Below are 144,179 nucleotides of genomic sequence, written 5' to 3' on the forward strand. Positions count from 1 at the left end.
TCCTCTCCCGATGTTGATTTCCCTCGTTTGGAAGTGCTTTCCAAGTCGGAGTCGTGTTGCCCTTGTCAACATTGCTGACTGCAGGTAGTTAACAAATGCTGGAAGTACTTTCTGAGGACTTCCACTAGGTAATCATTTGGCACTGAGTCGAAGGGCTTCTTATAGTCAATATAGGCCACGCGGGGATTATTCTTCTTGTGGGTGGCTAGGGCAACTACCACACCGTAAATTATCAGTTCATATTTGCATCTTTTGGAGTTCTTGTAGCAGCCCTTTTTGTTCTTCTGTCAGGATTCCAAGCGTGTGGGCAGTGATGGCAGATTTTCGTGGCCAGTATGTATGTAAAAGTTGGCAGACAGGTGATTGGTCTGTACTTTGAGGGATTACTGGTATCTTCGTATTTAGACAGCAAGGGGGTGATACCTTTCGTTAACCTCCGTGCGGTTAGGGTTACCTAGCTGTGAGCTTGCCGTCGGGAAATGCTGGGTTCGAATCCCACCGTCGGCAGCCCTAAAGACGGTTTTCCGTAGTCTCCCATTTTAACACCAGGCGAATGCTGGGGCTATGTCTTAATTAAGGCCATAGTCGCTACCTTTCAAGTTCTAGCCCTTTCCCAACCTTGTGTCGCCGAAACCTTCGATCACTAGGAAGAAAAAAATTACCGAGCTGCATGGCTTGAGTCACGTACCTATCAGCTTGCACTGAAGATGGTTTATGTGGTTTCCCATTTTTATACCAGGCAAATGCTGGGGCTGTCACTTAATTAAGGCCACGGTCGCTTCCTTCCAACTCCTAGTCCTTTCCTACCCCATCGTCACCATAAAACCTATCTGAGTCGGTACAATGTAAAGCAAATTGTAAAAAAAGAAGGAAAAAGAAAACAAGGTAATAGAACATAAGAGTATCCCCCAGAGACTGTCAACTTATTGGCGTAGAACAACGATCAACGGTATTCCGTAAGAAAGAAGCGAACTCTCAGTCGACATTATCACTACATCCCTCTGTTTTCAGACCGTACGAGTTGACCGTGCGGTCAGGGGCGCGTGGCTGTGTGCTTGCATCCGGCAGACAGTGGGTTCGAATCCCACTGTCGGCAGCCCTGAAGATGGTTTTCCGTGGTTTCCCATTTTCACACCAGGCAAATGCTGGGGCTGTACCTTAATGAAGGCCACGGCTGCTTCCTTTCAACTCCTAGGCCTTTCCTCTCCCATCGTCGCCATAAGACCTATATGTGTCAGTGCGACGTAAAGCCACTAGCAATCAGACCGTACGGGAGTGAAAGCTGGATGGACTCAATATATCATTCGTTGAAAGTAACAGACATTAAAGCAGCAAGAATGATTGCTGGTAATACAGATGGGAACAATTATGGAAGGGGACCGTCAGTGAGGAGATAGAGGGTACGCTAGGAATGAACTTGAATATAGCTGTGCATATGAACCAGTTTTGGTGGTGAGATCATGTGAGACAAATGAGCGAAAATAGGTTACCATTACTAGATTTGGCCATAAAAGGTAAGAGTAGCAGAGTGGTGGTGGTGAGTATTGTGTTAAGAGGAAGTACAACCATCCTATATTAACACTAATCAGAGAGATGAGCCTCACACTTCGCTTCAGCCAAGGAGCCGGACTGTGAGATCACTGTTATATAACCTAAACCTTGTTGTGATTCTCTTCTGAATCCCAACCATATCCATTTTCATTTCCTAGTAGGCCTAGGCTATAGCAACATTTTCACTGAACAGTATTACTTATATCCCGATAACCGTCCATCGAAGTTGTCACATCGGACGTACTATGCTTTCAGTGGTGGTGGTGATGGCGGTGGTTGTGGTAATTATTGTTTTTACCGGACGAGTTGGCCGTGCGGTTAGGGACGTGCAGCTGTGAGCTTGCGTCCGGGGTATAGTGGGTTCTAATCCCACTGTCGGCAGCCCTGAAGATGGTTTTCCGTGGTTTCCCCATCTTCACGCCAGGGGCTGTACCTTAATTAAGGCCACGGCCGCTTCCTTCCAACTTCTAGCCCTTTCCTATGCCATCGTCGCTATAAGACCTATCTGTGTCGGTGCGACGTAAAGCCACTAGCAAAAAATATTGTTTAAAGAGGAAGTACAACTGGGCTACCATCCTCTATTAACACAAACGGAAAGTGGGAAAGGTCCGACACTTCCAAAATGAAGGTGTCGGTAAAAGAAAACGAAGGACCACCAAGGGTGTGGAAATGAAAGGTTCCCTAGGCCTCGCAACCTAATACCGTCGGGGTCGGGAAAGAACAAGAGGTCGGATAGGATAGATGAAGATGAAGAGCCTGACACAAGTGGAAGCATGTTATGCTACGATGATAATTCGCTTTAGGAGCCATGGACATATTTGGTCTTGAGAACTACATACATGTGTCAGAAATGAAATGGCGTATGGCTTTCAGTGCCGGGAGTGTCCGAGGACATGTTCGGCTCGCCAGATGCAGGTCTTTTGATGTGACACCCGTAGGTGACCTGCGCGTCGTGATGAGGATGAAATGATGATGAAGACGACACATACACCCAGCCCCCGTGTCAGCGAAATTAACCAATTAAGGTTAAAATTCCCGACCCTGCCGGGAATCGAACCCGGGACCCCTGTGACCAAAGGCCAGCACGCTAACCATTTAGCCATGGAGCCGGACTGTGTGTCAGAAGAAACCGTCTAATAATATTTATTACTGCATGTCTTACAATAGATCATTTACCCTGCGTTGAGAAATGTGTTCCGGGACTTGAAATAGGTAATATCCCACCATTTTCCCAGGAATGAAGCGATAAAGCTGGTAGTCACTGTAGTACCGGAGTAAAGAAATCGAATCCTATCATGAACTCGGCAAAGAAGAAACCGAGAACGACGTTTTTACACAGTATGTTTCTTTAAGTCATGTACGCATGGTCAGTTACAGTTAAAAGTGGCACACATTCGTTCCAAGAGGATGGTCAAAACTAACAAAAGACTGGCATTACCTGAATTTGTAACGCTCTAAGTAATGAACAAACCGCTGTGCCGCTCAAACTTGTTAACCTGCCTGTAGTGGGGGTGGCCGACGGCAAGGACAGATAACTGAGAAGGAGGGGAACACTACAACATTCCTTTTAGCGCCGCCCGACATTAAAACAAAACCTTGCCAGCACCGTATAATTATAAACGTAGGCACTCTGTGATTACAGATAAATAAAAAAGAATCCCTTCAAAAATATCATCATAGACAGCCAAGATCCGCATGGCGTAATCTAAGACGTCAAGCAAGACGTAAACGAAAACTACTGCACATTTGAACGGACAGTTCAGCACAAAATGTTTACAAAATTCTCATAGAGTGCACTATAGTTTAATCAGCTAAAATTCTTAACACAACTGCGCGTTGTCCATAATTACGAATAAATATGCTACCTGAGGACCATAAAATGAGGGAAACAGCTGATCATAATGAAAGAAATCTTCCACGTTTAAATAATTATAATTTAAACCATTTAGGCTTCAGCAGCTGATACCGGCAATTATCGACTTATCACTTTTTTTTTTACTTGACCTGCACAAATAATTATAAAATTAAAAATCATAAAGATTTATTTTCCATTTTCTGTAAGAGTAGATTTAGGTAAAATAATAATAATAATCGTATGGCCTCAGCTACCGTGTGCAGACATTTCGATTTGACGCCATCTGGCTGTCTGCTCGTCAATTTCGACGTTCCGTTTTACTCTAGGTCCGCTAGATGGCAGACAGAGTAAACCGGATCTCTCTTGGGCGTCTATGGCTGAGATTTAATTAATTTTGTCGGGTAAATACCAAATGTATCACCAGAGATCTTTCACATGCCGACATCGTACGACATGGAGTGTCGAATGGACTTTTTCCGCCCTTCAAAAATCCGACTACCTCTGCCGGGTTTGAAGCTGCTATCTTGGGGTTCGGAGGCCGACACTCTACCACGGATCCACAGAGGCAGCTGTAGATTTAGGTAATCCATCTAAATAAGCTTCACCCTAGGTAACTTACCTGTAACGTGCTAAGCTTTCAGAACATTGCAGTGAAGGGATGAGGGATGCTGTAGACTTCCGAAGTGTTTTGGTTTGGCCATGTAACTCCTCATCTGCGACAATACGGACGTTAGCATTTTCTTCATCTTGCATCTTTATACTGTTTGAGGGAATCGTTTTCCCAGAATGATATGTATGATGTATTCCAAAAGCAGGCAAAGTTGTAGATTATCGTGACTGTTGATATCGTGGTCACAAATATAGGATTTCAAGTTTCACGCGGATCCCGAACTACAGGAACATGACGTTACTTTTCTTTCAAAAATCCCATGTGCCGCCTTGGTGAGAAGTTACTGATGATGCCAGTCGACTACTACGCCCAAGACGATACATTCCCTTGAAGTGAGTCGTAACCATGTAGTTTCTCCTTACACCTTACCTATCCGTTATTAATGTCCATTGTTCCGCTGTACATTCCAAACTTAACCGCCTAAATGGTACAGAGTGTAACATCTAAACTTAGGCTACATGTTTACTTGCAGCTGGAGATTGCATAATAACAATGAGAGACCTCAAAGACGATATGATTTGAGTAGAAGAGCAGGTGATAAACAGTAACAGGTTCAATCATCTCCTTCTTCATCTGTGTTTTACCCTCCAGGGTCGGTTTTTCCCTCGTACTCAGCGAGGGATCCCATCTCTACCGCCTCAAGGCAGTGTCCTGGAGCTTCAGACTCTGGGTTGGGGATACAACTGGGGAGGATGACTAGTACCTAACCAGGCGGTCTCACCTGTTATGCTGAACAGGGGCCTTGCGGGGGGATGGGAAGATTGGAACGGATAGACAAGAAAGAGGGAAGGAAGTGGCCGTGGCCTTGAGTTAGGTACCATCCCGGCATTTGTCTGAAGGAGAAGTGGGAAACCACGGGAAACCACCTCCAGTGTGGCTGAGGCGGGAATCAAACCTACCTCTATTCCGTTGACCTCCCGAGGCTGAGTAGACCCCGTTCCAGTCCTCGTACCACTTTTCAAATTTCGTGGCAGAGCCGGGAATCGAACCCGCGCCCCCGGGGGTGGCAGCTAATCACACTAACCACTACACCACAGAGGCGGACAACAGGTACAATTCAACTCAGAAAATAACTTCTGTCTTCTCCAAGCCATGTAAATAAACAACTCATTAAACCTTTAGACTATTTAACTTCTACCACCAATAAAACTGCATTATGGACCGAGCTCTATAGCTGCAGTCGCTTAAGTGCGGCCAGTATCCAGAATTCGGGAGATAGTAGGTACGAACCCCACTGTCGGCAGCCCTGAAAATTAAGGCCACGGCCGCTTCCTTTCCACTCCTAGCCCTTTCCTGTCCCATCGTCGCCATAAAACGTATCTGTGTCGGTGCGATGCAAAGCAACTAGCAACTACATTATGGATTAGCACAGTAGAGAGAGTATGTCGTATAGTAATATTCTGGACACCATCTAATTTAGCCTGCACTTGATGCAAAACGGGGCCACGAACTACAGCCAGCGGTAGCTAAACAGACCACTATAATTATTGTAACCTTTCTACCTATCTGTGTCGTATGGGTGTGGATATTGGATGATAAAATTGGTGGAATGTATGGCAGAAATATTGTAGGAACATAGTTTCGTACTTGGAAAAGGGGGTGGAGAAACACTAATGTTATTCAAACCAAAATCATATGATCAGATAGGAAGGAGCAAGGTGCAAATACAGTACACTACACCTGACGTGTATGAAAGGACGGAATAAATTGCCAGTCTAAATATTTCGAAGAACAGACTAGCTGATTATAGAAATAAAATTGTAGAATATTATTCTAAATAAACATTTTGGCCACGATTAATATTATGCTGGAGCAAGATAATTCGTTAAATAAACCGCTGGTTGAACTATACAGTGCCGACCTTGATGACGTACCTTTGTTGAAGGTTCTGTATTTTCAAAATCAGAACATAAAATTAAATGTTTAGAACTCTATCAAACAAAATCAGACTACAGATGAAGACTAAATATCTGGAGAAATATTATGTGATTCAACAAGCAGAAAAACTATAAGTGGAATACAAATAGCCTCGAACCCGGGTATCGTTCCATTATTGTGTGGGCGGCAAGTTGAACGACATTTTGTTGTGACGCTGCATCCGTAAATGCACGCTGTTGGTATAATACAAAGGCAGATTATCGTAAGGAGTTATAACTTCCGCAGCTTTTCCGGTATTTCGTATAGATATCCCTTCAAAGGATCACGAAGGTAATAATTTATTCAATTAAATAACACTATATGCCTGTGAACTTCGATTTAAACAGAAGTTCACTGGATAATTACGGTACTCAACAGTCTTTGTATTGTTGACGATTGTTGCTGCATTCCGACGAGATTAAAGAGTACATAGACATTGTAGTTTTGTAAAGAAATACAAAAATCAGCTGGTTACTGTATTCCCGGCATACCTTTTTACTGTGAAAGTTCATCATCATCATCATCATCTGTTTTTACCCTCCAAGGTCGGCTTTTCCCTCGGACACAGCGAGGGATCCCACCTCTACCGCCTCAAGGGCAGTGTCCTGGAGCTTCAGACTCTTGGTCGGGGATACAACTAGGGAGAATGACCAGTACCTCGCCCAGGCGGCCTCACCTGCTATGCTGAACAGGGGCCTTGTGGAGGGATGGGAAGATTGGAAGGGATAGGCAAGGAAGAGGGAAGGAAGCCTTATGTTAGGTACCATCCCGGCATTCGCCTGGAGGAGAAGTGGGAAACCACGGAAAACCACTTCCAGGATGGCTGAGGTGGGAATCGAACCCACCTCTACTCAGTTGACCTCCCGAGGCTGAGTGGACCCCGTTCCAGCCCTCATACCACTTTTCAAATTTCGTGGCAGAGCCGGGAATCGAACCCGGGCCTCCGGGGGTGGCAGGTAATCACGCTAACCACTACACCACAGAGGCGGACCGAGTGAAAGTTAATAATCAAATTCCTATATCCCAATCATACTGCAGTTCAAGGCCCCGGCGTAGTTTTGACATAAATTATTGTAGACAAACTCTTATTTTTCAGCATTTAAGGACACTTTTATTCTCCGTCCCGCATAGTATAAAAAATAATAGTAATCCGCCAGCTGTAAAAATCATATAACCACATTTCAGATGATAATAATTGCAGTGTAGATACGGTACCTGTATTTAGATAGCATCGGATCTTGCCTGCCATATTAGTGTGTATCTTTGTGTGTGTATCTCTCGTGTGTATCTATTAGAGCAGAGTAAGATAAAATAGTACTAATAATAATCTGTCTCAGCATTTAGCTTTCTTGGTAACCTTTGAGTAGTTCTTGCTAATTTCAAACTTGTAATTCTAATTTCTGTTTGTGATCAGTAGTAACATACGGTATTGTAATTTTAAAATTATTGTAGTGTACTGTAGTATACGAGTAATATCTATCAGAAAGTAGCGTGCTTATTCTATCACTGTAAAATATTTGTGTAGTAGGCCTATAGTATAGATATCCGTAGGAACCAGTGGCGGCCGGTCAGTACGTGCTACCGGGCTCCAGCACGTAGCTTGGAACTGTAAGGAATATTATTTATGTACAGTACAATTATCCTGGTGACTTTTCGTGTTTTGAGTACGATATGAATTTGTGTTTTGTGCAAATCAGGACGAGATCTGTCGAACACCTAGCGCCGTTCTCCCGGGGAACAAGGCTCGTGCTCATGTGAAGTGAGCCCTTGCCTGTAGCCTGAAGGAAGCAATACGCAGGCGCAGCCAAGCTTGCAACACTCCCCCTAGCCGGCGGAGTATACCGTAAACCGGGATCAACTTTCACTGATCCCGTTTATAGTTACTTCCTCTCCCGCAAGGGGGTAGAATTACTCAATGTCTCCTGCTACCCGGAGCGCAGCGAGGGATCCAGTCGGCCGTGCTTATGTTGAATGTGGTAAGCGAATCTGCCACTAGAGAGTAGCATCGTCTGAGTTCGAAAGTAAAGCGTAAGTGGAGGCAATCTATCTCACACATGCTTATTAAAATATCCATCTTCCTTTTGTGTCAAAAATAAGGAATTCGTAGGTGAGTCAAAGAATCTTTGACTGACCCTAAATGTTATCCCGCATTACAATGTAATTTACTCTGGTGAAATGAAATAGCGTATGGCTTTTAGTGCCGGTAGTATCCGAGGACATGTTCGACTCGCCAGATGCAGATCTTTTGATTTGACGCCCGTAGGTGACATGCGAGTCGTGATGAGGATGAAATGATGATGACGACAACACGTACATCCAATTATGGTTAAAATTCCAGACCCTGCCGGGAATCGAACTCGGGATCCCTGTGACCAAAGGCCAGCGCGCTAACCATTTAGCCATGGAGCCGGACATTTACTCTGGTAATAGGGGAGGTCTCAATGAATCAGTTGGCAGCTCTTTCAGTTGCTTTGTGCGGTTTTTAATCTCGCAGTTATATTACTGGTGCGTGTTTTTTCTGTCATTGTGTTAGTGCTAAAGTTTATACGAAGATTTATCAAATTATTTATTAACTGCAGTGTATATAAAGTGAAATTAAATTAGTGTTCTTAGTGGGGATCTATATTCCCACGATTCTATTTGCACTGATGTAAGTTGCGCCATTAGGTTAGTAAAAACAATATTTCTCGAATGAATTATTTATCTCGTAGACAGTTGTCGAAGAATTCATCTGCTTCCAAATTAATGTTGTTTTTGTTTGTTCTGAGTTATAAATTGTGAGAAAAGTTGTATTATTATTATTATTATTAGTAGTAGTAGTAGTAGTAGTAGTAGTACCAAGTTTGAAGTATGCGTTATTCATCATGGCAATATGCAGATTTAAAACAGCGTATTTAGCTTGTTTTTTTTGTAGCACGTAGGACGATTTTTTCACGAGCCGCCACTGGTAGGAACTCTCTTACTAGAATTCTGTTGTTGTAATTAGGATAGGCTTAACTGCAGTATAGAATTGTGTAATTCTTGTGTATTCCTTCCGATATTCAGTTTTTAAAGGCAGATTTTTCTCCTGTTAGGGTGCTGTAGGATAAAAATAGAGCACAATTAAGTAGTATTGTAGTGTAGAAGTATATTAATTAGATACTTTATTGTCTTGTAATCATTGCGTACTATCCTAGACAATATTCCTTTCCTTTCACTTTTTGCACATAATAATTATTTTATTTTTCGTTTTCATTTCATTTTTCCATAAACAATGGCTATGGAGTGCAAGTGTATGAACTGTAGGTGTGGCCAGGCATTAAGGAGTATGAGGGAGGAGTTGGAGAGTTTGAGGGAGATAACTAGGATTCTCTCAGAAGACAGGAAGGAAGGTAGTCTTCTCTCAAATAATGTACAGAATACAGTAGGTGTAAAAGAGGGATGGGAAGGAAAGGGGGGAATTGTAGAAGACAGGTGCTCTATTGTTCTAAGGGGAAGGAGATTGCAGGCTAAGGGCTCTATTGAGGATCAGAATTCAGTACAGGTGTTGTGAGAAATTGGTACGAGTCACTGCAGGTAGAACAACAGAGGGAAGATGAGGAACAGGGAACTATTGTTGAGAAGTGTGGAAAACGGAGGAAGGGAAATGTAGAGTAGAGAATAGAAAAAGTCAGGTGGAACAGGGTCATGGAAGGAATAAAAGGGGGGAGGAAATAGCTTCTGCAGCTGTCAGTAAAGATAGGGCTGAGCAGGAGGGGAGGGTTTCAATTGAGGTGGGTAGGGGTTGAGGCTCTGGCCACGGGGGATTCCATCGTAAGACATGTGGGAAAAGTGTGGAGAAAAGGGAACCAGGGTAGAGTGTTATCCAGGAATTACGTCGAGGAAGATGTTGAAGAAAGTAGAAGAGAAGGAGGAAGGGAAGGATAAGGTGGTAAAGTTTCATGTTGGTACCAATAACGTAAAGCAAGCTGGTATCACTACCAACATAGTTTGGGATGTGTGGGATCTGGTAAATGCAGCATGGGTGTAGTTTAAGGAAGCGGAGATTGTTATCAGTGGAATACGGTGTAGGAGGGATACTGACTGAAGGGTGATTGGGGATATAAATGAGACTTATACAGTGGGTATGTGGGAAACTGGGAGTGAGATTTCTAGATCCTAATGGGTGGTTAGGATATAGGGATCTGCGCTCAGATGGCCTTCACTTAAACCGCAGTGGTACGTATAAGTTAGAACATTTGTTTGGAAGGGTCACAGGGAAGTAAATTCAGAGAAACTGGGTGGTCTAGGGAATGGTGATAAGGGTACAGGGATCTGGAAGTCAAGTAGGGATGACATAAAAATGTCAGTGTTGAACTGTCGAAGTATTGTAAAGAAAGGAATAGAACTAATTTAATACATATAAACTTGTCAGATATTGTAATAGGAGAGATGCAGAACTGGAGTGTGTTTCGTAGAGATAGGATAGGAATGGTATGAGGGGGAGTATCCATTCTGGTGAAAGAAGAATTTGTAAGCTACAAAAAAGTTAAAGATGACAAACATGAAATTCTAGGTGTAAGGACCATTTCTAAAGATAATAGTGCACCCGCCCACCTCCTGAGTCCCAGACTAGCATTTATCTCAGGGGTGATCAGTTCGAAAACGAATAAAAAAAATTATATCAAAAACAAATATATATATCGGCGCATCAAATGAACACAGGGATGAACGGGGCATGAAAATTTAAGGTTACGGGGGACGACTCATTCATGGATACAAAATTCTGACTCCACAATTGGACTGGGAAGTGACAACTTAAATTCCATGGGCATACTGGACTAACTACAATGAAAAGATATGGAAGCTGTTTCCTATTGAAATTGCAATGAGGAGCAATTTATTCACTTATTTTGCATACTACACATGATGACAAATTTACATTGGGACACTTTAATCCTGAAAAATAAATGACATAATACTTGGATTTTACCTCACTACTCTGGTAGTGTAAAACATCTGGTGAATTCGTCCCAATTGGTTACTGGGGATCGAATTCACATCCGTATGATTGGACGTTTCACCGCTGGAGATCTTCTTTCGGAAACGAAGGCACGACAGTAACTTTTTACTGTCGTCTCCTCGTTCCGTTTGGACATGAGACACTTCCGGTATGTACATTCTGGTGAGCCGGACACCCACCGTAGAAAATGTTATCGCCTCGAAAAAACGGGAATTTATAATACGGACAAACTCTAGCCTATTATTTCCAGATTCACAAACACACCAGGTAGAGTTCATTAACTCAAAAGCTACTTTAATATTTACACTTGTCAATACGACAAGACGTACGGAAAGGTTCATTACTCTGCTCTGACCCTGTAAACATGTGCCGTCCGTGGGTTATTTACGTATCTACCGCTATCTCCCCGTGAAAACCCAACATGTGGTTCGGAGCAGTTCGACACAGGATGACTGTCCCTAGCATACCCTCCTATGATTATCAAATAATATCATTACCATTCTCTGTCTGATCATTAGCATATACTTTGACTACCATCAATTAATTTTATTATTATCATTAATTTCAATTATAATCCGGTATTTGATTATTATCATTTGTCATCCGGGATGATTATATGCCAACCCTTGCCGACGTTTCAAACGTGGGTCGTTCTTACTCCTAATTTATCCGCACAATATAATGATCAGCTTCCTCATAAATATTTTTATTATTATTATTATTATTATTATTATTATTATTATTAGTGGAAATCGTGATTATCGTAACCCGTAATCAACCTTTCTATAATACTTCAACTTCTCGCTCTTATTATTTTCATCAAAAAAAATAAAATAAAAAAAAAGTACCTTCATTGGTTATTCTTCTTCTTCTCCTTCTTCAAATATGTTATTTATTATTATTATTATTATTAGTAAAAAAAACTTAAATTCGCCTGTTACACGGTAGTCCACTCTTAATATGTTTAACGCATAACCCCTTTTACAATTCCGATTTATCTTGGCACTAAGCACTCGATTTAAGACAAGATTCACTTGGAGTATGATTATTGTTATTATTATTTTTTTTTTTTGCTAGGGGCTTTACGTCGCACCGACACAGATAGGTCTTATGGCGACGATGGGATAGGAAAGGCCTAGGAGTTGGAAGGAAGCGGCCGTGGCCTTAATTAAGGTACAGCCCCAGCATTTGCCTGGTGTGAAAATGGGAAACCACGGAAAACCATTTTCAGGGCTGCCGATAGTGGGATTCGAACCTACTATCTCCCGGATGCAAGCTCACAGCCGCGCGCCTCTACGCGCACGGCCAACTCGCCCGGTATTGTTATTATTATTATTAAAAATGGAAAGATGATATTTTAATTTCCACTCTTTAGAATTTAGTCACATATGTTAAATCCCGTTATGAACCACTAAGATCTGCTTTATATTGGTCGGGACAACACGGTATTCGGGACCGTACCTTCAACTTCGTACTGCCGTTAATTTTATATGGGGACACCTGTCCTCCCAAGACACATCTCACAACCTATGGCACATCGCGGCTGGGCTAATACCTCCAATGCCGGCGATTGCTAAACTATTCCTTCAAATTTGAAGTCCATTTCCTTTCATCGGAACTCTTCAAACATTTAATTCATAAAATAATCCTCGGTGCGTGGATTCTACCACTAAGAACACCGGCATATGCATTTATATCATCTTAGGCCTTGAGATTCATCTATTTCATCATTACAAACAATACGGCTCAACTTATTTCACGCCGGATATTCGTCCCTCATGACTTCCAACTCTAAATATGGGCTCAAATCATTCTGGGCTTTTAACATATCGTGACCATTCTAATTCACGTGCCTATATCGCTCTTAAACAAAATTTTAATGGTTAAATTAAAGTCCAAAAAAAACGTAAAATCAAAATTTTACGTAAAATCAAACTGACTACGCGAATGAAAGTCTTTAACGCTACATGTCATCTCCACTTTGATTATTATATCTGCACTGGCTAACTCGCAAAGCACCGCCATTATTATTATTATACTTTAACTTGCACACGCCCAAATATTATTATTATTATTATTATTTTACTTTCCTTTGTCGACTCACAAACATGATTATTATTAGTATTTTAATGACCTTCCGTACGCAACACAAATCTTCCATACTCTGGCTCTTTCATAATCTGGCTGTCTAATAGAAATTATTCCTAATTAAAATACAAATGATCACCGCAGTGAATGAAATTCAAATAAATGGGTTAGCACAAAAAAAAGAATTTAACACTTGAAATGAACTTAATTCAAAGTATTATAAACAGCATGCATTAATTGAAAGAAATATATCCCATATTTACATTATATACAACAAACAATTACTCAAATTAATTAATCTAACCCATTATTACGTTAATATAAATTAGTTCGTCCGTCTAACAAAAAAATTAAAAATCATGGACTCGGGAAGCGGACCATGTTAAGTAACCATAATTAATTTACACTGAACCCCGTTTAGTCGCGATAACATCCCCTAAATATCAAAATTGTGTACTCATTCCTATGTAGAATTCCATTGTCTCGTAGCGGAGGAGATATAGGCCTTACGGCCCCATGGTGATTTACACGTCCATCATGTCGCACAATACAAATTTTACACAATAAAACACTTCTGGGTAACTACCCATGATTAATACCTTATTACACTAATTTACACAAGAATACTAATAACAAAAAAAAACACTTATAGGTGCTCCTAGACCCCTGACACTCGCACAATATACTCTTCATATACGCCCGAAACACACGTCGTGACACATTACGACGAAATGTCGTTCATTTGAACCGGCGCGTATCGCGTCTTCAACCGGCACTTCCTAGTTTATTTTCAAGCCGTCTTGATCATCGCCTAGCTCCTATAATTCCCTGCTCGGATAGTTATTCACCGTCTATCTTGAGGTGTTTACTTCAGGCTCCGCACACTGCCTTCCAAAGGTACTATCGGCGTTCCGTTAGTTATTTATTATTTAAACACATGACATTCATTAATTTCAACATACAATTGTACTGATTATACACACTCGGTACTATGGATAATTGCACTGTTCGTATTCATTCTCCTAATAATTCACGTACTTTCAGCTCTAACTGACTTCGAATACGTCCCGAGGTACTGACTTACAGAGTCAACGTGTCAGAGTCTCAACTACTTCATTACGACTGACACGACTGGTGACCGATAACGACTGGTGACTGGTAAGAACTGAGAGATGTGAGGTCCGCTCGGTCACAACTGGTGACTTCAAACGACTGAGTGATGTGAAGCTTCTCTACTGGACTTTTATGGACGATCTGATTTCCCGCCGGGGTCATCCGCGGTCACTTCCTGGAGAGGGGGGTTGGTTTCTTAAATTGGCATATGCAGGTGGATTTGGATCTCTTGCTTTATCCTACTTAATACACTGGTGATACACATTCATGTGTCGTATTCTGAACTCCTATCGTTCGGTGATCATGGAAATATCACTTAATTTCTGTCCTCCACCTTTCGCGCGCTAACTCGGCGTCCCTGATGGCGTGCTCATCTCGACCAATGGCGAGATAGCGTGGGTCATTTCCACGAATTCATTACTTGAATTTATTATGATTACAATTAATCAACATGGGAATGATATCACAAAAATCCCCTCTATTCAATCATGTGGTTGGAATAATTTAATTATTGTTATCGGAGAAGCTAACTGGAGTTCACTCTGAGTTTTTCTTATGTTGGTTTATCTGCGGGCCTACGATACATTTTCTCATTGGTCAACACCGTTTCGGTTAGTTTGAAATCTCTCCCTTGAAACGTGACAACACCAAACGCCTCGGGGCGTGGAAAAACCCGTACGTCATATTCTCGGTATTGGCGATGCATCTTGCTCGGCCTTGGTCCGAAATATATACTCTTTCACTTCCTTGTAGTAATTATTCTGTTGTTGTGAGCTCTAGATTTTAATCCTCTTATCTTTTGACCAGGAAACCTTCTTCCCCTTAATGACAAGCTTACGGTGGCGCCGGACTGTCGCGATCATGTGGAAATTCTCCCGTCCACACAAAACTGACACTGTATTTATTTAATATTCCAATATATCTGTATTTCTCATATCAAAATCAAATCATGAAACTAGGGCCTCTCTCATCCGGGTACATTTTCCTGTTGCTCGGTAAAAAAAATCTTGTGATAATCATGAGATTTTTTTATATATCCACATCATACTTTCATCATGATTTGATTACTGCTTTCGTTCCCTTTTCGATGGTGATTGATCTTGTCCCGCAGATTCTGGTTATTGAGTCTCAATTCTTCATTCTCTCGTTGAATCAGGTGGATCCTGTTAACGAAATCTTGGACATCACTGTCGATCTCTCCGCATTCTGGGCATGGTTTTGCTTCTATTTGCCTATGGATCAGCTGGACTTCTTCTTCTCTTCCGTCTTCTTCTTCATCATCCTCTCCTTCGTCCTCATCTTCTTCTTGGTCATCCTCTGCTTTATTGAAACTCTGTCGTTTTCCTCCTAGCTCCGAGTTGTCGTTCGTCCTCGAATCTAGGGGCGTTTGGATTTAGCTGGCTACTATATTGAGAATGTGACAACGGCGCGTTCCTTTCCCCGTTGCGACCACCATTTGCCTCCTTATTCCATTTGTCTTCTAAATATTGCTTGGTCTCCTGATGTAGCTCCTCCATAGTTTGTATCGTCGCCTCTATGTATGGCTTCCCATCGTCTCGGTCCCAAACACTACATGGCTTGTCATCCTTTCGGTCATGATTTTGGATTGCCTCCTTCCATTTCCTCTTCTTCAGCTCATCGAGGTACTGCTGGGTTTCTGGGTGTCGATCATCCCCATTTCTACGGTATTCCTCCGTGTAATGCCTTCGGTTATTCTGATTTCTTCGGTGGTACGGCTGAGTTTCGCTCCTTCCATTCCGATGTCCACGGTATCCCCTTTCGTCATGGAATTTAACATGCTTCGTTTGCCAGTTGCCTTCCGCAAATCCTCCTCCGTGATTCCATTGTCGGGGTCTCCATCCTGGATCATACATCCTCTTGGGTTCTGGATCGGTACTCGTTCCTTGACTTCTAGTACTGATGGTTCTAGTTTCCGTCTGCCTCTCGACGTTATTTATCTGTTGCTCTCTAGGCCTGGGTTGCCTCTGGTTAGAGTGATACGTGGTCTGATCTAATTGACGTAACAAAGCTTCCGCTTGCACTGCAGTCTGAATATTCGACGCAATCATCATCCGTTGGACCTCAAATGGTAACTGCTTCCCGATAGCGCTAATGAGTTCTGTCTCACTGACCGGATTATCTAATTCCCGCATCTTATGAAATTGGGATACGAAATACTCTGAATATTTAGTTGGGGACGATGTTGAATAACGTCTAGAATACAACTCCAACCTAAGATCTTGCTGTTCTTGGATACTCCAGAATTTTTGCAAAAACGCCTGTCGGAATCCCATGAAATCCTCGAATGTGTATAAGAAGGCCCTGAACCACATTGCAGGTGCTCCGTCCAAAAACTTCTCTACAGTTCGTAATTGCCGCTCCGCCGGAATTTTATTTTCACTAATATAGTTAGTGATCTCGCGGATGAAGCCTTTAGGGGTTATATGTCCTCGAGCGTCGTATCTAGGTGGTTTGTCGTCTGACATTTTGATGACGTGAACCACAGATGTCGGAAGGGCATTTGATGATGATGACGATCCGTCTCCTACTTCAAACTTAAGTCCGGTCGTATCGGCTTGTGACATGCCTTCCTTTTTATGAAAGCCCTGATTGTCTGGGGTCTCGAACTCTCGGTACTGGAGATGGAAGTCCTGAAGTGACCCTGGCTGTTCTAACCTGGCCTTGACCTGTTCCAGATCCTTTCTAATTTCTTCCAGCCTTTCGGTATTACTGTCGGGCATTTGCTTGGACACTGAATTCTGCCCCGTGTGGACCTTAAATTGTTCCACTATTCTGACCTCTGTGTCAGCGATCGTCTGGCTTTGTTCCGCTAACCCATCAGTCTTTCTGAACAATGCTATATTTGCCTCCTCACACTGTGTGAGTCTACGGCTACGATCTTCCGAATTCGTCTTTATATCCTGAATTTCATTTCTGAGACCGGCTACTAGTACTAGGGTACGAACAGTTTCACCTCGTAACTCATCGATTCCCTTTTCGTGCCTGTCCAAAGTATTTGCAGTATATGCACCTTTACTTTTCACGTGGCTTCGGATGATATCGTTTTCCTTGCGACATTCACCCCTCACCTCTTCGATGTGCGCCTTTAAATCTTCGCGGTCGACCAACCTCTGAGCTGAAATCTCCTGAATACTGGCCTTTAATTTCTCCTTAATTTCATTACGTTCTAGTAACGCCTCATCCCTGAATCGGTCAACCTTTTCATTGACACTAATAATACAAGAGTCGATATGCCCTTTCAATTCGTCCTTAGCGAAATGACACGCCTCCTGGACTTGGGTCATTCGGTCCCGTAATTCCTGTCCTAGTGATATACTGGCGGCATGAACCTCAGCTATTTGTTCTGTGAGTTTTATTTTATTAAATTCACACGCGGCCTGTACCATCTCGAGTTTATTTTCTAATGAAACATTAGCGGCATGTATTTGTTCCGTCAGTTCCTCTCTATTAGCCTCAATTTTACGCTCTAGTGAAACACTCGCGGCCTGAACTATAGATGTCAGTTCCTGTTTAGTAGAAACACTATCGGCATGAACTATTGATGTCAGTTCCGTGAGTTCTTGTTTATTTAGAACCATAACTCGCATTAAGTCTTCCAAAGTGAGAGCTTTCACCTCTCCCTGTCCTTCTAACTGTTCACCTTGGGGATGCTCCCCACCTTCGTCCGACATTATATCAAATGAGAAAAGAGGGCCGATCATCCTCTCATCCTATCGCACACGATTACGACAATTTTGGGTCTAGGCCCTATCATACGGTTATATCCTCGTTAATATTTTCTAGAATTTTTAAATTTCCAAATTCAAAACCAAAACAATATTTTTCGCTTTTACATAGCGAATAATTTATATGACCTAATTCAAATTTGCATATTAATTGCCATCACGTGCTTATTATGCCTGAATTATATATCATCAGTCATTCCCGACTATGACAACAACAACAACAACAACAATCGATAATACCATGACGAAAACCTTGAAGTCACCTGTCTTGAAATAATTTAAATTTAACTTACACAGTTCCATTATCTTTTTATTAATACTTGAATCTGGTTCTCAGTCACATTTTTACCAAATACAGTATTCCTAATAAATTTTGCCTATATAAAATTCCTGCCCATGGATAGTTACATTTATGTGGAGTCTCACTAAATCACAATAACTTTTAATTTCATAGAATAGGGAATTATTAATTTAATGAGTCTTTATAGCAATAAACTACTCTTGTATAATTATCAAGTCTAGCCCCTTTCGAAACTAACCTTACTTTAACATGAATTACTACTTGACATATCAAAAACCACTATTCAACTTAACCGTGATGCGGTCAAAATTTTAATTAAATATCCCGATTGGGTTTACATTGAAGTTAAACAACTGGGCCTATCTATAATGCAATCGGGCACTGAGCTGGTCGCTAATGATATCGTCGCTAATACAACAAAAATTCAGATTTTTTTTTTTTTTCGTAAAAAAATATAAAGTCACCCGTTGCTCAAACATGATACAATAGGCCCTTTTACGTTGGGCGCCATTATGCACCCGCCCACCTCCTGAGTCCCAGACTAGCATTTATCTCAGGGGTGATCAGTTCGAAAACGAATAAAAAAAATTATATCAAAAACAAATATATATATCGGCGCATCAAATGAACACAGGGATGAACGGGGCATGAAAATTTAAGGTTACGGGGGACGACTCATTCATGGATACAAAATTCTGACTCCACAATTGGACTGGGAAGTGACAACTTAAATTCCATGGGCATACTGGACTAACTACAATGAAAAGATATGGAAGCTGTTTCCTATTGAAATTGCAATGAGGAGCAATTTATTCACTTATTTTGCATACTACACATGATGACAAATTTACATTGGGACACTTTAATCCTGAAAAATAAATGACATAATACTTGGATTTTACCTCACTACTCTGGTAGTGTAAAACATCTGGTGAATTCGTCCCAATTGGTTACTGGGGATCGAATTCACATCCGTATGATTGGACGTTTCACCGCTGGAGATCTTCTTTCGGAAACGAAGGCACGACAGTAACTTTTTACTGTCGTCTCCTCGTTCCGTTTGGACATGAGACACTTCCGGTATGTACATTCTGGTGAGCCGGACACCCACCGTAGAAAATGTTATCGCCTCGAAAAAACGGGAATTTATAATACGGACAAACTCTAGCCTATTATTTCCAGATTCACAAACACACCAGGTAGAGTTCATTAACTCAAAAGCTACTTTAATATTTACACTTGTCAATACGACAAGACGTACGGAAAGGTTCATTACTCTGCTCTGACCCTGTAAACATGTGCCGTCCGTGGGTTATTTACGTATCTACCGCTATCTCCCCGTGAAAACCCAACATGTGGTTCGGAGCAGTTCGACACAGGATGACTGTCCCTAGCATACCCTCCTATGATTATCAAATAATATCATTACCATTCTCTGTCTGATCATTAGCATATACTTTGACTACCATCAATTAATTTTATTATTATCATTAATTTCAATTATAATCCGGTATTTGATTATTATCATTTGTCATCCGGGATGATTATATGCCAACCCTTGCCGACGTTTCAAACGAGGGTTGTTCTTACTCCTAATTTATCCGCACAATATAATGATCAGCTTCCTCATAAATATTTTTATTATTATTATTATTATTATTATTAATAGTGGAAATCGTGATTATCGTAACCCGTAATCAACCTTTCTATAATACTTCAACTTCTCGCTCTTATTATTTTCATCAAAAAAAATAAAATAAAAAAAAAGTACCTTCATTGGTTATTCTTCTTCTCCTTCTTCAAATATGTTATTATTTATTATTATTATTATTAGTAAAAAAACTTAAATTCGCCTGTTACACGGTAGTCCACTCTTAATATGTTTAACGCATAACCCCTTTTACAATTCCGATTTATCTTGGCACTAAGCACTCGATTTAAGACAAGATTCACTTGGAGTATGATCATTGTTATTATTATTATTAAAAATGGAAAGATGATATTTTAATTTCCACTCTTTAGAATTTAGTCACATATGTTAAATCCCGTTATGAACCACTAAGATCTGCTTTATATTGGTCGGGACAACACGGTATTCGGGACCGTACCTTCAACTTCGTACTGCCGTTAATTTTATATGGGGACACCTGTCCTCCCAAGACACATCTCACAACCTATGGCACATCGCGGCTGGGCTAATACCTCCAATGCCGGCGATTGCTAAACTATTCCTTCAAATTTGAAGTCCATTTCCTTTCATCGGAACTCTTCAAACATTTAATTCATAAAATAATCCTCGGTGCGTGGATTCTACCACTAAGAACACCGGCATATGCATTTATATCATCTTAGGCCTTGAGATTCATCTATTTCATCATTACAAACAATACGGCTCAACTTATTTCACGCCGGATATTCGTCCCTCATGACTTCCAACTCTAAATATGGGCTCAAATCATTCTGGGCTTTTAACATATCGTGACCATTCTAATTCACGTGCCTATATCGCTCTTAAACAAAATTTTAATGGTTAAATTAAAGTCCAAAAAAAAAACGTAAAATCAAAATTTTACGTAAAATCAAACTGACTACGCGAATGAAAGTCTTTAACGCTACATGTCATCTCCACTTTGATTATTATATCTGCACTGGCTAACTCGCAAAGCACCGCCATTATTATTATTATACTTTAACTTGCACACGCCCAAATATTATTATTATTATTATTTTACTTTCCTTTGTCGACTCACAAACATGATTATTATTAGTATTTTAATGACCTTCCGTACGCAACACAAATCTTCCATACTCTGGCTCTTTCATAATCTGGCTGTCTAATAGAAATTATTCCTAATTAAAATACAAATGATCACCGCAGTGAATGAAATTCAAATAAATGGGTTAGCACAAAAAAAAGAATTTAACACTTGAAATGAACTTAATTCAAAGTATTATAAACAGCATGCATTAATTGAAAGAAATATATCCCATATTTACATTATATACAACAAACAATTACTCAAATTAATTAATCTAACCCATTATTACGTTAATATAAATTAGTTCGTCCGTCTAACAAAAAAATTAAAAATCATGGACTCGGGAAGCGGACCATGTTAAGTAACCATAATTAATTTACACTGAACCCCGTTTAGTCGCGATAACATCCCCTAAATATCAAAATTGTGTACTCATTCCTATGTAGAATTCCATTGTCTCGTAGCGGAGGAGATATAGGCCTTACGGCCCCATGGTGATTTACACGTCCATCATGTCGCACAATACAAATTTTACACAATAAAACACTTCTGGGTGACTACCCATGATTAATACCTTATTACACTAATTTACACAAGAATACTAATAACAAAAAAAAACACTTATAGGTGCTCCTAGACCCCTGACACTCGCACAATATACTCTTCATATACGCCCGAAACACACGTCGTGACACATTACGACGAAATGTCGTTCATTTGAACCGGCGCGTATCGCGTCTTCAACCGGCACTTCCTAGTTTATTTTCAAGCCGTCTTGATCATCGCCTAGCTCCTATAATTCCCTGCTCGGATAGTTATTCACCGTCTATCTTGAGGTGTTTACTTCAGGCTCCGCACACTGCCTTCCAAAGGTACTATCGGCGTTCCGTTAGTTATTTATTATTTAAACACATGACATTCATTAATTTCAACATACAATTGTACTGATTATACACACTCGGTACTATGGATAATTGCACTGTTCGTATTCATTCTCCTAATAATTCACGTACTTTCAGCTCTAACTGACTTCGAATACGTCCCGAGGTACTGACTTACAGAGTCAACGTGTCAGAGTCTCAACTACTTCATTACGACTGACACGACTGGTGACCGATAACGACTGGTGACTGGTAAGAACTGAGAGAAGTGAGGTCCGCTCGGTCACAACTGGTGACTTCAAACGACTGAGTGATGTGAAGCTTCTCTACTGGACTTTTATGGACGATCTGATTTCCCGCCGGGGTCATCCGCGGTCACTTCCTGGAGAGGGGGGTTGGTTTCCTAAATTGGCATATGCAGGTGGATTTGGATCTCTTGCTTTATCCTACTTAATACACTGGTGATACACATTCATGTGTCGTATTCTGAACTCCTATCGTTCGGTGATCATGGAAATATCACTTAATTTCTGTCCTCCACCTTTCGCGCGCTAACTCGGCGTCCCTGATGGCGTGCTCATCTCGACCAATGGCGAGATAGCGTGGGTCATTTCCACGAATTCATTACTTGAATTTATTATGATTACAATTAATCAACATGGGAATGATATCACAAAAATCCCCTCTATTCAATCATGTGGTTGGAATAATTTAATTATTGTTATCGGAGAAGCTAACTGGAGTTCACTCTGAGTTTTTCTTATGTTGGTTTATCTGCGGGCCTACGATACATTTTCTCATTGGTCAACACCGTTTCGGTTAGTTTGAAATCTCTCCCTTGAAACGTGACAACACCAAACGCCTCGGGGCGTGGAAAAACCCGTACGTCATATTCTCGGTATTGGCGATGCATCTTGCTCGGCCTTGGTCCGAAATATATACTCTTTCACTTCCTTGTAGTAATTATTCTGTTGTTGTGAGCTCTAGATTTTAATCCTCTTATCTTTTGACCAGGAAACCTTCTTCCCCTTAATGACAAGCTTACGGTGGCGCCGGACTGTCGCGATCATGTGGAAATTCTCCCGTCCACACAAAACTGACACTGTATTTATTTAATATTCCAATATATCTGTATTTCTCATATCAAAATCAAATCATGAAACTAGGGCCTATCTCATCCGGGTACAATAGACAACTTGATATCTTTGGAGTGTACAGACCGGGAAAGGGTAGCGCTGACGCTGATTCAGGATAAGATAAACAGCTATGTGGGAAACAAGATGAAAATGAATGTCATTGCAGCGGGAAATCTCAAATTACCAAATGTCAACTGGGAGAGTAATGCGAATGGCAGGAAGCATGACCAACAAATGACAAATAAGTTAATATGGGAAGGGCAGCTGATTCAGAAAGTGATGGAACCAACTAGAGGGAAGAATACCCTGGACGTGGTGCTGGTAAAACCAGATGAGCTCTATAGAGAAAATGAAGTAATAGATGGCATTAGTGATCATGAATATGTAAAAAATAAATGTGATAGAAAGAAAAGTCTTAAAAGTAGAACTATTAGGCAGTACCATGTGGCTGATAAATCAGCCATAAGGGAGTTTTTAAAAAGTAACTATGATCAGTAGAAAATGGTAAATAAAACTGTAAACAGACTCTGGGATGGGTTTATAGCAATTTTTGAAGAATGTGAAAACAGGTTCGTGCCTTTAACGGTGGTAAGGAATTGTAAAGACCACCTTAGTATAATAGAGAAATAAAGAGACTGAGAAGGAGGTGCAGATTGCAAAGAAATAGAGTTAGAAATTGCTGTGGAATTAAGGAGAAATTGAAGGTTTAAGGACACAGAGTCTTGAACTACTTCTCTTTACTAATTAACGTTTTTAATTTGTTGAAGTTGGTAACATGTACCGTACCGGTTACGACCTGTACATGCCATACTTTTTGGCTGTTAATGGAGGGTTTGTTTACATTCGGAGGAGCGAGCAGGCGAGCCAACGACAGCTGTGTGTATGACGTAGCTGCAGGGACAGGATAGACTACCCGTCTGACGCCACGTGTAGCCTGCATGGCCTGGTATGTTCTGGATATGAACGTCATGCCTTCGCGAACATTCGATTGAAGAAAATTTAAAACTCCTATAATAGTAATCGCAGGGACTTGAGCGATACGTCATTTTGAAGAGGATAACATAAACGTCTCAAATTGTGAATCTCAAGTAAATCCGTGGGGGGATTCACGAGATAATCAGCCTCAAAAAGATCACGTTATCTGATGACGTAGGTGCCCCAAACTGAATATAAGCTGAGCACACTTGACCCTGATTAGACAGTCATAGCTGGGTGTCCAGCCTGACTCTCCACGCTGCAGTGTTCGTCGAAGTGCTGACAGAGGCTATCGTCGAATATTCAAAGTCCTCATGTGGGACTTAAAATCCGACAGGCGTGTTAAACTTACAATTTGTGCGCGTGTTAAACTACAAAAGGTAACAAAGTCTTTATGATGGACATTGAGTCTATTAGTCAAGTTGAACATAGAATATTGGTGTGTGTTGAAGTTCTAATTATTCAAAGTCTTTTTATAGTAGACTTGGATTATATCCGTCAAGTTGAACTTTTCATCTGTGCGCGTGTTTGAACTCTGATTATGACAAGTCATATATTGGACTTAGGTGACAACAGTCAAGTCGAACTTATACTCTGTGCGCATCTAGAAACTTCTCGATGTAACTTTCTTTCGTTCTTGTAGAACCGAGTTTATTATCACGTTGCATGTGTGAAACTTAGCCTCTGAACAAACATGTCATTAATTACAATGTGACACTACTACGTTATACTATTAACTGTGACATTTTTTAAATCTCAGTCAGCATAATTTCATTTATAAACAAGGGTATTTATGAAAGTGTTCGAACTTTCACATGAATGTTAATGCAAGTTATTACCATAATCGTGTGCTACGACGCCAAGGTTCAACTCCGAACTCAAACTATGTTCTTTATCCAGTTCAAACAAAATTGTGTACGGTATTATTTCTTTTGAACAGCGTATAAATTATTTGTGTGTGACTGACAGCAGTATCCTTGATAAACTCTCGAACAGTCCACCTATTTTATTTAATGGCAAGTGTGCCTAACAACGAACTGTGCTTTTCATTTCAACCTTATTTCTTCGTCAAAGTGTTTAATGTTGTTTCATGACTGACAGCAGTGTCTTTAATAAACTCTAGAGCAGTCATACATTTCCTTCAATGTCAAGTGCTACTTTATTGAGTGGAAAATCACCACGAACTGTGCCAAGTGCGTGAGCAATTTTCAGTTTCATTGTGCTTTATTTTCTTCCAATCTCGATGCTACCCGCATCTTCATCTTTAGTGAATTTATAAATATCTACAAGATTAAGAGTGAATTCGACGGCATATCCCAACCATATTAAATGAAACAGTGCTGTTAAACCAAAGTGTCGGGGGATTGTGTAAATTCGGACACTCGTGTAAGTTATGTAACGAGTGAATATCCCGCAACATCGTCGGAGAACGTCGAAGATCGTCCAGAACGTCGAAAGTTCGAGACTTAAACCCATATCAAACCGACCTGGGTGTTCCGGCGTTATCTCAACGTAATATTGGCAACTTCCAGAACGTGTTCCAGCCCCGTTCAGCCTGGTGAACTGGGAGCACGGGTCATCAAAAGGCGATGTTGAAGACAGCGACTATCAACAGTAACGTGATGTGCACTTTGAAATGCATTTTCTGAATAAAAAACTATTATTCAATCTCTTTAAAAAAATTCTTGTAGATAGGACCCTGCCTCCTGTGCCAAGCCCTAGCTAGAAATCACGCAGTATTTCCCTGAGAACTACTTCGTGCTAACTTTAAAATTAATTAAGTCGGGCTATTTTACTGGTACAGTACATATATAGCAACAAGTGTCTTATTCTTTTTTTACGAGAATGAAGAGTTGTTAATGGTGTCAATGTAAACATTTAAAGTAATAAATGGTCTAAGGTGCACGTGTATAATATCCTGGACTACATCCAGACAATAATACTAACAAGAGTGTTACATAGTGGTGACCCCTACGTGATCTAGAGAAGATATGGCGAATAACGAAAGCGTGCCCGAAGATCGACCAGAAGCAAATAAGGTTAGCGTAAGAATTCCACCTTTTTGGACAGAGATACCGGAAATTTGGTTTTATCAAGTGGGGGCTCAGTTTAGTATTTGTAAAATTAAGGCAGAAGAAACTAAATTTAACCATTTAGTGTCTCAACTAGATCCTAAATATATAGAAAACTAGCTGATGTACCCGTGCTTCGCTACGGAATTCTACATTGTATACAGAATTCTAGATTAGGTAGTGTACACGTTGTGAGCAAGACTGTATTAAATTGCAAAGCTCTTTAACGTTACCCTAGAAACGCGACGGCAATGTCACCAAACATCTTTTCTCATATGAAGACTAAGTTACGGAATTTTCACTGTAATGGTAGACCCGCTTGCATACCACCAGTCACAATAAGGTTGGGAAGCTTTCATTTTAATAGTAGACACTCACTCTCTACCTGCCTTTTTACATCCTCAGAAAGGCTGCCTTACTGGTTTTCCCAACTGAAATGAACAAACATTACAGTGACATCAGTAGGAATGGCGCAATTAAAAGCAATACTTTCATCTGAAATACTCGATCAAATCACAAACCACACATTTTCTCACTTTGAACGAACAGGTCTTAGCTCCCGATATTACAGTCCAAAGTTTCAGAGCTGGTATGACCAAGCCGCAGACAGCCGTGATCCGTGAACACTCTTCGTCTTTTTTTTGGCGGAGAGGAGGTCGAATAGTGGAGACTCCTAGGGCAAAAATCATGCCCTTTTACTAATCTATTTCCTAGGAGTACACGATCAATTCACTACACTGGCGACGGAAAATCTATCTGACTTGGAGGCAAATCTCCTCCAAGCCAGAGGAGAAACCCCTCTTCACTCCTAATTTGGAATAAAATGAATGTAGAATTTAATAAAAGTGAGGAAGAAGAAGCTTAAGAAACGGCTCTTTGCAGGGTGAATTTTGAGTCATTTAGTGAATTGTGATGCTATAATTTGGAATAGGCCTAAATTGTTATTCTAGACCAGGCCATAGGCCTATTACTACTACTACTACTAAGTGAGCTTCTGCCTTGAATATGCACACTGCTCATTCAAAACAGCGCGTCAGAGTGGGAATCGAACAGCTGGAATACTATGATGAACCGGTGTGTTACGTACCAGCTGTATCAAAAAATGTATGAACCAGAGGAATGGCATGCTAAAGAAGAAAGTTTTCTAACTCCCCGGTATTTTCCGCCATTAATCAGTCAGGCTATTATACTCGGTACGCAACTGTAATCACAGTCTAATATACACAGTCGCGAAGCTCCTTATTGATGTAATGGCATCCTGTTGACAGACGGAACGACGCTAGCGCTCGAAGCGGCCAGCAAGCTCTAACTGTCAGGAACAATTCTCTACCCAACAGCTGATTACACCTTCCCGCGTAAATTATAAACTGTTACCACCTCAACAACTATATTATTCGTAAATGTTAAGAAAACATATTGATACACAAGACTACTTATTGCTAGAGCGTGGTAATAATATCGAAGAAAGACAACAGTAGTTTATTTTCGAAGGAATAACTGACCACACCACTGTAGTTAAAGTCTTAGCCACTTTTTAAATCCTATTATTGAACTTAATTTGGTAATTTCACATAAATCATCAAAATAGTATTAAACTAAAAACACAATTCAGATAATATTCAAAGACATGCGCAACCTAAATGACTGAATTTTAAGTACTTTGTAAGTTTTGTTCTATGGCAGTGAAAACATTCATTACAAATTTTCACAATGTATGTACCTTTACAGCATGAATGTAGAAAATCAGGTATTTGCATTAGGGAATTAGCAGCACACCACATCCATGCTCGTGAGCATTCTCCTTAAACATACAGGAGATTCCTAACAACAGCCCTTGTTCTCTCACTTCTCCTCGACTTCCTACAAGATAATTTCTGCTCCTCTGAAAATCGAGCAAGTAGCCGCGCGGTTACGTAGCTATCAGCTTACATTCCGGAGGTAGTGGGTTCGAACCCCACTGTCGGCAGCCCTGATTTCCCATTGTCACACCAGGCTTTACCTTAATTAAGGCCACGGTCGCTTCCTTCCCACTCCAAACCCTTTCCTATCCCACCGTTGTCAAAAGATCTATCTGTGTTGGTGCGACATATAACTGTGTGTTGTGCCCCTTTGACACGGATTGACACCCCATATCAATAACTTTCGTTTTGAAGAAAACTGTGGAGGTTTATTTGGAAGGGAACTGCATTCCGTACTAATTTCTTTTTCTCTGCTTACATAAACTGGCTGTCTTCAAAATGATTCGAACATAACTTTGTGCTATTGTACAAATAGTTCACACATTTTTCTTCAATAAATCAGCCCTCCTACTATTTACAAGCAATTTGTTTTCTTTCTGTCTGCACTGTCTATCGGGCTAGCATAAAAAGATCAGCAGACAACTTTTATAGAACCATCTGCCAGAGTATATAGTTAACTGCATATTCATATTCATATAAATTACTATTTTATGCAAATAAAGGACTTAATTAAATAAATATTTTCAAATAATCCTGAGATGGAGACCTTTCTTTTGATGTATAACACATAGGTGTAAGTATTGTGGTTTTCTCACAACATTGTGTTACATGTTCAAATTTTATATACGGTATATATACTAGCTGTTGTGTACTTGTCATTGAGAGGTTATTTTTTGTAATTATAGCAGTAATGCCATCTAACGGAGACAAATGACAGCAGAGGAGTTGAAGCACACCTCAACTAAGAACAATAGTCAGTCAGTGTAATGTTATTGTTGATCATTTTTAAGGGCTTGGTACATTGAAGGTCATCACTGTTTTTCCTCTTCTGACTTCTTTCCCCTTATTATTCTTCCTAGTGATCAATAGCAGCTAATGACCATGCAGATTTTCAGGTTAGAAAAACAATCACACCACTACGATCGCCAGTTCATTACTGTGATGTATGAGCAATAAGAATTGAAATGCATGAAAATCTCCATTATTATAGCTCAAACAGTAAAAATTAAAAGATTTAAAAGATAGGAAATTGTATCTTCAATACTCTTTTATTAAAGTTTTCTAGATAAACTAATGTATCTGGAGATGTAATTTGGAAGTTTGTGAATAAAAGTAATAATCACAGATCATTCCTCGTATGGTATAACACATGGAGTGTAATAATACTGCTACTTGCTTTACGTCCCATTAACTACTTTTACGGTTTTCGGAGACGCCAAGGTGCCGGAATTTTATCCCTCAGGAGTTCTTTTACGTGCCAGTAAATCTACCGACACGAGGCTGACATATTTGAGCACCTTCAAATATCACCGGACTGAGCCAGGATCGAAGCTGCCAAGTTAGGGTCAGAAGGCCAGCGCCTCAACCGTCTGAGCTCATGGAGTGTAAAAGATCAGAAATTACATTCTGAACAACATTTGTTATGGACTCTTACCACAGCTAATATTAATGCAGAAATCTGATTATATTTTGGCCCCTTTAATATCTACACCACTGTATATGAATTAAATAATATAGAGTCACATCTCTGCTATCCCTAAACTTAAATAAGTTTCAAGAAATTCTGTTAAGCCATTTTCCTGTGATGTGACAGACAGACAGACAGACAGACAGACAGACAGACAGATAGATAGGAGATATATATAGATAGCCAAAATTTGAGATGTACCTACTTTTGTATACCTAATCAGAGACAAAAATGAAGTATGAGGTAAAAATTTGAAGTGTACAAACAAAATTATAATTTTATTTATATATATTAGATACACATCATTTTATATACATTTTTCTACAGTGTAAACCATTAATTGTACAACTATCCAACATACAGTGAAGGTTTAGAAACAAGTGGCATTCATATTGCACTTTTACTATAAGTTGCTCAAAGTATGTTGAAACACACTGATACAAAAGAATAAGCAATGGATTTCCAACATAATTCACTCTAAAAAGAAGAGTAAATATACCACATGATCATCATAACATCATCTGATTTTCACATGCAGGTTTTCAGTTGCAGCCTTTTCAATTTCTTTGTGGACAAGATTTACCTCCTCTTGAGTTAATGTCTTTTCCATGTGGCGATACACAATGCGGTAGCAATGGCTTGTCTCTTGCCGCTTTGGATGGGTAAATTCGTCAACCAGGCAAATCTAGGAAAAATCAAAAAGTAACTCATTAAATTTATAAACTATAGAATTCTTTTTAAAGAGACAGAAACTTTTCTTGTGTGTTTGTCCCAAATCACTCCTCTTCATATTCGTTCACAACACCAAAATACTAACAACCGCAGGAATATGCAATAGTGAATAGGGCCTACATCCCTCATAGGGTTAGAGCTAAGAAGGGCATCTGGCTGTAAAACAGGGCCAAATCCATATGTGCAACAACAGTTCTCGCCCGCGACCCTACCACTGTGTGGTAAAAGTGGTAGAAAAAGGATTGGGATGTAGGCAGTCTGGCAAGCTTGCAGTTGTCTTTTTGTATGGAATCTGCCTCATAACACATCACACCAAGGGTCGATAATCCCCATGCTGTGCCCCTCACAACAAACAATCATCACCATCACTATACATTACCAAATAATTTCTGATTTGTTTTATGGAAGTCCTGTTCATTCATATTAGCACAGCCTGCTGTGATGTCCTTTATGCCTCGGCAGTTTGACAGATCTTACGGAAGCTAGTGAATGAGAGTTGTGCTGTTTCTTGTCACTAGGAGCTCTGACTGCCGTACCCTCCTAGAAGTGCGCGCCATTATATTACGGTGAGGTTTACTCTGATATGAGTGTTTATGAAGCAGAATTTTTGATATTTGAAAGTTTCTTTATTTTAAAATCTATGTTTCTCTGTTCTTTTGAAGGTTAAGTTAAATAACTACGATTTTTTCAACAGAAATATTCTAGATCATTTGTATTGAATTTTTCAGGCTGTTATCTATACTAATAGTGATTACTGTATATTATGTATGTCACATTGAAAATATACAATCTTTTTTTTTTTATATATATATACAGATGGTATCCTGTTGCGTTCCAATTCTGTAGGAATAAAAACCTGAAAACTAACGGTACCGGCATGTTACCATGAATTTCCTGTGGATCCGGAAATGAAAACAAAATGGCTAAAAGTGATTTCATGAGATAAGTTTGAGCCAAACACAAAGTCTAACTCATCTGCAGTTTGTAGCGAACATTCTTTGGAGTACAATTATTATTACAAGCCAAATCTTGAAATTCAAGTTCTAAAATCAAATAGTGTGTCGAGTATTTTCCCAAACTATCCACCCTCATAAAGTTACTACAGTAGTAATACCAAAAAGGAAATTAAACAAGATGTGCTGCGAGAAACAGAAAACAAAACTGCAGTCCTGCCCAGGAACAACACAATATAGGTCTACTTCTTGTTCGCTAAACGATGCTACAACCCTACAAGGGAATGACCAAATGAACTTCAATTCAGTTGCTGTATAGATAAAGGAAACTACTGGATAGAGCCAGATGTGATCCCACATTTCCAACAAAGATTACTGCTGGGGATGAAAGTTGGTGTTACCCGTATGACCCCCACATGAAGTGTCAAAGTGCAGAATAGCGGAGTCCTGGTTAAACCAGTCTCAAAAAAAGCCAAATGTCAACCATCAAGAACAAAGACAATGTTGATCGCATTTTTTGACAGCAAAGGGTTAGGGTTGGGATCCTCACCAAGAATACCTAATAAAAGAAATAGATAGTGTGCAGAGGAAAGCAGCAAGATTTGTAACAGGGGATTTCAGGAGAAACAGTAGTGTATCAGAAATGTTAGAGGAACTTGGGTGGGAAACTTTAAGTAAGAGAAGGGAGAAAACTAGACTTATAGGATTATATAGAGCCTATACAGCAGAAGCAGCATGGGGAGAAATCCGTGAGAGGCTTGTTGGAAAATAATTATATTGGCAGAACTGACCACAAGTATAAAATTAGAAGGAATTTTAGCAGAAGCGACTGGGCTAAATTCTCATTCATTGGGAAGGGCGTGAAGGAGTGGAACAGTTTACCAGGGGTAGTGTTTGATCCTTTTCCAAAATCTGTACAGGTATTCAAGAAGAGAATAAACAGCAACAGGGAAAATAAATGAAATGTTAGAGGGCATTCGACCAGTGCAGGCTATTGTAAATAAAAAATGTGTGTTTAAAAAAAAATTTAATTCCATCCCCTGGTCCATGGAGTTTGGACAGCCAAAGTAGGGGACTGCCTGTAGGGGTGAAGTACAGTGGGGACTTCGAGGGCCCTGGGACCACTACAGTAGCCGTGAAGGCCCTTCAGGAACTCTGAAAAGTGGCGGCAAAAGGGGGCTCTGGTTAAGACGCAGCAGGTCGTTATGCTACTTAGGTTCCAAAATGGGTAAAAAAAAAAAAAAAAAGTAAATGCAATGTAAATTTTAATCTTATACCAGTTGCATAGTATTATTTGAAGTAATTCCACATCTATATATATAAAATAGCTTGTCATGACTGACTGACTGACTGACTGACTGACTGATTCATCATCGCCGAGCCAAAACTACTGGACATAAAGAAATGAAATTTTGGGGTTACATTTATATTAAGATGTAGGTGCTCGCTAAGAGAGGCTTTTTGGATATTCCGTCGATAAGGGGGTGAAAAGGGGGGTTAATTTTCAAAATAAGAATATCTGTATCTCAAAAACTTAAAGGTTTAGAGTAATAAAAATTGGCATTTAGAACCTTCTTTAAAAATAAGGAAATACGTATTTCTTTGTTTTCAGAAAATCCCAATAGGAGGGGTGAAAAGGGTGAAAAAGTGGTTGAATGCCTTTAATCAGGATACCGGTAGTTATATCTCAGAAACTGAAGATATTACAGACCTGAAAATTGGTACATTTTATCTCTTTTAAAAATAAAGAAACATGTATTTTTTGGTTTTTGGAAAATCCAATTAATGGGACGGTGAAAAGGGGGGGTGAATTTTTAAAATGAGTGCATCTATATCTCAAAACGTTTAAAGTTTACACATGAAAAACTTGGTATTTAGAATCTTCATTAAAAGTAAAGAAACACGTATTTTGTTTTCGGAAAATCCCAATAGAAGGGGTGAAAAAGGGTGAAAAAGGGGTTGAATGCCTTTAATGAGGATACCTATATCTCAGAAACTGAAGATATTACATACCTGAAAATTGGTGTTTGAGATCTCCTTTAAAAATAAAGAAACACATAATTTTTTGTTTTTGGAAAATCCAATTAATGGAGGGGGGTGAAAAAGGGGGTGAATTTTTAAAATGAGTGTACCTATATCTCAAAACTTTTAAAGTTTATAGATTTAAAAATTTGTATTTAGAATCTCCTTTAAAAATAAAGAAACACGTATTTTTTCTTTTCGGAAAATCCCAATAGGAAGGGTGGAAAAGGGTGAAAAGAGGTTGAATTCCTTTAATGAGGCTACTTACATTTCAGAACCAGAAGATATTACAGACCTGAAAATTGGTATTTGTGATCTACTTTTAAAAAAAAGAAACAAGTATTTTTTCGTTTTTGGAAAATCCAAATAATGGGGGGTGAGAAGGGGGTTAATTTTTAACTTTAAAAGTTTACAGATGTAAAAATTGGTATTTAGAATCTCACTTAGAAATAAAGGAAGACGTATTATTTGTTTTCTGTAAATCCCAATAGGAGGGGTGTAAAAGGATGAATAACGAGTTGAATGCCTTTAATGAGGATACATATATCTCAGAAACTGAAGACATTACAGAACATAAAATTTTTATATGGGATCTCCCTTAAGAATAAAGAAACACGTATTTTTTTCTTTCGGAAAATCCAATTAATGGCGGTTAAACAGGAGTGACAAATTGGGGTGAATTTTTTGAAAGACAATATCTACAGAATATCTGAGAAACGTAAAATGTTACAGACGTAAAAAAGGGTATTTGGAATCTCCTATAAATGTAAAAGAAACACAGGTGATTTGTTTTTGGAAACTCCACTTAAGGGGAACTAAAAAGGGGTGAAATTTTAAAATGAGAATTTCTACAGTATATCTCAAAAACTTAACATGTTACAGAAGTGAAAAATGGTAATTTTTATCTCTATTAAAAATCAAGAAACGTGTATTTTTAGTTTTCGGGAATACCACTTGGGTGGAGGGGGGGGGGGGTAAAAGTGACTGAAAATGGTGTTGAATTATTTTAATTATGCTACTGATATCTCAAAAATGAAGATGTTACAGACATGAAATTTGATATTTGGAATCTGCTTTAGAAGTAAAGAAACACGAATTCTCGGAAAATCCAATGAAGGTGGGGCGGTGAAAAATTGAAACATTAATTGACTTAATGGTATGAGAATACATACATCTAATAAAAATTAAAGTTGTAACAGACGTGAAAATTGGTATTTTGATCTCCTTTAAAAAAAAAAAAGAAAAGCGCGTTTGGGGGGGGGGGGGGAACCATCTTGGGGACGGGAGTGAAAAGGAGTTGAATTCCTTTCATGAGGACACATAAATAAAAACTGAAGAAGTTAGAGTCATGATAATTGGTATTTAGAAGATCCTTTAGTATTAAAGAAACAAGTATTTTTTTGCCGGAAAATTCACGTTGGGGGGGGGGGGGGGGGAGTGTGAAGGGAAGTGAAAAAAGTGAATTATTTTTATGGGGATACTTACATCTCAAAACTGAAGCTAATAGACGTGAACATTGGTGTTAGGAATCTCCTTTAAACCTAAAGAAACATGCCTTCTTTTGATTTTTTTTGGGGGGGGGGGGGGTAATAAACTTAACGGCGGTGGGGTGTAAAAGGAGGTGAGACCAATTGATTTTACTGTTCATAATGTAGGCCTACTTATAAGGAGCCTCCGTTGCTCAGGCGACAGCGCGCTGGCCTCTCAAAGCTGGGTTCCGTGGTTCAAATCCCGGTCACTCCATGTGACATTCGCGCTGAACAAAACGGAGGCGGGAGAGGTTTTTCTCCGGATACTCCGGTTTTCCCTGTCATCATTCATTCCAGCAACACTGTCCAATATTTCATTTCATTTGTCATCCATCGATCATTGCCCCAGAGGAGTGCTTCGGCAGCCGGCACAATTCCTATTGTCGCCGCTAGATGGGGCTTTATTCATTTCCATTCCTGACCCTATCGAATGACTGGAAACAGGCTGTAGTTTTTCGATGTACTTATTCTGATCATAAACCTATCATTTTTAATCTTTCCTGGGTTCGTTTTCAACAGCCATCTTTTCCTTCGGAGAACGTTCTTAGATTACAGTAGATTCTTTGGCATTTAAATAAAAATGTAAACATATTTGAAATAAACGATAGGAAAGAGATTGACCGTCCGTTCACTTCTATAATAAGGGCAATAATGCACGGAAGTATGTCATTCGTATCGCCAGAAATCCCGCACACTTGCCTACGCGCGACAATGGTGCTGGTCACATTATCAACAATGACAATGGAAGCAGATATAATTTACTGCCAAGTAGCGGTCTTGCATCTTGCTGTGGGGTCCAGAACATCTAATAATAATAATAATAATAATAATAATAATAATAATGTTCTGGACTGTCGTCAAATGTGTGGACCATGCTGGAATCGGGTCCTGGACGAGTAATGACTAAGAATGCAGTCCGGCCGCGGTTTCAGCACCGACAAGGCACCCAAGACGACAGCACGCCGGAGCTCCCGAAGGATCTGATCCATATTAGAAATGCTATAGGAAAAGATGGCAAAGATTTAGGGACTTAACTTACCAGGTAGAGTACCTGGACCTAGCCCGGCAAGTACGAAATCGATTGCAGGAAATAAAGATTGAAAGATGGGAGGAAACTTGCCGTAATCTATTAGAAAACGAGTCAGATCGCGAATTTTGGCGGATTATCTCAGAAAAACAGTCAGATCGTGAATTTCGGCGGATTATATATCTAAAACAATAAGTATTCAATGATAAATTTCAGTATAATACCGTAGCGAAGCACGGGTATCTTGCTAGTACTGTATATGAGTTGACTATGTTTGTAAGTATAGGAGATATTATAAGTAGAATTTTGTAAACAATATAAATTTATTAAGGATGATCTGTTTGTTTAATAGAAAAAAATTGTTAGCATAAATTGTATATTATTGTATTCTAGAAAAAAAAATTCTTCTCTTGTTAATTTAAAATTTAGTGCTTGACAATAATGTATTTTAGTGTACCATTTGCCACCAAGGTAGACACCTCATTTGCAAATAAAGAGATTTTGATTTGATTTGATTCACCATGAGTACGTTCCACCAGGTAAAACAGTGAATCAAACTCTTTACACTGAAGTCTTGAAACGTTTGTGACAAGCAATTCGACGTCGCCGCACTGATTTGTGGCAGTCGAAGGACTGGTTCTTACTGCACGACAATGCAAGATCTCACACTGCTTTACCTGTTACTGAGTATCTGGCAAGACATTCTGTAACTATCGTCCCACATCCACCATATTTGCCCGACCTCTCGCCTCGTGACTTTTTCTTGTTTTTTCCTATTAACACTGAAAACTCTTTCTGTGGGAAAGTCACTGTCAGGTACACTTAATACTGCAATAATACAACATTACATTTTATAGTGGAGAAGAGCAGAGTACAGCTCCTTCATTTACAATGAATTTCACAATGCTCTTGGGTAGTAAACTGAAGTGATGACTGAAGTATTGTTGCCAACTCACAAGCATTGAAACGAGGAGGATTGAGCAGTAATCTCGAAACATCTTTTTTCCTTCTTCCAGTAGAAATTATTTTTTCGTGATAATGTCGCTACTCCGTAATAATTTCCCTTTTGACCATAATTCCGTAAACGTGAGGAGAAACCTGTAATAATTACGGATAATCCGTAATAGTTGGCACCTCTGCGTCCAGACAATTCAATCAGATAGTGTACATACACACACACATATACACACACACAAGATGTAGCTACGTAGTACTCAATATCTTTCAAGAAGTTTCCTGATGCAAACATACCTGTTCCACTAAATCTCCACCAATACAGCGCACAAGATCATAAAAGTCGTTTGGAGAATAAGGATGGTCTTTTGGCAACCAGAAACTGATATCATTTTTGCACTGAGGATATATACTAACAGGCTGAAACAAAAATAAAAGTTGATAATTATGAGCTACTTTTTAACATAACAATACTTTTTAACATAACAATACAGAACATTTAACCATTTCACCATCTGATAATGGAGCAAAGTCTCTAAAATACATAGTGGAGAAATTGTTTGATAAAACTTGTGACTGGTAACAGTTTTTATTATTTCATTAAAAAATGAGCTATTTTACTTGCCATTTATGGCATAAATGTGATTAACAATAAAACAGCAAGACCAAAAATGTTCATAAGCAAAAGACAGTCACTAATCACTAAAAAACTCTTTTTTCACTATTTGCTTTAAGTCGCACTGACACAGATAGGTCTTATGGCAATGATGGGATAGGAAAAGTCTAGGAATGGGAAGGAAGCGGCTGTGGCCTTAATTAAGGTACAGTCCCAGCATTTGCCTGGTGTGAAAATGAGAAACCATCAAAAACCATCTTCAGGACTGCTGACAATGGGGTTCGAACCCATTATCTCCCGGATGCAAGCTCACAGCTGCATGGCCCTAACAGTGTATTTGTACCATAAATACACTGACAAATTGTTTTAAACTCAGAATAGTGATTGGATTCATCCCTTGGCAGTCTGATTCTGTTCTTACATACTGTACCAGGAACTGTTTTAGCCAGGTACATTATTCGAAAGGTTACTGGAATATTTGGAAAAGGACAGCAGTAATATGTGTTCATGTGCCCGACATCTTACGTGAGCTCGATACGAAGTTCCTAATGGCAAGCAGGACAGGTCACGAGCGATGAACCTGCAGGTGACGTCAATGCCACATGTCGTATGCCTTTCTCTCGAATGTACGAGAAAAAAAATTAACTAACTTTTTAACCAATGAAGATACAGAAATGTGACATACCTCATCGTGTAGCTAGTGTTCTGAAGGCAAACATATGTCAATCTCAACCAATTCCATCAAGGCGTGCTAAACTGAATAACCTCTCCCTGCTGGTTTCTCCTAAGGGAGTCAGTAATTCTGAGGGTATGTCATCAATTCCCAGTGCCTTGTTCCTACTTAGGTCTCTCAGAGCTCTGTCGAATTCTGACCTTCAAATTGGGTCTCCCATTTCATCAGCATCAACAACCTCTTCTTGTTCCAGAACACTATCACCTACTTCTTTACCTGATACAACTGTTGGGTATGTTCCTGCCATCTTTCTGACTTATCTTCTTTCCCTAGAAGTTATGAAGTTATCTTCCATCTGAGCTTTTAATATTCACACACCTACTTTTCCTTTCTCCAAAGGTTTCCTTGATTTTTCCAGTATGCAGCATCTACCTTTCCCAGGGTCATACAACCTTCAACATCCTTGCATTTCTCTTTCAGCCATTCTTCCTTAGCTGTCCTGCACTTTCTATCTATTTCATTCTTTATTCGCCTGTATTCTTTTCTGCCCTCCTCATTTTTTGCATTCTTGTACTTTTGTCGTTCATCAATCAGGTCTAGTATCTCTTGAGTTATCCATTTTCTTAGTTGATCTTTCCCTTCTCCAGAATTTTTCTTCAGCAGGTTTACTGATCTCATTCTTCATGACTGTCCATTCTTGCTCTACTGTGTTTCCTTCAGCCTTTTCATTTAGCCCGTGTGTTACATGTTCCTTGAAACAACCCCTCACACTATTTTCTTTCAACTCGTCTAGACCCCATCTCCTTGTATTCCTTCCTTTCTTCAATTTCAACTTCAGATAGTATTTCATGATCAACAGGTTGTTGTCAGATCCCACGTCTGGTTCTGGGAAAGTCTTGCAATCCAACACCTGGTTTCTAAATCTCTGCCTAATCATAATGAAGTTTGTTTGATACCTTCCAGTGTCTCCAGGTCTCGTCCATCCATACAGCCATCATTTGTGATGTTTAAACCAAGTGTTAGCCAGGACTAAATTGTGATCTGTGCAGAAATCAACCAGCTCCTCTTTCATTCCTTTGCCCCAATCCAAATTCTCCTACTGTATTACCTTCTCTTCCTTGGCCTACCACTGCATTCCAGTCACCCATCACAATTAGATTCTCATCACCTTTAACATATTGTATTAAATTCTCTATCTTCTCATACTGTAGCAGGAACGCACGGTACATGCCATATTTATTTAGAGTGATGTTGTATACTCATCACGCACGCGAAGAACTCCACGCTAGATGTATTTACATCTGCCAGAACGAGCGAGCATGAGAGTTAAACAGCTGTGAGTGACGTAGATGCAGGAGCGAGGTAGACTAACCAGCCCAACTCATCAACTTGCCTCATGACAAGGACTGGATTTCTGGAACCACGAATCACACATTCGAGAACTTTCAATTTAGAGATTTAGAAAACTTATTTAATAATGGTTGTATCCTCTTGGGAAATACACCATTCCATAGCCAATTACAAGAAAGTCTCCAATATTGCATCTCAAAAAAAAAAAATATATCCCTCAAGGGATTTTAGAGTAAATCTGCCTTAAAATAATCACGTCATCGTATGGTGTGTAGGCCTTGACCATATAAAAGGCGGAGCTACACAGCAATAGACAAGCATTCTTCGACAAGGGCTCTGCATGGCCAGACCTTCTGTTATTCTGTCCATCAACAGCAGAGTCAAGTGACAACGTAGTAATTATCAAGCGTGACGTGTAAGTTCTCACACCGAGAACTGAACTCAGTGTAATTCTCAAACTACGCAACTTACTTTTTCTTTGGTCAGAAAACAAGTGAAGTGTTTAACTTATTCCATTGCTATGCAAGTGTTAAAACATTATTTCAGTAACTGTGATATTTTAAAGTTATAGTGTTAATCTTAACTGGATTTGAAATGATTTCTGTTCATACTTGTACATAAATAAATATAAATAAATAAATTAGCCGTATGAATCCCCTAAGGCCTATGGCCTCCTGCAATGCAGGGACAGTGCTCAGTTTAGCTTATCAGGTGAGCAGGTCCTGAAGAGCATTAATATATTGGTTAATCTGTAGTTTGTTTCATGATAACGTATTACCGCATATTGTACACTTGTGTAGTCTCACCCCCCGAGTGAATGTAATGGTGTTTTTCTGGAACAACAATTCGCGAAAACGCACTGTTGCATTAATGACACGTGTACACTTTTATCCCAGGGAGGATTCAGGTTGCTTCTAGGTGAAAGCGTAAACTTGCACTCTTCGTTCTTGCATAGCTGCTTCTCCGAATGTTGTAGACGTTTCTTGTAATTTCTTGACCTTATCCTCTGTTGAAATTCTCTTGACATACATTGCAAGTGCATATCCTCCTTCCACTAAGTGTTACGTGATGAGTTATCATATCACTACTTCATGCAAACGTCTGTCTGTTTGACATTCGTCTTGCTATTCTCCCGAGTGCACAGAAGATGACCATCACGGTATCCTCTTCGTACAATATAATTACTTCTAAATATTCTTCAGTGACTTTATTATTTTACGAGACTCACTGTGCTAAGAATGACTAACAAGTTATTATTGATTTCATCGCTATTAGCAGTGTCTTACGGATAAATTCTTAAATAGCCATTTTTGTGTCAAGTGCGACAATATTATTATTCGTAGTGGCAAGTAACCACAGACAGTGCACTACAAGCGAACCTTATTTAGTTTCATCAGTTTCAGTGGTAAATCACCATGAACTGTGTTCCATCATTTAATTTCTTAAATCAATGCTAGTCGCATTTACAACTTTTGAAGTAAAATTCAATAATTTCTATCTGCAAGTGTCAAGTGAAGTTCTGGCATACTTCAAACTGTGTGTTGTGCGCCTACACCAATTAAAGTCAGTTTTTGGTGTCAAGTGATTCTGAACATGCCAGGGGACTGTACGAATGTGGACACTCGTATAAAGTTAAGTCACGAGTGATTACCCCACATCAAGATCGCCGCAGACCTTTGAGATATTCGAGACCTTCAGGAACGATGTTCGAGTCTAATTCCATGGTGACGAGAGGACCCGAGAGTACGAGTTCGTCTGGAGAACCATTCGGGAGGACGATTCGGGAGATGGCAGTTCACTGCACCAAGGTAATATGAATTTCTATTTGCCAATAATTTTGAATAAATTGAAGTTTTAAAATACATCTTCACTTATTGTAGATAGAACCTATCCTCCTGTACCAAGCCCTAGCTATTTTTGCCTATGAAACGTCATGAGAACTTTCACCCATGCTCTTTCAAATAATATGTTAGTACGGGCTATCTTTTACTGGTACAATATATTCTTCCGAGTTCTTCATCATACGCTGAACTAGTAGGCATATAGATGTGCACTATTGTGGTGGGCATTGGCTTGGTGTCTATCTTGACCACAGTAATCCTTTCACTATGTTGGTCTTAGTAGCTTATCCACCGCCCTATTTTCTTATTCATTATTAAACCTGCTCCTGTATTTCCCCTGTTTGATTTTGTGTTGATAACTCTGTAGTCGTGTAACGAAAAATCCTGCTCTTCCTGCCAACGTACTTCACTTATATCAACTACATCTAACTTTAGTCTACCCATCTCCCTTTTCACATTCTCTAACCACAGGGATTCAAACTTCAAACATTCCACGCACCGACTCGCAGAATGTCAGTATCCATCTTAATGATGATTCCCCCCTCTCGTATAGTCCCCACCCAGAAATCCAAAGGGGGGACTATTTTACTTCCAGAATATTTTACCTGGGAAGAAGCTATCATCAGTACATCATTCATACAGAGAGAGCTACATGTCCTCGGGAGTTAGTTACGGCTGTAGTTTCCTGCTGCTTTCAGCCGTGTAGCAGTATCAACACAGCTAAGCCATGTTAAGTATTATTACAAGACCATATCAGTCAATCATCTAGACTGCTGCCCTTGCAAGTTCCAAAAGGCTGCTACTCCCCTTTCGATGAACCATTCATTAGCTTGGTCTCTCGACAGATACCCATCGGATATGGTTGCACCTACGGCTCGGCTACCTGCTTCACTGGGGCACGCAAGCCTCCCCACCGTGGTAAGGTCACATGGTTCACAGGGGAGGGATCCACAATTATAACACCTTAATTAATAGGTGCCTGTACTCCATAAATGAGCTGTAAATCGGAATGTTTGGTTTTTATTTGTATATAAACCGGAATATATGTTTTTGTTGTATATAGGGTAGAGCACAGCATGTGACAATTGTAAAGTTCTACAGACAATAAATAAAAACTGAATTGAAATTTATGTTTCCAACCATACCTCATCCAGGCTAACATGAGATGAATAAAGTGTTCTGACAAGTGACCCAGGATGCCAATATTATAATTAACTAATCACTTGTGAAGGTATAGCCCTCCTACTTACCAGCACAATTCCAAAGAGATGTTTCTGACCTCTTTTGTTTACCTTAATTTTATGACCAGAAAGACCCTTGCAACTGGATGTTTTGTGCCAATTCATTTATTCATGGTGCACTAGTAATACTGTTTGCCTCAAAACTCAAGCCAATTTTGCAATACAGGAAACACTAGCAACGTACACATGATCATGCCCTGTTCAAGTTCGTTTATACAATTTCACTAGTCTATGACACTCACACATCTGATTCATGTAAAACACAGAGTGGGGAAACATACATGTTACCTTGAAGTGTAGTTTTGCATCAATTGTCTGTCCCCATGACGTATACATGTTATTTGCTTGCCATTGCTGATCCACTGAACATTCAGTGTACTTCAGGTTGTAAATAAAACTAACTTTTGGGGAGGCTTTCCTCAATTAGACCACAACATTACAACACCAGTCACAGCATACTCTAATTTATATGAGTTCAAGGCTGATTCATTTAATCGCTCTTTCACCATTAAATATTAAGGTACTTGAACGCCTGGGTGTGAGATGATGATGATGATGATAAACAGGATGATGGCGTGTGGGCTTTGAAGAGGTCTGGTGCAGATCTTTCAAGTTGAGCCGTTTAAACGACCTGTGCATCTGTGAAGATTGGGCCCTACCTATGATGACTTCTAATACTGAAGATGGCAGACACACCCAACTCCCGAGCTAATGGAATTAACCAATGTAGACAAAATAATGAAACAAGATATTAGGATCCACCTATTGAATACTAAATTAGTATTCAAGTCACCCGTGGGAGGAAATGGAAAGATCTACACCGGGCAAGCCAAACATGTAATTTAGTATTGGAATAGGTGGATCCTGATATCTTGTTTCATTCCTTTGCGAATCTTCAATCAATACGGACCATAAAAATGAAATTTTTGACGTTAAATAACCAATGTAGGTTAAAATCCCCGACCCAGCTGGGAATCGAACCCGGGATCCCCTGGACCAAAGGCCAGCATGCTAACCATTTAGCCATGATGATGATGATGATGATGATGATGATGATGATGACGACGACAATGATGGCGATGGCAGTTATTCACAGTCATGAGAGGTTTTTAATGATAATTTAGGAAGTAGTGATTGCAAATGTGTCTGTTTCAGAAGTTTTATGGATCAGTAAAGAGTGTTGTCCTCCAGATCTTAAAAATATAGGGTTAAACCTGGCAAAGGTAGGTGGATTCATGTCTTAAGATGTTGGCAACACAAGCAGTGTTTATCGATCAAAATGAATTAAAAACTTGGCAATAGGTCACTCAACAGATGGTGTGAACTCCTAAGAATAAGGAGAAGATAAGAAGAATATGACCTCAGGTACCACTTGCAGGCATTTTTATTTTATGCCATTTATGCTGCTTACATGCCAATTTCGATGATCCATTTTACTCCACCAGATGACAGAGAAATCAGAACCATTAAATCATCACCCAGTGTAGAGTATCAAAAGTTAAACAATCCGGTGTCGAGTATCAAAAGTTAAACAATTTAGAAAGAATTTTTGTATTTCATTACTATTAAAACAGACATCAGTGCCATTAAAGTACTGGTAATTATTAATTACTATTAACAAATATGATCACTACATAATAAACATTTAAGAATGTAACTACCTTGTACTTAACTGGGGTGTTAGGGTCTGAAACATTGAATTGAGAAAGAAACCCAGGGTCAGTGCTCCAGAACAAACGGATGTCAGGAATATCATACAAGCACATGGCTAACCGCTCCAAGCCAAGACCAAATGCCCAACCCATTCTCTCAATGGCACCAGCTGGGAAAAAAGAAAAAGAAAAAAAAAAAACCTTATTATTCAAAGAGAATATTAGAAAAAATATTCTGAGGTTATGCATTTAACATCCTTACAATGACTATGAAATACTAGTGCCACAAAATGGAGTTCTTAAAAAATAAATCTACTGCCACAGGTCTCTTGCATTTATTATAGTCATTTACCCTGCCTGCTGCTGCCCCCATAGTAATCCCATGGCTTCAACATCTGAATTCTTCATTACAATCACACAGTATTCTACCATTCACTACCAAACTGTAAACTTTTTTCTTTTTCTTTACATGTTGCTTTACATCGCACCGACACAGATAGCTCTTACGGCGACAATGGGATAGGAAAGAGCTAAGAGTGGGAATGAAGCGGCCGTGGCCTTAATTATGGTACAGAAGACAGGTGTGAAATGGTGTGAAAATGGGAAACCACGGAAAACCATCTTCAGGGCTGCCGACAGTGGGGTTCGAACGCACTATCTCCCGATTACTGGATACTGGCCGCACTTAAGCGACTGCAGCTATCGAGCTCGGTAAACTGTATTTCTAACCAACCGTGTGCTAATTCCTAATGCAACTGTGTTCAAGGTTTTTTAGCAAGTTACTGTTCACCTTCGTGTATACTATAGCTTCCTGTCACACGATCTGTCTATGTTACGGCACATGTGGTGCTACTTAGAACTTCCTGTGACATTAGCATGCCTGTGATTGGCTTTTCCTTCTTCACCGCTCTGCTCTCAACTATTACATAAAATCAGCTTCATGGTCCGTATCGCACTTCAATAGATTCACAATTAAGTATTTATTTATTTTCCACCTAGTCGATACAATGATTGCTTAAGGCAATTTTTAATGGTCAAAAGTGGTACATGTTTCGTATATTATCAACATCTTCAGCCACATAACACTGTTTAGATGAAAAATATATAAAATTGACAAAGTAATGCTTTAGGTCACTTCCTCTAAAGCATTACTTTGTCAATTTTATATATTTTTCATCTAAACAGTGTTATGTGGCTGAAGATGTTGATAATATACGAAACATGTACCACTTTTGACCATTAAAAATTGCCTTAAGCAATCATTGTATCGACTAGGTGGAAAATAAATAAATACTTAATTGTGAATCTGCTCTCAACTATGCGAGAATAATGTCTTAAATTTGTCCATCATCTTGTGCACTGTGTTGGAGTGAGAGCCTTAGGATGACATTGGCAAGAGTTAACATACGACTGTCCTTCAAATTTGACTTTCTTTCTCGACTAAGTTCTACTGCAGTGCCCAGCCATTATAGACTTCAGGCATGTTTGTTACAATTCTCTACAATTTATCTTAAGAACTTTATTTGTTCCATAAGGGAGACAGTTACTTTCAGTCTTAATTGAAATTTATGTTTCCAAATCTCCTCGCTATTCTAAATCATGTTTGAGGCATGAAATTTTTCTCTATCCTTTCTCTATCCTACATTTAGTAATTTCCTTACAAATTGTAATGTATGAGCTGCAGGCCCCTACTTACTTTCATCGAATATAAAAAATTAAGAAAATTTTGTATGAAACAACTATCTCCAGTGCACCTGTCCCTGATGGCCTAGCTCAGCGGAGACGCTGCGCGGTACGTCCGAAAACCAAATATGGCTAACAAAATTATCATACAAGACCGGGACAGGACCTGGAATACATATTTGTGAATGAGAACTCGGTAAGATAAAGGGGGTAAAAACATAATTTATTTCATCAAAAACATAAAGGAACTATACCGCAATGGAAACTCCAAATTATATATTAAAAAGAAATTTACAATATAAAATTCGACACTAAATGTCATTCAAAGCATATCGGTCAAGAAGTTCAATAACTTCAGAAACATGAAATCTGCCTATCTATAACGGAGATAAGTCAACTGCGATTAGCCCGCAGGCTGCAATTAAAATCTGTCTCTTCCATAAATATATATCATGATCGATTTGATGTTGGCCTAATTACACTAATTCCGAATTTGTTGGATATAAACATATAAAAAAGAACCCTTTGTTTGGGACTGGCCCTATATTTACCCTCCAAAAAGCACTGATACACATGGGCATATGACAGAGGTTTGAAAACCTCGTAATTCAACTTCAGCCAATGGGCTGTGGAATACTAACCAACACAAATAATCGATAACATATCGCACACATAAGACACATATAAACAACGAACCCAAATAAACTACCTCTGTTACCCTTGCTCAGAGAAGGCGAAGCTTTATCTGTCCCTGTAACAATTTTTTTTTTTTTTGCTAGTGGCTTTACGTCGCACCGGCACAGATAGGTCTTATGGCAACGATGGGAAAGGAAAGGTCTAGGAGTTGGAAGGAAGGGGCCGTGGCCTTAATTAAGGTACAGCCCCAGCATTTGCCTGGTGTGAAAATGGGAAACCACGGAAAACCATCCTCAGGGCTGCAGACAGTGGGATTCAAACCCACTATCTCCCGGATGCAAGCTCACAGCCGCGCACCTCTAACCGCACGGCCAACTCGCCCGGTCCTGCAATAATTAAGACGGGAGTTCCTCAAGGCAGTATTATTGGACCTTTATGTTTCTTCTATATATCAACGATATGTGTAAAGAAGTGGAATCAGAGATAAGGCGTTTTGCAGATGATGTTATTCTTTACAGAGTAATAAATAAGCTACAAGATTGTGAGCAACTGCAAAATGACCTTGGTAATGTTGTGAGATGGAGAGTAGGCAATGGTATGATGATAAACGGGGTTAAAAGTCAGGTTGTGAGTTTCACAAATAGGAAAAGTCCTCTCAGTTTTAATTACTGCGTTGATAGGGTGAAAGTTCCTTTTGGGGATCATTGTAAGTACCTAGGTCTTAATATACTTCATTGGGGTAATCACAAAAATAATACTGTAAATAAAGGGTACAGATCTCTGCACATGATTATGAGGGTATTAAGGGGTTGTAGTAGGGATGCAAAGGTGAGGGCATATAAGTCTCTGGTGAGACCTCAACTAGAGTATGGTTCCAGTGCATGGGACCCTCACCAGGATTACTTGATTCAAGAACTGGAAAAAGTCCAAAGAAAAGCAGCTCAATTTGTAGTGTTATAAAAATGTTGCAAAGATTGGGCTGAGAAGACTTGGGAGAAAGGAGATGAGCTGCTCGACTAAGTGACATGTTGATACAGATGTTGATTCCCATAGGGGAACGCAGTAATTAAAACTGAGAGGACTTTTCCTATTTGTGATCTGATGGCCAGGCAAGCATCAATTTTTTGTAATGAGACAAAGTCTCACATAGTGCACTGGCACTGCCGGTGGCTCCAAATAGCCTATGCAGTGGCCTCCACGGTATGCACTAGCCATGCGTCTTGGTGGGTGTGCTATTTACCAACTGATGAGCCCGACTTAGCACACTAGGGTGAAATGATGGCAACCAGGAATGAGATAGCTGGAAAATTTATAATGTCCAATAATGGACCATTTATTACATTGGTTTATAAGTGGTATGTTCTGAGTTGTCCATGGAGAGATGGCGTGGAATGACATCAGTAGACGAATAAGTTTGAGTAGTGTCTTTAAAAGTGGGAAAGATCACAATATGAAGATAAAGTTGGAATTCAAGAGGACAAATTGGGGCCAATATTTGTTTACAGGAAGGAAAGTTAGGGATTGGAATAACTTACCAAGGGAGATGTTCAATAAATTTCCAATTTCTTTGCAATCATTTAAGAAATGGCTAGGTAAACAACAGATAAGGAATATGCCACCTGGGCGACTGCCCTAAATGCAGATCAGTAGTGAGTGATATTGATCGGCACTGTTCTCGTAACAGGCTGTGTCACAATACACTGGGCTATTCTTGGGTACATGTTTTCAAAGCAGGTGATCAGCTGGCTGGCGAGAGAAAAATTACAATCTTTGTCTGTGTGGCTCATGCAACCGTCTCTGGCCTACTACCTTCTCAAGTAACGGGATTATGTGTAAACTTTCCCTCAAGGCCTTCAGCGGGGGACATAAATTCTTCCCTCTATACCTGGCAAGCAAACTTGCCAAGCGGAAAGAAATCTCAGCTTATAGAACATCAAATGTATCCTTCATTATAACATCCGATCTGGGGTACACACTCTCACAAACCAGGTACAATTGATTACGTCAGCCACAATATTATCTCCAACTCTGCGCCTCAACACAATAATCAAGGCTCATCACGGCCTCATATTCAATCGTCCCCAGTTCAATTCTGGAGCAAAGTTAGGGTTCACCTGCCACTTTCTGTAAACAACCCTCACTTAATTCAACGACGGGAATGGCCCTCTAGGTACGCAAGTCATCAGCTGAAAAACATGCAATAATACTACTTCATGCATAGCCAGTCTATAGATTAGTTCTACTCATCTCTAAGTTCCCGTTCAATCCTCATAAACTCGTATTAAAACATTTATTAACTGAGCAAATGTAATAATAATAATAATAATAATAATAATAATAATAATAATAATAATAATAATAATAATAATAATAATAATAATAATGTTATTTGTTTTACATCCCACTAATGGCTTTTATGGTCTTCGGAGACGCCGAGGTGTCAGAATTTAGTCCCGTAGGAGTTCTTTTACGTGCCAGTAAATCTACCGGCACGAGGCTGTCGTATTTGAGCACCTTCATACCACCGGACTGAGCAAGGATCGAACCTGCCAAGTTGGGGTTAGAAGACCAGCACTTTAACCGTCTGAGCCACTCAGCCCGGCTGCACAACTGTTGCTCGGGTGAGTTTAAACAAATAGTTACTAAATGTCACCTATCACTGATACAATAGGCTTTGTTGATCACGTCCTCGCAGAAAGTACACACTCCTTGAATGTCACTTAGCTATTGAGAGCCGTTACACTGAGGACGTGAATACGCAGCAATAGAGTGGAGAAGTGGCAGAAATATAAAGAAGCCAAAAAGGTATGTAAAAAAAATAGTACAAGAGAAACTGAAGTGCTGCGAAAGTTCCACAGAAACTTTACAGGTGGATGTAATTGGAAGTAAGAAGGTTTTCTATGGTTTGGTGAAGAATAGCTTAAGAAATAGGGAAGATTCAAACTATGTAAAAACTGAAACAGGGCAGATATTGCAGCAGAGAGATGACATACTAAAAAGATGAAAAGAATACATTTAGAATAATCGTGTGGAAGAATGAGATCCCAGATGAGTGGGGAAAGGGTTTAATTATCCCGATATTTAAAAAAGGTGATAAAAAGAATCTAATAACTACAGAGGGATCACCCTTATTGCCCATGTAGCTAAGATCTGAGAGCGTAATGGAAGGAAGACTGAGGGGGAAGCTAGAAGGAGATATGGAAGAAGAACAGTATGGTTTTAGGAAAGGCAGATCAACATTTGACCTGATCTTTACATTAACCCATTAGTGCATAAAGTTAATTTTAGTGTTTTATTTCAATTTATCTACACATTTCCACCTTTAATAATTGCAGAAACAAATTTTAACAATCAGAAAGTTCTTACAAGTGCTTGTTTTATTTACACAGGCCGTCCGATATATCGGACGCTATGCACTCAGGTCAGTACAACAACACTAGTTACTCAGCATTATACTGTACAATAATGTTGCAAGCTAGGTAGTGTTAGCGAGTTGGATTATCTTATCCCATTTACACTGTAAAGTAGATTTACGATTTCCACCGAAGACTTATCACAATACTGTATATGCTATTTATGGTTATGTATTTACTGATTATGATATCCACAGAAGCATTTCAGGTGAAGTCCAAACTGGTCGAGTTGATCAACTCTTCGGATGCCACTACAGGACCTGAACAACTTTCATTGCGGTACAGACACTTTGCATAATTTTTTTACGCTGGACCACCTTGATGCACCGCTTATCTCTGTCTGTTTGTAGTTCGCACCAGCAGTGACAACACTGTTGTCATTCCAGTGCACCAAGAACACACCACCAGAACTCCTGCAGTCGTATGATCCCCTTCTTTCTTTTTGCCGTTTGCCTTTCTTTTGAAGGGGGCACTTCTCTGTCTGGTTTTCTTGAAATGTCCCTGTTGCACTTATTCTCTTTGAAGCTGGATGTCTTACCAAGTTTTCGTCAAGGTTGCCAACATGCTCCTGGCTCACCTAGTTTTCGATGCTGAGTGTACAGTTATGCTTTGGCAACCGTAGATGGAAGAAAACTGTCCCCATATGTCATACTTAAACAGAAAACAATTCAGACTTTTAATTTTAAACTGACTTTACATATTTTTAAAATAGTACCATAGTTTACAGAGTAATTTAAATTCAAAATTTCTTCGCGTCACGGTAGAACGCGTCTTCCAGAATGTGCAGGGGTAGCTTTCCGCACTTCCACTCACTTCGGTGTGCCTATAGTGTGTTTCATACTTGAAAATAGAGTGAAATCGTAATTCTTTTTTATTCAGCGTTATAAGGAACGCCACAATATCACATAGCAGGCAGTATGCGGAAAATCAGAATCCATGAAAACTGGCGAGGGTTGGCATTTCTGAATTACAAGATGACTGTTAATTTGAAATCACGTAATTGGAAGTCCGATTTCTGTATTACAAAGACTTTGAATTAACGAAGTTTTACTATATCGCAAAACTAACATCAGATTTCACCGGTGTGTCTATTTCAAGCATTTACATTGAACGAAAAGAATTATCCACCACCGATCATGTTACTGTCCAGTAAAAAGAGACCACGTATGAGAAGTGTTTTAAACGTGAAGTGTGACGAACTTGTAAGTAATTTAGGAGAGGATTCTAGTGATGCAAGAGACAACTAATCTTCCCATCTACAGGGAATCAAGCCTATTGCAAGTTCAGATTAATTAAATACCTGTCAAGTAAGTAGGCCTACTTGCTCATGAGGATGGTTGCCTAGTTGTACTTCCTCTTAAAACAATAGTCACCACCACCACTACTTGCTCATTTTCATGGAAAATAGGTATATTTTATAGCAGTGATAATGTATTTTTATCATTTCAGGCAAAGCAGCTATATCTGTACATTTACATGTTCATATTTGCGTAAAGACCACGTGGACCTCGCGGAGTGATACGAAATGTTTGTTTATGCCTACGTTACTCTTTTGGTGGAAGGTATTTGAGTTCATTTCATTTTTTTTTTTTTTCAAAATGAGCCTTCCTAAAATGAGGGTGCGGGCATTATTCGACGGCGAGGATTATTCGGGTAAATACGGTATTTTATTTCCTTTATTTTTGTCGCAGCATTCTGAATGCATGTGAACTGCACGCTTCAAATTTGAGCGTGTTCTCGATATGGACCACCATGAAGATCATTTTCATTACATGTAATGCAAGTGTATTGACGGCATGCTATGATCGAAAACTAAACATTAAACAATGTACTGTATAGCAGTTCTTTGCTGGTGTTCTGTGATAGCAGTCATGGCTAGGAAGAGAAAGAAAGTGCTTTTAACTTTAAAACTAAAGCTTGAATTAATTCATAAGTTCAAAAAAGGGGAATCAGTAAAGAAATTAGCAAATGATTATTGTATTTGTACACCAAGTGTTTTACAAACAATACACATTGCAAGTAATTTTTATATTGGCCTACTTTATTGATAAAAGTGATACTGAATGTGTTAACTGTTTGACATCATTGCATTTTCAAACAAAATTGTATGTTCTGTATTATTAATTTTCATTATGCCTTAAAATGCATAAAATCATATTATCCATGTTTTTCAGTTATCCGTGCGAATATGTCCAGTGATTAACCTGGATAATTGAGAGTTTGCTGTAATAATAATCTGTCTACATATTTAGTTTTGTTGTGTAATCCTTAAACTTTAACGGCAATTTTCATTTCTGTTTACACATAGTAATAACCAAATGTAATTAGAATATGTCGGAACACAGTTTAGAATTATTGTAGTGTAATTGTTTCATTAGAAACTGGTGTACTTATTTTACTATTGCAAAATATTTGTTTAGTAAAGGAAAATCTCTCCAGAAATTCAGCTCATACCATAATTCTATTGTTGCAATTAGAAATGCAGTTTAAAATTGTAGTGAAACTAGTCTTATTATTCCATTCTTATGTTTTTTTTCTGCCTGAAAATAATAATTTATTTATTTACACTGTTTACGACCACACTGGAACACCAAAATCAACCTTATAGAATAAAATCTTCAAAAAATAAGTAGTGGGTGGATTGAGTAGCTCAGTAGTTGCTGTTGCCGGACCCAAGCCCGGAGAAAGGAGAAGGGTTGGCTCAATGCTGTAAAATAACAGCCAGAGAACATCTTGAGGCAAACACACTTCACAATCTCATTTTTCATCATATCATATTTCATTTATTACCTTTCCAGACCACACCTGGAATTCCAAACCCTGACCATGGTCAGACTCTTGATCACTGATCAGACAATCAACCTAATATGGGAAGTCTTCTATAATAAAAGCTGTAAAAGAATAATGAAAAAATTAAATGGTGTACCGATATGGCTTTTAGTGCCAGGATGTGTCCGAGGACAAGTTCGGCTCACCAGGTGCAGGTCTTTTCATTTGACGCCCATAGGCGACCTGTGCGTCATGATGAGGATAAAATGATGAAGACAACACATACACCCAGTCCCCGTGCCAGGGAAATCAACCAATTATGGTTAAAATTCCCGACCCTGCTGGGAATCGAACCCGGGACCCCGTGACCAAAGGCCACCATGCTAACCATTTACCCATGGAGCCGGACGTAAAATAATAATAATAATAATAATAATAATAATAATAATAATAATAATAATAATAACAATAATAATAATAATAACAATAATAATAATAATCATAATAATAATAATAATAATAATAATAATAATAATAATAATAATAATAATAATAATAATGTAGTTACCCATTTCTACAGTTAGCCTCTTATTCTCAGTATTTTATAATTAATAATAATAATAATAATAATAATAATAATAATAATAATAATAATAATAATAATAATAATATTATTTGCTTTACGTCCCACTAACTACTCTTTTACGGTTTTCAGAGATGCTGAGGTGCCGGAATTTAGTCCCGCAGGAGTTCTTTTACGTGCCAGTAAATCTACCGACACGATGCTGACGTACTGAGCACCTTCAAATACCACCGGTCTGAGCCAAGGTCGAACCTGCCAAGTTGGGGTCAGAAGGCCAGCACCTCAACCGTTTGAGCCACTCAGCCCGGCTATTTTATAATTAGGATACGTTTAAGTAGAATAACTGAGGTGTAGTTATTTTATCAGTTGCTTTTCTGCTTGCATTACTGTTGTGAAATCTTTGTGTAGTATACATTATTTCTTTCCTCTGACATACTGTATATACTTTTATTCATAGAAAATGACATATTTCTGGTGATATTTACATATTATTTCACATTTCTTTAAAGAGATAAAAGAATGGCTAAGAGAGGCAGATGTAAGGATGGTGGATGTAAGTAAGAACTAAGGAAGGTGAGGGAAGAGAGAGAGAGTTTGAGGGAGATAATCAGACTTGTAATAGACAACAGGAATGAAGATGGGTCTCCCTCAATCAGGATACGGTAGGCAGACAAGAGGGAGGATAAGGAATGGGAGAAGTATTGGAAGACAAGTGGGCTAATTTAATGGGAAGGAAAATGAGGGCTAAGCATGTTTCTCATCAGGGAGTGAGCCCATAAGTTACCGGTGAGGAATCAGTAAGAGTCACTGCAGGTGGATCAGCAGAGGAAACGTGGAGATCAGAAAGGAGGGGATCTAATGAAGAGGGTATGGTTCAGGCTCCGATCAAGAGTGACTCAATTGCTAGGCATGTGGGGAAAGTGTGTGGAAGAAAAGGAACCAAGATAGAGTGTTATCCAGGAATTAGGTTAAGGCAAATGTTGTGGGAAAACAGAACAGAAGGAGGAGGGTACGCTTTATGTTGTTTTCCATGTTTGTACCAACAACATAAAGCAAGCAGGAATAGGTACTAACATAGTTGGGGAAGTGTGGGATCAGGTTACAGGAACACAGAAGTGTTTAAGGAAACAGAGATTATCATCAGTGAGAGACTGTGTAAGAGGGAGGGTGATTGGGGATTTAAATGAGATTATAGAATGGATACGTGGGAAATTGGGAGTGAGATTTGTACAGCCTTTTATTTTGCCACTTGTTTAACGTTGCACTAACACATCGAATGCTTTCAGCGACAGGAGAGGAAAGGGCTAGTACTGGAAGGAAGTGGAAGGAAGTGGAAGGAAGTGACCATGGCCTTAATTAACGTACAGCCCCAGTGTGAAAATGAAAAACCATTTTCAGGTCTGCCAAAAGCGGAATTCGAACGCACTATCTCCCGAATGCAAGCTGATAGCAATGTGTCTCAAATTGCATGGCCACTTGCTCAATCCTTTTAGTTTTCTTATATATATAAAAGATAATATGAGTTAAGCACTGGAATCACAGATAAGACTATTTGAGGATGTTATACTACATAGAGTAGTAAATGAGTTGCAGGACTGTGAGCGACTGCAGGGTGAGCTAAACAATGCTGTGAGATGGACAGTCTCTGGCAAGACCCCAATTAGAGTATGGCTCCATGGGACCCACAGCAGGACTACTTGATATGAGAACTGGGAAAGATTCCAAGGAAAGCAGCACTATTTGTTCTGGTGATTTCCAACAAAGGAATTAGTGTTACAAAAATGTTGCAAACTTTGGGCTGGGAACACTTGGGAGTAAGGAGACGAGATGCTCACTTGACTGGTATGTTCCGAGCTGTCAGTGGAGAAAATTAAATGGCGTATGGCTTTTAGTGCCAGGAATGTCCGAGGATAAGTTTGGCTCACCAGATGCAGGTCTTTCGAGTTGCATCCCGTAGGCGACCTGCGCGTCATGATGAGATGAAATTATGATGAAGACAACACATACACCCAGCCTCCGTGCCAGCAAAATTAACCAATTATGATTAAAATTCCCGACCCTGCCAGGAATCGAACCCGGGATCCCTGTGACCAAAGGCCAGCATGTAACCATTTAGCCGTGGAGTTGACCTGTCAGTGGAGAAATGATGAGGAATGACATTAATAAACAAATAACCTTGAGAAGAGCTTTCAAAAGTAAGAAGGATCACATCATGAAAATTAAATTCAAGAATTCAAGAGAAAAAAATTGTGGCAAATATTCACTTGATAATTGGATTGGATAATTTATCAATGCAAATTTTCAATAAATTTCCAAGTTGTTTGAAAGCATTTAAAAACAGGCTAGTTAAACCACTGATAGGGAATCTGCCACCTGGGCAATAGCCCTAAATGTAGATCTCTAATCGTCACCATAAGACCTATCTGTGCCAGTGTAATGTAAAGCCAATTGTATAAAAATAAATGCAGATCATTGATGACCGATTGACTGGTTTAAAGATGCACAAATTTTTCAGCCTTATATTGGTAGATTTACTGGCACATTTAAGGACACCTGTGGGACAAAATTCCAGCACATTGGTGTCTCCAAAAACCGTAAAAGAAGTTAGTGGGACATGAAAATAATATTATTATTATTATTATTATCATCAACATTATCATTATTACTGTTCTGTGAATTTCCGTGGTCCAGTCAATACTTGAAGGTTAATGAATTTACATCAATGGCTTCACGTCAAAACACCTCTAGTTACATTTAGCAGACTTCCACTTTCTGCTCTTAAAAGCTTAAACAGCTTTCACACTTGCTACCCTTATTTCATAGGGAAGCCACACCCAAAAAGTGGATCGAAAGATCCAGAAAATACAGGAGCCAAAGCTCATATTGCAAGGCCAAGAAATATAAGACAAAGGTAGGTTAATGGAAAGGCTGAAAACAAAATGAAATGGAGCTGAACCTAGTACAAAACTTATTATAAAACCTAATAGCACATAAGGCCCAGTGACACAGAGAATAAGCCATGCTACTTGATGACTATGATAGAAAAAGGTTCAAGTCCAAAAAACAGAGTAAAAAATGTAGAATTAGAAAATTTAGTTACCAGAAAAAGAAATGATAAGGGTAACGAGAGTACACCCTCATGCATCCTTATATTTTACATAGTCTCTTAGGGGGTTTTACATTAAGTCCACAGACTGCCTAGAAAACCTTTTTTTTTTTTTGCTAGGGGCTTTACGTCGCACCGACACAGATAGGTCTTATGGCGACGATGGGATAGGAAAGGCCTAGGAGTTGGAAGGAAGCGGCCGTGGCCTTAATTAAGGTACAGCCCCAGCATTTGCCTGGTGTGAAAATGGGAAACCACAGAAAACCATTTTCAGGGCTGCCGATAGTGGGATTCGAACCTACTATCTCCCGGATGCAAGCTCACAGCCGCGCGCCTCTACGCGCACGGCCAACTCGCCCGGTAGCCTAGAAAACCTATATTCAGTCCTAACAGAAAAGGAGAAACCCTACATTAACATTTAAGGAAATGCAAATCGACCTAACAGTTACATGCTAAGGGAAATGTTGGAATCTTCACTTTTCCACATGCAGATAAAGTTCACATAGTTAAGTGATAGTTCTGCTTTACCTTAACACCACAATCTTTATGCCAGCCCCAGCCTCTGCATCAGCCTCCCAAAGGAGACCTCCTTATTTAACACAGTACTCTCCAAGATTGACGCTTTACGCTCGAACACACAGCTATATATAGGGAGCTGAGTGATAGTTCTAGAAAATGACATAACTGAACTGTCTGATTGGTGGAAAAAGACATCATAAGGCAATAATGTGACTGGTTGATTAAACTCAAAAACAGCTGATGGCGATCAGGTTATCATACTCTAAAACATGAACAATTCTCGACCTGGTTAATTACACTTCAATACACTAGGTGGCACTTAACAGTGGTGACATCTTGTGAAGATACATTCAACTTTGTTAATAAGGTAGAGTTCAATTAGTCTCTGTTAGATTTCACTACTGACAATGAAAAGGTGGGAATTCAAACTCAGGAAGAGGTCTTACAATTGCCACAATTACAAACTGATACTGTAATAACAAATTAAGGGTTTGGTTTAAGAACCAAATAAGTTTGCTTTTGACCAAAAGTAAATGTATATTGTATGATAAGACACAGCACACCTTTTGGTGGAAAGCCAATGAGACCCAGGATTTTTTTTTATTTATTTACATACTGTATTAACATATTCACTGGAAAACTGAACGAATATATTTTCTGCAAGTGTTCTCAAGCAGTTACAGGACTGATCAAAGGTTGGTAAAGTGTGGTGGCAGAACACATATCAACAAAAAGTTCAGAATTATTATTTTCCACAACAAAGGCAAGAACAAAACATACTGTATAGTAGTCTCTTAATATTGAAGTCTATGTACTGAATACTAGGAAGAAAAAAATAATGTCATGTCTTTTACAGACCTGTCTGCAGGATTTTATGTTCCATAATTCCACAACCAAGAACTTCCAACCACTTCTCCTTGTGATATACCTCCAGCTCCCATGATGGATGAGTGAAAGGAAAATACGTCTCCACCCATCGGTATTCCATGTCTTAAAAAAAAAAAGTTTAATTTACAACATTATATCTCACAGACAACAGATTATATAAGCAGTATATCACATTTCAGGATCTTATCAAATACAATCTCTATGACCTATTCAGATAAAAACACTGAAGTTTTTTCCCTAAAATAGTCTCAGAAATACACAATATTTCAGTCACTTTAATAGCCTTCATGGCATCCTAAAAAATGAATACATTCTATTAACTGTAATTCTTTATGAGTGCAATAAAATATATAACATAAAATAAAGCAAGGATACCCATTAAAAATCAAATCAGCATCACCACACTAAATAGGGCAGCAGTGTAAAACAACAAGCTAACTACAGAAATTCTGCCTTTCTACATAAAATAAAGAACAAAAGAATAACAGTGTGTTAGGAAAGCAAAGTTAGTCTGATAATAATAGCTTTATAATTTATTAATAGACAGACTATTACCAGTGAAAATAATAATAATTTTTATAAGTTCCATGTGCTGTCACGTTTGAATTTTGTGAAGGTGCCTGTCATTATGATGTAATATTTATTTCTATGATGTATTTTTGTGCTAAATAATACTCTTCTGTGTGAAATATTCACAGATATGTAGCCGAATCAACTATTTATACCGTATTGGGTTTAATTAAGATGAGCATTATTGTGATATTACATGATTGTGATGGACAACACCTATACAACTGATAAGGATTGCAGATACACTCAAATTTACACTGCCATATGTTAAATTAGATAGTGGATGACGTTGATATGAATTCTTCTATATCTATGATATTCAATAATACAAAATGTGATTTTTGGTGATATTTTATTTTTTGCATTGTGTAATTTATCTGTGTGTAATTCCATTATAATCCAACCATGGGGTCGAGTGATAATTTCACACCACTTAGAGTCTGTTTTTGTGATACGTCTTCTCAGACTATTTTTACATCTGATATTTATAAATCTGATCTTCGACGTCAGATATTTGAAAAACTTACTTGATTCATCTGAGGAACATTACCTGATTGTGACAAGTTATGGTCATCCTTGATGTTCTGATGACCATGTTTTCTAAACTCTGAGTCGCTCATTTGTATTATAATAATCTAAATAGTCAAACTGTGTAAAGTAAAAGAAATTGTTGAGGAATGCGAAAACAGGTTTGTACCTTTAAGGGTGGTAAGGAATGGTAAAGACCCAACCTTATTATAATAGAGAAATAAAGAGACTAAGAAGGAGGTGCAGACTGGAAAGAAATAGAGTTAGAAATGGCTGTGGAAGTAAGGAGAAATTGAAGGAACTTAGTAGAAAATTGAATCATGCAAAGAAGGCAGCTAAGGATAGCATGATGGCAAGCATAATTGGCAGTCATACAACTTTTAGTGAAAAATGGAAGGGTATGTATACGTATTTTAAGGCAGAAACAGGTTCCAAGGAGGACATTCCAGGAATAATTAAGGAACAAGGGGAGTGTGTATGTGAGGATCTTCAAAAGGCAGAAGTATTCAGTCAGCAGTATGTAAAGATTGTTGGTTAGAAGGATAATGTCGAGATAGAGGAGGAGACTAAGGCCAAAGAAGTAATAAAATTTACATATGATAACAATGACATTTACAATAAGATACAAAAGTTAAAAACTAGAAAAGCAGCTGGAATTGATCAGATTTCTGGGGATATACTAAAGACAATGGGTTGGGATATAGTACCATATCTGAAGTACTTATTTGATTATTGTTTGGTCGGAGGAGCTATACCAGATGAATGGAGAGTTGCTATAGTAGCCCCTGTGTATAAAGGAAAGGGTGATAGACATAAAGCTGAAAATTACAGGCCAGTAAGTTTGACATGCATTGTATGTAAGCTTTGGGAAGGCATTCTTTCTGATTATATTAGACATGTTTGTGAAATTAATAACTGGTTCGATAGAAGGCAATTCGGTTTTAGGAAAGGTTATTCCACTGAAGCTCAACTTGTAGGATTCCAGCAAGATATAGCAGATATCTTGGATTCTGGAGGTCAAATGGACTGTATTGCGATTGACTTGTCTAAAGCATTTGATAGGGTGGATCATGGGAGACTACTGGCAAAAATGAGTGCAATTGGACTAGACAAAAGAGTGACTGAATGGGTTGCTATATTTCTAGAAAATAGATCTCAGAGAGTAGAGTAGGTGAAGCTTTGTCTGACCCTGTAATCGTTGAGAGGGGAGTTCCTCAGGGCAATGTTATCGGAGCTTTATGTTTTCTTATATATATAAATGATATGAGTAAAGGAGTGGAATCGGAGGCAAGGCTTTTTGCGGATGATGTTATTCACTATATAGTAATAAATAAGTTACAAGATTGTGAGCAACTGCAACATGACCTCGAAAATGTTGTGAGATGGACAGCAGGCAATGGTATGTTGATAAACGGGGTTAAAAGTCAGGTTGTGAGTTTCACAAATAGGAAAAGTCCTCTCAGTTTTAATTACTGCGTTCATGGGGTGAAAGTTCCTTTTGGGGATCATTGTAAGTATCTAGGTGTTAATATAAGGAAAGATCTTCATTGGGGTAATCACATAAATGGGATTGTAAATAAAGGGTACCGATCTCTGCACATGGTTATGAGGGTGTTTAGGGGTTGTAGTAAGGATGTAAAGGAGAGTGCATATAAGTCTCTGGTAAGACCCCAACTAGAGTATGGTTCCAGTGTATGGGACCTTCACCAGGATTACCTGATTCAAGAACTGGAAAAAATCCAAAGAAAAGCAGCTCGATTTGTTCTGAGTGATTTCCGACAAAAGAGTAGCGTTACAAAAATGTTGCAAAGTTTGGGTTGGGAAGAATTGAGAGAAAGAAGAAGAGCTGCTCGACTAAGTGGTATGTTCCGAGCTGTCAGCGGAGAGATGGCGTGGAATGATATTAGTAGACGAATAAGTTTGAATGGCGTTTATAAAAGTAGGAAAGATCACAATATGAAGATAAAGTTGGAATTCAAGAGGACAAACTGGGGCCAATATTCATTTATAGGAAGGGGAGTTAGGGATTGGAATAACTTACCAAGGGAGATGTTCAATAAATTTCCAATATCTTTGAAATCATTTAGGAAAAGGCTAGGAAAACAACAGATAGGGAATCTGCCACCTGGGCGACTGCCCTAAATGCAGATCAGTATTGATTGATGATTGATGCACAGTTTGGTGATCAAACATTGTCAAGGACGCATGTGTTTGCCTAGCATAAAAAGTCCAAGGAAGGACGAGAACATGTGGAAAATCAGTGACACGATTGCCGTCCTTGGACCAGCATTACAGATGAAAACATTTGTGCAGTTAAAGACATTATTGATGATGACACATGTTTGCAATGATGGGTAATTTGCATATTTCTGAATATGGATTCGTCTGATATTTATCAATGTGTAGATGATTGTTTTTGTAGTAGTTAGTGTTTGTTTTTGATACTAAGTGTTTTCCAGATGTGCTGTTTTACTATGTTTGCCATGTGAAATAAATTTCATTTTGGTTCTTTTTGATGAATTATCACTATCAACAAGGATGAGAAGGTCCACCTATTCAATACTGTATATAATATTATTTATTACATCAGGACTAGTTTCAACCTGTGTATTGGGTGATCTTCAGCCTTAAATTATAAATGCAAAAGAGCATTAACCTGCGAGTAGTCGCTATATGAGATTCTCTCTCACATTATTTTTTATTGTGATATTACTTCACAGTGATGAAAGGGAGGTGACTGCTCCCTCTTCTAGCTGAGTTTATAACTGTCGTGAGTAGAGCGATTCACATTTGAAGGGTAAGCACTCCCTCCCCTAATCAGAACACGTGAGAGTTTCTCTCATCGTGCGACTAATGACGTTGGTGTTCTGTTGAAGTGGAGCAGGAAACTTACGCCTGTTGTACGCGTTAGTATTTGTATTATGAGCACTTCTGGTTTTTGAAAATGTTATTGTGTTCAGAAACCTTGCTTTGTCGTAAATATTACTAGATATAATGCATGTGTGAGATTTTAGTTTTTACAACTTCAGAATGGAAGTTATTTTTATGAACATTGCATATGTTATTTTAAGTAGTAATTTGTGTCTTTAATAAACAGCTAATCATTTCATTTTTATCTAAAGTATGTTCGGCTCCATGGTTAAATGGTTAGCATGCTGGCCTTTGGTCACAGGGGTCCCGGGTTCGATTCCCAGCAGGGTCAGGAATTTTAAACTTAATTGATTAATTTCCCTGGCGCGGGAGCTGGGTGTATGTGTCGTCTTCATCATCATTTCATCATCACGGTGCACAGGTCGCCTATGGACGTCAAATCAAAAGACCTGTATATGGCAAGCCGAACTTGTCCTCGGACACTCCCGGCACTAAAAGCCATACGCCATTTCATTTCATTTATCTAAAATATATAAGGTAGAAATTGCGTTTCATTTCAGTAGTAAATTTCAGCCTTACGCCCCACAAACCTGTGAAAAATGTCATTTATTTTAATGTGAGAGAAAGTCTCACGCACGACCACTCGAGGGTTAAATGTAACTTGACAACACCAACACCTAATATAACACTATTGGCATTATTGTTGGAGTTAAAAGGATGGTCTATCAATAACTTTTAACTCTAACAATAATGCAAGATGAAAGTTACGCCAAGTGGACAACAGAATAATGTACTGTTTTTATATTAAGACTACAATTTCCTTAAAAGAAAAAACGTGACACAAAAGTGTTGGACATATGTGCAATGTACTGTTTTATATTAAGACCACAACTATCTTTTAAAAAAAAACACACAAAAGTATTGGACATATGTGCGCGATTGTACTGTTTCATATTATTAAGACTACGATTTCCTTACAAGAAAAAGTGACACAAAAGTGTTGGACATATGTGCAATGTAATGTTTTATATTAAGACTATGATTATCTTAAAAGAAAACGTACCGGGCGAGTTGGCCGAGCAGTTAGGAGCTGGCATTCGGGAGATAGTGGGTTCGAACTCCACTGTCGGCAGCCCTGAAGATGGTTTTCCGTGATTTCCCATTTTCAACAGGCAAATGCTGGGGCTGTAACTTAATTAAGGCCATGGCCGCTTCCTTCCCATTCCTAGGCCTTTCCTGTCCCATCATCGCCATAAGACCTATCTGTGTCGATGCAACGTAAAGCAGCTAGCAAAAAAAAAAAGTGACACAACAGTGTTGGACATATGTGCAAGAGACATCGATTTTAATGAACTCATGTGCAACCACAGCATACGAATTTCATCAATGCTTCAAGACATGCCAATAGTGTTATATTATGTGTTGGTGTTTTCAAGTTACATTTAATGCTCTTTCCCATTTATAATTTAAGGCTGAAGATGACTCAATACAAGGGGTGAAACTAGTCCCAAAGTAAAAAATATTATTAACATATTATATACAGTATTGAATAGGTGGACCTTTTAATCCTTGCTAATAGTGTTTGCCACATGCTACACTTTTGTTGTTTTGTTATCACTGATATGTTATCAGGCCTCCTTTTTCACTTCCTTTCACCCCCGTTAAGTGCCTTTTCCAAAAACAAAACAAAAATACATGTTCCTCTATTTCTAAAGGACTTTCCAAATACCAAGTTTCAAGTCTGTAAACAAGTTAAGTTTTTGACATATACTGTAGATATACTGGAATTCATTTTAAAAAATTCACCCACTTTTTCAATTCTTTCCAGCCCCGTAAGCGGATTTTCCTCAAACAAAAAATATGTTTTTATTTTTAAGGGAGATTCAAAATACCAACTTTCACACCTCTAACACCTTCAGTTTTTTAGATATAAGTATCCTCATAAACAGATTTCAACTCCTTCTTCACTTATTTTCACCCCCGCCCTTAAGTCGATTTTCCAAAAGCAAAAGATACTTGTTTCTTTATTTTTAAAGGAGATTCTAAATACCAATTTTCACGTCTGTAACATATTCAGTTTTTGAGATATCACTATCCTAATAAAAATAATTCAATTCCCTTTTCAGTCTTTTTTTACCCCCCCCCCCCCAAGAGTTTTCTGAAATAAAAAATACACATTTCTTTATTTTCAAAAGAGATTAAAAATACAAATTTTCATATCCGTTAACATTTTATGTTTCTGAGATATATTGCAGATATAGTTGTTTTAAAAATTCATCCTGCATTAATTGGATTTCCCAAAAATAAACAAAATACTGTTTCTTTATTTTTAAAGGAGATTCCAAATACCAATGGTTATACCTGTAATATCTTTAGTTTAGAGATATAAGTATCCTCATAAAAGCTATTCAAATACCAATTATTGTGTGTCTAAACTTTTAAGTTTTTGAGATAAAGATATAATCATTTAAACAATTCACCTCACTTTCCATCCTTAGAAATGAAATATCCAAAAATCCTCCATTAGTGAGCTCCTACATTCTAATAGATATCCCCAAAATGTCATTTCTTTTTGTCCAGTAGTTTTGGCTCGGCAATGATGAATCAGTCAGGAGAGAGAGAGAGAGAGAGATAAAAATGAAGTTTATTACGGATAAGTTTTAAATATGTTACTCATTTCCCTGCTGCATCCTCCTGAAAGGTAGTACGTGTGTTGTCCTGCGGCACTCATGATACAGACATTTGGTTAAGTTGAACAGCTGTTAAGGAGGGGCAGAGTGATGTGTAGGTTGGAGGAAAGTTGTTATGATTGGGTGGGGTAAGGAGGAGGATGAGTGGAGTTGATGACATCTTTCTTAGATCTCTGTTTAAAATATAATTTTGGTAATAAATTATAAATTTCATCCAATAGCATAATTGTGTTTTCACTGATTTCATTTATATTGTAAATGAGGTTTGTTCTTTGATCCCAATGTATGTAATCTTCTTAGCTGTTCATTAGAATGCCTTTATTCGCTACGTGTAAAATGATAAATCTTGGTTAATAAATGTACAAGAATGCTGAAACTCTTTCATCATCATTATAGACCATTAGCCTTTCACCATTCAGTCTGCAAGCCTCTGTGCATTTACTAAACATCGCCACAATCCTCTATTTGCAACTAGTGCTGTGGCCTCATTTAGTACTATACCTCTTATACTTAAATTGTTAGAAATTGCGTCTAACCGTCGTCGTCTTGGTCTCCCTCTACTTCTCTTACCCTCCATAACAGAGTCCATTATTCCCATAGGTAACCTATCCTCCTCCATTCATCACACATCACCCCACCACTGAAGCCGATTTATGCGTACAGCTTCATCCGAGTTCATTCACAACTTAGCCTTTATTTCCTCATTCCGAGTACCCTCCTACCATTGTTTTAACCTTTTTATATCAGCAATCATTCTCACTACTTTCATGTCTGTAACTTCTAACTTGTGAATAAGATATCCTGAGTCCACCCAGCTTTCACTCCCATAAAGCAAAGTTGGTCTAAAAGATTTGTCCAGGAGCTTACTTCCTTCTTACAGAATAATGTTCATCGCAACTAGGAGCTCACTGCATTAGCTTTACTGTACCTTGATTCAATCTCGCTTACTATACTACCATCCTGGGAGAACACATATCCTAAATACTTGAATACCTGTTCCAGCTTTGTATCACCAATCTGACATTCAATTCTCTTGGATTTCTTGCCTACTGACATCAATTTAGTCTTCAAAAGGCTAATTTTCATACCATATGAATTGCACCTATTTTCAAGTTCCAAGATATTAGAAGTGCAGGCTTTTGGCACAATCTGCCATTAAAACCAAGTTGTCAGCATAGGCCAAACTGCTTACTACATTTCCACCATACTGAATCCCACCCCTGCCACTTTATTACTTTCAGCAGATGATCCATGTAAGCTATGACCAACAAAGGTGAAAGATTACAGCTCTGTCTAACACCTGTAAGTACCATGAATCAAGAACTCATTCTATCAATAATTCTCACTGTAGCGCAGTTGTCAACATAAATATATTTGATTGATTTTAATAATCTACCCTTAATCTCATAGTCTGCCAGCATGGCAAACATCTTTTCCCTCGGTACCCTGCCATACGCTTTCTCTAGATCTACGAAACATAAACATAACTGCCTAGTCCTCTCGTAGCATTATTCAATTATATGGTGCATACTGAAAATCTGATTCTGACAGCCCCTCTGTGGTCTGAAAGCACACTGGTATTCATCCAACTTCCTCTGAACCACTGATCGCACCCTCCCTTCTATGATGTCAGTGAATACTTTGCCTGGTATACTAATCAATGAGATACCTCGATAGTTGTTGCAATCCTCCCTGTTCCCTTGCTTATAGATAAGTGTAATTACTGCTTTTGTCCAACCTGAAGGTACCTTACAAACACTCCATCCTAATCTTATTACTCTATGAAGCCATTTCATCCCTGCCCTCCCACTATACTTCACCATATCAGGTCTAATTTCATCTATTCCTGCTGCTTTATGACAATGCAGTTTCTTTACCATCCTTTCCACTTCCTCAAGCGTAATTTCACCAATATAATTTTCCTCTTCCCCATGAGCTCGGCTGTTCACGCGTCACCAGGAAGATTTCCTTTTACACTGAGAAGATTCATAATATATTCCCTCCACCTGTCCAGTGATTCCCTAGGATCTATTATAAATTCACCTGAATTACCCAAAAACACTATTAATTTCTTTCTTCCCTCCCTTCCCAAGATTCTTTATTACTTTCCAGAAAGGTTTCCCTGCTGCTTGATAGAGCCTTTCCAAGTTATTAATAAAATCTTCCCAAGACTTCTTTTTTGGATTCAATAACTATTTGTTTAGCTCTATTCCTTTCATTTATGTAAATTCCCTGTCTGCATCAGCCCCTGTTTAGAGCCATTTCTGATATGCCTTACTTTTACATTTACAAGCTGTTCTCACTTCATCATTCCACCAAGATGTTCGCTCTTTCCCATTTTTACACACAGTTGTCCCTAGGCATTCCCTTGGTATATCTACTACAGCATGCCTGTGTGCCACCCATTATCCTGAACCTGTTTACTGTCCACTGCTCAGAACTTCTCACTAATCATATCCATGTACTTCTGTCTAATTTCCTCATCCTGGAAATTTTCTACCTTTATTTGTTTGCAAACAGATTTTACTTTCTCTATCCTAGGCCTAGAGATACTTAGTCCACTACAGATCAGACAGTGATCTGTATCATCGAAAAATCCCCGGAAAACCTGTATATTCCTAACAGATTTCCTGAATTCGAAGTTGGTTAAGATATAGTCTATTATGTATGTGGTACCCCTACCCTCTCATGTGTATCAGTGAAAAGCCTTATGCTTGAAGAATGAATCTGTAACTGCAAAACCCATACTAGCACAGAAGTCCAGCAAATTCTTCCCATTCCTATCAGCTTCCATATCTTCCCCACATTTACCAATCACCCTTTCATATCCTTCAGTTCTATTTCCTATCCTTGCATTGATATCACCCATTAGCCCTATCCTATCCTTGCTGTTGACCCTGACTACGATGTCACTCATCTGTACCTTCACATGGTGAATACACTGAGACAATTCTCATCCTAATTCCTCCAACTGTCAAATCTACCCACATCATCCGCTTATTTACATGCATAACATTAACTATGTTGCGTGCAATAGTATTCCTGATGAACGTCCCTAATCCACACTCTGCCCTTCCCTTTATAACACCCATTGAGTACACTTTATAATCTATCTCTTCCTCGTTATCTCCCCTTACCTGAATATCATTTACTCGTAGCCCATCTTTGTTGACTCAGCCAGTTCTACTTTCTTTCTTTGATAAGTCCCATTAATACTGATACCTCCCACCAAATTCCATTTTGTTCGCCAAGTTGTTTCTGAGGAGTCCCTCACCTGTCAAATGGGAGTGGGACTCCCATACATCCGAGGCTTGCTTAAAATGTTCTGAGCTTGGTAAATTCTGTGAAGAAGGATGCTACCCTTACTTACACATAGTCCAAATAAGGATCTCTCCTCTAGCGGGTTAGGGATCTTCGGTGGATTATATAATCCTAGCTGCCTGAGCACAAGGATGACCATGACTCAGAATATATCCGAGATGCCACTCCAATTCCATAGCAACTGGTATCCTGACTCTCAGGACCACTTACAAGGCCACTCAACCATTGCACATGGTTCACGAACTGGGACGTGACTACAGTAACCCACACCATGAACCATTTCTAATCCTGTTATATGAATAAATCATTAGCAGAACGCAGTATTTTAGAACATTGTCTAGTTTGTTATGTGCTATTATGCTATGATTTTCTGCACGAAAAATCCTATAGCTTATTGTATACTATCATTTTAAACACCAGGTATTTCCACTGTCCTCTATTAAATGCTAGTTTATAGGCTGAGCTGTATCCTATGAATCTCTCCTCTAATAAAAGACACTGGATAGCATTCACTTTCACACAGGCTTGCTTTACTTATCATTCATGGAGCAGTACTTAGAAATTAACTTGGTACTTATTTTTGGTGTAGGCTGAGTGAACCTCGAACCCACGTCCTTCCTGGTGAACTGAGCATGCCCTTACCACTTCCGCCAGGCAGCCCCTTAAGATCTCTAATATTCTCACTGGTTTATGAAATCGCTTGTGCCTTAATTGTCTTAACCACCATCTGCCTGCTTGTTCATGTGTACAGTACTCATTTGATGTTTTCTTCCAAGGTAGGACATTCCTCTGGGATCATCTTAACAAATCGTTCTACAGACGACTTGGATACTTGTTCAGATGTACCACACAAGGTTTGTTTCCAATCGATTCATGCCAGGTATAGTTCAAACCATCTAAGATGATTGGGATTGCTGAAGTCCATTTTCAGTGACAATTTGAACAACAGATAGGGCAGAATTTTAGTAGTTCCGTCATGATTCTCTCAGAAGCATTTGATCCCGGGTACCGAATAGAACTAAGCCAGTGCTGAATACCTAGCCTTTGCATGGCTTTCGCAAATTTAGTAGACATGAACTGAGTTCCATGATCTGTCAATATGCCGTCGGACTTACCCATATGAGGTACGACTGCTTTTCCCAAGCTTCTTATGACTTGATTTCGAGTTGGCTTTTTTAATAGGTTGCAATGACACAAATTTTTGACATAACGTCCAGAACTACTAATACAAAAATACTTCTGAATTTTCCTGCGGGTAATGCTCCGTATAAGTCTGATGCATAAATCTCACATGGTTTTGTTGGTAATACAAAGATAGGTTTCTGTTATCTCAAGAAAGAATTATGTTTTACTCTTTGGCATAGGCCTACACCACAAGTTCAAATCAGTTTCTTCATAGTTCTCCTGAGTCCAGTCCATATGAAGATTTACTGAAGTGCCACCGTCACCTTATCCACTCCACTGTGTTCGATCATCCGGTGTATATGCCAGACCAATCCTCGTTGAAGCTCCTGTGGAATTAACGCTCTTGGTTTCCTTTTCTCTCCGCTCACAAATTTTTATAGAATTCTATTTTCATATACACATTCGGCTGCTGATTTTCCAAGAAGTGGGTCTAATTGGTTTTTATTATTTACTTCCCCTTGCAGCACCTAATGATCATCTGTAATGATGGGTCATTTAATTGAATTTCTGACTAATGCTTAAGCTTCCCCATACATTTCTCATTTTCTGTGATTATTTCAATAACATTTAATTCTCGGTTTTCTTCTACAGGATTTCTGCTTAAAATATCCACCAGAATATTGGATTTTCAAGGACAATGCTTTTCTGAGAGCTGCTGTGGTTTATTTATATAGCCATTTTCGTTATCATAGTCATACTATATGCCTGTATTTACAATACTGTTATAGCTGAGACGGGCAACGCGTACCCAGCGGCATTCAAACAGTTTGGCAAACGTTTGATCTCCTTGGCCACTCACTGGCCTAACGGGGGAGTGATTTATGACGGTAGTGGGCTTTAAACCGGAAGTTCGCATTCCCCTTCAGAAAGCCTTACAGCTCTGTTGCCAATGCACCTCATGTTAAATAGACATCAGTCGCTTTTTTAAACTCAGACAATTCACCCTTGCTTTGTTCGCTGTTTGAAAGTTTTGGATTATTTCTTTGCTTCGTTATTTAATGTTCTTGAAGTGTGTTGCTTTTCACTTCGCTTCATGCAGTAATGTGGAGGCCGTGGGAATCACACCTGGAAATTATCGCATCAGAAAATCCTGAATTAAATCTGCCAGTGCACCCAAATGATCATCAACCGAGCACCAGTAGCAGTGATATTCGACCGAGTAGTACTGGTTCCGTGTCCGCGAGTGATACTCAGCCGGGTAGCAGTGATTCCGTGCCCACGATTGATATTCAGCCGAGCAGCAGTGGTTCCGCGCCCGCGAGTGATACTCAGCCGGGTAGTAGTCGTTCTGCGGAGAAAAGAAAGGCGACTAAAACTTTAAGTAAGCAAAGTCAACGGCTGGTGTGTAACGCATACGAATACGTTATGAAGAAGAACAACGTTCGCAAGGGTTATATTTCTGAGACAGCTAAAATGTTGAAACTTAGCAGGAAAACTATAAGTAAAATAGTAAAGAGTGGACCTACAACTCCGAAAAAGTGTGGTAATAATAGGGTTATCTTTAATAAAATTGATGATTTTTGCTGTGACTTGGTGAGATGCAAGGTATATACATTCTTTACTAAAGGTAAGTCACCAACCGTACAGGAACTGTTAAAACATTTGAAAAATGTGTGTGGCTTTCCTTATGAAAAAACTACTCTATGACAGCTGTCGATAAAACTTGGGATTTGTTTCCGTATTCTGAGGAAAAAGCAGACTGTAATGGAATATACTAGAATAGTAGCTTGGCGATATAAATTAATAGACCATCACCGGAAAATGCGTTCTGAGGGGTGCAGAGTTGTCTATCTAGATGAAACTTGGTACAATACTCATAACATTGTGAAGAAAGGGTGGGATGATGGAACTTGTAATTGCATACTGAAAGCACCAACATCGCGAGGTAAGCGTATTATGGTATTGCATGCTGGAGGCAGTGAGGGCTGGGATGAGAATTGCCTTTATTTATCGGCTAAAAACATTGGAGACTGCAAAGCTGATAGCCATGACGAAATGACAGCTCAAGTTTTCGAAAACTGGTTTAGGTCTCATCTTCTAGAGAACCTACCACGTGACCGAAAATGGGTAATCGTGATGGACAACACAAGCTATCATTCGCGGCAGCTAATTAGGTTTCCTTCCATGAACACTAATATTAAGGACATTATTAAATTTATGGAGTACAATAACATTCCCGTGCCAAAACCTGTACCCATCAAGGCAGTTATGTTGCAGGAAATAAAATCAGCCAATATCAGTAAAAGATATGCTGTAGAGGAGATCGCAGCCTCATGTGGACACAAAGCTTTGCAACTCCCTCCATATCACTGTATTTTAAACCCCATAGAAATGATCTGGTCTCAGCTGAAGGCGTATGTTAGGAAAAATTACGTTATGCCAACTTTGAGTGCTAGTGTGTGTCAACTTCTGCGTGAAGGAGCTAGAACGATCGGTCCTGAGAGGTGGTCTGCTTGTGTTCGAAGCACCATTAAGACAGAAAAGAAGTACATGAAACACGATACAGATAGCAACCAAGATAGATTTGTAATTCACCTAGCAGACAATGACGAGGACGACAAATAGAGGTAAGGTAAATACTGCATTTGTTTTAAAAGTAGCGAAGTTTGCTGGCTATTTTTTGTCCGAACTACATACTCCTATATTTATTATTATTATTATTATCTTCCTTTCTTTCTTTATCTGCTTGCCCTCCAGGGTTGGTTCTTCCCTCTGACTCAGCGAGGAATCCAACCTCTACCGCCTCAAGGGCAGTGCCCTGGAGTGTGAGACATTAGGTCGGGGGATACAACTGGGGAGAATTACCAGTACCTCGCCCGGGCGGCCTCACCTGCTATGCTAAACAGGGGCCTCGGTGGGGGATGGGAAGATTGGAAAGGATATGCAAGGAAGAGGGAAGGAAGCGGCCGTGGCCTCAAGTTAGGTACCATCCCGGCATTTGCCTAGAGGAGAAGAGAGAATACACGAAGAAAAAAACACTAACCACTACAACACAAAGGCGAACAATTATTATTATTATTATTATTATCATCATCATCATCCCAGTCCCTAGTTCGTGATTTTACTTTTCTTTTGCCGGGCGAGTTGGCCATGCGGTTAGGGGCGCGCAGCTGTGAGCTTGCATCGGGGAGATAATGGGTTCAAGCCCCACTGTCGGCAGCTCCGAAGATGGTTCTCCGTGGTTTCCCATTTTCACACCAGGCAAATGCAGGGGAAATAGCTTAATTAAGGCCACGGGCACTTCCTTCCCACTCCTAGGCCTTTCCAAGCCCATCATCGCCATAACACCTACCTGTGTCGGTACGACAAAAAACAAATTGTAAAAAATTGTTGTACTTTTCCTTTCTTTACTGAAAGTGAGACACAGATATTAGCGGCATAAAATTAATATTTTAATAGGCCTACTTTGGTATCAATTTAGGTTTAGTCTTTGTCGAGTTTATTTGCCAATTCCTTCTTCCTGTTTTTCTTTCTATCTATCTTTCTTTCTTTCTTTTAACATCTGCGACCACCGCATGGGTTAAGCACGAAACAAATTATTCTGCGATATTGGTTTGTGCTGTGGTTCATGATCAAGTTTTTATATTTATATTTTGACTTCAGAATGAATTAAATGTTAACACGTTTAAATAATCGATGCAAAATATGACAACCTTGCTTTTGACAGCGCTCACTTGCCTTTTAAATGACACGCGCCCCTTGTGTCCAGAGGAAAGAAACCGACTGACAACCCTCATTATCACTAGGGCGGCAGACAGACAACCCTCATTATTACCAGGGTGGGCCAAGTTTTGAGATCAGAAGATACCGCATGGGTATGCGTTGAGCGTCTGGACTATACATAGGTTTAGGATTCATATCTAGTGAGTTTATAATTCACATTTCATTTTGCGTCATTAACCACTTTAATCCGTATGAAGAATGGGTACTTAAGCTAATAACATATATTTAAGAATGTAAGAAATTAATTTAAGGGATAGCTTCTCTTAGAGAAATAGTTTCTTAAACTGAATTAAATCCTTCCAAAGAGAAGACTTGTACTCATTAAGAAATTGTTAACCTCTGACCCATCAACAAAATTCTATTTAAAAATCACTTATTTGTATACTGGGCTGTTCAGAATTGGGGATGTTCTGAACAATAATGCCTACAAAGTACAAAGTATGGACAAAGCAAACATGTCTATCTTTAATGTGGCTAATTTGAAATTATATTATACTACCAGTAGTGATGGAGAAGAAGTCAACGCAATTCAGGATCATCAAGAAGAGGGAGAACAAAGTGGAGATTTGACAGAGGAAGAACAAAAGATTGATGATTGTCCAGGATGTTACCAGAAGTACAGTACATTGAGATGAGTTATCTCACAGGCTATCCTGGATGAAGCTATGCATGAATGATGAGAGTTGCTGCAACGACATCAAGAGCTGCTGGAAGAAGGAAGAACACTACGGCAGAGCATGCAAGAATTACCTCAAGGGTGTGAATGAAAGGTCATGAATTTGGACCAAGAAACCTTTGGTGAAATTTTTCACTCTGTTCTAAATTTCTAGACTGAGCAAGGCAGGAATATGACCTTCCAGTAATGTGTGTGGTTATGAATGTTTGTAATCGTGGAACTCAAGGTAGCTTAGTTGAATGACCAGGTGATGTCATGGATGGTGTATGGTAGTTACATGTAATAAATATCATTTTTGGTCCGTATTGATGATATTTGATTGAAATAATAACATTAAGTTACTTATTAGACCACCTAATCAATACAAAATCGTCTTGGATGATTTACATAAATTTGTTAGCTAATAGTGGTACATGTTTCGCCTTCCCTGAAGGCATCATCAGCCATAGTCTTAACCTTAAATTAAAAATAAGCGTCTAAATAACATGTAGTAATGAAATGAATTTTAAAATCTTGAAGAGATTTGAAGTAAAATAACATTAAAAATAACAATGATGGTTTGAAAATACAATGTGATGAGATATAATAGTGGAAGTATTAACAAAATTAACATTAGAAGGCTGCTAAAATAAGTACAATGGATAAAACAACAGATTGTTATACAACAAGTAGTAAGATTGCATAAAAGTAAAGTTGATAGTCTGGCGGTTATAATTAGACGATGGCAAAAAATCGTATATAATCAAAGTAAAGAAGAGAGAATAAAAGTCAAAGTTAGTCGAGAGATCCGAAGTTAATCATGATCTTGAAGATAAAAGACAAAAGTCAGATGCATATGGTGAAGTTGTAGAACACGTTGAGGATATGAAGTTGGTGGATAGAAGTTGAAGAACAGTTTCAAATAGGATCACTATGGACCATCTCAAAATTTGAAGTGATGTTCAAATGTTGTAAATTGTGAGTTTGTAGATATTCTAGTTAAAAAAGCATATAAAAGTGGAATCTGTAAAAGGAAGCAAGAAACGTAGAGTTAATTGTGTGAAAAAATATTTGAAAAATATTGAAGTAGAATCGTGTGCACTTACCATTTGACGGTGACAAAGATAGCTTGTAACATTATGAGTTTTCTAACATTTGAACATCACTTCAAATTTTGAGATGGTCCATAGTGATCCTATTTGAAACTGTTCTTCAACTTCTATCCACCAACTTCATATCCTCAACGTGTTCTACAACTTCACCATATGCATCTGACTTTCGTCTTTTATCTTCAAGATCATGATTAACTTCGGATCTCTCGACTAACTTTGACTTTTATTCTCTCTTCTTTACTTTGATTATATACGATTTTTCGCCATCGTCTAATTATAACCGCCAGACTATCAACTTTACTTTTATGCAATCTTACTACTTGTTGTATAATAATCTGTTGTTTTATCCATTGTACTTATTTTAGCAGCCTTCTAATGTTAATTTTGTTAATACTTCCACTATTATATCTCATCACATTGTATTTTCAAACCATCATTGTTATTTTTAATGTTATTTTACTTCAAATCTCTTCAAGATTTTAAAATTCATTTCATTACTACATGTTATTTAGACGCTTATTTTTAATTTAAGGTTAAGACTATGACTGATGATGCCTTCAGGGAAGGCAAAACATGTACCACTATTAGCTAACAAATTTATGTAAATCATCCAAGACGATTTTGTATTGATTAGGTGGTCTAATAAGTAACTTAATGTTATTATTTCAATGGTGTATGGTAGTTCAGAGAACATTGATATTTAAATAAATTAACAGTTCCACCTTTTCAATACAACATTTTATGCAATGTGAATTACAAGTTACTTTTAAAAATAGTACTAGCTTCGACCTAGGTCAAGGTCATCAGCCAATAACTCACATTATACAAAGCACCAAACAGTCCAAAACACAATGTACAAATATAATAATGTTGAGAAATACAATGCTTAAGTAACTCAATGTCCTTGCCTAATTTGGCTATCTTGATTCTTAAGCCTAAGTATAGGTAGGCTTTACGTTTTGCCTGGTAGGCTGCATCATTATAGGTTATAAATTTCATACTGATTGGTCCGTATTGAACTTGATTACAATGATATTTAAATAATTAACAGCTCCACCTTTTCAATACAACATTTTATGCAATGTGAGTTATATTACAGGTTACTTTTAACCCTTATAGGACCAGCTGATATATCGTCAGTGACAATCCTTGCGAGAAAGACCAGCTGACGATATATCATCAACGGTCACACTGGCTAAAAAGACCAGCCGACGATATTTCGTCAATGGAATAAAAGGATATCTGTAGGCCAAACATTTTAACACATGGAATAATAGGAAAGTTTTGCAATAAGCAAAAACGGTTGGCTGGACACCCCTGTTATGGTGAGGGATGAAAAGAGGGGTGAAAAGTAGCCTAGAAGACAGCAAGGCGCGACCTTCACTTGTTACCAAGCAGTGGGATTGAAAGCAAGTTTAGATGTCAGTGTGGTCTAAAGGTAATATCGTGCAATTATCCACTACAATTTTGCTCATGGATTAACTGTTGACCAGTGCCTGGATGAAATGACTCCTGTGCTGGGGAAAGACTGTCCACATTGGACAACAATTTTCCGCTGGTACAAAGAGTTCCAGAGGGGAAATTATGGGGTTGAAGACGATCCTTGTTCTGGGCGACCGTCTGAATCAGTGACTGAGGGAAACATTGAAGCTGTGAGGAAAATGTTGCAGCGAGAGAGGCGGTTGACATATCAGCAGATAGAAGAGACCCTCCACATCCCTTCACCAGCTATTCATTCAATTCTACATGACCATCTCCATGTTAGAAAAGTTTGTTCCCTTTGGGTGCCCCATTCACTTTTTAGAGGAACAAAGGGCACATCGAGTGAAATGGCACCGAGAAATGCTAAAACAATTTGAAAATGGGACTTCGCATAGCGTCAATAGCATCGTTACAGGTGACAAAACTTGGCTTTATTATTACGATGTCCCAACAAAATCCCTGAACAAGGTGTGGCTGTTTGAAGATGATGGTACACCTGTAACTGTGCAAAAGTCGAGGTCAGTGAAGAAAAGGATGATTGCAGTATTCTTCACTAAACGGGGCATCCTGACTCGGGTTGTGCTAGAAACACAAAGGACAGTTACTGCAAAGTGGTACAGTGAGACTTGTCTGCCTCAGGTCATCCAGGCCCTCAAGCAGCTCCGTCCAAGGTCACGGCTCAACACTTGGCTCTTGCATCACGACACTGCTCCAGCATATCGTCCTAATGTAACAATGGATTTTCTTGCCAGATCAGGGTTGACTGTGCTTGATAACCCTCCATACAGTCCTGATCTTGCCCCATGTGACTTCGCACTCTTCCCAGAAGTGAAGATGAAGCTGAAAGGGCGGCGTTTTGCATCCGATGAGGAGCTTCTGGCAGCATGGGATCAAGTGTGAAAATGTAACCGAAGAAAAGTGGCAGAGTTGGTTCAGTGACTGGTTTCGACATATGGAGAAGTGTACTGAGTGTGGTGGAAATTATTTTGAATAAGTCTAAAGCGTTCACTCACATTGCAAAACTTTCCTAGTGCTCTTTGTATATTAAGTGTCTTGAAGATCTTTTGGGATTGTTAGATTAAAATTTGATTAATTATGGGAGTCAAAGCACAAAATAAACACCAACAAGTACAGTACAGCACATCTAATGCAGAGCGCCACCTCGCGGTCGCCAGCCCATGCTAACCTTATCGCCGAGCCGTGCAGCCTGCTGTTGCCGTTTCAACATAAACCACTTGTGGCAGCAGGTAGCATAATGCACTCTTCTCAGTTTTATCATTTGCTTCCTTATTTCCGGTATCTCCTTTCTAGAAATCTGATAAATCATCTAACAAGTCATCGTCATGCTGACATTGTACGACATGGAGTGTCGAATGACCTTTTTTCCGCCCTTCAAAAATCCGACTACCTCTGCCGGGTTTGAACCCGCTATCTTGGGATCCAGAGGCCGACACTCTACCACTGATCCACAGAGGCAGCTAAGGATGTGATAAAAACTAGTAACACATAGTACATTAAAATACGATGTTCTATAACATAGAATGTTCACAGGATTCTTGCGGTACACTTTGGAGTTATATTAATGTTGGTAAAGCACGTGTACGTTCATGAATATGTTTGTACCAAGCATTCTAGAATATTCAATGATGTGAATTGTTTATTTTGTGCGTTCATACAGTTGAGAATGTTGGATGATTTAGATCGAAATATTGTGGTGTGTCATTAGTTTCCTTGGTACCAATCTCGTTATAAGATATTGAATAGGTGCAGATGCTCCCTCCTTGTAGTTGTGCTGTTGGACGTGCTAGAAGTACAGTAATCTGCGAGAACAGAGAAGAAAATGAAGTATAAGAGTTCTGTCAATAGAATGTGTATTGAACGTGTGGAATAAGTGCTTACTTACATAGTACTGTTGACTGGTCGATGTGTACAGTTAGGGAGCACATCGTGCACTGCTCCGTGTACATCTAGTGCTGGTACTTGCGGTTACGGAGAGGGAATGTGGAGGGGCATGAGGGGTATTGATTGGGGAAGGTAAGGCAGAGGTGACGGAGAGGGGGAGTGGAGGGGCAATAGGGGTAATGATTGAGGAAGGTGAGGTAGAGCTGGGCATGTCTTCGGGAGGTTCCTTGATATGTACTGGATTCTGTTTCTTAACTATTTTTATGTAGGTGTTTTTTAAAATTGGGATAACTGTATTAAAGAGGATATTAACTCTATTTGTAATTTCATTTAAGTTAAAATTTGGATTTGCATATTGACCTATACTAATATAAAATTTGTCCGTTATATAGATCCCTTTTTCTTGCTTCATATATGACTGGATATTTTTCCAATTTAAGAATTATATAAGCAAAATACCCCTCATCAGCTAGGACCTAGTTGTCCTTTAGATTGATCTTTTGTCCCCAATGAATGAAGCTGTGATGTATTAAGAACCCAAGAAAAAGATGAAGAGATGGATTTGTCTGCTATGAATGGGTATAGTAGCCTACAAAAGCTTTCTGCAGAATAGCATGGTCATTCTTCAGCTGGCCTGTTAACAAATGAATGATGACTTTACAGGAATGATGACAAACATGGCTTCACGTGACCCTTACTTTTGCAAAAAATGAGCAGTTTTGATTCTTGATTTTATGACTTGCATTATGTGTAACAAAATGAGTAGCCCATTCATTAGTGAAGGCAACCACAACCATAAACACAAGAAAGTTGTTACCAGTTGAGTTACGAAGAAAATACAAATAATGCTTCTTGTAGAACAATTATTTCAAGACCACATGGGGCTCTTTAATTTTTTAATAGGGCCAACTGTTTACCTGTTATTTTAGTTGATGTAGGGCAAAAATAGCTCAAATTTGGGATATAACCCTGTAAAATCCCCCAATAGTTTGAAACGGTGAAATATATCAAAATTAAAAGCATCTCTAGCGTGACTCGGTATTTCAAGCTTCCCTATATCCTTACCATGCTGAATTTCAGCTCAATTGGTCCAGTAGTTTTCGAGACTATCTGGAATGAACAAACAAGCACACAGACACCATCTCATTTTTATTAATACAATAGATAGATTAAAGTAAACACAAGCTGACAAATCACTGGTTGAAGCTTTCATCTACATCAAATTAGTACTCCAAACATAGTTACCTAGCATGCAGATGAACTAGAATGGTGAGATTCTTATGTAGTGGCTACTCTAATGAAATCAAAATTAGGCCTACTTTGTTCCTAGATTCTTACCTCACCATTATTAGCTGTATAGCAGGTAATGATTTGATCACTAACCTACTCTTATAGTGATATGCTACTATACTGTTTAGAATACTATTACCAGATACAGTCAAACCTCGATATCTCGAACTTCCATTACTCGAATTTTCAGTATCTCGAAGTAACTTACATTTCCCGGCCATTTGTCCAATTCTTCACATGTATTTATTTCTCTCATCATCATCATCCTAAACCATCTCCAGTTTCCCGGGTGTGGTATATGAGCCTCCTCCATCTCATCCTGTCCTTTTACCATTCTTCCTCCACCAACTTGTCCCAATCATGACCTCTCATCAGTACATCGTTCTTAACTAAATCTATCCATTTCCTTCGTGGCCTTCCCATGGGTCGTCTTCCTTCTACATTTCTGTCAAATTCCTTCCTTGCAGTTCTGTTTACTGGCATCCTCTTCATGTGACCAAACCACTTCAGTCTTGATATCTGAATCTTATTGAGGAGAGAATAATCTATTCCTACTTCTTCTCTAATTTTCTCATTCCTAATCTTGTCTTTCCTGGTTTTCTGAATCATAGTGCGTAGGAATTTCATTTCAGCTGCCTGAAGTTTGGAATTATCTCTATTGGTCAGTGTTGTGGTTTTGAGACTGTATGTAAGAATTGGTGTAGGACTTGTACAATGTCATTTTTGTTTTCATGGGTATTTGCTCATCCCACAGCAGGTGTCTTACCTGGTGGTAAAATTGTGTTGCCTTATTGATTCAATTGTTCACCTCATGTTTTGCTAGGTTGTCATTTGACATAACGCTACCCAAGTATTTGAAAACTGGAACGCTGTCCAGTTGGGCTTCATTTAACATGACTATTGGTTCTGCTCCTTCCCCATACACTTTCATCACCACCGTCTTGGTCTTGCTGATGTTTAAACCATATTTCTTAAACTCCTCATTCCAGCTTTGCATTCTCTCTCCCAATTCCTCTTCTGAATCACTTCAGATGAAGGCTTTGATATCTCCATGTTCTTTCCTTTTCATAGATTTCATTACTACATCCATTACAATAACTATTACTCGAAATTTGGTTACACGAATTTCTCGATTTCTCAAAGCAAACATTTCCTCCCTTGAAGCAAAAAATACTCTGTAATTAGAATTTTGTGCAACATTAACTGTGCAATATGACATTTGTGGTTTGTGAGGAAGAGTTACCAAGTAAAGAAAGGTTTACGGCGATGCAGAGAGCTAATGTGACGGGAACCGAAAAACTAAAACTTCTAATGATTGGAAAATCGGTGAAGTCTTGCTGTTTCTTGGCTGAGAATTAATTACCGATCACGTACGAAAGCAACCTCCGAAGTCACGGATGACAAGCTCCATTTACAAATCTCGGCTGCGTGGTATTGACGAGAAGTTTCAACGTGAAGGGAGGAAAGGTTAACAGTAACAAACAGAAGAGACTAACAGATGTTTTCCAAAGGTGTTAACCGAGATATTGTACCATTCTGTTCAGTTCTTAACAAATGATATTTAACGCAGAAATAATATTGCGCAACATGACGCCAACTGGAAGGGCGTGATGCCATATAGAACGCGGGAACTCAGAAGGTGATTCCCTAGGTTATGCACAAGTGAGAAAGGATACATGTGGAAGGGAGAAAGAGAGATAAGAATTTGTTTGGGGAAGCACCATGCCACCCTAACAATAATTTTAAGCGGGAGCAGTCAGGTTCACCACATCACGGGAATTGAGCGATATCTCCTTCATCTGAAGGTTTTCCAAGATAATAAAAGGAAGGAAATTATCTCCAGAATTTTACGAAGCCAACAATACGTTTAATGCTGTTAACAAATAATTAGATTAATAACAACGTAGTAAGCTGACCACCGTGGGAAACTATTTAGTGGCTGCATACCAAACTCAAGTTGTTTCCAGGGGCTTTCCCTGGCGTCGCGTGGGTTTTTGCCTCCTATAAGAGCTGAAAGATGTGGAAGGAGGGGTTTCATTCGATGATAAGACCGCGCCTCGTGCGTGTCGCGTGTCTGCTTGTATTTACACCAGAAACCTTTGTTTAGGACAAAGACTGTGAATAATAAGTATGGTGGCGATAACTTAGATACAGTGGATCGGAGATCTATAAACTTTCCGGTAGTAATTCAAGTGTATGATAATATTTAGACACTTTGCAGTGAGATCGCGAGTGCCTAATTAATTGATGGTAAAGAATGCCGTATTTATAGACTTCATTATGAAGCGGTAAGGGTGAAGTTGCGAAGTGCAAAAGAAATACCAATAATAAACTAAAGCAATCAGTATTATTCCTACTAGACTTAGGAGACTAGATCAGTTGAGCATGAAATAGTAACAATTGCCTCGAACGACTCAGTGTTGGTTTCAAATTTGAGGTCGCAGATAGCCAATACTGATCTCCATTTCAAAAGTGAATAAAATATACCGGGAGATGGTATGCTGTGAATTAGGCATTTCATTCTAGTAAAGAACTGTGACGTGTGCAAGAGACGTGGGATACGGGATCTTCCGGCTACAACCACAAGAAGACGACCAACGAGCCATTATCACCGAAGAAGACACCATGAACGAGCTACATATGGAGACTGGACCGAGAGGATCGACCCAGGACCATACCACCACCAGGATGGCTTAAGCAGGCGTCGTTCAACCCGGATGGAGGATGAAGAGGTAAGTGAACCATATTCAATAAGCATATGTTAGGATCAGGGGATTGTTGCGCAGAAATACAGTAATTAAATTTGTAAACATTAGTAGGGGACGTGATTACAGCCTATCAGGCTATTTATTAAGATGGTTTTTTTATATATTCAAGTGTAAGGCATATATATTTTTATGTAGTAAGCAATGATGAAATTAGGTCATGTGATAGGAAGTAGTATGCCTAGTATTACGGGAGCTTGTCTGTGTGCTTTACATTAATACCAGCAATTGTACCCGTGCTTCACTACGGTATTCCAGATTGTATACGGATATCGAAGTAAATTACTGTACATGAAGTTATTAATAATTTTTAAATTGCATGTAAATTGGTGTTATCCGAGAAAAGCATAGGGAGGTCCGCAGTCGATGTTTCCAATGTAAAGTGCAAGTTGTGGAGTTGTGATGATAACGACAGGTGCACTTGTCCACCACAATTCATTATGTTTTAGAAACGTTGAATAGGGTGAAATTTGTGTAAGATTTTCAAACAGTGCATTACTTTTCAGATACTTATGCGACAGCTTCAAACATAGAATTTGGCTCACATATGGCTACTGGGTGGGCCAATATTCGTGTAGAATTTGATGATCCCATCTTTCCTATAAGTGAATCAAACCATCAATTGTACGTGAACAAAGTGCAAAATTTAGGTAAATCCAGAAATAGAGAAATATTTAATGTATAAGGGATAGAAATACGACAAAAGGTCATAAGACCGAAGTTGTAGATCACTCCAAATTGAACCGAGATTGTGCCATCCGTCTTGTGATACGACTTACCGTTTAGCTACGAAATACATAGAAAGGAAAGACTGCACCGTCATTAAAATTGCCTCCATATTTCGATATTTTTCTGGGGTAAAAAATGAAATTTTTAAACATCTCGTAAATTTTCCGTCGGTCACATGCTGAAAGCTATAATTTTGCAAAATTTCAATTTTCTAACTTGTCTGGGAGATTGTGCTGCGATCTTGATATGGGGGAGTGGGTTAAAAATCGGGACTTTAAGTAAACTTTTAAGCCCACAAAACCTGTAGATTCTGGATAAATATCACCGACTGTGTTCTTATGCAGGTTTGAAACTCCCAGCATGTACCCCTCAGAGAATTATGAGAATTTGAGATTTTTCTAGGGATCCTGAAGTCATCAGGTTGTCTGGTAACAAGTTTTAAATTTCTAAGATGCCTAGAATGGTCTCCCTAATTTATGTCTGATTTCATTTTTATGTCTTAATTTATATATATATATATATATATATATATATATATATATAGTACAGTATATATAGATCGCGCCAAACAGACTTCCATTTATTAGGGTGGATAATATTTTACCCGCTTCCCTAGTGGTTCTAGGGGCGTCTTACTCCCACAGTACGTTTTCCAGGTAGTAAGTCATACTTGAAAGTCATACTGGAACATACACACGTCCATTATCTCGGTCATTTCTGACAAGTTATTTTTTCACCCTTTCTCACCCTCTATGCCAAAGGGGGCTGAAGTTAGACTTTAAACATCCGGAATGTTACTATTCATCTCAGCGACCCGAAAAACTATGGATTCGGCAGTATATTCGATTACTATTATATCTCACTCCCACCTCCCCCGCCTTAAAGGGGGCTAAACTTTGAGTTTTAAAAAATCGGAATGTTACTATCCATTTCAGCGACCTCGAAAAGTATGGATTCGACACTACTTTCGATGATTTGTATACCTCAGTCCCCTTGCCCCCTTCCCGCCCCTAAGGGTTCCTGGAGTGTTTTACCCCCATGTGGTTTGTCCCCTGATACTAAAAATTCGGAGTGTCACTATTCACCTCAGCGACTATGTATTCGACACTATTATTTCTATATATCACTCTCCCATCGCCCCCCCCACCACGAAGGGGGTTGAACTTGGACTTTAAAAAATTCCGGAGTGTCACTGTTCATCTCAGCGACTCTGAAAAGTATGGATTCGACACTATTTTCAATGATTTTTATACCTCAGCCCCCTCGCCCCCCCCTGCCCCTAAGGGTTCCTGGGCTGTCTTACCCCCCACGTGGTTTGTCTTCTGATACTAAAAATCTGGAGTGTACAATTCACCCCGGCGACCCCGAAAACTATGTATTCGACACTATTTTAGTTTAATTTTATATATCAGTCCCCCTCGCCCCCACCCCAAAGGGGGTTGAACTTGAACTTTTAAAAAATCCGTTAATTTGTTCATCTGACCCCCCGCCCCCCCCCCCCCGCCCCTAGGGGTTCCTGGACTTTCTTACCCCCATGTTGTTTGTCTCCTGATACTAAAAATCCAGAGTATACAATTCACTTCGGCGACCCCCGAAAACTATGTATTCGACATTATTTTTGTTTAATTTTATATATCACTCCCCCCTCGCCCCCCATGCAAAAGGGAGCTGAACTTTGACATTTGAAAAATGGGGAGTGTCACTGTTCATCTCAGCGACCCCGAAAACTGTGGATTCGGCACTTTTTTTTATTATTTTGATACCTTGCCCCCCGACCCCCCACCCCTAAGGGAGCTACGGGTGGCTTACTCCCACAGTGCTCATCTCCAGATAGTAAGTCATAAGTGTACCAAGTTTGGATGAAATTGCTACAGTGGTTTAGGAGGAGATGTGTCATTTACACACACACATACATGAATACATCCATTTTTTTTTTTTTCTAGTTGCTTTACGTCGCAGCGACACAGATAGGTCTTATGGCGACGATGGGACAGGAAAGGGCTAGGAGTGGGAGGGAAGCGGCCGTGGCCTTAATTAAGGTACAGCCCCAGCATTTGCCTGGTGTGAAAATGGGAAACCACGGAAAACCATTTTCAGGGCTGCCGACAGTGGGGTTCGAACCTACTATCTCCCGAATACTGGATACTGGCCGCACTTAAGCGACTGCAGCTATCGAGCTCGGTCATCCATTTTTATATATAGTAAAAAGAAGAAGATTATGCTTGCTTTATTATTACATAGAGAAATTTTATTTTTAACACTGCAGAGATCTAAACTTAAACTGTATATCCGAAGAAATTATTCGAATCCGAGGAATGAATATTACTTCGCTCGCGGCATGCCCAATCATGAGAATGGCTTCAATAATATTAGTCATCAGTTTCAGAGTCGTGTTCACTGCAGAGGGCAGGATTCTTAGTCTTAAGTAATTGGTGCCACAATCGTTCACTCTACTCCAGGTGACTCCAAGTCTTTCGAAGCTCTGCCGTGTAGTCGATAGACTTGTAACTGTGTAGAACATCAAGTAATTCTTGTAAAAGTTGCTTGTTGAAAGAAATGAATGACATGATATATGATAGCAAGAATGAAGAGGATGAAACCCGGCGCCGGCACGTATGCCACTCCTCTCGAATACCTCAAGACTTAATGTCCCGATCCGACGGACGAATCATCATCAACACCGTCATATGCCCTCACACCATATAAGACCAAAAACAGCTTCCTACGTCCTGGACGTAAAATGGCTCCTTGAATATTGTGTTCTCTACCTATCTAATGTACGTTGCCTAGCGACAGCGACTCTATGCATTTAATCTTGGTGACAGCACGTTGGATTGTCATATCCCAATGCACGTTTTCGGATGGTTTTTCGTTCATAACTCACCAACGAAAGCGAAAATGAAAATTCCGGCTTCGAGGTGCATTCGGACCCCTTTCCATCTACCCATGTTCAAAATTTCAGATCTCTACGTGCTGTAGATTTTGCTGGGCATCGCGCACAGACACACAGACAGACAGACAGACAGACAGACAAACACTTCCTTTTATAATATTATAGATTCCTTAGTGTCTGGCGTCGGATAAAATTTACTTGTAACTATGGGTTACTTAGGATAGTGTCTCATATCCGCCCTTTGAGAAGGATAGTCAGACCTGCGTAACATAGCGTCTGCATGCTGCCTGAATTGAATTTTTTTTAATGCTTGTACTTAGTTAATCGACTGTGGGTGAATGAAATCACACCGTAGGCTGTGTCATTAATATTTGCGACCCCGTTTTTACTCTGCCAAGCAAGGGCTTGAACCCTAGACCTGAAGGTTACCAGGAACACGTCATATGGATTGACGGTGATGTTTTATGTGAATAACAGGGCAAAATACTTTATGTGTTATAAATGAGGCCCACGGCGGTCTGTTACTTGTGTTGGATATATAGAATGTGATGTGATTCCTCACTCATGTGGCTATTGGTTTGTCACGAGTAGACCCTTTTGTGAAGCAGTTCTGAGCGCACGGAAATTAGACCATGGGGCCACTGCTGGCCGTGTTTACAATTTTTTTTTTTTTTTTTTTTTGTAGTGAGGGGAGGTTTTACTGGCGAGACAAGGAGGTCATTCACCAGCCCTGCACGACGGGGGGGGGGGGGGGGGGTGTCGCGGCCATTTTTAAAAGGCAAGGTTATGCGGAATTCTTTCTTTTTCAAGCAAAAACGTATGTGTGACAGCAATTCTTTCTTTTGTTTTTCCTTACTTGTCAATAGAGGTGGGTCTTACGTATGAACTTGGCACTAAGGAATTAGTAGTGTTAGGCTACCTTGTAAATATAATGATTGCTTAATGGACCTGAGTTTGCATCCATATATATATATATATTGCGCCGTTCCTGGCTCCCTGAGAGGACGCATAATATCCAGGCTAGCTTAATTATGACCTTTCCAACTACTATAATTCTATAATTTGGGCAGTGAGTTCAGTATAAGAGAAAGACATACCATACGGAGCCAAATAAGACTTAAATCACCTATAGAAACGACTCTCATATGTTGCTTATTCTAATTCTTATGCTATCAAGATGTTACCGCATTCATTCACTTAAATCTAGGTCTCTATACTACGAACACAGTGAAAGAACTGTTTAAAATTTTACATATTTGTTTATTATAAAAATGTTTCAATCCAGAACTCGAATGTTGAGCTATCCTCCCACAAGAAAAATCTGGTAAAGGAAACTGTATGATCGACTGTTCACTTGGCCTGTTTCTAGGGAACATGGACTTAACCTCATAAGTCTACCTATTTCTCCATTCGATTATATAATTAATCACTTCCTTTTCTCTTCTAATTGCTCCTTCAGCACTTCCACATTTTCGGGTAAAAGAAAGAACTGAAGAAATGACGGTATCGTGCAAAAATATATGTAAGCAATGTTTACGGAGAATCTGCCGGTATTTGGCACATCCGGCACCCACTATGCATTCTAAAGGAAAATTTGCTTGATTTCGTCATCCTTTACAATAGATCTACTGAAATCCATTGCACGAAGTGCTCAGGTCTTGCTTGCCCACAAAATCAGGGACAGAATACAGTATATGGCAAATTATTAAGTTCCGCATAAGCCATTATTCAGCTGAATATTATTGCGATCCAGCTCATAATTATCAAATTTAAAATCATAAGTCCGAAAGAAAATGTCAATTTCTCCCTCTGAGGCCCTTAAAGAAATAATCAAATCGGAATAAAGCGTATAATTAATGGATTGAAACGATGAAGTCAAATATGTTTGAATACTTAAATTAGTGAAATAGTTTATAACATAGGTGAGTAATTAAAATTCGTATAAGTAATTAAAAACTTACTTGGGTAACTAAAGAAAAACTTATCTGGATAACTAAAAAACTTATCTGGGTAACTAAAAAAAATTATTTGGGTGCACCCTAGCTAAGGAAAAGAAAAATATTTACAATATGAGTTCTAATAAGCAAAAATATAGACTGAGGGTGTCCTTTTTTATGGTATCCAGGACGCATTTTGAGATTTATAACCATATCTCATGAATTGGAATTTCCCCTACTGCATATCAGGTTTGAATTAACTGTTAGCTCTCCCACGGAGCTCATATTCATTTACTGCCATATCATCATTCCTATCTTTCTCAACATACTAATAAATACCTATGGATATTAACCTGGGAGGATAGTTCCCTAATGCTTCCATACATAATTAGTTCACAATGTTGGATATTGAATAATGAATATTCATGCTCCTTTATTTACGTTGTTTTATTCTGCGTGAAGTCTGATAAGTCCTCTTTGTAAATCAATGTAGTTCTCATAAAAGGTTCAATCAGTACCAATAAAATACACATACCATTTAAAGATCCAAATCCTCTCGTCGTTTTAAGTTAAACATACGTGCGATATTATACTTGTTAACGATTACTCTACTAGTCACATCTGAAATATGCTATCTAAAGTGGTGCATGGTGTGAAGACTTGACCGTCGAATATGATTCCTACATTTTCATTCAGTCATCAGTGATAGGATGTCGCCTAAGAAGTTACTACAATGCTTTCGTCTGAGAATAGATTGGTATTAGAAAACATTTGTGACAGTACATGTGTTTAGTTCATCCTCCTAACTGAGATTTCGTTGACACTACCAAGTGTGCGTTCTAACCAACAGATGTCATTCCGATCTTATTTGTATTTCTTTATGCTTGCTCGTAAGATAAACAGTACATGAAACTGCTACACGTTCATTTCCTTATTAGCAAAACTCTACACGAAAACCATCAAGTCCACTACTACATCACCGTGCTCATCCTCGCGAAGAATCAATAACTATCACTATTCTAAATTATCAATCACGTATCAACCTCTCTTAAAATATTATTATTATACTTTCAAAAATATATTATGTCTCCTTACTAAATACGGGTTCACTTCTTTCAATCGTGGCCCTTATTATTTTAATCACGGTTCATGGACATATTTCCAGATACTATGACCTTCATTCCGTCATAACCTCCAATTATCATAAACACATTTGTCTATCTAGCAAGCATATCCTACTGCTGGTTCCTAACTTGACATTCATTTGCTATAACCAATGTACACACGTACCTACATCGCTCTTTTACATATCATACAACTTACTGTCACCTTGACTAACTCAGTATTTTACACTACATGGATCACATTTCGAACGTAGGCTTTCATCACTGATTGACTACCTATCTAAGGATTTGTCATGCACATCTGAAGATTACCTATCCACCTTTATTCTAACTCATCACACCACTCTTGTCGCTTAATCATTTCGCACGGAACAAATTAATAAATCATATTACACTTACAGTTGAATATAAACATTATTACACTAATTTAAAAGAAGACTTATCTGAATTCAGCAGCTCCAGTCATCATCATATGTCCAGCTGACAGGACACATTGAAACATTGCCTCTTATTTCCCTAGGTGGACGGGAAATATTCGCATCATTCTCCTCTGGGCTTAGTCATCTCGGTAGGCAACGTCATCCGGCGGCACCCATTTAGGCAGTCTGGCTTATCATCTTCTTAGAACATCTTGCTCATCTCTGGACTAGTTGGAATAGAATAGCAAATAAGATTAATTAGCATTTCCATTGTGAATAGCTGTGAGAAACTGTCTAACGCAAAGATTATTCCTTTTGAAAGAGTTGATCTATTTGTTGAATATTCTCCTTGGGGTGATGTAATTTTATAATTTGAAACGAACAAATTCTCTTTCTTCACTCAATTTCGGGTTATTGTAGGACTCCCTTTCTGTAACTCTCTAACTTCGGTAATATCGTGAAATACGTCAGCAGAGACTGTTGTGACGTAAACTTGCTGCCGTTATTTTCAACTCTCCACGTTTCTTGGAGTTCGCTGAATGAAATTATCAGTCTTCCACTTAATTCGCAACGTAGTTTCTAAAAATCCGTTCTTTATCCCGCTGAGCTGATTTCTTGTTGTACCGTCCTTAAAATTCTGGTGCAGTTACTTCCGTCTTCGACTCGTATATTTCAGGTAGTAATCCAATCTCGTTTTTTTTTTTTTTTTAAATAATTGTTAGTAACAATATTCCCGTTCGATCCTTTTCACTGCCTTCTGGATCTTAATTCTTTTTCTCTCCCACTTGATGTGAATACTTTCGCCTTCGCATGCGGTATGATCAGACCTTTCGACGTTAATTATTCTAAGATACCTGGGTTCCATCTTTGTTCTACTTACGGACGGAACTTCTCATAACAGTGAAATGGCACAATATATATATATATATATATATATACAGTGCATAACAGTCTTGTTTGTACACCAGCTTATTGCAACGAAACAACGGTTAAACTTTGGTATACAATTATTGTGTTGTATATTTTTGCCCATATGATAATTAGGTGTACACTAATAAACAATGCAAATAAAAAAATCTGTAATCTTAAAATGTAACACAAATACAAGCAATGTACCAAAACTGGGCATCTAATCATGCAACATTCTTGTTTGTACACTTACATAAGAAAATGAAAACTTCACTCAAAAACACGTGAACCTTGGATTTAATACCCCGATGAGTATCCTCTGACCTTGAGAACTGCCGTACACCGTCGCTGCATGGAATTAGCTAGTTTCTCACATCTCTTTAGGTCGGTGTTACCCCATTTTTCGTTGACTATACTTCTTAACTGCTCAAGTGATTGAGGTTTCCTTGCATGGACCCTTCTTTTTAGATCGACCCACAAATGATCTATGGGGTTCAAGTCAGGGGATTGGGCAGGAGTTCGCAGTTGCGTTGGTACGTTCAATATCATCCCCTGCTTGCAAATATCATCTGTGTGCTTGGGGCCATTGTCTTGCTGAAAGATGTAGCAAGACCCCAGCCCCATTTTTACTGCACTCTGTTTGACATTGTTCTTTAAAATGTTTAAATAACCCCATCCGTCCAGGATGCCATTGACGATTTCGATATTTCCCACTCGACAAGACGACATGCACCCCCAAATCATATTTGATCCAACTCCATGTTTTACAGTGGGTAGTGTATTTGCAGGTTTATTGGCTCCATTTACTTTTCTCCATACATAAGTGTTTCCATCTGAACCGTATAGAGATAATTTTGGTCTCATCTGTCCAAATAACGTTGCTCCAGAACGTACAATCCTTGTTTTCATACTCTCTGCAAACTTTCATTCTGGCTTGTCTTATCTTCTTAGTAACAAACGGCCTTTTCCATGGCCGTCTACCGTGATACTATTATTTCCACAATACCCTACGAAATGTCTGACTTGACATTTTCTTCTTCGTACTTCCTTCCAGCATTACGCAGATCTTAGGCGCACTTAATTATGATTCTGTTTTACTTGTTTCACAATATAGCGTTCACCTCGCATATTCAATATCTTTTATTTTATTTTCTTTTGCTTTCCTTGGCAAATTCTTTGTGATCCCTCTATATCTGAATTTGTTCAACACATAGTGTATTGTAGAATGCGGTTTATTTACTTTGCGTCCAATTTCTTGCAGAGAATACCCTTGCAATCCGAGAGATGCAATTACATTTTTTAGTTCCTCACTTAACTCTGTTCTTTTACCCATTATGTAACTCACGGCACTAACTGCGAAACTATACTCATTAGCACAGCACAGATGCACACCAGCTAGCTAGGAGTGTTCCCGAGCGAGTACAAGGTAGTCTACATGTACAAACAAGACTGTTGCAAGCAAATAGGCCACTACACAACATATTTCACTCCTATTCTTTTAAAATTATGTGCCGGGACTTTTGATCGCTAACATCAAGTTCACAACACCTTGTGCAATGACTTGTCCAAGTCTCGTGCATTGGTTATATACTATTTAGAAATTATAAAGACATTATATCTGCTAAGTGGGGTGTACAAACAAGACTGTTATGCACTGTATATACCTCTATGCATGGTAGGGATAGATACAGTTGCAGTGGTACATTTATTTTAGTCATAGTTGTAACAGACGAACTTGCTATTTGTGTGTGTACTCCCCAATATGGGCGGGGACCCCTTGCAATGGCTTTATTTCTGCGAGACAGTTCTGATCTTGGCATCATGTCTTTTTATTTTGTAGGTCTATTGGTGCTGTTCCATGTAGGGGACACGTTTTTTTCTTGGGTTCACTGATCTTCTACTCCTCCGCACAGAATCGAGCTATTTTATGTTGTCTTTGGAAATTATAGATGTAAGCCTTTATGGCATTTATCTTTTGCACTACGAGTGCAATCTATTGTAAAGAAAAACTGGTTATGAACACAGAAACGTATGCTTTGTGAAATTATATATATGAATCATAACTGAGTTCCCCATTTCATAATTTAGAGTAATAGAGTAATTTTCCTAACCCCCATACTCTCGTCGCAAGAACCCAGTAATTGACCGTCTGCCGATTGCAGCTAGGCTGGTGCATTTGTTTAGTAACAGGTAAGCAGGTAAGTTTGATTATGCATTGTTATTTATGCCCTGTAGGGTATAATATGTTTCTTGTTTCACTACTGTATATACTGTATCCTGTCTTCTAAAAAGTTACTATAATAAGGGGTATAATTAAAGTGATGCTGTAAAATCGAGTTTGTATATTAATACTGTTAAAAATGATGTACTCAGTATAAGCCCGTAGATACATATGATTCAATTATGTGCTATAGGATGCTCAAAAACGGTGTTCTCTATATCTCAAAATTTTGATAACTCAAAATAAAATTTAGTTTCCGAGGTGATTTGAGATATCGAGGTTCCACTGTGAAATAATAATAATAATAATAATAATAATAATAATAATAATAATAATAATAATAATAATAATAATAATAATAATAATAATAATAGCAGCTTAGGCCTATATATGTGTACTGTACAATATATACCTAGACCATGGTAGTCGACTAACTGCTGCATAGTGGTCACAATTGTTAAGGCATCAAATCTATATGGTCTGACACAATGGTTAGCCTGGTTTAAGTCCCACTGATCGTAAAAAAATTCACCCTCAGAATGTAGGCTGGCAGGGAAGGAGAGGTGGCGGTACACACTTTTCATCACTAGATTGCGTGCCAAAAGACTGGATTCAATTCCAAACCTCTCTGCAGGATTCGTATGGAGTGAGGGCATGAGATGCTCCTGAAGGCAGTACATTCCCTGGATGGGGGTGTTAAGCTTTGAACAAACCTTTTGGTGTTATTTGACAGCGCTATAGATTGGGCTAACTCGGAAGATGGCCGGTGAGGGGAAGTGTGCAAGTGAGAGAACAAAAATGTGGGAATGAGAACGCTAACTTCCCTTTCTCGCTTGGTGTTGTGACAATGTACAATCGACCCGAAATATTTGTTATAACAGACATGTAACACTCCACAGTGTGTCTTGATACAAAATATTTTCAGTACTTGGAATTCCCTTCCAGTTGTAAATTAGAGACATTAATGTCTACTATACTGTAACAGGTGGAACTACAGTCTTACTAATAAACAATCCTTATACAGTTGTTGAACACTTGTATAGTTGTACAATGAATAAACCTCGTATAAGCATTGTATATTTTTCTTACCAACAAACGTGATATAAGCATTGTATTAATATACTGCACATATACACTCAATCTAAGTTATAGGAATCTCTTCCTGCAGTTCACTGGCATATTTCTTCATGTTCACCGCCTTTATGATCACATTTGCTGGTTATCAAGGAGCAAAACCTTTCAAGAAGAATACAATACAATGCTCAAATAAACAAGAACAGAACGGTAATACACTTATATCAGCGGTATACCATTCTCACCAGTAATAATTACGTCATTGATAATAATTACTAACCTCATTCCACGCTCATGTCCGTAGCACTGTAAGAACATGAAGTTCACACCATTATATAGCTACCTCTTGGATGTCATTGTCATTTCTGTCTGTGGTAATAATGAAAATTCGAGCATACTCTTTCGTAAATATATATTTCATTTTAAAACTTTTGTCATCTAGGAGAAATGGGTCACTCAGTCTCTTAAAGTGTTTTATTTTACGAACATATCCAACTTCCATAACCTCTAATAATGTTCTCTGCCTTCTATGTTACAAATACTGTGGAGATCATCAACAATATTTTCCATTCTTTCAATGTGTACTTACTGGATAAGTCGGATATTTTGATACACTTATATTACCGCAGTGAGTAAATACCGCTAAAATAAACTGATCAATCATTGTTTCTTTTTCGTCACTCGCTGCTATACAATGCTTATACAAGGGTCCTAGTCTGTACAGGGTTATTCTAAATGATTGTCGGGGTTTCGTGAAATTTTTTTTGAAAACTTAGAAAACGCACCATTTTTATTGTTACAAAACGGTTAGACAAACTCTCAAAGTTTTGTTTTGCATCAACTGTAGTACATAAGTTACCACCAGATGGCAGTAATAGCAGTGTTTAACAAAATGGCAGTTAGCGATAAGGAGAAAGCTTTTTGTACTCTTGAATTTCATCAACACCAATCCGTTACCAGAGTCCAGCGCCATTTTCGGACAAAATACTGGAAGGAACCTTTTTCCGACAACTCTATTTGCAGATGGTACGCACAATTTGTGGATACAGGTTGTTTGTGCAAAGGGAAAAGCAGTGGGCGTCCCGCTGTGTCAGAAGCGGATGTGAATTGGATTAGGGGCGTTTATCTCCGTAGTCCTAAGAAATCAACCACGAGATGTAGCAGAGAACTGCAAGTTCCTCAAACCACAGTATGGCATGTGTTACGAAGGCGCCTAAAGGTAAAGCCATATTGCCTACAACTGCGTCAAGCTCTAACAGCTAATGACAAAGCCCTACGTTTCAACTTTTGCATGGCACTGCAGAAACGGATTGAAAAAGATGATGGTTTTCTTGACAGAGTAGTTTTCAGTGAAAAAGGCTACTTTTCATGTAAGTGGAAAGGTAAACAAACGTTCGCATTTGGGGTGCAACGAACCCCCATTGTTATGTGGAACATGTGCGAGACTCTCCTAAGGTTCTGTGCCGTTTCAAACACGAAGGTCTATGTGGCCCATTCTTCTTCAATGAACAGACAGTAACAGGGCTGACTTACCTAGACATGCTCACAGAATGGCTGTTACCCCAGTTGAGTGACAACAGGGATGATTACGTGCTGCAACAGGATGGTGTACCACCTCATTTCCACAGGGAGGTTAGAGCATTTTTAAACCAAGAACTTCCACAATGATGGATGGGACACGGAATGGAAGATGATCTGATGTTCTTACCCTTTCCACCACGTTCACCAGATCTTACACCATGCGATTTATTCCTGTGGGGATATGTTAAAGATCAGGTATTTGTTCCTCCTCTACCGGTGGATATTGAGGAAGTGAAGCAGGGCATCCAAGCCGCCTTCGGTGCCATGTTGAGTCATGTGTGGGAAGAGATGGACTATCGAGTAGATGTGTGTGGAGTGACACAAGGCGCACATATCGAGCATTTGTAATGTATGTCAAAATTATGAGTTACAGTTACACAATAAAACAAGATTCATATTCCTACGTCAATTGCACTGTGAGTTATGAATTTTTGTAAACCCGACAATCATTTAGAATAACGCTGTATAAGCAAATCAGTGAATAACTATACCAGATGTATACACAGGAGGCTTATACACGGTTTATTAGTAACAAATTGCAAATAAACGGTGTATAAACCTTGTATAAAAGTTATACACTGTTTATTAGTAAGACTGTTAATGTACACCACTCACCACAGTTACAACCACAGACATATAGATTATTAGACTGGTAATGAGAAGCAGGATTCTGAAGCCGGAAGCATGCGGCCGACCCATCTTATGTTACTACACTGTCCCGATGCATTAATGTAAAATAGTACCTGAAATGGGAATATTAGACAGGAGATAATTAAAATAATTAAAAGCACATGGAAATAATTACAATACTACTGGTTAATTAAACCTATTAGCTCCTTTATTTTACCATTAAAAGAGAAATATTGGTATAGGGCCTATAAATATTTACAAATGCTTAAGAATCGCCATCATCTTAAGACAGATCAATGGTCAGATCTGTTTCCATTCAACTCTCTTACAGCATGATTCACACGTATTTTCAAGAACAGTGATTAAAATTATTCTAATAAAGGGATAAACATGCATGTCCATTGGGTTTAGATCTAAAGCATGTGAACTTAACCTTAAAAACAAATTTCTTTTATACAGATGAACTGTGGCTTCATTAGGTATGTTCCCTTTTATGACTGAGCTTAAACCATTACATGTATTCTCTCTAAAATACATCTCACTAAGTTTTCACACATGAACAACATCTTTCGTAGGAACATAGAGATTACCCCTATTCTTCAAAGAAACAAATGGATAAGGATTTTCTTTTTTATACAGGTGCTTCCTTACAAGTATCACGTTGTAGATAACTGACTAATAATATTACTGCAACACTTGGTTATAGATTGAGTATTTGTTTTAGTTACATTACTAAATAAATATTAGTGGTCTTGGTGCCTTCTATTCTTTAAGGATATGTTGTAAGGATGTCAAAATTACTGTTAAAATTAGAGTGGAAGGATTAGTAAGCTTGCATAAATCAATACGTGTTAGGTTTATTATCACAGAATATTATTGAATGCATGATATATACTAAGCTTTATTGTCAATTACAACAACTGTAGAAATTTAAGATATAGGAACATTGTAATTTAAGTCAATTTTATTCTTTTTCAAATCAAATGTGAAAAAAAAAACATACAGATCAACATAGAAATACTGCAATGCATCTGATACGAGTACAGAAAGCTGTATCAACGCAGCCTTTCTACCAGTCCACTTTGAACAGCGACCAACAACAATTTTCTTCACACCTATTCACTGGGATGGTGGGAGTTAACACACAGCGGACCGGGTGCCCTTCACCCCATGCTCAGCCATGTTCCCGGCCACTTTCTAACTACCTTCAAGCTGGAGTGCATGCATTCAAATAAACTGTCACAACTTCACTAGCTTTTGAAGGACTACTGTGTATTTTTCTGAGCCTTCCTGAATAGTTGTTGAAATGCGGGGTATTTCTTGAAATCTATTTTGGCTCATAGTTTTCGGAAATACGTTTTTTTTTATTAGGGTAACGGTTGGCCAGTAATCTTTCAGACATGATTTCTTCACTTGCCCTATCAATATACACAGAGCAATATTTTTTTTAATTTTCCTGTTAGTGACATTAGTCCACATTAGTGTTTTGGGGAATACGTTATGAGAATGTGAATTTTGCTCATAGTATAAGTTTGTCTGTTCAGCTACATACTGAAAAAATTCCTCACCAAACATAAGTCCTGCTACTTGTCCCATGTTTCCAGATTCATTAGGCCATACCTTTATACCAGGAGCACCTTCAAAATCCTCTAGCCCAGGTTCACTGTTGTCCATAACCCAGTTTTCAGAAAACACTACATTATTAACAATATTTAGAATACTTATACCAGTAACACAATTATCAGACTCGTTCTGGGCTACATGAGCTCCACACCTTGAAGATAAGGCTGTACCCTCGTTATCACTTGAAACATTTCCGTTAGAATGTATTTCATCATCGAACTCTAAATATTCAGCATCACTTAGATATTCGGAGCCTGCATCAGCACATAATTCGTGAATAATTTCATCTTTATCTAAACACGTGCAATCCCTGGGCGCTGCCATCTTGCATGGCTCTTCGAACTTTGTAAACTTGTTGTCAAAAAATGCAAAGAAAATCGATGATATGAAGAATACTCGAAAAGAAATGCGACTATCGATGGTGTAGAACCATACATAACAGAGTTCTATCACCCTTGGCTTCCAAATAGTTCCCGTATATCTCAAAAGATAGCACTAAATTTCAGTCTGCTTGGTCTGCCGCTAACATGAGATAGACCGAGCTCGATAGCTGCAGTCGCTTAAGTGCGGCCAGTGTCCAGTATTCGGGAGATAGTAGGTTCGAACCCCACTGTCGGCAGCCCTGAAAATGGTTTTCCGTGGTTTCCCATTTTCACACCAGGCAAATGCTGGGGCTGTACCTTAATTAAGGCCACGGCCGCTTCCTTCCCAGTCCTAGCCCTTTCCTGTCCCATCGTCGCCATAAGACCTATCTGTGTCGAAGCGACGTAAAGCAACTAGCAAAAAAAAAAAAAAAAAAACACGAGATAGCTTGGGACCGGTCCGCAGCGCTTGGCTAGGCAAACACAAGTTTTCTCGGGACCGGTCCGCATTGTGTTAATATTCCCTGCATAAACTGCAGCATCTTCAAACTTCAACAAGATGCTGGGAGCAATCACAGAGTTGGAGAAAAGTGGCATGCCCCTGGTGGAGTCATTTAGGATTGTGGAAGAAGTCGGGGAAAGTTTTGACCGAACCTCTGTGAGGTAGATGTCAGCGAAAAGTTTGATAGGGTCCTGCAGCGGAATCCAGGATGGAAAGCATTGGTAAAACTAGTCAGGGTGCTACGAGGTGAGGTAGACGAAACAACTGAACTAAAACCAGACGAAGTGGCTTTATTGAAGTTTTGTCCAACCACTTCATGTGATGTTGAGAGATCTTTCTCTTAGTACAAAAACATTCTGCATGACAGGAGAACAAGACTGTTGTCGGAAAACATTGAAAAGTTGCTTGTTATAAATTCCTTTTATACTAATTTAGTATGTTATTAAATTATAAGGAATTTTTTCAGGTCTATTTTGTTGCCTATTTTACAAAAGTGCCTATTTACCCTGTTTTAGCTAATTTAAGAGCCTATTTTTACTGTTTTTAGTGCCTAATATTCTCATCTCTAGTTATAAGAGATAAGATCTGGGAGTGCCTGAGGAAAAGAAATGTGCCTGAAGGACTGGTACAAAGACTGTACAGTCTGTGTACATTAGTGCTGTGTACAAATTGGTGAAGGTCGATCATCATGGTTTGAGACCAAGAGGGGAGTTCAACAAGAAAGTGCACTGTCCCCACTACTGTTCATCACTGTTATGGACAATATAATGAAGAACATCAAGGAAAAGTTAGGTGAACTGATTGCAGTAGCCTTTGCTGATGATATCATGAACTGGGATGAAACAGCAGAGGAAGTACAGACCAGACTCAACGTATGGAAATCTCAGTTCCAGGAATATAACCTCAACATCAGCGAGACCAAGACAGTGGTGATGGCAGTCAACAGAGAAGAGCGTCCAGCAAATATAAAACTAGGAGACCACCACCTACAGAGTGTGGATAGTTTTCCTTACCCTGGAAGTGTAATCTCCAGTGATAATTTGGTCAGAAAGGAAATTACAAACAAAGTGCAAAAGGGATCAGAATTCTACCAACAAGTAAGAACACTTTTATGGGATGACATGATTACAAAACCAGTCAAACTGATGATGTTTAACAGCTATTTCATACCAATATTGACCTATGGTATTAAAGCGTGCATCCTCACAAAAAGAGATTCATCAAGACTGCAAGCATCAGAGATGAAATTTCTTAGATCCACCATCCAGAAGACCAAGATGGACAAGTTAAGAAATGAGGAGGTGAGGAAAGAAGCCGGAATAAAGAGATTCCTATTAGACCGAATCGGCACATCCAGTCTACGGTGGTATGGGCATGTGATGAGGATGGAGCTTACAAGAACAGCCAGAATAAATTTGGAAGGACAAGTGAAGGGGAAAAGACCTGCAGGAAGACCTAAAACCTGATGGATTGACATGATCAAGGTTGATCTAGTTACCAGAGGATGGACAGTGGATGATGTTCTCCATGACAAGTTGTATATGGACAGGAAGAAGTGGAAGAGGCTCATTAACAGTACCTGGGAAACTGGAACTGCACAATGATGATGATGATGATGATGATGTCAACCCCTCAGTCCCCTTTCTTGACACGGGGTCGGGGATGAAGTGAGATGAGTTTACATGGCGTGTTTTAAAGCTGGATCCCTTCCTGACATCAACCTCAGTTGAGGAGCTAACGAAAATAATATGATGATGGTGAATGAAACTGGGTAAGGAGATGGAAGGAATCAGATGTGGCCTATGAATACGAACTGCCCCAGCATTTGCCTGGAAGTGATAATGGGAAACGACAGAAAACCATTCTCAAGACAGCCGGTGGTGGGGTGTGCCCCCCCGAATGCAGAGCTTGGCTCCATAGCCGCAGTGCGCTAACACGCGTGGCCACTCCGCTCAGTGGGTGTTGATAATGGTAAGTAGTCTTATTAAATGGTTATTTATAGTACGAGGGTCGAATCATAAGTCATGGCAACTATTTGTTTTCTCGCAAACAGGAGACAACACGGAAAATCTAAGATATGCATTTGGAAATATAGGGCTTGTACTTATGCATAGTGCCTAAAGACAAATTCTGACTTCACAAGATTCTCGTAGGAAAGTGACAGAACACAGGCCATTGGTAAACATTGTTTTATTATGGTATAGACAGCAAATACACAAGACTACGTACAAAGGACAGGTCTCCACTGGTTACAGACCTTCGAAATAATCACCCAAGGCTTCCACTGTGCGTTGCCAGCGGTGGGGCAGGTGCTGAATATAATTCGCTGCATATGTATCGCTAACATGTGTCACCTCTCTCCGAAATGCTGCTAAGATGTCCTCTTTGTTAGCTAACTGTTGTACATGTAATGGCTTCTTGACTTTGGAGATTAGATCATTGTCACATGGGCTCAGATCAGGCAAATAAGGCGGGTGTGGAAGAACGTCCTATCCCCACCGTTGTAAGCGACGCTGAACGATGGTTGCAATTCCGCAATTCTTACAATTCCACTACAGTCAAGCGCCTGTCCTCATGTAAACACTGATCGATCACCATTATCTGTACATCTTTGTCCATGGACACTGGACGGCCTGGGCGAGGCAAATCGGCAGTTGATACTCTACCCCGTTTAAACGTCTCCACCCACCTCGCCACTGTTCTATAGTTTAAACATAGGAATTTCATTTTGTCCGTATTGAACTGAGAAAGGATAGACCACAAATACTGGCACAGTCAACCTCCACACTCTCAACAAAGATTCCTTAATACCTATTTTATATTCTTGTCGAGCTGAATACCGGACCTGTGAAGATTACAAGATTATTTCGTGCATCTACAGAATGGTGTGTTAATGAAGCTATGTAATATAGAGAGAAACTTTCAAAGGTGGTTAAATGAAGAAGTTATATCATGTTCAAGATCATGCTTCCACATCTCTGCACAGTATTTAAAATACAATTTACCGTTGGTCTTTTATAGCTATTGTTGAGAGTTAAGGAGAATTTCCTGTTGTATATGTTTATCAGGAACTCAAGGGAGACTTCATTAATTAGTCGGAACATAGAAAGAATGATGAACTCTTCTCAGAAGAACTCTTAAGGTTTCACCTTACTTTTTCCTACCTGCTGGCTCTTTAGAAATATGTGCGCGTGCGTCTTGTATTCAGGTATCATTCAAGGCAAATATTTTCGCACTGCAAGTTGTGTGGTTAAACTTATTTTTAATATGTATAATTTTGGCTTTCTCAACGATGCATTTGTTTCTACATTCGTCCCTGCTTTTATCTCCTCGTAAGATGTGTATTGTTTAATGTAACACCTTGTGTAAAAAATTGGGTTAAATGAAGGAGTTATATTATATTCAAGATCATGCTTTCACGTCTCTGCACAATATTTAAAAAATGAAATTTACCGTGGTCTTTATAGCTATTGTTGAAAGTGAAGGAGGATTTCCTGTTGTGCATGTTTATCAAGAACTCAAGGGAGACTTCATTAGTTAGTCGGAACATAAAAAATGATGAACTCTTCTCAGAAGAACTCTTAAGGTTTCACATTACTTTTTCCTGCCTGCTGGCTCTTCAGAAATGTATGCGCGTGTGTTTTGTATTCATGAATCATTCAAGACGAATATTTTCGCACTACAAGATGTGTGGTTAAGGTTATTTTTAATATGTATAACTTTCCCTGTTTTCATCTCCTTGTAAGATGTATATTGTTTAATTTCCTGTTGTGTATGTTTATCAGGAACTCAAGGGAGACTTCATTAGTGAGTCAGATCATAGAAAGAATGATGATCTCTTCTCAGAAGAACTCTTAAGGTTTCACCTTACTTTTTCCTGCCTGCTGGCTCTTTAGAAGTGTGTGCGCGCGCGTTTTGTATTCAGGAATCATTCAAGGCAAATATTTTCGCACTGCAAGTTATGTGGTTAAGCTTATTTTTAATATGTATAACTTGCCTTCTCAACGATGCATGTGTTTCTACATTCGTCCCTGTTTTTATCTCCTCGTAAGATGTGTATTATTTAATGCAACACCTTGTATTAAAAAACTGGGTTATATGAAGGAATTATATCATGTTCAAAATCATGCTTTCACGTCTCTGCACAATATTTAAAATAAAAATTTTACCGTTGGTCTTTAGAGCTATTGTTGAGAGTGAAGGAGAATTTCCTGTTATGTATGTTTATCAGGAACTCAAGGAAGACTTCATTAGTTAGTCGGAACATAGAAAAAATGAGGAACTCTTCTCAGAAGAACTCTTAAGGTTTCACTTTACTTTGTCCTGCCTGCTGGCTCTCCAGAAATGTGTGCGCGTGTGTTTTTTATATTCAGGAATCATTCAAGAAGAACACTTTCGCACTGCAAGATATGTGGTTAAGGTTATTTTTAATATGTATAACTTTTGTTTTCTCAACGATTCATTTGTTTCTATATTCGTCCCTGTTTTTATCTCCTTATAAGATGTGTATTGTTTAATGTAATGCCTTGTGTAATATAAATGCCTACATCTTGCCTATTTCCCACATTTTGGCTGATGATGACGCAAACACAGCGTCGAAACTAGTTCCAAGTGCAAATACATGTTATAAATAAATATAACATTTTTGTATTGAAAAGGTGGACCGTTTTAAGTTTTTCCTAACTGTTCTATAGGGCATGGCATGCACACCTAAGGATTCCCGCAGCTCTGCATGGAATTGGCGTGAATTTCTGCCGCGGAAAACTGCTATTTTAATACACAACCGTTGCTCCTGCTTGTTGACTTCCATTTTGTGATGCTCTCACTCACACACCGAACTTGGGGGCATGCTTAGACCCACACTGTTGTTTACATACACTATCTAGTGGCATCATACGCAAATACATACCGTACGTTTCCAAATGCATATCTTAGATTTTCCGTGTTATCTCCTGTTCGCGAGAGAAAAAAAAAAGTTGCCATGACTTACGACTCGACCTACGTATATTTATAATTTCAGCAACATGCTGCAATTGATCCACGTCAGCATAGCTCTTCTCCTGAACAAACAAAATTGGGGCCTCCAACAACTAACACCAAACACCATACGTTAAGTGGAAGAAAATGAACGATACAAAATCTGATGGCGAAAAATTTAAAGTTATTTGTTGAAAGTGGCGTTAAGGATGACAGCGATTACCAATTTTTGGTAAGCCTCCTTCCATACATGAAGAAGTTTCCTGACAGTCAAAATGGCTGTGAGAAATAAACTCCAGCACGTTTTAAAGAAGGGGATGAATTAGTCAAACTTCTCTGCAGACGCCGTCTCCGTATAAATACACATGATCCCTGTCATCGTGACCCATCAAACCAAAACCAGAAACAAGCCCACCCAACGACACTCTTGAAGTGGAATCCGGCCCTATAGATGTGGATTTACGACAATTGTTTGGTAACAAGGGGCGTTGTAACAAACACAATGGTAAAGTTATATGTATTGTGGAGTTACAACCAATGTTTCTTGAGAACTATAAAATAAAAATTCAAAGGAAAATGGTTGAAAACAACATTACTTTTAAATTTTACAATTTGCTTTACGTCACACCGCACGGATAGGTCTTATGGCAACGATGGGGCAGGAAAGGGCTAGGAGTGGGAAGGAAGTGGCCATGCTCGGAAGTACAGCCCCAGCATTTGCCTTGAGAAACCTTCTTCAGGGCTGCCGACAGTGGGGTTGGAACAAAACACAACATGTAGAGACCGTTGAAATTAGAAATAAAGGTTTTATATTTCTGTTTAACTCTTCTTACGTGGATCTTTCTGACGGATGTGTATCTTCCTTATTTTTGTTTGTTGCACTGATATCTTAAATAACATACTTAATTTGACCTTTGACTCTCTTAAAAATTCAAAGCTTTTAAAAAAGTATTCATATCGCTTCCTATCAATTCTCAGTTAAGCGTGTCAAAGGCGTCCCCCTGAAGTGTGGCATTTTGGCTATTCTTGGTCTATTGCATTCAGAATGTAGTTTCTGGACACACCCAATAATAATCAAAGAACTTCTTTGTTCAAATCATCGAACAGATAGTTGAATCTCCCATTGGCTTCCTTTTAGATAGTGTTAGGGGCGTAGCCTTCCCTTCCATGGATGTTTTACAAAAGAAAATAAACGGAAACTGACATAAACAAGTGAAAGTTGATTCAAAGTGTTGGCGTTTTTCAACATTCACAGTCGTAATTTTAAAACCAACAGCTCTCTTGAATTTATTTTCTAAGAAGCCTTGAAAGTTGGATTTTATATTGTAATCTGAACATACCATTTGCTGTAAACTGTTGACCTTGATCGTATTGTTCTTGTTCTGCATTTTATTGTAAGATTTTGTGTTGTACTGCAATCTGAATATCAACATAATTCACTTGTACCAATGTCCTTATAAAGACAATAATGATGCGCACACCACTCACTCACAAGCACCTTCATGATGTTCGGTCATCAATTTGTAACTATAAACACTCCCACCACCCATTGGTCGATCTCGGCTACGCTACTGGCTAGTGTTAACACCGATATCTTCTTTTGTGATTTTTCCTCAGACACCTCATCAGGTAGTAAATCTCCAAAAAGTAAACTAAAACCTTATCATCAATCTCAGAGAATCTTTAATGGTCAATAACTTGACAACACCTACTACAGAAATTCACAGAGAACTGTACGGAGTATGGACTCCAACTGACAGCCGCGCGAAGTTGCCTGCAGTGGACGACCCCAGTCAGATATAGTCGCATGAATCAGTCGCCTCATCTCGTAATCAAGTATAGTAGCTTCCAGTGGACGAGCAGCCTATAGTGCTATTAAAACAATGTGCGTGTTCTGACAGTTCGCAGCACGTGGCGCCGCACAAAGGAATGGGAGCGCTGTGTTGCCATATGATCCGGCACGAGTTACTACATCACAGTCAACAGCTCTCGTTCTGCGCTAGGCTCTGCGGAAAATAATATCCATTAACGGCGATCATGAAAGAGTTAGAAAAACGTTAAATATCGTTGCTATTATTCCAAGATGGCTCAGCAGTGATTTTATCAGCTCAAATATCGTAAGACAAACTCCTCATTCCCCTTCCTCATAGGCTTTAATGAGTCGGGTTTTGCCCGGTGTTGATAACCTGTCATGTGATGGTCCAATTACATCCACTCCCTCTCTTTCCCCTTCTTCCCAAGGCTCCTTTTATTTCTTTTCTTTTTCTTTCCCTATTCTAATTACTGTAGCTTGAGAAATTTTAAAGCTGCTGCTGTTCTTTCTACAACTTTGTTAACGTCTGTCAGTGGGCCTCCATTTTTCCCTTCAGCCTCAAAATATTCCCGTAAGGCACATACCATATCGCGAGCTTGACCACGAATAGCGAAGCCATACCTCCCCATTACGCTTGCCTTTTTTCTAGGTGAATGAATTCTAGGTCGCCCTCGTTGTTTAACGGCGCTCTGAACGGGTTGCAACATTTTGAGTTCAGTAAATGAGACGGTGTTAAAATTACACTATACTACACAATACTATAATTTACACTACACTAGAATGCCAGCCTCGATAACGATACACTTATTAACACGAACACAATAGCACTATAATATTTAGTTGATTTAAAAAACACACTATACAGACAATGATATCTCTCAAAGTAGACATTGTTAGCCCAGCCACATGTGCTACGGTATACTATATTGGCAACATGGAACTCGGACCGACCGCCTCACGAAGCTTTCAGACAGCGGGGGTAGGAAAAGGGAGAGTGCATGCCGAGCTGGGATTGGCTGAAATGGGAGGCGTGTACTGGTTGCCATAGTAACTGCCACCTCCTACTACCACGCCGAGAGCTGTCAGAACACGCACATTGTTTTAATAGCACTATAATTCAATTCAATTTCATTCAGAGGATCTTCCAAACTATCTCTTTCCAACTGCTCAGGAACCAATCAAAGAATAAAGTCCTCACTCCCAGTCCAATCGTGACACCCCCTCCCTTCCAACTGTCGTTTAATCTCAATAACTCCGCTGAAGAGTTTGACATCGGAGAGGGCCTATGATCATAAAAACTCTCTATGAAAATTCATCTCACTTCACACCTGACCCTGTAGAGAAATGGGGCAAGAGTTGGACGGACGCACGTTGGTCTGCTTAGCTTCTCCTCCGACTGGCTTGGCTCCGTCACAAATTGAGAGTGCCTGCATTGCCCTCCAAATGCATAAAATTTTAAAAGAAAGACACTGTTAGTTTTATAATCTAACACTACTAAACTACTTACGTTTTCCAAATAAGGCTTGGGCTAAGCCAGTCAGAGTTCTTTTCAATTCATGCTCCATAATCTTTGTAGCTTCCAATGTATGAACTTCTTGCTTATTGTCTGTACGCCTCCCAGTGTTTTCAAAGATCTTAAGACCCTCGTCATCAGGAACATCTCTGAATATCTGTACAAGATACAGAATTAGCATTGTAGAGTATTTGTGTTAAAAATAAGTAACTTAATGTATCAGCAAAACTAGGCAAATCAGGAAGTTCATAGGTTTCTTTATTGATAGTAATATTAAACTTACTTCCTGTTTAGTGCACAATCGAACTGCGTCAAGTTGATGAAAAACAGGATAATGTTTTGAATCTATCTCATCTCTTCTATAAACATCTCCAACAATAAGAAAGTTATTAAGGCCCATCCCAATAAGCTCTGCTTGATGAGCAGTTGTATGTGCTCGAAGGAGGTAATCACTATTTACATAATAACAGTCGGTTTTCTTTCGACTTGGATGATCAAGAGGAATCAATAAACTATCAAAATTCTGTTTCACTGTGACTATTGGATTCAAACTGTCGTAAACAGAAAAAATTGCATTTCCTGTACGACCAACGAATCTTTTATAAAAATAATTAACTATTCTTTGCCGTATTAATGACAAAGGATGGTTCTTTTGTAAATGTAAGTTTCTACCAAAATGGGACAATACTTTAGGGCTGATATTGGTCCATTCATCACGTTGATATCTACAGCCATTGATATCAATATGTAGGTCTCCTTGTCTGTTTAAGTGTGCAGTTGACCCATACCTCACCAAGGGATTATTAATGGCAATTCTAATATGCTTCATAAACATCGTTGGCGAAATGAACTGCCATTAAATAATATAAATGAAATCCAGATGTACTAATTAGGCTAATTCATAACACATTAGTTCATAACACGATTAATAAAATTAACTTAACCTATACGAATAAACACAGATCCACATAGATCCAAGTCCGACAACATACATTTAAAAACCGGCAGCGCTTATATTCGCATCCAATGACTAAGCTCACATCTTGCAGCTAGTAACAATATGAAAATATTGTCAAAAAGCGATGAAATGCATATTATCTACAAAATACAGGATTACAAATTGCGAACCATACATAACAGCTGAAAGTTACGACCAATAACAACAGAAGTGTAGCAGCTTTAGAAACAAAACACTGGCGTAAGGACATGTCCGCCACAACATATGAGCGAGAATACAAAAAAAAATATATTTTAAAATAATGAAATTGACATGTTATATTTCTCAAGGTTGTATATTATCAGACTAAATCATCTTCTTTCAATGTTGAAGACACCTAAATAATGAAATAGGCTACAACACGCAGATAATTTTAAAATTTTAGGAGAATGAATAGGTAATTTTCTCAACTGCATGTTGTAATGTAATTTGATTTTTTTTTTTCAAATATTGCGAGCATCACATGGAGCGTTGCCAACCTAGGCAACTTCGCTAATTTTGTACTACATAGGGTAATTAATTTTAGTGTAATAGTGAAAAAAGTTCTGAATATCGAAGAGAAATTATTTATTAAAGCATTATTTGACTACAAATATAACATTAAACTGAGCATGTCTTATTTCCAATTCTGCTGTAACAGTTTCCTTTTGAGGGATCAAATTTAACATTGCCTGCGGTTAGAGGCGTGCGACTGTGGACTTGCATCCTGGAGATAGCTTGTTCGAATCCCATTGTCGGCAGCCATGAAGATGGTTTTCCGTGGTTTCCTATTTTCACACCAGGCAAATGCTGGGGCTGTACCTTAATTAAGGCCACAGCCGCTTCCTTCCAACTCCTAGGCCTTTCCTATCCCATCGTCGCTATAAGACCTATCTGTGTCGGTGCGACGTAAAGCCACTAGGGTTGGGCACTATGTCCCTGTTTCGGCACAATGTGACGGTGCACAGTTATGCTCCGCTGTTCCAGAACACCGAGTGTCAATTGTTCCGAAACATTCTCAAGCGAGCCGGAGACACTGACTCGCTGTCCCATCAGAAGCGCCACTATGCACTGCCCTTCGCCTACTAGCTGAACTGTGCAGCGGGTGCACGGGACGTGGGACTGTAACTGCCCAGTGTAGAGAGAACTTCGAGAGGCAACATTACATGCTAAGCGCCAGTGGGAACTGGGAATGTGCCTGTACGGAACGTGCTGTGTGGTGTGTGCCTGTGTGTAGTTATGGCCATGGTCCAGCATAAAGCTGCAGGGAACGTGAACGAACAGTCGGAACACTGAAATTCGCGCCCACTAATCACGTTTAAAGGCTGCTTTTAGGTTAAGATTTTTCCGGTCAATATAAAATGCACATAACACGGTTACAATAGCAGTGCAGGTGTTTAAAAGTAACCAATTCAAGAATATTTTCACCAGTTGAATGTATTGTGAGTAATTAGTGAGTAATTAATATCTCGAAAATTTCCCTCAACACTTTCTCGGGGATTGACGTTAAACATTAATTTGGACTTTAAGGAAACTTTTAAGCCCAAGAAAAATATGGGTCGTCACTTTGGAATTAAAAATATAACTGGATGAAAAAATTGTTGTACTTTCGTGCTGTTAGGCCGGGCGCACATTGAGAAGCAGTTGGCCACAGAGCAGGGAAGAGCAGATCAGAACAGCGCGAAGCTTACGAAACTGCGAAGTGGACGTGAGCGCACATTGCCACGCAGGGTCTCGTCGGTTTTCAGAAATAACATGTTTTCTTTAGACTCTGTGATATTAGGGCATCCAGTATAAAGAGGCTCTTTTTTTCTTTTTCTTCAAGCATTCGCGATTTTTCTCATTTTGTTAGTCATCTTCACAATTTCCCTTGTGCTGATGGCAACGCGGTTATTCAGCTTAAGACAATCGCAATAAAAACAACCACCTTCGCCAGTCTACAAGACTGAACAATATTTCTATGTTACCGATGTTCGGCGTTCATATGGACTAAGCAAAGAATTTAATTCATGATTAATTTTTATATTTTTTACGCCATACCGACACAGATAGGTCTTATGGCAACGATGAAATAGGAAAGGGCTAGGAATGGGAGGGAAGCGACCGTGGCCTTAATTAAGGTCAGCCCCCCAGCTTTAGCCTGGTGTGAAAATGGGAAACCACGGAAAACTATTTTCACGGTTGCCGACAGTGGGGTTCGAACCCCCTATCTCCCGAATGCAAGCTCATAGCAAGGCGATCCTAACCGCACGACCAACTTGCATGGTAAATTCATTAATAGGATCACAGTGGGGGAGAGGGAAAAATATGTATTTACAAATGTACTGCTAGATTTTCATCTAGTTGTCACAAGACACAAGATACTAAAATCAATCAACATTGACAATCTGTTGTGAACGCACTTGCATTTATATTTGACAAGACATGATAAATGATATTTCCGTATTTATCTCTTCACATAAATGTGATGATGAATGACGGCGACGGAGTCGGAGTCGGCGATGATGCTCTCCATAATCAGCATTAGATCTTTGTCTTAAATTCTAAATGTTGCGAGAACTTGGGTCACGGATTGTTTCATAGATATTTGAGGATTACATTTTTGTTGTTGTTTGTTTAACGTCGCACTAAAACATCGAAGGTTTTCGGCGACGGAAGGCTGGAAGATTGGGAAGGTAGCGGGCGTGACCTTAATTAAGGTACAGCCCCAGCATTTGCCTAGTGTGAAAATGTGAAACCACAGAAAACCATCTTCAGGGCTGCCGACAGTGGGGTTCGAACCCACTATCTCCCGAATGCAAGCTCACAGATGCGCGACCCTAACCCGCACGGCCACTTGCTCGGTGGATTACATTTTAGGCCTTTCTCTAAACTACCTTGTTACGCAGCGTGAATAAAATGATTTATAGCCTAGACTGTAGTGCGTTATTCCCCGAATTTACATACCGATTTTCATTAAATTCTGTTCAGCCATTTTCTCACGAACATACATACATACATACATACATACATACATACATACATACATACATACATACATACATACATACATACATACATACATATACACATACATACATACATACATACATACATACATACATACATACATACATACATACATACATATATACGTACATACTGCATTGCAGTCCACATGATTCACATAGTACCTACAAAACATGGTGAGACTGAATGGCTGTGGTAATTTTCTCCTCCATTTCTTAACTAACTGCGTGACACGTGAGCAGGAAACTGTGTTTCGAAGACTGCACGTGGTAGGCGGAAGTAGGTGCAGAACCGGCCTGCTCTGCTCTGTCCTGCCCTGTCTGTCAACTTGCGATGGTGCAATGATTTGTGTAGATTACAAAAATCTGCTTTGCGCTGCACTGGTTTAGCTGCCTCGCCTGCGTCCCAATGTGCGCGCCTTATGCTCTCTGCACTTCGAATTCCTTCCCTCTCAACTTCCATTTACTTTCTTCAATATCTCGAAAATTTCCCTCAACACTTTCTCGGGGATTGACGTTGAAAATTAATTTGGACTTTAAGGAAACTTTTAAGCCCAAGAAAAATAGGGTTCGTCGCTTTGGAATTAAAAATATAACTGGATGAAAACATTGATGTACTTTCGTGCTGTTATGCTCTCTGCACTTCGAATTCCTTCCCTCTCAACTTCCATTTACTTTCTTCAATATCTCGAAAATTTCCCTCAACACCTTCTCGGGGATTGATGTTAAATATTAATTTGGACTTTAAGGAAACTTTTAAGCCCAAGAAAAATATGGGTCATCGCTTTGGAATTAAAGATATAACTGGATGAAAAAATGTTGACACTCCAACACAGGGCGGCACACAACCGGTATCGACAGGCAGACACAGCCAAGGCCAACTAATCTATCTAGTGCGGCCTTGGCACAAGCACGTTCGGTTCAGGCACATTCCAGCTGAAGCGAAGCATGTCCTGTTGCCTCTCGAAGTTCTCTCTAGGACGCAGTTACAGTCCTGTGTCCTGTGTCCCGTGTCTCAGCACTCTGTACCGAAACACTCTGCCTCAAGCTCCTAATGTTGCGGAACAAGTGAATGTTCCGGTCTGCCCAACCCTAAAAGCCACTAGTAAAGAAACTTTTTTAGCTGATTCATTTGGCAATTGTTATTATCCTTATCTAACAAAAACGTTACAGAACCTTTACCGATGCATTTGACGGTGGTAGACACATTAATAGAATTAGAATCTGTTAGCCTTCAGATTCTTTTTCAGAGTAGGAAATCTATTTCCAATAATTTAAAAAGATCAGGATGGAAATTTGTATAATAATAATTAATAATTTTCTGTCACGTTTTTTATAAACTGGCATCATGCAAGTAATGCGAAGATCGATCAAATGTTATTCAATGACTTCATAGGCCGGACTGAGTAGCTCAGATGGTAGAGCGCTGGCCTTCTGAGCGTACGTTGGCGGGTTTGACGCCGGCTCGTTTCGATAGTATTTGATGGTGTTCAAATACGTCAGCTTTGTGTCAGTATATCCATATTTACACGCTAAGCAGATCTACTGGCAGCTTGGCGTCGCCGAAAACTGTAAATAGGGTAATTTCATTTGAGCTGAGTGGCAACATTGATCACAGTAGTATCGGGCCACAGCAACACCTCCTAGATATATAAGGCCTCACAACTGTTCTGGGAATATACTGTGACGTCAAAATCGGGAGGCAAGCTTGAACCTTTTCAGTAATAACACAGCAATGAGTTTGGCCATGTAACGCTGAAATTAGAAGAGTTTTAATTCGTTTAATGGTGCCAATTGTTAATACCGTTGTACGTATATAATGGTACTGATGTGTTGCGTACTCAACTTTAAGGATAATTCCGGCAGTGATAACGAAGTGCATGCATTAAGTTTACGAAAGACGGTTATGCGGCAGATATGTTTACGTGCAATTCCAAGACAAGACTACAGATTTACTAATAACTCAATGGTGAGTAACTATTATTATTACATTCTCACACAATCATAATGAGTACAGGCCTATGACGTATTTAACTACACGCAACAGCTGGTTATATGTAGGCATATTTACTCTTCAATGATATAAGGTTATGTTAGATCACAATCATGGGATACATTATTTCAACGGTATTATTATTATTATTATTATTATTATTATTATTATTATTATTATTATTATTATTATTATTATTATTATTATTATTATTATTATTATTATACGCATTAAAACATACCACCTACAGGAGCTGCTGGTGTAGGCCGATTCACTCTGTAAATGCACGAATTTCGCTTACGGTGATACATTATTTTACAGGTATGCCACAGACATTTCGAAGTCGGTGGTATTTTATGGGAAGTAACTGGTACTGATCCTGCCAGAATGTGACTATAAATATGATGGGCAGTTGGAAAAGATATAAGCCACTGCTGACAATCATGGTCTTGGAAGAGGAGTAGTTAAAAGAACCAGGCAAAAATGTAGAATAGAAAGGAGCAGTAATCAGAGCCATTGAAGATAGTACATATCTCATACACAGAATTTCAACACAGCTGAAAAGTACAATAAACACGTTGTTACCTGATGGTTGTTGTACTGTGATGAAGGGAACGTAAGTAATTTTTCTGTACGTCGATACATCAAGGCAACCATATTGCATGGCATATGTAATCATCTTATAAGACATGGCCTTTATTCTAAACGGGTTTTATTAAAGTAAAAATATTTCTAATGTATATGTGGACAGAATTACTAATATAAATGCGGCATATTATTTAGTTACAAAACATCATAGCTGTATCACAAGGATAGAGTGTAATAATGTGTAGAAAGATTCAATAAATAAGTTAATTCTAGTCCTAGTTGGTGAATTGAACACCGAGGATGATGTCCCCACAATTAATTTAATAGCCATAGTTAAAACATTTCTTAGTTCATAAAGGAGTATGTGCATGATTTTCTTGTTATTTGTTCAACCTTCTGCCTGATATCTCCTCATGTTTACAAATTTATGGCCGACCCCGTGGTGAGAGGATATAATGCCTGCCTCTTACCCGGAGGCCCCGGTTCGATTCCAGGCCAAGTCAGGGATTTTTACCTAGATCTGAGGGCTGGTTTGAGGTCCACTCAGCCTGCGTGTTTACATTTGCGAGCTATCTGACGGTGAGATAGCGGCCCAGGTCTAGAAAGCCAAGAATAACGGCTGAAAGGATTCGTCATGCGGAACCCAAGACACCTCGTAATCTGCAGGCCTTCGGGCTGAGCAGGATCAAGGCCAAGCCCTTCAGGGCTGTTGCGCCGTGCGATTTTACAAATTTATGAGACAGTAGCAATTTAATATTGCCACAATATGTCAATACTTTTAAAAGAGTAGGCTCCAGTCCGAATGGTAGTCCAATATTAGGTTAGAAACTTACATACTTTCTGGAATACATAAAGGTTTCGAACAGAATTACAAATTAGTAACATCGATGGTAGGTGAAATTCTCATTAAACCATACATGAACTTCAAGAGAGGAAACATTGTAGGCTCATGTGCAAATACTACCAGTGATGCTACATCAGCTTAGATGTTAGGCCTATGCTAATATTATACGTGCTAGTTTTCTTTTAAGATCACGTAATGCCTATTTAAATTGAAATATGTTTGTAACATTCTGTTGTGATGTTAGCAATTCGGCCTAAGTGAGTTAACATTGCAAAATGCCGTCGTGTTTTACAACTGTCTGCTGTTTATCTTTAATGGCAGAGTCACTAAAATACGGTAATAACGACAGTATAATTCAATATCCTTCAAATTTGAAACGCTATTTGTTAGATAATAAATTATTCCATTGGCAAAAAATATTAAATTCATGTCTGTGTTTAACTATGTTCCGCGTTTCTCTGCATTGCCATCGCCTCCGTAGCGTGACGTCACTACGCTGTTGTTAAGCCTTATTATCTAGGAGGTGTTGGCCACAGATGTATATGGCTGTGTTTACTTACAGCTTAAGCAGTCATCGGATGCAGATCGAGCAGGCAGTGCTTACAGCACATGTATGATGTATACTCTTTGAGTTTACATATGTTTGTTTCCCAGTTTACACTTATTCACACTCACAAAGTATTTGACAGAAATGGCAGCATCGAAGAGTGTGGTGCTGCAGCTTTACAAAGCTATGCTGAAAGAAGCATTACAATTTCCAGGTTATAATTTTAGGTATTGAATAGTGTATGATTTTAGTGTTGTCACTGCAAGCCCACTTATTTTTATAAATGTCACTCGCATTGCTGAGGCATGTAATAAGGTTATGTTACAACAGGCTGCCTGTTGCCTTCCTAAATGATAATATAATGCCCGAAATAAATTATAGCGTCCTGGTTCATAATTGATTAATTAAACTGATGTGACTTGAAATATTCGCTTTTCCTTGCTGATATTGTTTGATTGATCACCTTATATAATCTCTTCCAAAAGAGCAGTGGTCTCCAGCAATTCGTTAGCTTTGCTTTTGGGGAAATAAGCTGAACATTATAAACTTTTTTTTTTTCATTGTATAGCACTGTTGTTACTAGGAGATATTCTAGCGCATGGTCTGCTGGATGAATATAAAGCCGTATATTTAAGTTATATATTTTCTATCAGTTAACTATAACTACACAGATATTGTTGAATTGAGAGGACCTTTTACCTCACTGGTGAATTCGTATTTCAGAGATGTATTTTTTTAGAAGCTTTCTGCATTATTAATAATAATGTTAGGCCCAGTTCAGTGTCTTCCATATTATTATCTTTACTGCACATCCTTTTAGGAAGTGGGGGATATAATTCAATGGGAATTTGGTGACTGAATTATTTCTCTAAGAAAGAATTGTAATGTTGTTTAAATTGAATGTTGAAGTTACCATCGTGCTGCAGATATCCTTAGAAAAAAGAGATCTTTTAAATGATATCTGATGTAGTCACTGGAGGAGCAGCTTCCATCAGACATAGATGCTGCCTGTGATGGAAGATTTTGTTAAACATTAATAATCTTTCTTCTTCTTTTGAAACTTTCTCTTATTCATCAAAATTTTGGTGCATGAAATGGAGAGTGTGTATCTTGTTGATACCAATCTTGCATATTATGCAACCAAAACATCCTTCTTTTGCAACATTTGCATGTGCCATCAGTTTTTCCTTGCAGAACGAGTTTTGAAAGTCTATACTTTTAGCCATGCAAGATGTGTCCAAATTACTTCAGCTTATGTTTGTTAATTGTGAGCAGAACTTGTGTCTGTGTTTAGCAGTATCTTAATGTTATGATGTACATTAAAATACTTTTGGGCTGACACCGTAATTTCACAAAGTTTACAATACAGGATAAAATAACAGGATCATTACTATACATCTATTCCATGAATTCTCGAAATAAATTATTTAATTTCATACTCGGAACACTTAGCTCTAGGACTGTTGAAAACACATATTCTAAAATCAACACATGGGAAGACTTCAGGTGAGAGTGATTTTTTTCAGTTATCCACTTACTTTCCAGGAAACATATACCGGTACCCCAGATCCTTGCTGATCCTTAACAACACTGCTGTATATCTTTGCTTAGACAGGAGTCCAAACATTCCATATCCAGGTTAAAGGTCCTCTGTCAAAGTTTTTTTATTATTTAGTAATTATTGCAACTCATTGGTAACTTATTGGCTATAAGAAATACATTTTCTCAGAACACATTTACTAAACTGTAAGTGCTAATTTCTGCATTTTTGTTCAACATCGGCAATTTTTTGGAATGACAGTGGTACAGATTTTTCTTTTTTTAACACATTCAAATGCTGAAATCAAAATAAGGCTTTAGAAGAAATAAAGACTTTTTTTTGGACCTCCAAGCAGCACATTGGTCTTTTTGCACTTCTTATCTTCTCAAAACTTTCTCATCCTCTCACTATGAGTCTGTCGTCTTTCTTGTCTTCACACATTTTTTGAGTTTCAAATTTCTTGCTTTTGATTCCTTAGGTGTCAACTTGTGTGAGTTTATTTTATGCCTGTATGTAATCCATGCAGTTACCAGTAGGTCAGTATTGACTTTTGTGAGATCCTTCTGGGTATCTACTAGCCATCTGCACTACTGAGTTTCCTTTAGAATTTCATATGTCTTTTATGTGCAACTGATGTGAATCATTTCGGCAGTGAATGAAGTTCTTCAGAGCATTTTATACATCTAGATACCATCTTGGTCCAGATATTTTCCTCACTGTCTACTGTTCAATTTTCTCAATGTCATTGATATTAATAATAAGAAGAAGGTGCGCTCAGTTGAGCATCTTAGTCCTTACTGTAGTCTGTGATCGACTTCGTTCTTTTCGTGCACTTTAGTGTGTGGTATGTGTCACAATTTTTGCCGCACAGCACACACACGCAATCTACGTCTGGTTTGTGAAATCGCTTGTTAATACACAGCTTGTAGTGAAAGCCGTGTACTAAAAGTCTGGCTATCACATGTCTTTGCTTCTGGTTTTCTCTGGTCCAGGACTTCTCCACCATAGCAGGCGAGCTGTAGAATTCCAGCTGTATTTCTTCTCTCTTCTTATTTCAGTTCCTTAGTAGCTCTTGGTATGGTCCTGTTGATGGTGGGTGGTGTTGGATCCTGCTGTCCTCTATGAAGTAGGTTTCTCCCATCATCTTGTATAGAAGTCGTGAGGGGGCTGTCTTCCCTACTCCCATTGCTCTTTTCATGTACATCGCCTTCACCTTTTCAATTTTGGTTAATTCACCTATTTTTAACTTTTCCCAGATGATCTGTATGCCATAGGTGATGATTGGGGTTATTCCACTTCTAAATAGTGCCATCGCCGTGCTGATAGACAGGTTCCTGCTATTCTTTATGTAGTATATTGCCTTGATTGCTGCCGCTGTCCTTTCTTCTATGTGAAGACTGTATGATGATGCTGTTGTTTGCAGTGTAATCCCTAGGTATTTGAATTTGTTAACTCTCTCTAGTGGATTGCCTGAAAACACAATTTTGTCAGTCGCTGCTGCTTTTCCACCCTTCCTAAACGTCTAAATATCATTGATATTGGTGATTAATGATGATGTCTCAGTCACGTAGAGTGCTTCCCGAGAGAACAACTATGCGCGGTAGTGATGGAGTTTACCAAGCTCGATAGCTGCAGTCGCTTCAGTGCGGCCAGTATCCAGTATTCGGGAGATAGTAGGTTCGAACCCCACTGTCGGCAGCCCTGAAAATGGTTTTCCGTGGTTTCCCATTTTCACACCAGGCAAATGCTGGGGCTGTACCTTAATTAAGGCCACGGCCGCTTTCTTCCCACTCCTAGCCCTTTCCTGTCCCATCGTCGCCGTAAGACCTATCTGTGTCAGTGCGACGTAAAACAACTAGCAGTGATGGAGTTTGGCTTTAGTGAAAAGTGATTTTTTTTGTAAATATTCCAGGTGATTGTGTAGGCTTTTTCTGCACGGGTTATGTTGGTTACTCTTTCATTGCCAGTGTTTCTGATAATTTTGCCCAAGTACTTGTGGATGAGGTTTGGGTTCGTGGAGTCTGTATTGTACTGTGTTTTCTCATAAGAAATTTGGGTGCGACGTAAAGCCCATAGAAAAAAATAAAATAAAATTGGGGGCTGGTGATCTCATGAAGCGTTTTGATGATGTGCCTGGCTTCCTTGGGAGTCTGAGTAATTATTGCTAGATCTTCAGTATAATTTTAGGTTAATCTGCATACCTTTTGTTCCTGTATTTATTTCTGGTATTTCTTTCTCTCATGCTTTAATGATCTTACCTAGTATCAGATCGAACTGGAGTGGGGACAACACATCACCTTCTCTTACTCCTGTTCTAATTTTAAAAGGTTCAGAGATTTCACCTATAAATTTCATTTTAGATGTTGTCTGTCAAAGTCTGTTTGATTAATGCAGTTTTATTGTCTACACCGTATTCCTGTAGTACATTAAACACTGTGATGCGGCCAATCAAGCCATATATCTTTTGTGCCTAGAAAAACCACTAGCTTATGTGATATACTTCAACCTAGAACTTTAACCAGAAAGGTTCAGTATTGCATGAACTATATCAACAAATTTTCATTCTAAGTGATGCATGTACTGCAGGTCAGTATTTCTCCTTCAACATTGTCACATAACAGTATTTTGAGGCACAACGACAATATGCTATGTGCTGTACAGAATGCTGAATAACTGATGTTTAGATCTAGTTTCTGGGTCCTTGACATAGTATTTGTACGGTACATTTAGTTGAAAAAAATCAGGATGTGACCTTTCTTGTATGCTTTTCTGCAGTTATGTTTTTCTATAAGGCCAAATAGATATGTGTTTTGCATATTATAGCTAGGTAACATAGATATGCGTTTTGCATGTTATAGCTAGATAATTTGTAAAAGTCGGAAAATATATTTTATTTACTTTCCTGAGAAAGTTTTCCATAAACACAGTATGTAGTTTGGCAATATTGTCTTCTCCAGTGTTTCATAGAATCTTCTTTGTTTTACTCCACTCCTGCATATCTATTTTCTGCTTTTTATGCTTTGAAACATCCCCATTAACATGAGAATCAGCTGAGCGGTGTACCGAGCTGGATAGCTGCAGTCACTTAATTGCGGCCAGTGTCCATTATTCAGGAGATAGTGGGCTCAAACCCCAATGTCGGCAGCCCTGAAGATGGTTTTCCATGGTTTCCCATTTTGACACCAGGCAAATGCTGGAGCTGTACCTTAATTAAGGCCACGGCCGCTTCCTTCCCACTCCTAGCCTCTTCCTGTCCCATCGTCGCCATAAGACCTATCTTTGTCAGTGCAACGTAAAGCAACTTGCAAAAAAAAAAAACGTTGAGCGGTATGCTTGGCACTGCTGCAGCAACGTAAGGTCACATGGCAGGAGTTGGGTTTGGCCTTTACTTCACTCGCGGGAGAGAAAGTTAAAAACATAATGTTACAAAGAATACATCAAACGCAACCTATTGAGTAAAGATTGAATTTTGAGCTTGTGAACATTGTTTGCAAATGGCTCTTGAGATACCGATGCTGTACAGAATTGAAATTTGGCTGCGAGTTAGGATGGGCTCTTATTCCACTGAGCGCCTCAGTTGTGTAGCTTCTTGAAGAATTGCTTTAAGATGTCACAGTTGGCCTTAATGTTGGTCTCGAATGTTCTGCAAGGGTGCTGGAAACAAAAGGCTGGTTGACTTGTAATTAGTTATTTCTTTCCTATAAATCCAGTATAAATGTTGCATGTTGTTCCTTTCAAAGTCATTATCAATTTCCTCCAATCTTTTAAGGTGGTATGCGTGTTTGATTCATCTGATTGCTTTGGATGTTTGCTTCTGTGTTTCTAACGAAGTTCTTCCAATTCTCTGGTGTTCAGTGGCTGTGGCAATTCTTCCAGTCTGAAATACGGGATTCCAGGGGACTGTCACAATCTGAGGTCCACCATCTGTGTTTACATTTTTGTGGTCATTGGCCAAGTTTTCTTGATTATTAGATTGTGTCAAGACGTGTGTCCCATGCATGTATGTTTGTCTGTAATGATTGTGCAAACTCCTGTGCATGTTATTTTAAGTACTCCAGATTAATATGTGGGATTGTAGGTTTTTGTTAGTTTTTTCCAGTTGGATCTGAAGAAAATGTTGATTTGTGTGAGATGGTGGTTGGATTCTTAAGTAACCCTTCCACACACTCACATTCATAATTTCTGAAGAGAACATTCTAGTGATCACCATATCAGATCTGCCAATCTTAGAAATGGGGAATCATTAATTAGGGTAATCACAGAATAAAGGGCAACATGGGTGCCTCTAATTTTAAAATATACCTAACCTAAAAGAAATGTTCATGTTTAATTAAGTCCAGAGTAATCTCCTTGCTCCACTCCATTTCTGACTGTAAATTTTAGTACCGGTATAGTGCAGAGAGAACGGCATATGTGCACCTACTGTATTTGTAGCTTATAATAAAGAGAAAGAGTATTGTGTTGTAACTATAATCCTACTTCACGAGAAGTACGTAGTTTGAGTTGTTTAGGTTATCTGTTGGAATGGAAACAGCACGGAAGTCGCCGAAGCTGTACCTACATCTCACGAACAACGAATTGACTTGACATATTTTCCACTTGGAGCGGAAAACACGCCAACATGTTAAATGTGTTAACCACAACGCTCTGAGTTAACCAAAGTCAATTGGAAGACACAATCACAATATACATGTCAATTGTAACATGTTAAATTTAACATGTTGGTGTTAAATGTTAATCAGTGGAGACCGGCCTTAACTGGAACATCTTGATGTAAAGAAATTACATTATAAAAAATGGGCAGTACACTCTGAAGAACATAACAGTATCCAACCGTGAACTACTCTAAAGACAAATATCACCTAGACAACATCTCCATCCACGGACTCATGATTGCATCTCGGGGTACAAAAATAAAGAAACACGTACATTCTGGGGGAAATCTATTTGGGGGCGGGGGCGGTGAAAAAAAAGTTTAATTCCTTTTTATGAGGATACATATACCAGTATCTCAAAACTGAAGATGTTACAGTCATGGTAATTGGCATTTGGAAGCTCCTTTATAAATAAAAAACAGGTTTTTTTTGTTTTCGGAAAATTCACTTAAGGGTGGGGGGGGGGGGGGGAGGGTGAAAGGAAGTGAAAAAATTTAATTCTTTATATGGAGAAACTTAGATCTCAAAAGCTGAAGGTTACACACGTGAAAATTTGTATTTGGAATCTCCTGTAAAAATAAAGAAACACACATTTTTTGGAGGTGGGGAATCAACATAACAGGCTGGGGTGAAAAAGGAGTTGAATTGTTTTTATGAAGATACCTATATCTCAAAAACTGGAGATGTTATAGGCATGAACATTTGTATTTGGAATCTTATTTCAAAGTAAAGAAACACGTGTTCTTTTGTCTTTGGAAAATCCACTTAAGGGGGGTGAATGAATTGAAAAATTAGTTGAATTCTTTGTATGAGTATACTTATATCTCAAAAACTAAAGATGTTAAAGACGTGAAAATTGGTATTTGGAATCTCCTTCAGAAATAAAGAAACACACACTTTTGGGGAGGGGTTATCAACTTAATCGGTAGGAAGGGGGGAGGGGGTGAAAAAGGAGTTGAATTACTTTTATAAGGATACTTATATCTCAAAAACTGTCAATGTTACAGACTTGAAAATGAGTATTTGGAATCTCCTTTAAAAATAAAGAAACATGCATTTGTTTTTGTGAGTTTTTTCTTCTTCTTTTTTTCGGAAAATCAACGTAAGGGGTGTGGGGTTGAGAGTAAATAAGGAGTTGGAATATGTTTATGAGGATACGTTATCTTAAAAACTGAAGCTGTTACAGACGTGGAAGTTGGTATTTTGAATTTCCTTTCAAAATAAATAAACACGTCTTTTTTGTTTTCGGAAAGTCCACTTAAGGCGGGAGAGGGGTGGAAAGAAGACAAGAAGAAAAAGTTGAATTATGAGTATACATTTATCTCAAAAACTGAAGGTGTTACAGATGTACAGACACGAAAACTGGTATTTGGAATCTCCTTTAAAAATAATGAAACACATATTTTTTTGTTTGAGGAAAATCCTGTTAATGGGCTGAAAAGAATTGGAAAAGTGAGTGAATTTTGAAAATGAGTACCGGTATATCTACATTATATGTCAAAAACTTAACATGGTAGACAAAAGAAACTTGGTATTTGGAAAGTCATTTAAAAATACAGGAACATGTACCTCTTTGTTTTCAGAGAAGGCACTTAATGGGGGGTGAAAAGTAGTTGAATTATTTTTGATGAGATTACTTATATCTTAAAATCTGAAGATGTAACATACGTGAAAATTGATATTTAGAATCTCCATTAAAAAGAAATATATATTTTTGTTTTTGGAAAATACACTTAGGTGGGGGTTGAATTCTTTTTATGGGGATACTTTTGTATATCTCAAAAACTGAAGATGTTACAGATGTGGGAATAGGTATTTGGAATCTCCTTTAAAAATAAAGAAACATATATTTATTTTCTCGACTTGAGAGAAGACTGTTTCTCACATGTACAGTTCTATGTCGCATGGTCGTCTTAGCCCCAAAAGGTAATACGGTACCACAAACATGGTTTACAAAGAATTTCTGGGGTAAATGAAACTCAGTTTTTGGGTGAGTTTTTATACTTTAGGAATTTTTAGGTAATGTCTTAGTACAATGCCGAGGAACAATTACTTTGATCAAATAAAGAAATCCACGCGAGCGAAGCCGCGGGTAATTGCTATTGAATTATAAAATGGTCCAGACGAGAAGCAACTTTCTTACATCTTCTAGAATCATATGAAATGAATTTCATTTTGGTGTGTATTGATGATTTATCACTATAAACATCGATGTAATAAATAATATTAACATATTATATACAGTATTTAATAGATGGACCTTCTCATCCCTGTTGATGTTGATGGATCTTCTAGAACACAAGGCCATTTCTTTGAAACTCACATGACTCCTTTTGTGCATACAGATCTTTTAGTTCTTTAATATTGTGCAAATAGTTAATGTAGGCTGTGTGTAAAATCTTGCAATATCAAGCACACGTATACCATGTTTGTAGGCTACTTCTTGATATGATTTCTTTCTTAACTTTCACCGTAATGATCTCCTCCTTACTGTCTTCCTGTTCATCTTTCTTCTTCACGGGATCCATTGCTGTAGTAAAGTTACTAAATAAAACTCTCTACATTTGGTCACATAATGGAAAATGGTTTATGTACATGTGGGATTATAATGCTATAGTATACAGTACAGTACATATACACTCATAGGGATGTTGACTATGAGCGAGGCATGCTAACTGAATTCAAGCATGGAAGATTATACACAATCACACAGAGTGAGGGAAAGGTGAGGGGGGAACGAATTACTCAATTGTGGTTACATGACGTCTCAGCAGACTGATCCGTAGTAATCATAGTGCAAAACCGTTTATCAAGATAGAATTCATTAAAGACGTTTGCTTGTCTTGCAAAACGCTCACAGACCAAGTTGCTTGCAATCCAAGGTTTAACCGTACTGTACATTTCCATTTATTTAGGAACAACTTCCTGTATTTACAGGCTGCCACTAAGTACAAGGTAAAACATATCAAATTTTCTGTACAGATCTATTAATTGAAGAAAACTCTAAATTAGAAGGAACAGTATAATTAGTCCAGCATTTCAGAGATGTAGCTGTAGAGGTTGTATCTCAGGATCTTGATGGAGCTTCGGAGGACGAGAGTCGCAATTTCGGGGATGAGCTTCATTGGGAGATGGAAGCGCTTCCATGTGGCGACGAAGTGACGGGGTATGGTACCGCGAGCTCCAACCATTATCCCTATTATTTCAATTTCCTGAAGGTGGTATTTAGATTTGTAGTAAGGGATAGTGGGTTTGTATTTGTTAATCTTTTCTAGATTGACCTCAGTTGGCCGGATGTGGTTAACAAACCTCCTCCAATCCTTTCTGTCCTTCCACTTCCTTTTTATACAATCTTGGAGTGCTTGTCTTTTATTCTCTTCCTCCAATTCCCAAATCCTGATCTTTGGTTTCTTCTTCAATACAATTTTAGGGATTTTTACTTGTTTTATTTCCACAGTTAATAATCTATTAACACCCTCCATACTTTAATTGGAGATTATCTTCGTATTCATGACGTATCTTCCCCATTCTCAGTCTGTTATAAAATCGATGAGTGTATTTTATTTTATTTTATTTTATGAGATACTTCCTCACATGCAGAGGCTGCCTTGCGACAAAGTATACTTTTATATTTATTTTTAGAAGAGAAATAGATATACTGTACTTGAGAAATGTTGAAGGTAACCTAATTGTAACAGTGATTTCTTAGAATTATCAGTGAGCCCCTTACGGCTATGATGGCAATCTCCCGTAACGCTGTAACTGGCAGAGACATCTTTTTCCAGAAATTAGCAGCAAAAGCGGGAATCGCTCTCCTTGCTCCTATCATTAGACCTACTATGTCGATTTCCTCTATCTGGTATTTCTGCCTGTAGTAAGGAACTATATCGGCTGATCTTATGGCTGTTCCTCTTCATAAACCATGTGTTCTTCATTATCAGGTTATTTCTGGTACAAAAGTCCAACAGTTTCTCTTCATCTTCATTTCTATCAGTTCCCACATGAGCATTCAGATCTCCCATTATCATGATCCCATCTCCAACAATATGTGTTTCCAGTTCATAGAGGAGCTTTTCTTTTTCTTCCATGCTACAGCCTGTCTGTGGAGCATACACCTGTACTATCTTCAGTAGTTCCTTGTTTACATGTATGTGCATTATTATAATTCTTTCATTTACATACTCAACTTCAGCTATTGGTTCAACATTCTGATTCACTACAAATCCCACTCCATTTCTTTTCTCTTTACTGTTACCCATCCAGTACAAGGTGTACCCCTTTCTTAGTTTCTTCATTCCTTCCCATTTTACTTCACTTAATCCCAGGATGTCGATTTTTCGTCTCTCCATTATATCAATCAATTCATTTTCCTTCCCATTCATTGTTAAAATATTTATTGTTCCAAATCTGGTTTTGTTCTCTGATCTAACACTTGCAGAACATCAGAATTATCATCGTACTGTGCAACTGTAGTCAGAGAATTTCAATTCCATTTCCATTTTTAAACTTCCATCCAAGGCTTGTATTATACGAGGGTTGGAACTTAAATAGTGGCAACACTGCTGTGGAGATGCTATGCAACGAAATCTATTATTGTCGCTGATAGCACACATTGGTCACATACCTACCTTACCTCAGAGCAAATGGACTCACCCTTCCCACATCACTTGCGTGCACACAAGTGAGAGAAACACAGTCACTTTGAGCTAGCGGTCTAACGTAACGTTGTCACTATGTTTTCCAAACAGGAACAACGGAGTTGGATCAAGATTGAATGTGCCAGAGGTCGTACAGCATGACAGTGTCATCAAGGTCTTCAAGAGGCTTGCGGGGAATCTGCATTGCCTTACAGAACAGTGGCACATTGGGTAAAAGCCTTCAACGATGGTCGGCAAACTGTGGCGGACATTCATCGGGCAGGTCGTCCTACGTCAGTGAAGAAGAGTGCATGCTCTTATCGCGTTACTGGACAGTGATCAAAACCAGATGATTCGTGAGCTCGCCCAAGAAACCGGAATAGCGCATACGACTGTACTTCACAGGTAGTAGACTGCTCCATTCGCACCATCAACAGAACAGGCTCTGCTAAAGGTATACTACGACTTCCACATCGCTGGCAACGGATTATACACAACGCTGGTGACTACATTGAAGGACAGTAAAGGTTGCTAACATGTAACTCTTTTGTATATGTTGTAAATAAATAGTTACCACTATTTAAGTTCCAACCTTCGTAGTTGAAAGCAAGTACAAATTTACTCATCTGCTGACCTGCTAAGCCTAACGCATCTGAGGATTTTCTTTCGGGGGTTTACTCACTTAGCCTTTGAATATCTCTCTTCTCCACAAGGCAGTGGTTTCCTCTTCTAATTTTCCCCAGAGAGGATGGGTTGCCTCATCCACCATCTTTGCCATTCCGAAGGTCTCCTTCTCTGCCTAAGATGATGTTAAGGTCTTCACCCGTAACCCTGGGCATGGGTTCCACGTTATACCCTGTGAGACTGGGTCCCTGCCTGAACTTAGCTCTCCTTCACACCGGCCTACTGATGTGGAGGATACCCACCGCTACAGCGTGGATGCGCCAGACAAGAATTAATCAAGTGAAGGATAAGGAAGATCCCTTGAGCCGGGTTAATGGTTGTATATGATGCCACAACCAATGGCATAGATACGATATCCACCTAAATCAAAGTGATCAGAATTGCAAAATCATGTTTCCTATACAAGTATGAGGATTCCAAATCTGTATAAATTTTAATACAATATATCTAGTAAATAATATTACGTAAGTCTTGGGACTAGTTTCAGCCACTCAGTGGCCATCTTCAGCCAAAATAAAAATTAAACAGATCATGTGATAACTAAAACATACGTATATAAGATAAAGACAATGTTGCAGAAATAATTATACCATTATAATACATATAACAACAAATATTATGGTTGTGATTTTCTTGTCATAATAATGTTGTCTTTAAGTTGGGTTAGGACCTCGGGCAATGAAGTAAATCTGGAAGTGATAGCCAAAATAAGGAATCTATAAACAAACAGAAAGGAAATTTAAAAGGAGAAAAATTATTTATAAAACTCGCCTCTAGAGTGAAATATACGGTACATGTAATGTCTGATGTAGAACAAAACACTGACATGCTAGAGGAAGCAGGCAGACCATGGAAACAGAAAAGTGGATAGGGAACAAAACGTGCACTGACATGCTGTAGGAAGCAGACAATGGAAAACAAAGGAGTAGATAGGGGGAGGTAAAGAAGGGAGCGGAGAAGGGGTGTCTAAGGTGGGGCTGAAGGATGCAGAAAGAAAGAAAGCTGCTGAGAGGGATTATAGAAGAAAGAATTATTTTTATCTGAGACTTGATTACTAAGTATAGGAATTAAAAGGTCAAATAAAATGGTTGGTTTCTCTGAAATTTCATTAAAATTGAAGTTAGGGTTGAAAAACTGTTCCAGATGGATAAAACAATTCTCCATAATATTCTAAATCTCTCAGTATCTTGAGTTTACCTGGTTTGGTCAAGGTCTGTATGTTGTGTGTGCCAATGAATTGGGTTCTCTTGGGTTTGAGGAGTTTTGGGAAGCTCCGACTCTTCCTTATTTGATGTCCCGGTTCCGCAGAATCCTAATGATAAGTTCCGCTTTTGCTCTAATAGTCTTGGGCCTGAGGTAGTTACTTTAACGTTTGAGTTACCATCATGCTAAGTTTGTGGTTGATTTTAGCTATTGGACATTAGTCCAGGCCGAGTGGGTCACTGATTATCGTTGCACTCTCATTGTAAGGTTTGGCAGTCAATACAGGCAGCTGGTATTCAGCCATTGTGTTTATTTGCAACAAAGATTAACCAATCAGCCAGTTGCCCTAGCCTGATCAGGTGAAAAATTGGCCGGCCCTAACATGGATACAGATGCCGTTGGCGGCTGTCTGCTCCAGATTAGACACTGCCATTAAAAACTGTTATCTGCCACCAAAGGAACAAGACACTTATACTTTTTACTCTTGTTAGTCCTGAGTACTGTGCTCCCTTCTCCACCACCTGTACTGAACCAAAATCCATCTTCTGCACCATAGATGCCATTTACTCTACAAGATGGCAGAGAAGTTGGAACTCTCTTTAACCTTGCAGTGGTTGCACACAATTCTCTGTCATAGAAGGTCGCGTGATGTCTGAGAAACGCCATTTTGTTTCTGAGACAATTTTGCTATCTCACGTTTTGAATAAAAGTTTATATTAATTTCAGGACATTTTGAAAGCATGAATATAAATGACTGATTCTGAATCTTCTTCTTCTATTACTTGACTAATTCGTCTTGAATAATAGAGCCAGGCTTACTTATTTCAAATTACCATTTCTCTGACTTATTTTTTAGTGGATATTCCTTGTTTTCCTCCCAATCATTTTTATATATTGTGATACAGTAAACCTACTGTAATGTGAATAGTTCCATTCATTAATTTGTTTTAATGCTTTTCTCATTTATTGTTATGTTTTTATAGAAGGTAATATGTTGGACTGTTTTGATTTCTTTCTTTAGGATGTATGCCTTAAGAAGAATAAGGGACTCTTTTCGACAGAATATGTCTGAAACAGATCAGTCCAAGGTAAAGTTACTCATACAGTATGGAGAAGAAAACCTCAGTATAATGAGACGTCAGGTTAGTCCTAAAGTTTTTTTGGTTGTATAAATATCCATCACCTTTTCCAGAGTCTGCATTTGTTTGTACTATGAAATAGTTACATTTACGGATAAGTTACTAATTATGAAGAAAGTATTCCTGGTGTTACAAAATGTAAAATCTATAACTTAAAAAAAATCTTATTTTAGGCTCTCGGTTATAAAGGAAGATTCATCCTTAGATTTTCTTCTACAAAGACTCATTAAAGGAAGTTTTATGCATTTAAGATGTCTCGCACTATTTTTAAGTACACTGCGGATGTTCTTCAGTTAATTCCTCTTGTATGTATTTTCATGTCTTCACCAAACAGAATTTTGGCTAGTTGATAGAAATTCTGTGATGTAATAATTTATTGAATACAATGAGTTTATGAACCAATAGTGACTTTTTTTTAAACTCAATTGTGGTGGTGGTGGTGGTGGTGATTATTGTTTTAAGAGGAAGTACAACTAGGCAACCATTCTCTATATAACACTAATCAGAGAGAAAAATTGAAGGGGTCCGATACTTCGAAAAAGGAAGACAAGGGCCACGAAGGGCGTGAAAATGAAAGACTCCCGAGCCCTCGCAAACCTAATAGCGTTGGGGGTGGAAAAGAACAAGAGTTGACCAAGGGAGGTCGGATAGGATAGATGAAAGTGTACTCAATTGTACTCAATTCCTATGATAGTGTTATAAATTCAGGTAGAGATCATAGTTAAATTAGATCTGTTTCTTAATACTATTTCTGAGCGATTCATTTATGAGTAATATAAGCCATCTAGTGTTCCATGTAATACAGTACAGTATAAAATTATGAGTCCCATTCAGATGAAAAAAAAAAATATATATGAGGAGAGGAGTAAAACTTTGATTCTAAATTGATTAATTATATTTGCTGCATTCACAAATGTTTTGACATAAATCAGATAAGATGACCCACAGCTGTATCATATCCTCTGGTGTCTAAAGAAGGAAAAAGTCCCATAAATTAAGATACAGAGCTCTGAAGCTCTTAATGTGATAGAAAATAATTTCTTTGGCCGCTCTTTAGTTTACAATTGTGAAAGTGACAGTTGGAGGCTTGGCACTCCATTTGTCAATTTGTCACATGAATGCTTTTTTTTTTTAAATGCTATTTGTTTGGGGCGTCGACCTATAGAGATCTTCTGCCCCTACTTGCACCATGTGATATGAACCTGCGTGTAATTGGAATGGAGGAAGTGTAGAGTGTTGAATGTGAGGAAAGGAACGTTAAGGACAACACAAACACCCAGTCCCCAGGACAGGGATATTAATCATTTACAATTAAAAACCCCTGACTCAGCCGGGAATCGAACCTGGGGCCGCCGGGCGACAGGCGAACGCGTTGCCTCCTACGCCACGGGGCACACACGAATACTTGCAAATCATTGAAATATTTTGTAATTGGAAAAATGTCATGCGGTCAAGAATTTATGTATTGCAATTGTTTGGTATCTGGAGTAAGCTAGAATGGGTTGTTGCTTCTTATCTTGCTTCTTAGACTTTTGCAGCCGGAACTGACGCTATTGTCCAGGGTGCTTCAGGCTGTTGTGCTGCATCATGGTTTAGTAAGTGACCGATGTTTCACCAATGTCAAAAAGACTGACTGATAGTGGAGAGAAAGGCAGGAGTATTTATACTCAGCGGTCAGAGTGCGCAGTAAAAATACTGCCCTCTGGGGTAGTGTGGGGTTCTTCTTGTCCTTTTCGGCTAGTTTCCGGGCGTTAGATAGGTGTATTCCCTCATCTCTATTGAAGTTGTTGGGTTGGTTTTAAATTTTGTGCCTTCTCTGATTTTCCTGTGGTGAAAGTGACTGTTAGAGGCTAGGAGCTTGGTTTCTTTGAACAGGATGGGATATCTACAGTGTGATGTGTGTTCGGCTATGGCTAATTTCAAGCGTGGACAAATGGATTTCCAAAGCAGGAAACTATGTGGAAAAATAATTTGAAATTGCCTTGTGTTTTTCAATAAATGAATTTAAATGAAAAATAAAATCCCATTTATATTTGATCCCCCCTCGTATTTATCCATGTTGCTTTTTCGCTTAAGTTGTGCGTAACGATTTCTCCAAGGTATTTAAATTGTAGGACTATGTTAATTTTTTGATAATTTATGATGACTTTGTTTATGTCAATGCATGATCTCAGTTTTCTCAAAGGATATTTGTAATCCTATTTTTAATACTATTTTCTGGAGACTGATGATCTGAGCACAGACTTCTTCCATGTCAAGGGCTAAAAGAGCTAAATCATCTGCAAGCCCTAGGCAGTTTTTCCTTATTGAGGGCTTTGCTCCAATATTGATTTTAGGCGGGTTTTCTTTTTGCCAAATTTTCATTATGTAACCTAGAGCCACATTGAAGAGCAGTGGGGATAATCTGTCACCTTGTTTGAGGCCTGTATTTATTGTAAAAGCATTTGACATTTCTCCCCTGAACTTTCCCTTTGAAATTGTATTGGTTAAAGTTAGTACAATGAGGTATGTTAATTTAGGATGAAGGCCATATGATCTGAGGATTTGTAAAATAGTGGATCTGTATATACTATCATAGCCTTTTTGAAATCTATGAATGAAATAAACAGCTGTTTGTAATATTCCATTATTACTTTCAGGCTGAAAATTTGGTCTGTGCAACTTCTGTGTGGGCAAAATCCTCTCCTTGGTATTCTCCAAATTGTGGTTCCAGAATGTTTTTTATCCTATTGTAAATTATGTGGGAGAAAATTTTGTAAGTACAGTCCAAAAGGATTATTCCTCTGTAATTGTCTGGATTAGTTTTATCTCCTTTTTTAAATAATGGATGGATTATGCCTGAGGTCCAATGTTCTGGGATTTTCTCTGCGATTCACATTTTGACTAGATGCTGATGTAAATTTATGATTGCTGGTTTCCCTGTGTTTTTCCAGATTTCTGCAAAGACTAGGTCTTTACCACATGCCCTTTTTTTAGTTCCTTGATTGTGAATTCTATCTCATTGATAACTGGAGGATCTATTAGATCTGGGGTGGTTAAAGTGGTTGTGTCGGTATTTACTTCCAATGTTTCCAGTGGGTCATTGCAATTTAAAAGTTTGTTGAATGTCTCTGTGAGGATCTCTGTATTTTCTTGATTACTATGGGCTAACCTTCCTGATTTATCTCTCATCATTAATATTGGGGGCTCATATTTTTTAAGGTATTTGCCAAAGGTTTTATTAATAATCTTGTGATTGTTTTTTGTTGTGATTCTATCCTTTGTAAGGTATTTTTAAGATGTTGGCGTTTGGTTTGTCTGATGATTTTATGGGTTGTCTTTCTTTGTTCTATTAGTTCTAAATTTGATTTGTTGAATTTTTGGGCTTGATGATTTATCCAAGCTTGGTGTCTTCTCTCAATTGCCTGGTCACATTCTTCATCCCACCATTCATGTTTTTTCCTAAGATTTGTTGGAGCTAACTCTTCTGCTATCAATTTTAATTTGGTGGTCAGTTCTTCTAATGTATTAGTGTTGACACATCCTTCTCCTGTTTTCCTATAGTACTCCCTATTATTTATTAAGGTGGTAGGGTCAGTTTTTTTTCTACTTTTATTTGGAGGTCTTTTCTTAACCCTTGGAGTTAATTTTATTTTGATCTTAACAACATAGTGATCTGACCCTGAGTCTTCTCCCATTAGGACTTTGACAATGTAGATTTCACGATGGTGAAACTTATCCGTGCAAACATGGTCCAGTTGATTTTCACCTTTTCAGAAATTAGGATGTTTCCAAGTTTTTAATTTGTGAGGTTTCCTTTTAACCCTATACAGTCCAATTTTATACAGTCACATGTTCCAACAGTCTGGTCCAAATTAATTTTGCACATTTTTACATAGTCAGATTAAATTCATTAATTCAACCTTGTGACTCCGGCTAATAAATGGGGGTGAGATGCGAATATAAGAACTCAACAAGAGAGTTCTCTTTGCCTCTCTCACCCCAATTCTACCTACACGTGGTGCCCCTGTTAAGCTGAGCAACCCAGCGGAAGGTTGGGTATCAACCCCAGCGGGAATCTGGGTCAGTGAGCCGACAGGATGTGGAGGACAGTGGAAGGCAATGGGAAACCACCACTGGCAGTATCTCCCAAGACGTTCATGAGATGGACCTCTTTGTAAAATATTCCAGAGGTAAAGATTCTCCTCATTCGGATATCCGGGAGGGGTGTACGAGGTTTTTAAAATATGGAAGGAAGGAGAAGAAGAATGAAGAATTATTGCGGATAGGGACGTGGAATGTTCTAACCCTTTTACAGGAAGGAAAGTTAGAAAGCGCTAAATATGAGATGAAGAGAAATAATTTGGAAGTACTTGGAATGTGTGAAGTGAGATGGGGTGGATGTGGAGAACTAGAAAACGGTGACTTCCGAATGTACTATTCGGGTGAAGATAAAAATGGATTGTATGGAGATGGAATACTGATTGGAAAACGACTGAAGAACAAAGTTATGAAGGTTGAATATATCAATAGAAGAATTATGATGATAAGACTGAAAGGGAAAAGAAAAGATTTAGTGATCATTCAAGTTTATATGCCAACCTGTAATCATTCTGATGAAGAGGTAGAAGAGTGTTATGAGAAGATAGATCAACTCATTGAGGAAGAGGAAAAGAATGCATGTATTGTTGTAATGGGTGATTGGAATGCGATTGTTGGTGAAGGATCAGATGGTAAGACCATTGGTAAATTTGGATTGGGAGACAGAAATGAGAGGGGAGAAAGTTTGATTGAATTCTGTAAGGAAAATTGCATGGTGGTTGGAAACACTTTGTTTGACAACCACAAAAGGAGAAGGTATACTTAGATATCTCGATTAGATGACAAGAAATATCAAATTGATTATATAATGATAAAACAACGGTACAGAAACTGCCCAAAGAATGCTAAATGTTACCCAGGAGCAGACATTTATTCTGACCATATATTAGTTGTAGCAGAGGTACTGATTAAATTGAAAATAGTATGGAAAGGAAAGAAGAGAGAAGAAATTAATATTGAGAAACTGAAAGATAAAGACAAGTGTAGAGAACTAGAGGATGAGTATTGTAACAATAATACGTTAGGAAATGAAACAGAAAATGTAGAAAGGAGATGGGAAACTTTTAAAACTGGGATAAAAGAAGCAGCTAAGAAAACGCTTGGAGTCAAGAAGAGGAAACGGACAAAGAAGGAATTGATAACATCAGAAATGATAAGTAAAATGGAGGAACGCAGGAAATGGAAAACAGTAAATACAGAAGAAGGAAAGCGTAACTACAGGAAGTTAAATAATGAATTAAGATGAGATAGAGCAACTGGAGAAAGAAGGGAAATATGACTTGTTGTACAAAGAAGCAACAAATATACTGTAGTATTAAGAGAAGGAACAACAGCGATAAGGAAATAGAGGCTACAGATGGCACAATGGTATATGAACCCCAAGAAATAATGAAAAGATGGGAAGAATACATAGAATGGCTATATGATCGGGATAATCGACCAAATGAAGAAGAACTTGAATTAGAGGATTGCGGAGTTGTTGTCTTTGTTCGTCACATGATCAGACTTCCATGTAAGTATGCAAGTTGTTTTGTCGTTGTTTTGGCTGCAAAGTGGTGCCAGACTCTGTTTAATTGTGAATACTGTGTGCGTTACTGTTGAAGAAGTATTTATTCCTACTTTGGTTGCCAAATTTAGATATATTGCTCTTCTAGGATATATGGTAATCGTGTGTTCCGAAATGCGAAAGGTTTGAAATAATGAAGCGATTTCTTGTGCAGGAAAATACGTGTGATTACGTTACCGTGACTAGTGACGCTAGTAATGAAACAAAATAGTTCAAAAATTTGGGGAGGAATACTCGAGGGAATGGCCCTGTTTACTGCGTTCCTCAAAATCTAATTCACACGTGTTTTGTAGTGTGTGTAGCCGTGATTTTTCAGATGCGCATGATGAGGAAGAGCAAGACTGAATTCCGCGCTAATATGAACTCCGAACTAAGTGCTCTGTTAGTGCAGAGGATGCACATGATATATATATTAAAAAAATAATAAAAAATCATGCCACCAGTGTACGTTTACCAAACAGGAACTACAAGCTTTCAATGATATGTAAGTTAGTAAGATCTCGGAAAAAAAATCTACGACAGCCGCCGCCTCCCCCTCCCGGTGTCATAGCGGCTGCATTACGAATTGCCTTTCTTGAAAGTTGGCATCTCTGATAACCTAGTCTAGGAGGCTCACTGTCATGAAATGTTACATTCTGGTAAACACTATTGTTGTTTGCATTCCCATTTGTACGTGCGGAAGTGTTTTCAGCATCACTGTTACTCAAATTATTAACACTGACCTGAGAAGCGTCATCATTGCCGTGTGCCGTATCCCCTCCTCCATCCAGGCCCATTACCTTCGCGCGTCTTCCTTTTTTTTTTTAGCAGTCATTGGAACTTCCTCTTCTGAATGTTCAGAAACAGCATATGATACTCTGGGATTATTCCATGCTTTTTTACGCACAGTTCCAGTCACTGAAGTTTCGTTTGCAATGCTGGAGTTCACTACACCTTATTCTTCACCTGACAGTTCTCTAATCTCTTCATCTAATTCAAATAAATAATCATTGTCACTGCTGTCTAAATAAACGTGCATACGTATTTCTTGTTCATTCACATTTGCCGCTTTTATATTGTAAATTCAACTGAGTTTGCATACACAGATAAACACACCTAGTACAACATGTGTGCAGCACTACTCATTGTAAACACAGCTGACAGATCGCAGGAAACTATGACGATACACGGCTACACATATCTTGTATTATTTCCGTGGAGAAAACAGAAAGGCTTCTTTTGTGCACAAAAATTTGCTCTAGAAACTCCAGGGATATTGATCGACCTCAATCAGGTCAAAGAATTTCAATCAATAACTTCTCAAGCAGAACAAAACGTAATGTCGAAGTGATCTCAAAGTTGGACCAGTTACAATAAACCATGATTTCGAGGTCACCTCAATGTTGGACCGGAAAAAGGTTAAAGTATGTTGATTTTGAGATAAGATTGTGGTTTCTGCTTAATTCAACCAATCTTTGACCATTTTTATTCTTCCTTTTATGTGCTGGCCATTTTCTGATGATATCTCGGTCCCTTCTTTCTTGTCCCAATTGTGCGTTTAAATCGCTAAGGAGAATTTTAACGTGTGATGGAGGTATGTTGATTAAAATTTGATCCAGGAGATCCCTGAATTTTTGTGCTTCTTCTTTATCCTTTAGTGTGTTATTTTTCTGATTAGTGGGAGCATGTACATTGATAATTGTGTAGATTATATTTGCAGATTTCAGAGTTAGTGTTGCAAGTCTGGGGGATTGAGATTTAAATTCCATGACTGAATGTATGGTTGAGATTTATTGGAAATCCATTACCAAACTGCGGACAATTTTTCATTACTCGTTTTCCATGGATTCCTTTATACAGTCGGTACCCTTGTGATTCTTCTATTGGGTCTTGATCTTTATTCCTTATTTTTTGGAAGAGCCATGATTAGAATTTTATGTTTGTCCATGATGTCAGTGACATTCTTTAATTTTCCAATTTGGGACAAAGATTAACATTGTGCGTTGAGAAGAAAGAGATTTGTTTAGGTTTAATTCTTTGAAGTTTCTATGTAAATGGTGGCTGTTGAGTTTTCAGATGCTCCGATCCATCATAATCTTCTGAATGACAGCCCACTGCATCCGAATGCTGTCTTTCTGCAATATATGATTGCAGTCGGTGGAGTCCTTCTTCAAAAGACTTTTCATGGTTGACTGTCTAATTTTAGAAAGGAAGAGTATGGTGTGCTGCTGTATATCTCTCGTTTCAATGTTTACATCAGTTCACTATTTTTAGACAGGAAAAAAAAGTTTGTTTTGTAGTTGAAGGTATGCCTAGGTCTTGGTATACAGAATGCTGATCAGCTGGACAACTTGAAATAAAATGAATTTCTAGGTACCAACTAAACATTTCCTAAGAGAGAATCCTTTTTTAAGTTTATGGGAACAAGCAACTACAGCTGAAATTTTAAAGTAGACACCTTAAATTCATTGAGTGTTTTGCTATAAGAGTTTGGTACAGTAACAACTGAAAAATCGGCTACGGGCTGGCACTGGGTTTAACCCTCTCCGTTCGTACTATCATATGTCACATCATTTCATCTCAACTCATCTGATGAGACTGATGTCAGAAAGGGCATCTGATCATAAAAATTCACTACGAAGATTCATCTCACTTTATACCTGACCCGTAGAGAAACAGGACAAGGATTGAACATACACATACACTACTTGTTTAGACATTATTGTCTGCAGTCCAGATATTTAATATGCATTTTTTAAATTTTGTTTCAGACTGTTATTGGAAAACTGTACAGTGCAGAGAAATTAGTGATAGAGAAGAAACATAAACAAGATCCAAGAGAAAGAGCAGTAGCCTACAAATCTGTGAATAGGAACTGAAAATACTAGTTTATAAAGTTCTTAAGTACGCTGATACACTGGAGAAGAGGCTGTGCTAGAATGTACTAGAATCTTGCAAGATAATGGGCCTTGTATGTAATGTACATTTCTGTGTATCAGGGAACTGAAATGTAAAGTCCGCTCATTGTCTTAAATTCCCTCATTTCTACTTGTACTTATTATATGCCCTATGCTTGTAAATGTGCTTGTAATTGGTGTAATTTTCATATTTCTCATTCTGATGTAGTGAACTGTGTATTTTTTTGTGTGTGTGTGTAAAATTATAAGTAAGTTGTAAGTATGGTGTGCTGCTGTATATCTCTTGTTGCATGCTTACATCAGTTCACTATTTTTAGAAAGGAAGAAAAAGTGAGTTTTGTAGTTGAAGATATGGTGATCAGCTGGACAACTTGAAATAAAATGAATTTCTAGGTACCAACTAATCATTTCCTAAGAGAGAATACTTTTTCAAGTTTATGAGAGCAACCAACTACAGCTAAAATTTTAAAGTAGACACTTTAAATTCATTCAGTATTTTGCTATAAGAGTTCAGTACAGTAACTGAAAAATCATGTAAACAAATTACTTTCATATTTGATTTCCAGGCTTATGGCATTGTATTCTGTAATATTGTTATAGCTTAGAATGATTCTGGGTTGGTAAAAATCATGAACTTATTTTACTATAAAATCAAGATTTGCAAGTAAATTGAGAGCAATACTGAGACTTTCTTAGTTGTTATATCACTAGCGTCCTTGTAGATGGTCCCATTGATTAGTTTCTTTGATCATTCTAGAAGTGATTCACTGTAGTTTTCCTTCTTAAACACTGAGATCTAATTCTTAATACGATGATCTCATCTTTAGAGAGTAAATTGATGAAGCACCAGGCAGGTTTCAGATCAGGACATTCAAGCACTAACCAAATCCTGAACCCTACTCAGTATATTAAGGACAGATTTAATAAAGGTCTTGCAACTGGTACTGTTTTTACAAATTTGAGGGCTGCTTATGATACTTTCAACTGTCAACTCTGTATACACAAACAGTTTAAACTGACAGGAGATTTCAGACTCACAAGAACCATTCAGCACCTCCTGCAGAATAGAAGTTTCCACATGATACTTCACGGTAAAGAGAGTGTTGGAAGGATTAAAGAAATGCCCTCCCACAAGGTAGTATCCTTGCATGAATCCTTTCCAATGTACTGTGCACATGAATGATTAACCTTCTTGTATGCAGATGTTCTTGGTGTTGGAGCACAGACCAAAACATTTCAGGGCTGCAGACCTTCCTAAGTGATCTGTCGAATTACTACAAGGGCAACTTTCTAAAACCAAATCCTTGCAAAATACAGGTTATACTGTTCCTTCTTCACAACCATACTGAAAACCATAAACTGAATTATCCATTGGGAAGGAACTTGAGTTTTCCTCAGCCAACAAGTACCTTGGAGTTCAACTTGATTGTTCACTTACATAGGGCACTGCCATTTTTTTCAACATGAAGGTTAGAGCATGGAATATCTTACTTAGGATGTTAACAGGGTCTACTTTGAAAGCACATCCAGTAACTGTGCCAACTACAGCTTTGGCACCCTTGTTCTATCCAGCTGTGTATGCTTGTCCTGTATATGCCAACTGTGTGCATTTCAAGAAAGTGGATAATACCTTGTATGAAACATGTCATATCATCTCTAGGTGTCTCAGACCAACTAATTTTGAAAAGATGGCCACCCTCTGTCCAACGGCAAGTAGCAGCTGAAGCTGAGACACTGAATCAAGAGATGGACAATCGCAATCCTCTGCATGGCCATTCAGCAGTAAGACAAATGTCTCAGATCATGGAAGAATTTTATGAACAGCATCAAGTCTGCAACAGCTAAACCAAGTGATCTCAGGAACCAGTACTGGCAGCAACTGAAGTCGACACAACTGGATTGGAATAAGCCAACAGAGGAGACTTTTACCCCACTACATTGGCCAGTATGAAGAACACAATAGGATAAGAACTGGTAAGACAAGACCTAGGGCCATGCTAAAAGAATGGAGCTGTACACAAAATGATGCTTTTTAAGACCTGGAGCATCTGTACCATTGTCCAACTTGCCGTGTGGAAACTCAGTATGAAGATTTTAATGCTGTCTGTGCTTCATTCGGTAGTGACTTAAACACTTCAGGAGAATCAGATATCATCACCCGCAATGAGATGTTGCTTGTAGTCTTTTCAACCAGGTTTTTGAATGAGAAATTTTCTGGTACAGTAAATATTTTGAATTTGGAAATACACTGGCAGAAAATAAAATCCCAACACCAAAAAGACATTAGTTTAGAGGAATGCAAATTAGGGCAAGGAATTGCCTAGGTAACATATTTATTTGATTAAAGTTTCCAGGTCACAGGTTCATGTGAGAAGACATGTGACATAGTGGTACATTAATAGCCACTGTAGTCGCCACAATATTGAATGCAAACATGCATTGTGTTATACAGATGCCATATGTCAGTTTGTGGGACGGAGTTTTATGCTTGCTGCACTTGGTCAGTCAAATCAGCAACGTTTAATGCTGGTATTGGATGACACTGGATTTACCTTCCCATAATGTCCCAAACGTGTCCAATGGGTGAGAGGTCTGCTGATCTTGGAGGCCATTGCAACTGGTCAACACTCTGTAGAGCACATTGGGTGACAGCTGCGGTATGAGGATGAGCGTTATCCTGTTGGAAAACACTCCATTGAATACTGCAAATGAATGGCAGCACAACCGGTTCAGTCACCGGCCTGACATACAAATTCGCTGTCAAGGTTCTTGGCATCACGACGAGTATGTTCCTGCTGTCAAAGGAAATCTCTCACTAGAAATGGTGAAAAATAAATAAATCAATTAATCACCACAGATCTGCATTTAAGGCTGATGCCCAGGTGGCAGATCCTCTATTAATTGTGTACCTGATCTTTTCTTAAATGATTTGAAAGAAATTGGAAATTAGTCGAACATTTCTCTTGATAAATTATTCCAATCTCTAATTCGTCTTCCTATAAATGAGAATTTGCCCCAATTTGTCCTCTTGAATTTCAACTTTATCTTAATATAATGATCCTTCCTACTTTTAAAAACTCCATTCAAGCTTATTCATTTAGTAATGTCAATGTCACTTCTCTACAGACAGCTCGAAACATACTGCTTAGTCGAGCAGCTCATCTCGTTACTCCCAAGTCTTCCCAGCTAGTGGTTTAATGCCGCACTGGCTCATCAAATGTTTTCAGTGATGCAAGGAAAAAGGCTAAGATTGGGAGAGTAATGTCTGTGACCTTAATTAAGGTGCAATCTCAGCACTTGCGTGGTGTGAAAATGGAAAACCACAGAAAATCATTTTCAGGGTTCCTGGAACTCTCATGCGCACTGAACTGTCATAGCATTAGTGTCCCTTTGCTGAGCATGCATGAAAATTTCCTCCACAGCTAGTCGAGAGCTGTCTGTCTTGTTGTGCGTTTCACTGTTGCTGGCTTGTCATTGACATGTTCACATGCTTGTTTTTCATGTTATGATTCTGTATCTTTCATTCTTGTGCTGTTGTGACATACTGAAGGAGAGATTCAGTTCAGTTTTTGACTTTTAGTTGGCAAAACACCAAGGAAGTACAATGTGACATATTGTGTCAAAACTATCACCACTGCACAGCCAAATGCAGGCAGTGGTGCATAAGACTCATGCTTTTATGAAATGTGAAGCAGTTGCAGCTAATGTTGGAAATTTTTCAGTTTACAACTATTTAAAAGTATTAATGTTATATTTTGATACATTTATTGGATACATTAGAGTCTAAAGAAACTGGACAAAATGGCATGCTTTCTAGAATGCAAAAGCACTGACAATTTCAATTACATCAGTATGTCACATTTGATGCTGAGAAGGCTGAGTTCACTCTGAGTCTCTTGGGTCATACCATTTCATAGGTAGTCTTTATAAAGTTTCAATTTTGAAAATGATCGTTTTGCAGAAGAAACAGTAACGGGAATAATTAGGTCTGAAATATGTTTTAGTACCAATTTTCATTAGTTTTTCTTATAATAACTTGGTGCAGGTCTTTTTAAGAGAGCCTGCCACTTTTGTTACAAGAGACGGTTGTGCTAGACTCAAGACAGTAACAATTAATGACAATTACTCTATTTGCAAATTGAAAAAAAAAAAAAAAAAAAAAAAACCCAATCATTTACGACCTGTTCTACAACAACGTCATGGTGTCACCTTTCCCGTGCAGGCTGGCATTTGGGTAAAATTATTTATTAATTATTTTTTTTCTGTGGAGGTCTGCTGGCCTCTTAAGCCCCGGGTTTGCCTGCATTGCAGGCCCTAACATAGTGTCCACATTCTGGAAAGTCAGGGAAATCTTTCCCAATGATGGATTTGAGGATAATTCTAGGCTCTAGTCTGTTGTAACCAAGGCTATTATAGCATTTCTTTTTCAGGTATTTTTTCAAAAGAAGTGCATAACAATTCTACAATTTTTGTTGTGCCCTTGTGTCATTTCTTTCAACCATTTTTATGTTATTCTTTTTTATTTCAGTGCTAGGATGCTTTCTTGAAACTCGTGACAATGGCTAACAAGCATTGTAAATTTAATAAACTTTGCCTAGACAGTAAATTGTTTCCCGAACTGAGTGGTTGGTTGGACATATTGGTAAATGATGCAACTTCAGCATATTGTAAAGTGTGTTGTAAATCGTTCAAACTTAGTAATATGGGTAAACAAGCAGTCACTTCTCATGCTAAAGGATGTACTATATAAAATACATAAAAGCTAAGTCTTCCCAGCCAACAGTTTCTTTGCAAAGAATACCTCGACTCCATCTCCACTTGAAGCCAAGAGTTAGCACTACATCGACAGCTAGAATTGGCGTTGTCAGGAACAAGTGAAACGAGTTTAAAGACTTTTAGTGTCAATAAACATGATGTTATATCAGCTGAAGCCATATGAGCTCTCCAGGTTGTCACTGGAAAGATGTTTCTCAACTCTTGTGATGAAACCCCTGCAGCATTCAAAACAATGTGAATGTGAAAGATGGCGGCAGTGAAGAAGTGCATGTGAGAGAGCTCCGTAAACCACCTAGCAAATCAGCAAGTTTAACTACAATTCGTGTGTACTAGATCAAGTTACATAACAAAACACTCAGTGATTACATACATTCATTCACAACGTCTCTAAAGTCATTGAACAAGCGGATTTCTTCATTCGAAGAAAAGCTAAACGACATCCAAGCTCGCTTTGAGAAGGCAACGCGCGCCGTCAACAGTGATACCAACCCCGGCGATGTTTCCCTAGACGCACTCACCCTTGAGTTCCAGTCTTTCAGAGCTGCTGTCACCGAGGAGCTCAAGGAGGTGAAGTCTGAACTTACCGAAATGCATAACCAGATCTCCAAACAGGTCGACCTAATCGACGAAGCAGAGCAGTACAGCAGGAGAAACTGCCTATTAGTCCACAGGGTGGCAGAAGCTCCGAACGAGGACGTCTATGATAAAGTGTTCGGTGTTGTGAAATCCCACCTAGGGATAGACTTTACATTGGACAATTTAGATCGCTGTCACAGGATTGGGAAACCAAGGAGAACTACAGCTGAGGTAGTGACAGGAGGGAAAAGGCCCATCATAATAAAGTTCACGCGATATCACAAACGTGACCGTATCTGGCGTACAAAGAAATCGCTGAAGGGATCAAGTATGCTGATAACAGAATCGCTAACAGCAACGAGAAAGGACATCTAAACGCCGCGCGTGACCACTTCGGTCAGAAATCTGTATGGACTAAGGATGGACGTATCATTATTCTAAGCTCTGATGGGAAGAAAATTCAAGTGACCACACGAGCTGACCTTAACAATGTTATTCAAGCGGCTAGGGGGTGAAACAGTGTGAAGTAACGACAATGTGGATTAGTTTAAGTTTGTATTATAGTGTTTTATTATTGAGTGTGAATGTGATTGAGTGCATGAAAAGACAGCGCGATATCAGAGGAAATGCGCAGGTAAGAAGCATGTATTCTTCTTGGTATTCTGTTTTGTGTGATGAGTACTGTTATAACCACTGTCACCTGTGGACCTGACCCTCCCCCTACCCCTAACCTCTCCTATCCGAGAACGGAGACACCCCGCTGCCAGAGCTCATTAGTGAAAGTATTTCAGGCCAACGCACGTTCATTGAACTGCATTCATTTAAATTCTCAATCCCTACCTGCTCACCATGAGGAGCTAACAGCTCTGCTTGAAAACAGCAATGTACACGTAGCTTGTATCAGTGAGAGCTGGTTACGCGCAACTATCCCTAGTAGTATGGTACACATAACGGGCTATAATATTTACAGGCATGACCGAATAGATAAAAGAGGTGGAGGAGTAGCCTTCTACTGTAGAGATGATATTAAATGTAAAATCGTATGCACATCTGCCCACTGTGCTGACCCGAGACCTGAGTTCATTTTTGCCGAGATCACTGTGACAACCATTAAAGCCCTAATAGGAGTTGTTTATCGGCCACCACGGGTAGATCACCTCTCAGACATTGAAGACATCCTGCAGAGACTATCACCTGCTTATGAACATATTTTAATATTTGGAGACTTCAATACTAATTTAGTGGAACAGGCTGGAGATATAAAGCAACTCTTAAGTATTTTCCAGACGTGTGACATGACAATACTTCCACTAAAACCGACAAATCATACCCCATCTTCACATACACTAATTGACTTAATGTCACTAACAACCCACAGAAAATAGTATCACATGGACAAATTCCTACCCCTAGCATATCGACACATACTTGTCTTACTCGCTCAAAGTACCGAAGTATAAGTCCAGATACATCACATTCAGGGACATTAAACATATAAACTTTAGATCATCTGAGAGTTGACGCCTTGAATAGTCCTTGGGATGACGTAAAAAATATAAACGGTATCGATAAGAAAATTGAAACTTTAAGTTCACTTATACTTGGTCTCCTTGATAAACATGCACCTAAGCGTACAGCCAAAGTCTCCCGACCTCCTTCTCCATGGCTGACCAATGACATTAAACAAATGATGTCTCACAGTGACACGTTACACCGGCTCTACAAACGCACACACTCTTCCAGTGCGCTTGAACAGTATCGGACACTTCGGAATAGAATTAAAGTAATAATTCGAAATAAGAAATTTTCTTTTTACAATCACCTGGCTGGAAATTTAAATGTGTCAAACACTTGGAAACAACTTCGTTCCATTGGAATTGGGAAAGCTTTGCCCCAGCCATGTAATCCAGACATCTCTCTGGAGAGATTGAATGCTCAATTTTCTGAAATAAAAATTAAACCGGAAATACACACGATATCACAGACTATAAAATCTCTTCTGAACCAGCCACCACCAAATAGGCCATTCTTTGAATTTCGTGAAGTCACAGAGATTGACGTGAAACGTGAGGTATTATCAATCACATCATCTGCTGTAGGACCTGATGAAATACCCACACTCATAATACAACACATCATTGACATTATTCTTCCCGCCGTTGCTCATATATACAACACGTGCCTCACAAGTGGCCTCTTTCCAAAAATGTGGAAAAATGCCATTATAAATCCTGTTCCCAAAACTCCCTCACCTGTACTTATAACAGATTATCGACCTGTTTGCATACTTTCATCTCTCTCCAAGCCTCTTGAATGCATAGTACACGTGCAATTAACTGCCTATTTAAATAAATACAAACTACTTGACCCTTTACAATCGGGATTCAAAAAGGGACACAGTACGGCCACT

At 38.7% G+C, this 144,179-nt stretch overlaps 2 protein-coding genes across 2 annotated transcripts; one reads left to right on the forward strand and one right to left on the reverse strand.

Annotated features, from left to right (window-relative positions):
• Positions 1-29,730: 29,730 nt before the first annotated feature.
• PheRS-m (Phenylalanyl-tRNA synthetase, mitochondrial) lies at positions 29,731-107,230 on the reverse strand. The gene is made up of 6 exons (XM_067134859.2): positions 106,343-107,230; positions 106,054-106,216; positions 57,629-57,760; positions 44,071-44,231; positions 36,986-37,108; positions 29,731-30,156 (listed from the first exon to the last, which is right to left on the reverse strand). Exons 1-6 carry the CDS (start codon positions 106,892-106,894, stop codon positions 29,989-29,991), a joined length of 1,299 nt encoding a protein of 432 aa, XP_066990960.1. The 5' UTR covers positions 106,895-107,230; the 3' UTR covers positions 29,731-29,988.
• Positions 107,231-114,070: 6,840 nt separating this feature from the next.
• Positions 114,071-136,821, forward strand: bcn92 (LYR motif-containing protein bcn92). The gene is made up of 3 exons (XM_067142517.2): positions 114,071-114,242; positions 127,756-127,876; positions 136,271-136,821. The coding sequence occupies exons 1-3, from the start codon at positions 114,160-114,162 to the stop codon at positions 136,376-136,378; spliced, it is 312 nt and encodes a 103-aa protein (XP_066998618.1). The 5' UTR covers positions 114,071-114,159; the 3' UTR covers positions 136,379-136,821.
• Positions 136,822-144,179: the final 7,358 nt, after the last annotated feature.

This window comes from Anabrus simplex, chromosome 1 (genome assembly GCF_040414725.1).
Source record: "Anabrus simplex isolate iqAnaSimp1 chromosome 1, ASM4041472v1, whole genome shotgun sequence".
In the NCBI taxonomy this organism is placed as follows: Eukaryota; Metazoa; Arthropoda; class Insecta; order Orthoptera; family Tettigoniidae; genus Anabrus; species Anabrus simplex.

Excerpts from the sequence above, each read along its gene's own strand:
- bcn92 (XM_067142517.2), top strand. The coding sequence starts at position 114,160 with ATGGCAGCATCGAAGAGTGTGGTGCTGCAGCTTTACAAAGCTATGCTG. Across the intron at positions 114,243-127,755 it reads TTTCCAGGTTATAATTTTAG|GATGTATGCCTTAAGAAGAA; the intron begins GTATTGAATAGT and ends TTCTTTCTTTAG. Across the intron at positions 127,877-136,270 it reads TCAGTATAATGAGACGTCAG|ACTGTTATTGGAAAACTGTA; the intron begins GTTAGTCCTAAA and ends ATTTTGTTTCAG.
- PheRS-m (XM_067134859.2), bottom strand. The coding sequence starts at position 106,894 with ATGTTTATGAAGCATATTAGAATTGCCATTAATAATCCCTTGGTGAGG. Across the intron at positions 106,217-106,342 it reads GATTGTGCACTAAACAGGAA|ATATTCAGAGATGTTCCTGA; the intron begins GTAAGTTTAATA and ends TATCTTGTACAG. Across the intron at positions 57,761-106,053 it reads CCAAGCCTTATTTGGAAAAC|ACATGGAATACCGATGGGTG; the intron begins GTAAGTAGTTTA and ends TTTTTTTTTAAG.